The 139,953-nt window shown below is 48.5% G+C and overlaps 6 protein-coding genes and 2 long non-coding RNA genes across 18 annotated transcripts; 4 read left to right on the top strand and 4 right to left on the bottom strand.

Annotated features, from left to right (window-relative positions):
• The first annotated feature begins 36,555 nt into the window (after positions 1-36,555).
• POLB (DNA polymerase beta) lies at positions 36,556-45,727 on the top strand. Of its 3 annotated transcripts, none has more exons than XM_080360118.1 (14): positions 36,556-37,041; positions 37,136-37,193; positions 37,405-37,471; positions 37,903-37,977; positions 38,467-38,525; positions 39,531-39,580; positions 40,004-40,055; positions 41,643-41,697; positions 41,778-41,850; positions 42,332-42,402; positions 43,153-43,239; positions 43,685-43,749; positions 44,289-44,428; positions 45,008-45,727. In XM_080360118.1, the coding sequence occupies exons 1-14, from the start codon at positions 36,699-36,701 to the stop codon at positions 45,100-45,102; spliced, it is 1,290 nt and encodes a 429-aa protein (XP_080216244.1). In that variant the 5' UTR covers positions 36,556-36,698; the 3' UTR covers positions 45,103-45,727. The 3 variants fall into 3 exon arrangements, with proteins under 3 accessions (XP_080216244.1, XP_080216243.1, XP_080216245.1); XM_080360117.1 differs by having other exon boundaries at positions 41,619-41,697; XM_080360119.1 differs by lacking the exon at positions 44,289-44,428 and having other exon boundaries at positions 41,619-41,697.
• Positions 40,825-53,770, bottom strand: LOC308050147. 2 transcript variants are annotated; one of them, XR_013923368.1, is made up of 3 exons: positions 53,305-53,770; positions 45,704-45,830; positions 40,825-41,346 (listed from the first exon to the last, which is right to left on the bottom strand). It is a non-coding gene; the product is annotated as an uncharacterized lncRNA (long non-coding RNA). The 2 variants fall into 2 exon arrangements; XR_013923369.1 differs by lacking the exon at positions 53,305-53,770 and adding an exon at positions 45,974-46,308.
• On the top strand, positions 45,007-54,947 carry VDAC3 (voltage dependent anion channel 3). 2 transcript variants are annotated; one of them, XM_080360121.1, is made up of 9 exons: positions 45,007-45,127; positions 48,307-48,378; positions 48,997-49,046; positions 51,015-51,167; positions 52,234-52,286; positions 52,744-52,971; positions 53,825-53,975; positions 54,538-54,595; positions 54,806-54,947. In XM_080360121.1, the coding sequence occupies exons 2-9, from the start codon at positions 48,312-48,314 to the stop codon at positions 54,895-54,897; spliced, it is 852 nt and encodes a 283-aa protein (XP_080216247.1). In that variant the 5' UTR covers positions 45,007-45,127; positions 48,307-48,311; the 3' UTR covers positions 54,898-54,947. The 2 variants fall into 2 exon arrangements, with proteins under 2 accessions (XP_080216247.1, XP_080216246.1); XM_080360120.1 differs by lacking the exon at positions 45,007-45,127 and adding an exon at positions 46,745-46,755.
• A 1,047-nt stretch (positions 54,948-55,994) lies between these two features.
• Positions 55,995-66,444, bottom strand: IKBKB (inhibitor of nuclear factor kappa B kinase subunit beta). Of its 2 annotated transcripts, XM_080360116.1 has the most exons (21): positions 66,296-66,444; positions 66,127-66,221; positions 65,498-65,615; positions 64,708-64,777; positions 63,989-64,077; positions 63,431-63,520; positions 62,936-63,060; positions 62,511-62,618; positions 62,084-62,213; positions 61,431-61,625; positions 61,069-61,183; positions 60,579-60,702; positions 60,184-60,335; positions 60,011-60,072; positions 58,759-58,868; positions 58,501-58,550; positions 58,101-58,200; positions 57,753-57,900; positions 57,415-57,542; positions 56,640-56,730; positions 55,995-56,123 (listed from the first exon to the last, which is right to left on the bottom strand). In XM_080360116.1, the coding sequence occupies exons 1-21, from the start codon at positions 66,398-66,400 to the stop codon at positions 56,055-56,057; spliced, it is 2,274 nt and encodes a 757-aa protein (XP_080216242.1). In that variant the 5' UTR covers positions 66,401-66,444; the 3' UTR covers positions 55,995-56,054. The 2 variants fall into 2 exon arrangements, 1 of the variants encoding a protein (XP_080216242.1); XR_013923367.1 differs by lacking the exons at positions 55,995-56,123; positions 56,640-56,730 and having other exon boundaries at positions 57,753-57,878.
• A 2,899-nt stretch (positions 66,445-69,343) lies between these two features.
• PLAT (plasminogen activator, tissue type) lies at positions 69,344-76,812 on the top strand (the record flags this gene model as incomplete). Its single annotated transcript, XM_080360175.1, has 13 exons — positions 69,344-69,421; positions 70,419-70,458; positions 70,875-71,006; positions 71,420-71,533; positions 71,898-72,072; positions 72,621-72,712; positions 72,962-73,136; positions 73,461-73,546; positions 73,936-74,131; positions 74,621-74,757; positions 74,847-74,987; positions 75,717-75,865; positions 76,654-76,812. 13 exons carry the CDS (start codon positions 69,344-69,346, stop codon positions 76,810-76,812), a joined length of 1,674 nt encoding a protein of 557 aa, XP_080216301.1.
• AP3M2 (adaptor related protein complex 3 subunit mu 2) lies at positions 70,616-85,545 on the bottom strand. 4 transcript variants are annotated; one of them, XR_013923375.1, is made up of 9 exons: positions 85,223-85,545; positions 83,838-84,009; positions 83,141-83,278; positions 82,546-82,631; positions 81,733-81,866; positions 81,387-81,510; positions 81,154-81,247; positions 80,718-80,862; positions 74,119-74,154 (listed from the first exon to the last, which is right to left on the bottom strand). XR_013923375.1 is itself a non-coding variant. In XM_080360177.1 (8 exons), the coding sequence occupies exons 1-8, from the start codon at positions 85,493-85,495 to the stop codon at positions 70,675-70,677; spliced, it is 1,215 nt and encodes a 404-aa protein (XP_080216303.1). In that variant the 5' UTR covers positions 85,496-85,545; the 3' UTR covers positions 70,616-70,674. The 4 variants fall into 4 exon arrangements, 2 of the variants coding, with proteins under 2 accessions (XP_080216303.1, XP_080216302.1); XR_013923376.1 differs by lacking the exon at positions 74,119-74,154 and adding an exon at positions 80,190-80,318; XM_080360177.1 differs by lacking the exons at positions 74,119-74,154; positions 81,154-81,247 and adding an exon at positions 70,616-70,733 and having other exon boundaries at positions 81,303-81,510.
• Positions 85,546-86,506: 961 nt separating this feature from the next.
• On the bottom strand, positions 86,507-89,462 carry LOC308050206. The gene is made up of 2 exons (XR_013923383.1): positions 87,713-89,462; positions 86,507-87,536 (listed from the first exon to the last, which is right to left on the bottom strand). It is a non-coding gene; the product is annotated as an uncharacterized lncRNA (long non-coding RNA).
• Positions 89,463-89,481: 19 nt separating this feature from the next.
• KAT6A (lysine acetyltransferase 6A) lies at positions 89,482-121,418 on the top strand. 3 transcript variants are annotated; one of them, XM_080360213.1, is made up of 18 exons: positions 89,482-89,562; positions 91,416-91,465; positions 91,572-92,342; positions 100,154-100,262; positions 100,746-100,861; positions 101,087-101,168; positions 102,768-102,903; positions 104,514-104,827; positions 107,041-107,159; positions 107,579-107,694; positions 108,266-108,407; positions 108,846-109,007; positions 109,893-109,986; positions 110,948-111,179; positions 111,850-112,060; positions 113,126-113,815; positions 114,203-114,518; positions 116,372-121,418. In XM_080360213.1, exons 3-18 carry the CDS (start codon positions 91,740-91,742, stop codon positions 118,954-118,956), a joined length of 6,027 nt encoding a protein of 2,008 aa, XP_080216339.1. In that variant the 5' UTR covers positions 89,482-89,562; positions 91,416-91,465; positions 91,572-91,739; the 3' UTR covers positions 118,957-121,418. The 3 variants fall into 3 exon arrangements, with proteins under 3 accessions (XP_080216339.1, XP_080216340.1, XP_080216338.1); XM_080360214.1 differs by having other exon boundaries at positions 89,483-90,351; positions 109,893-109,953; XM_080360212.1 differs by having other exon boundaries at positions 89,483-90,351.
• Positions 121,419-139,953: the final 18,535 nt, after the last annotated feature.

Here is a 139,953-nt window from a genome sequence, read left to right as displayed (position 1 = left end):
GCACCAGCAACACGGGACCTGAAACCAGCTGCCGCTTCAGCCCAGCACTCCGTGTTCACCTTGCCCGAGGAGCTGCACTGCCGATACCCAGCTTTCCTCTCTGCTTCACACCTAGGAAAGAGAGAAACGACCGAGCTCAGCGAGGGCCACACGGCACAGCTTCCCTCTGGCGCCACGCACCGACCCACCTGCTTACGGCGCGCAGCTCACCTCCTCCATCGCTCTTCCGTGCCAAGTTGTCCCTCTGCATCTGAAATCAAGGTATTCAACAAGTCACCCAGGAGCTCATCAACAGCTTGACCATCCCACAGGTCTGCTTTCTATTCAGGAATCCCACCAGAATGTCTAAGTCCCAAAGAACACTGGGGAAGGGACAGTCCCCTCCCCTGCCCACAGCTACTCCATCCCAGATAACTGCACAACCTTTGCCTACGCAGTTTAACATGTCCACAGATTAACTGTGCACCCCTAGAGCTCCGTCCACCCACCCCTGACTCCACGCCTCCGGGCAGAGCAGCTCCAGCCAAATGCGCACGTGCACAGACAGACGCTCCACACAACGTTATAGACGACACCGTGGCAACATTACCAAAAACGCTCTATAACAAGAACGACTCCAAACCAGAGACTGCATCGACCAAAAGAACCTGCAGGGAGGCAGCGGTGAGGCGAGGAGCCTCTACTGCGAGCCCAGAAAAAAATAAGAGCCGAACATCATGGCCCCTTAAGAGACAGCGGCGCTGGCGCACACACACACAGAGACGGCAGCGCTGGCGCAAAACACACACAGAGACGGCAGCGCTGGCGCACACACACAGAGAGACAGTGGTGCTGGCGCACACACACACAGATACGGCGCAAATACGAGAAGCTGCTGCAAGACTTAAAACCTTCAAGATGCTGGAAAGAAGTGCCACTCCCTTAGACTGGATGGGTAGAAAGCAGAGCGGCTGTTGCAGCCCAGAACTACACCGTAAAACACAACTGACCAGAAACGTTCAAGTAAGCAGTTACAATAGAAAAACCAGGACCCTGGAATTTCCAGGAAAACCCACCGCAGCGCCTCAACGTGTCCAGAGACTGTCGGTGCCAGCTCCACCAACAACGCGTCCAACGAACCCCACGGTGCTGCCGAGGCTGCGGCAGCGTGATGGAACTGACCAGAGCGCGGGGAGGAGACTCAGCCCAGCAGGTACCGCACGCAACGTGAAACACCGGGCAGCGCAACTTCATTTCAAAGGAGGAACACACACACGGAGCACAAAGGATGTTCGACGCTCTGTCCTTAACAGTTGCACAGCAACATTGTGACTTGGAGATCTGGTGGCAAATGAGGGAGCTCCGCACGTTGCACCTTTCAAACCTGCACACGGAATCATACTTCACCCCACAGGTGACACCAGAAACTAGGAAGCCTCCAAAAAGCATTGACAACCCCACACCCAAACCAGTTCCACTCACCTCCACAACCAATCCTGCTCTACACACATCTCCTTCTCCTTCACGCACCCTTCCACAGCCAGATCCACAGCCGTCTCCTGACGGTCATTGGCTGCACTAAACGCAGTGAACGAAAGCTAAAGGAAATGTATTAAAAACTCCCTGTGGTTTTTTTTGGTGGCATTTTTGGCGTTATTTTTGTTGCGGGACACATTGGGGTATTTTTAATTAAGGAAACTGCTGTTTGTTGAAATAAATAACTTACGCTTTTTCTATGGATAAACAACTTTTAATCCAATTCCTTAATTGTATTCCTTAAACACGTGTTCATTAGAGCACAAGCAAAACAGCGCTGGGTGCGCGGGGGATTCGCTCCGCCCAACACGCACACCTTTAAACAATAAGAGCTGTGCTTAAATACAGTAAGGTGTTACATATTCATAATGACCCCAGGAACGCCTGTACATATCCATAACCTATCCCAATTCTCATTAAAGTGAGTCTCAGAGAACCATTTCCATAGACGCTCCCCTGTTGGCCTGCGCAGTGCCACTTGGTGAATTTGAGGAGGGGTCTTTGGGGGTCTTTGGATGAAGCTCCTTCAGCTTCATCACAGTGAACTTTGTACCTTTGGCTCATTATGTTGAATTGACTGGGACCCGAGCGGCCAAGTCGATTGAAACCAGACTGGCGCCCCTTTTTGCTGTAAATCTTCGTTATCTTGTCTCCTCAAGTTTACAGCTGGTGCAGTAAAACTTCTTATCTTGGCATTCAATGGGGTTCTGTTCTTCTCAACACAAAGCTCTAAACTAAGCATTTATTGTGTGGCTAAGCCTTAAAGAGTTAGTTCGTTAGCAGGCACCCATTATATGTTTAGTTAACTGTCGCGGTTGAGACGGACAAACGACATGGACAAAATGAAAGAAATAGATGCCATTTATTGCTACAAGTGCATTTTCATACAATTCTACCAGTTCAAGTGTCTTTTCACTGTTGGTTACAAGTTACAGCACTAACTAATAAATCCTGCAAGAATCCATCTCTAAAATACCGTAGATCAACTATGACAGTCGTAAGTCACAGAGACTCCTCGTTTTCTCTCTGACTCTCACAACAGTAATAAGTAAGTCCCGAAGGATGGAAAACACCAGGATCGGCTGGGAACAACAACAAAGGTAGGTCAAAGAAGGTAAATGGGGGCTCTCGGGGCAATGGAATGCCTACCTGTTGATAGGGACAGATTCACATCTTGCAAGAGGGGCAACAAGAAACAGGTGACCAAGAAACTGACCAACTGTGTATAACATCCCATTCACGTGAATACTTCATACAAAAGTGGGAGATCACGAGGATCTTGTCCTCTTGGCCCTTTTTGGTCCCTTCTGCTTATGATGACATTGGGAGAGGACCTTGCTAGTCGTCCCTGCGAACTGAGGCCTAGTGAGAGACTGAATCCAGCTCCAGTTGGCTGCAGAGTCCAGTCCAGGGCTTCGGGTGCCTGCCCTGCAGTTGCTGAGACATTCGAGATTGGGTTTGTATATATTATATGATTTTCTCTATACCTATTAGTAGCATTAGTAAAACATGGAGGAACGCGAGACGAGAGCGCGGCGGGGACGAGAGCAGAGCCAGGACGGGAGCAGGGCGGCGGGGACGAGAGGAGCAGGGCGGCGGGGACGAGAGGAGCAGGGCGGCGGGGACGAGAGGAGCAGGGCGGCGGGGACGAGAGGAGCAGGGCGGCGGGGACGAGAGGAGCAGGGCGGCGGGGACGAGAGGAGCAGGGCGGCGGGGACGAGAGGAGCACGGCGGCGGGGACGAGAGGAGCACGGCGGCGGGGACGAGAGGAGCACGGCGGCGGGGACGAGAGGAGCACGGCGGCGGGGACGAGAGGAGCACGGCGGCGGGGACGAGAGGAGCACGGCGGCGGGGACGAGAGGAGCACGGCGGCGGGGACGAGAGGAGCACGGCGGCGGGGACGAGAGGAGCACGGCGCAGATGATAGTAGGGCAGCGGGGTCGGGAGCGCGGCGGCGGATACAAGAGCGCGGCGGCGGATACAAGAGCGCGGCGGCGGATACAAGAGCGCGGCGGCGGATACAAGAGCGCGGCGGCGGATACAAGAGCGCGGCGGCGGATACAAGAGCGCGGCGGTGGGGACGGGGGGAGCGCGGTGGGGACGGGGACGAGAGGGGCGCGGCGGCGGGGACGAGAGGGGCGCGGCGGCAGAGTCGGGAGCGCGGCAGCAGAGACAAGAGCACGGCAGCGGGGATGGGAGGAGCGCGGCTGCGGGGACAAGAGGAGGACGGCAGGAATGAGAGGAGCACGGCGGGGACGAGAGGAGCGCGGCGCAGATGATAATAGGGCAGCGGGGTCAGGAGCACGGCGGCGGAGACAAGAGCGCGGCGGCGGGGACGGGAACGGGGCGGCGGGGACGGGAACGGGGCGGCGGGGACGGGAACGGGGCGGCGGGGACGGGAACGGGGCGGCGGGGACGGGAACGGGGCGGCGGGGACGGGAACGGGGCGGCGGGGACGGGAACGGGGCGGCGGGGACGGGAACGGGGCGGCGGGGACGGGAACGGGGCGGCGGGGACGGGAACGGGGCGGCGGGGACGGGAACGGGGCGGCGGGGACGGGAACGGGGCGGCGGGGACGGGAACGGGGCGGCGGGGACGGGAGGAGCACGGCCGGGACGAGAGGTGCATGATGGGGACGGCAGGATCACGGTGGGGACGGGAAGAGCGCGGCTAGGACGAGAGGAGCACAGCCGGTAAGAAAGGAGCGCGGCAGGCACGAGAGGAGTGCGGCGGGAACGGGAGGGGCGCGGCAGGGACGGGAGGATCGTGGCGAGACAAGAGTAAGGCGGCGGGGTCTGGAGTGCGGCGGCGGGGACGGGAGGAGCGCGGCGCAGACGGGAGAGAGGCGGCGCGGACGGGAGCAGGGAGGCGGGGTCGGGAGCAGGGAGGCGGGGTCGGGAGGAGCGCGGCTGAGATGAGAGGAGCACGACGGGGACGGGAGAGGCACGGTGGAAACAGGAGCGCGGCGGCGGGGACGGGAGGAGCGCGGCGGCGGGGACGGGAGGAGCGCGGCGGCGGGGACGGGAGGAGCGCGGCGGCGGGGACGGGAGGAGCGCGGCGGCGGGGACGGGAGGAGCGCGGCGGCGGGGACGGGAGGAGCGCGGCGGCGGGGACGGGAGGAGCGCGGCGGCGGGGACGGGAGGAGCGCGGCGGCGGGGACGGGAGGAGCGCGGCGGCGGGGACGGGAGGAGCGCGGCGGCGGGGACGGGAGGAGCGCGGCGGCGGGGACGGGAGGAGCGCGGCGGCGGGGACGGGAGGAGCGCGGCGGCGGGGACGGGAGGAGCGCGGCGGCGGGGACGGGAGGAGCGCGGCGGCGGGGACGGGAGGAGCGCGGCGGCGGGGACGGGAGGAGCGCGGCGGCGGGGACGGGAGGAGCGCGGCGGCGGGGACGGGAGGAGCGCGGCGGCGGGGACGGGAGGAGCGCGGCGGCGGGGACGGGAGGAGCGCGGCGGCGGGGACGGGAGGAGCGCGGCGGCGGGGACGGGAGGAGCGCGGCGGCGGGGACGGGAGGAGCGCGGCGGCGGGGACGGGAGGAGCGCGGCGGCGGGGACGGGAGGAGCGCGGCGGCGGGGACGGGAGGAGCGCGGCGGGGACGGGGGGAGGGGACGGGGACGGGAGGAGCGCGGCGGCGGGGACGAGGGTCGCGCGGGGACGGGAGGAGAGCAGGGACAAGAGCGGGGCGCCGGGGACACGAGCGCGGCGGCGTGGACGGGAGGAGAGGGGGGCAGCGGCGGGGAGGAGAGGGGGGCAGCGGCGGGGAGGAGAGGGGGGCAGCGGCGGGGAGGAGAGGGGGGCAGCGGCGGGGAGGAGAGGGGGGCAGCGGCGGGGAGGAGAGGGGGGCAGCGGCGGGGACGGGGGGGAGGGGCGCGGCGGGGACGGGGGGGAGGGGCGCGGCGGGGACGCGAGGGGAGCAGCGGGGACGGGAGCGCAGCGGGGACGAGAGGGGAGCTGGGACGGGTGGAGCGCGGCGGGGCCGGGAGCAGAGCGGCGGCGGGGAGGAGGGCAGGTTTACCCCCCACCCCGGGGGCCCCCAGGTCTACCTCCCCTGGGGGGCCCCCAGGTCTACCTCCCCTGGGGGGCCCCCCAGGTCTACCTCCCACCCCACGCCCCCAGGTCTCTCAGCAGTCTCATGGAGTCTCTAAAACACTGGGGAAGGGACAGTCCCCTCCCCTGCCCACAGCTACTCCATCCCAGATGACTGCACAACCTCTGCCTACGCAGGTTAACAGGTTTACAGATGAACCGTGCACCCCTAGAGCTCCGTCCACCCACCCCTGACTCCACGCCTCCGGGCAGAGCAGCTCCAGTCAACTGTGCACGTGCACAGACAGACCCTCCACACAACGTTACAGACGACACCATGGCAACATCACCAAAAACGCTCTATAACAAGAACGACTCCAAACCAGAGACTGCATCGACCAAAAGAATCTGCAGGGAGGCAGTGGTGAGGCGAGGAGCCTCTACTGCGAGCCCAGAAAATAATAAGAGACGAACATCACGGCCCCATATGAGACGGCGGCGCTGGCACAAACACCACACAGAGACGGCGGCGCTGGCACAAACACCACACAGAGACGGCGGCGCTGGCACAAACACCACACAGAGACGGCGGCGCTGGCACAAACACCACACAGAGACGGCGGCGCTGGCACAAACACCACACAGAGACGGCGGCGCTGGCACAAACACCACACAGAGACGGCGGCGCTGGCACAAACACCACACAGAGACGGCGGCGCTGGCACAAACACCACACAGAGACGGCGGCGCTGGCACAAACACCACACAGAGACGGCGGCGCTGGCACAAACACCACACAGAGACGGCGGCGCTGGCACAAACACCACACAGAGACGGCGGCGCTGGCACAAACACACACAAGGCTGCTGCATGACTAAGAATTTCTTCCCAGCATCTTGAAGGGCCAGTCCCTTAGACTGGATGGGTAGAGAGCAGAGCTGCTGCTGAAGCAGCCCAGAACGATGCCATAAATCACAACTGACCGGAAACATCCGAAATGCAAACACCATCCACACTCTCGGCTGCTGATACAAGAAAACCAGCACCCAATTGGCGCTACGCCAATCGGCACCGGTGTTCCAGATCCCGGGACGGCACCCGAGATGCCTTTCGTGGCCCTTGAACTCAACGAGACCCCAGCATCGTCTGACAGGCGCAAGGCAGGCTTACCGAACTACACAACAACGCAGACACAGGCTGGAGCTGCCCTGCCCGGCACACGGTGGCGTCGCACTGTAAGGTTCTCGGGGCCCTTTACACACCCAAAGTGGACTGTTCCTGGACGGCCCTTTCCTTTATCAGAACTTTACCCCTGTCCCTGTGATTCCAGCCCCTTGCCAGTCCCCGTGCCTCCACTTAGCTTTCAGAGGGCCAAGAGACCGAATCCATCTTCAACAGAGGAAAACACCACGTGCACGAACAGCCATCTTCCTGCATCGCCGGGTTCCTCTTCAGCGTCTACAGGAACACCTAGGAAGCAGAGAAACGACCAAACTTAGCTAGAGCCACACGGCACAGCTTCCCTCTGGCGCCATGCACCGACCCACCTGCTTACGGCGCACGCCTCGCCTCCTCCGTCGCTCTTCCGTGCCAAGTCATTCCTCTGCATCTGAAATCAAGTTATTCAACAAGTTACCCAGCAGCTCATCAACAGCTTGACCATCCCACAAGTCAGCTTCCTATTTAGGAATCCCACCAGAAGCTCTAATTGAGTCCCAAAAAACACTGGAGAAGGGACTGTCCGCTCCCCTGCCCACGGCTACTCCATCCCAGATGACTGCACAACCTTTGCCTACGCAGGTTAACATGTCCACAGTTAATCGTGGTTTCCTAGAACTCCCGCTCCTGACTCTACACCTCCAGGCAGAGCAGCTCCAGCCAAATGTGCACGTGCACAGACAGATGCTCCACACAACGTTGTAGACGACACAACAGCAACAGCACCAAAAATGCTCCACAACAAAAATTACTCCAAACCAGATACGGCAATGATCAAAATAACCTGCGGGGAGGCAGCGGTGAGGCGAGGAGCCTCTACTGCAACCCCAGAAAAAAAATAAGGGCCCAACATCGCAGCCCCTTATGAGACGGCGGCGCAGGCGCAAACACACAGAGACGGCGGCGCAGGCGCAAACACACAGAGACGGCGGCGCAGGCGCAAACACACAGAGACGGCGGCGCAGGCGCAAACACACAGAGACGGCGGCGCAGGCGCAAACACACAGAGACGGCGGCGCAGGCGCAAACACACAGAGACGGCGGCGCAGGCGCAAACACACAGAGACGGCGGCGCAGGCGCAAACACACAGAGACGGCGGCGCAGGCGCAAACACACAGAGACGGCGGCGCAGGCGCAAACACACAGAGACGGCGGCGCAGGCGCAAACACACAGAGACGGCGGCGCAGGCGCAAACACACAGAGACGGCGGCGCAGGCGCAAACACACAGAGACGGCGGCGCAGGCGCAAACACACAGAGACGGCGGCGCAGGCGCAAACACACAGAGACGGCGGCGCAGGCGCAAACACACAGAGACGGCGGCGCAGGCGCAAACACACAGAGACGGCGGCGCAGGCGCAAACACACAGAGACGGCGGCGCAGGCGCAAACACACAGAGACGGCGGCGCAGGCGCAAACACACAGAGACGGCGGCGCAGGCGCAAACACACAGAGACGGCGGCGCAGGCGCAAACACACAGAGACGGCGGCGCAGGCGCAAACACACAGAGACGGCGGCGCAGGCGCAAACACACAGAGACGGCGGCGCAGGCGCAAACACACAGAGACGGCGGCGCAGGCGCAAACACACAGAGACGGCGGCGCAGGCGCAAACACACAGAGACGGCGGCGCAGGCGCAAACACACAGAGACGGCGGCGCAGGCGCAAACACACAGAGACGGCGGCGCAGGCGCAAACACACAGAGACGGCGGCGCAGGCGCAAACACACAGAGACGGCGGCGCAGGCGCAAACACACAGAGACGGCGGCGCAGGCGCAAACACACAGAGACGGCGGCGCAGGCGCAAACACACAGAGACGGCGGCGCAGGCGCAAACACACAGAGACGGCGGCGCAGGCGCAAACACACAGAGACGGCGGCGCAGGCGCAAACACACAGAGACGGCGGCGCAGGCGCAAACACACAGAGACGGCGGCGCAGGCGCAAACACACAGAGACGGCGGCGCAGGCGCAAACACACAGAGACGGCGGCGCAGGCGCAAACACACAGAGACGGCGGCGCAGGCGCAAACACACAGAGACGGCGGCGCAGGCGCAAACACACAGAGACGGCGGCGCAGGCGCAAACACACAGAGACGGCGGCGCAGGCGCAAACACACAGAGACGGCGGCGCAGGCGCAAACACACAGAGACGGCGGCGCAGGCGCAAACACACAGAGACGGCGGCGCAACAAAAATGACTCCACACCAGAGATGTCAACAATCAAAATAAACTGCAGGGAGACAGCGGTGAGGCAAGGAGCCTCTACTGAAACCCCAGAAAAAAAAAAAAAGGAGCCGAACGTCACGGCCTCTTATGAGACAGCAGCTCTGGCGCAAACGCACAGAGAAGCTGCTGCAAGACTTAAAACCTTCAAGATGCTAGGAAGAAGTGCCAGTCCCTTAGACTGGATGGGTAGAGAGCAGAGCTGCTGTTGCAGCCCAGAACTACACCATAAAACACAACTGACCAAAAACGTTCAAGATGCAAGAACCGTGCACCCTTTCGGCTGCCGATACAAGAAAAGCAGCAGCCGAATGGCACTACCCCGATCGGCACCGGCTTTCCAGACCCCGGGATGGCGCTTGAAATTATTTTCGTGCCCCTGGAGCTCAATGATACCCCAGGATCGTCTGACAGGTGCGAGGCGGGCTTCCTGAACCACACGACAAGAGACGCGGGCTGGAGCTGCCCTGCCCGGCACACGCTGGTGTGGCACTGTAAAGTTCCCTGACCTCATTTATCTGCCGAAAGGGGACTGCTCCTGGACTGCCCTTTTCTGTCTGAGAACTTTAAAACCTCCCTGCAGTTCCCAGCCCTCGTGCCTCCACTTAACTTTTAGAGGGCCAAGGGATCAAATCCATCTTCAACAGAGAAAAACACAATGTGGGCTAACGAGGATCTTCCTGCAGTTGTCACTTTCTCCATCATCACCTACAATAAGGAAAGCAAGGACATGTGTACGATTAGGCACCCGAATAATATTTATCGGTAGTAGCCTACGAGTCATTGCTCACCTTGGCTGAGCTCCGGGAGGTACATTTGAATGATCTACCAGGGGCCACTGCACAATGCAAAGGTCCTGGAAACAAAACACTCTTCTAGGAGAGGAGATTATATTAATAGCTATTAATACAGCAATACAAACCAAAAAACAACACTCCATCTTCATCGGGGTCAGGAATTCCTGGAAAATGCAAAGTACCTGGAACTGAATCAAAAAATGAAACATAATGACAAACAACCTTTCTCCTACAGCTGCTACTGAACCTTTGCTGCACCCGAAGCTCTTACCTCAAACGGACACCTCCGCTTCTCCTAAGACATCTGCCCACGTAGCTTAAACAGCTCAAAAGCTGCCGACTGCTGAAGGAGCAGCAGAGAACCAGCACTGAAGCTGTCCTGGAGCAGAATGAGCTCCCTACCCGGCGACTGGGGCTCAAATACCCTGAGCCCCACCCACCCCTTCCCACAATCCCCTGGAAAGGGGAGGGATCAATCACCCCAGGCCCCGCCCACCACCTTATCAAATCACCTGGACCCTCACTGGAAATGACAGCACCTGCACTCCTGTCGGGCTCTGTCAGACACTGTTGGTTTTTGTGAAGCCCTGTCAAGATCTCTTGGGGTCTGTCAGACTGTATCAGGCTTCGATGGGCTCTGTAGGGCTCTGTCGACATCTCTTGGGGCCTGTCAGGCTCTATCAGGCTTTGATGGGCTCTGTAGGGCTCTGTCGAGACCTCTTGGGGTCTGTCAGGCTCTACCAGGCTTTGATGGGCTCTGTAGGGCTCTGTCAAAACTTCTTGGGGTCTGTCAGGCTCTATCAGGCTTCGATGGGCTCTGTAGGGCTCTGTCGACATCTCTTGGGGCATGTCAGGCTCTATCAAGCTTTGATGGGCTCTGTAGGGCTCTGTCGAGACCTCTTGGGGTCTGTCAGGCTCTACCAGGCTTTGATGGGCTCTGTAGGGCTCTGTCAAAACTTCTTGGGGTCTGTCAGGCTCTATCAGGCTTCGATGGGCTCTGTAGGGCTCTGTCGACATCTCTTGGGGCATGTCAGGCTCTATCAAGCTTTGATGGGCTCTGTAGGGCTCTATCGAGACCTCTTGGAGTCTGTCAGGCCCTATCAGGCTTCGATGGGCTCTGTAGGGCTCTGTCGAGAAATGTTGAGGCCTGTCAGGCTCTATCAGGCTTTGATGGGCTCTGTAGAGCTGTGTCGAGACCTCTTGGGGCCTGTTAGGCTCTATCAGGCTTCGATGGGCTCTGTAGGGCTCTGTCGAGACCTCTCGGGGTCTGTCAGGCTCTATCAGGTTTCGATGGGCTCTGTAGGGCTCTGTCGAGACCTCTTGGGGTCTGTCAGGCTCTATCAGGCTTCGATGGGCTCTGTAGGGCTGTGTCGAGACCTCTTGGGGTCTGTCAGGCTCTATCAGGCTTTGATGGGCTCTGTAGGGCTCTGTCGAGACCTCTTGGGGTCTGTCAGGCTCTATCAAGCTTTGATGGGCTCTGTAGGGCTCTGTCGAGATCCCTTGGGGTCTGTCAGGCTCTATCAGGCTTCAATGGGCTCTGTAGGGCTCTGTCGAGACCTGTTGGGCTCGGCTGAGCCTGTCAAGATTTCTCAGGCTCTGTTGAGGTCCCCAGGACTCTGTCATACACATTGAGGCTCTGTCAGGAACTGACAAGATTTGTCAGGCCCTGACGTGTCCTGTTGGGCTCTGTCAAGCTTTGTCGGGCTCTGTGAGGATCCGTCAAACTCTCTCGGGCCCTGTCGGGCTTTGTTCAGGCAGTGTCGAGACCTGTCGGACTTTCTCAAGCTCTCTCGGGCCCTGCCTGGCTCTGTTGGTCTTTTGTGAGCTTTGTCTGCCCCTGTCATACTGTCGGGTACATGGCTCAGCGGTGGAGGGGAAGGAGTTGTAGGTCTGTAGGCCACACCCCCTGCAGGGAGCCCACCAATGGGGGTGGAACTGTGGGTCAAGGGGGAGGAGCCCAGCTGGGAGGGTTCTTGGAAAGGGGGTGGGGCCTGGTTGGGGCACACCCCTCTGGGAAGGCACATTGGAGAGAGCTTGGGAGGGGGTGGGGTGGGCAGTGGCCCCGCCCACACTTTCAGCCCCACCCTCAACCCTAAACCCCACCCCCAAATCCCTCACTGGAAATGGAACAAACCACATGCTTAAGGTTTTTTTTACATTATTTAATTTTATTGGGTGAAAATTGGCCCCAAAACCAGGTTAAAAATCCCCCAGCATGGCCCTGCGGGAGCAATGTCAGGATGGCAGCGGCACAGCGCTGCCCTTTTCCAAGATGGCCATCAGGGGTAAACAGAGTCACAGGTCCCACCACCCACCTTGGGCCCCATGCCAAAATGGCCGCCCTAGGCAGCCCCCCCCAGCCATCTTGTATTCCAAGCAGGGTGGAGCCCAGCAGCCATGCTGTCCTCATTTTCTGTTGTGCACGGGGCCCCGTGCAGCATCGCAACCCAGGACATCTGATGGGCCGAGGGGACCCAGGACTGTGGATCTATGGGCAGAATGCAGGAGCTGTGGGGTGCTACATATCAATGGGGCCTGCTGGAACTATATGGTGCTGCAGAGCACAGCTGTGGATGTATAGGGCAGCCCGGATGTGTGGGGCGCTGTGGGGCACTGCTGTGGGTCTATGGGGCAGGGTGCAGGAGCTACAGTGTGCGGTGGCGCAGCATTGCTGGCCTATGGGCTAGTGGGAAGACGCTATGGTGTTTTCTGGGACATTGCTGTTGATCCATAGGGCAGAGGAACTGTGGGGTGCTGTGGGGTTACACTGTGGGTCTATAGGGCAGAGTGAACAAGATATGGGGTGCTGTGGGACAGCACTGTGGGTCTATGGGGAAAAATAGAGTCACTATGGGGTGCTGTGGGGTACTGCTGTGGATGTATGGGGCAGAGTATAGGAGCTATATGGGGCTGTGGGGCACTACTGTGGATGTATGGGGCAAAGTACAGGAGCTATACGGTGCTGTAGTGCAGTACTGGGCATTTATGGGACAGAGTGCAGGAGGAATGGGGTGTTGTGGGGCAGTACTGTGGATCTATGGGGCGGTGGAGGATGTCTGGGGTGCTGTGGGGCAGTGTTGTGGGTCTATGAGGCAGAGTGTAGGAGCTATGGGGCGTTGTGGGGCAGTACTGTGGGTGTATAGGTTGTTCAAATGTAGCTACCTGTTGGAACAAGATAAGGACTCAGCAAAACAAGTAGATTCAATGTGTATCACGCTTAAGCCATTTATTACAGAAACAAGTCTCCTTATATATGTAACTGTATTCCAATCATGTGTCCACGCTCCAAGCATGGATTCGCTAAATGAGTATCGTGGGCTGTCCGTGCGCTGGAGTCTCGCTGATGATACGTCCGGTGATTCACAGCATGCCAGGACCCCGGTGATTGAGGAACGCCCCTCTTTCTCACAGCAGATTCTATTCTCAGCTCCCCGAAACGGTCTTGAGGTTCCTTTGAGCCTGCCTAATTCAGCAACAGATCTTTATCTATCAAAACCCCTCCACGCTTCCCCCTTTCTTTTCCTGAGTTAGTCAGGCCCCCTAAACCGCACGGTGCATCATTTTTGAAATATACTGCAACATAGAACCACGTGATTAACAACATAATTACAATTACATATAATGCAGTTAAACCTTACTTAGTAAGATCAAACTACTACCTGCCTGTTCTTAGAACCTTAATTCTACTATGACCACCTTATTAACACACTATTTTAATAGATTCAAAATAACCAGAGAAGTTAATACAATATATTCTCTTAAATTCCTAAAAGATTTATAACTGCGCAGTTTATAGGGTAACATACTGTAGCAGAATGCAACCCCCCCTCGCTCCCCCTCTCTCCCCCTCCCTCCTTCAGCATGGAGGGGTGGGCACATCTCCTCTCTTTCTCTGCTACTCGAGGCTAATGGCTTCTTTTGTTTGGCCCCGGAGCACCCTGGCCAGGGGCCATTAGCAGAGCCGCTGGGCGCCCACGCCCAGGGTGGGGGATGTTTTTGGGAGGCTTCGGGGGCACCCACAGCCAGTGTGGGGGGTGCGGAGGAGCTTTAACAATGCCTACAGTCAGGTCTGATCAAATTACAAAAACGGGATTCTCGTCGAAACTCCGCCCATTATCGCGAGTTTCTCGGAGCACGAGCTTAGCCACTGCCGCCAGGAGCCACGGCCCCCACAGCTCCCTGGGATGGAGACTCTGCTTGCCTCGCTGCCACGGCTGCAAGTATATTTATACTTTTCGTGCACATATGCACGTATAACTTTCCGTGCTCCATATGAGTGTGTGTAAAATTAATTCTCGCAGGATTGCGAGTATATTTATACTTACCGTGCACATATGCACGTGTAACTTCCCGTGCACAGTTGCACGCGTACTTTAAATTACTTCCTCGCACAATCGCGAGTGTATTTTCCTCTCGTGCTTCCACGTAAGCACGTGTAATATTCCGTGCACATTTGTACGTGTAAGTAAATTAACTCTCGCAGGATTGCGAGTGTATTATAAATTTACCCTCACGGAATCGCGACTGTACACTTTCCGTACTCACTACGAGTACGCGTATCTCTTTAAAAATAATCCTGCTATTGGCTTGGGCAAGTGGGTTCTTCTCTGGGACTCAGGGGCGACTCCGGCATTGTTTTGAGTGAAGCCACGTGCATGCACTCTGTGGACCGCCTGTTGTAGTGGTTGCTGCCCCTAAATAAGTTTCCTCAACTGATATCCAAACCTTTATTTAAGTCACTTTTGGAATGCTAAAACCCTGTTTCTCACAGGTTTAATAAAAGTTGTTTTGGACCCTGTTGTCCCTTAAATTAACCTCGGGGTAATATTCCGTGACACATACTTAATACCATCAGTATATACTAATAATTGAATTAATATCTTAAAAGTTATCTCAACCTATTTAAAAGATCAATAGCTTAACTTTAATATCCCTTCTAAAACTTTATCAGTTGCTACCCTTAGATTACTATGGTAGGGATATCTCATAATTTTCCCTTATCTATGCATTGACTATCTAATCATAATATCACCCTTTTGGATCTCCTGCTGATTGTTCAAACTGCCATTCTCCACAGAAGGTACGCCACCTGCTTGCTAATAGGCTTCTAGACCACCAGGTCTGTGAGCATCTGTAACACTGAACTGGGATCCATGGTTTACATCTGAAACAGTCCTCACAACTTATCTCCCTCCTGTCCATCTGCATCCGTTGAATCTTTGTTGAATCCACTTCAATCCTCAGCCTGTAATGACACAAACAAACTTTTCCCCAGGTTATCAATTGATGTGGCCTTTTTTATTGACTAGTGATTTGACCATAACTAATGTAGGTTCTTTCTGATTTAGCATGGTTTTGGGTCATACTTGCAAAGTATTTCATCGCATAAAATGCTTTTGACAATTGGTTTTGTGGTACTTCCCCTACTTCCCCCCCTTTTTAAAAAAACAAAGTTCAGAACCAGATATGTGCGTTGGACCTTGACTACGTACTCAAAAATCACAAATCGAATTTAGAGGCTCCTCCTTAAAAAGCTCTAAGTAATTTAAAGCTGTGCCAAGTTCTGCTAATTGAGTTGAACCTTCAATAATTTTTACAGAATGACGCCAATTGTTATCTTCACACCAAACCACTACAGCTTTATGAGACTTCCCAGAACCATCGACAAAAACTTTGCAAGTATGTAGGATCAGACCAAATACAAGTATGGCCTATGACCTGATGTTAAAGACTTGCAGGTTCTGCAGCAATTTACATTTAGGCATGCCAAAAGCTGTGCTGTTAAGAAAACCAGCTAGTGCAATTTATAAAGACATAGATTACAAATAAAAAAAAAAAATAAAAAATCAGAATTTCACAAATGGTACATATATGACAAAAGGATCATGGCCTATTAAGACTTAAATTCATTCCCTGCATTTTCTTGATCAGAGTGACAATTGGTATATAACAGTCGGTGTATCAGTTTGCTAGCAATCTCATCATACTGTCCCACAATAGCCACAGGTTGTTTCTATGTTGTAGCTACAAATAGACAAATCTGCAAATCCAATCGAATGCAGTCAGCCTGTAAGGTTGTCATAAATTCACTCCTCAAAGTTTCCTACTCCATTTTGGCTGTCATATTTATTGGATATTGTTTTCCCTTACCGGATCGAAGTCCTGTTTCAGTTCTATCAGTGTAGTGTTTGCTTTATCGAGACATTGGCTGTTAATACTAGTGGAAATACAGCATTTGAAATTTCCTTGGAGATTTCTCACTTGCAGCAAGCAGATCTGCGCCATCCTAGCAGCTTCTTGTAGGCCATGCAACTAAACAGAATTCTCAGAAAACATTATTAGAGCTTACAATTTACTTAACAAATCTCAACCCAAGAGAGGTATAGGACTTTCTGGCAACTACAAGAATTCATGTATTAAAACCTTGTTCCAAATTTGGCATGCTATTGGTCTCAAAAAATGGCCTTTCTTTTGTTCCCTCCCATGACCTCAAACACTAGCATGGTGAATTTACTAAGAAGTCTCTTACAACTAATTACCACAGAATAAGTCTATCAACAAATTTTTTGTTTGATTTCTCAGTTTCATTAGAACTACGGGTCTGCTAAGGATACCTTTAAACTTCACCCTCGGAGAGCTCCATTCAGTATTACATCGCTACAGTGGGGGGGAGAGAGAACCCCCCTTTCACCGCTTTAAAAGCAGGCAGCCAGGTTTTTTTTTGTTTGTTTGTTTGGTTTTTGTTTTTTTTTTTTTTTTAGATTGTCTTTCTTTCTCTTCTCGCTGCAGTTCAGATATAACCAAGGTCATGCAGCTGGCATAATGGCTGGTATGAGGTGGGAGGCTCTGGGAAACTCCTCAGTCACAATGAGCTGCACACAGGCCTGGGATGTTTTGGTCTTTTGTTTACCCATTTCCTTCCAACCATAATACATTTTATATGCAATTTGCTCAGCAATAGCTACATTCCTTAGCTCCATTTACCTTTTACAATCTAGAGATGTCAAAAAACAGTATAAACCAGTATAATAAACATCAATCCATTATTCTATTTTCCTAGATCCAAATGAGTTAATATTCTAGCAACTTTTAAATACAACCTCTTCCAAATTCACATCTATCATAGCATTTTAACAATTTAAATGCTTTTCTAACAATATAAGCAATTACTCTAATGTGTAAGGATGCATCCTAAGGGGGAGCAAGGTGGAATTTTAGCAGTGGAACCGGTTCCCATTTTGTAATTATCTCCCCAAACAAGATTCTTTTGGTACCAAATATGAATATGCCAACTAAAATACTGAGCTCAGATGCAAAAACCAAATACCCAGTTCAAATATGCAGACGGAACACACTCACAGTAATTTAAGACAATATCTCAATTTTTGCATTGCACCTTTGGGCCACTCACTGCTCATCCAGGTGGAGGCGCCTCTGGGTCTCCCTGACAAAACAGGTCAGTGCGGCTCGAGCCCCATCAGCCCCCCCCCCGGCCGCTGCAGCAAGCTGGACTGGGCAAGGCCTTCTTTGTTTATATTTTGTTTTGTTTATTTGTTTGCTTTGGTTTTTTTAGTGTCTCATCTGATGCGCTACAGCTGTTATTCCAAAAACAGGATTCTTTACATGGTGTGCATACGGAAAAGCCAAATCCAGCACACCGAGATGAGACACAGCCTGTCACAGAGTTGCGCAAGTCTGAATGCTAAAATAAAGGTAGCATGCTGGAGAGAAAGTCTCTATCGGTCTCTATGGCCGTTCTCCCTGTGTGCCCAGCACTCCCTGCTCACCTTGCCCGAGGAGCTGCAATGCCGATACCCAGCTTTCCTCTTCTCTTCACATCTAGGACACAGAGAAACGACCAAGCTCAGTGAGAGCCACACGGCACAGCTTCCCTCTGGCGCCACGCACCGACCCACCTGCTTACGGCGCACGCCTCGCCTGCTCCATCGCTCTTCCGGGCCAAGATGTCCCTCTGCATCTGAAATCAAGGTATTCAACAAGTCACCCAGATGCTCATCAACAGCTTGCCCATCCCACAGGTCTGCTTTCTATTCAGGAATCCCACAAGAAGCTCTAATTGAGTCTCTAAAATACTGGGGAACGGACTGTCCGCTCCCCTGCCCACAGCTACTCCATCCCAGATGACTGCACAACCTGTGCCTATGCAGGTTAACATGTCCACAGATTAACCATGGACTCCTAGAACTCCTGCTCCTGACTCTACACCTCCAGGCAGAGCAGCTCCAGCCAAATGTGCACGTGCACAGACAGACGCACCTCAGAACATTATAGACACAACATCAACAGCACCAAAACCGCTCTATAACAAGAACGACTCCAAACCAGAGACAATATGGATCAAAAGGACCTGCAGGGAGGCAGCGGTGAGGCGAGGAGCCTCTACTGCAACCCCAGGAAAAAAAATAAGAGCCGAACATCACGGCCCCTTATGAGACGGCGGCGCTGCCGCACACACACACAGAGACGGCAGCGCTGGCGCACACACACGAGGCTGCTGCAAGACTAAGAACTTCTTCCCAGCATCTTGAAGTGCCAGTCCCTCAGACTGGATGGGTAGAGAGCACAGCTGCCGGCACAGCCCAGGACAACGCCACAAACACAACAGACCAGAAACACCCAAAACGCAATAACCCTCCACGCTTTCGGCTGCTGATACAAGAAAACCAGCACCCAATTGGTGCTACGCCAATCGGCACCGGCGTTCCAGATCCAGGGACGGCACCCGAGATGCCTTTCGTGCCCCTCGAACTCAACGAGACCCCAGCATCGTCTGACAGGCGCAAGGCAGGCTTTCCGAACTACACAACAACGCAGACACAGGCTAGAGCTGCCCTGCCCGGCACACGCTGGCATCGCACTGTAAGGTTCTCAGGGCCCTTTACCCACTCAAAGGGGACGGTTCCTGGACAGTCCTTTCCCTTATCAGAACTCTACCCCCGGCCCTGCCATTCCCAGCCCTTTGCCAGCCCTCGTGCCTCCACTTAGCTTTCAGAGGGCCAAGAGACTGAATCCATCTTCAGAGGAAAATGCCACGTGCGCGAACGGCCGTCCTCCTGCATCGCCAGGTTCCTCTTCAGTGTCTACGGGAACACGAGAAAACACACGCTCACTAAGCCGTGCCGGCACACGGTGCCGTGGGGTAAACGCCGACCCCTTCCGCAACACCCACCTCCTGCTAAGTTCCACGGCGTTCTGTTCGGCGCGTCGTGCCACGGGCACGGTCACAAACCCCCATCGCTGGTGACGCCTAAGACAGCGAGAAGCAAAAGACCTGTAGCGCCTGGAACGAGTCCCCGGCCCCACGCTCCTCCTCGCCCCTAGCCCGGCTCACCGCAAATGCTCCTCCAAGTCCAAAGGGCCCACAAAAAGCCTGCAAAGAGAGAAGGAAACGCTGAACCCAGTCACCGGGCAATACCAGGCTCCTCCACGCCCTCCGCCGCCTCACCTTCTCGGCTGCCGGCCGGCGTGTGCCTTCGCCCCTCCGAGCTCATCTGCGGCACCTGCAAAACCAGAGGCACGTGCTCGGACGCCGCCCGAAAACACAGCCTACCCGCAGACGGTCCCATCTCGCCCTCCCTTACTTAGGCCGCTCACCCACCTGGGTGCCCTTGCTTTTGCCTGCCACGCTGTTGACCACGAAGACTTTCGGCTACCGCCTGTAAAACGTAACCAAAGGACGCTCAGACCTGCACCAGCAACACGGGACCTGAAACCAGCTGCTGCCTCAGCCCAGCGCTCCGTGCTCACCTTGCCCGAGGAGCTGCCGTGCCAATACCCAGCTTTCCTCTTCACTTCACACCTAGGAAAGAGAGAAACGACCAAGCTCAGCGAGAGCCACACGGCACAGCTTCCTTCTGGTGCCACGCACCGACCCACCTGCTTACGGCGCACAGCTCGCCTCCTCCCTCGCTCTTCCGTGCCAAGTCATTCCTCTGCACCTGAAATTGAGTTATTCAGCCAGTCACCCAGCAGCTCATCAACAGCTTGGGCATTCCACCCACCTCTGACTGCACACCTCCGGGCAGAGCAGCCTGAAAGACACCCTGCCTTATGGTCCTGCTGCTTCCTTCGGAAATGCTAGAACTCCACTTATAGATATGAGATGCTCATTTTAATCCCTGCTAGATAACCAAAGCACCAGTCCTAGGAGGACAGATTATATCAGCAACTTGTTACACCCCTATACAAACCATAAATTAACACCTCATCTTCATTGCAGTCAGGAATTTCAGGAAAACACAAAGCACCGGAAATTTATTCAATAAATGAAACCTAGTTACAAACATACTTTCAACTACAGCTGGTATTGAAGCTTTGCTGCTCCTGAAGGTCCTGCGTCAAACAGGCATCTCCACTTCTCCAAACACAACTGCCCACATAGCTTAAACAGCCCAAAAGCTGCCGACTGCTGAAAGAACAGCAGAGAACCAGCACCCAAGCAGCCCAGGAGCAGCATCAACTCCTGACCAGGGGCTGGGGCTCAAATACCCTGAGACCCGCCCACCCCTTCCCACAATCCCCTGGGAAAGGGGAGGGATCAATCACCCCAGGCCCCAACCACCACCCTTATCAAATCACCTGGACCCTCACTGGAAATGACAGCACCTGCACTCCTGTCGGGCTCTGTCAGACACTGTTGGTTTTTGTGAAGCCCTGTCAAGACCTCTTGGGGTCTGTCAGGCTCTATCAGGCTTTGATGGGCTCTGTAGGGCTCTGTCGAGACCTCTTGAGGTCTGCTGAGCCTGTCAAGATTTCTCAGGCTCTGTTGAGGTCTCCAGGGCTCTGTCATACACATTGAGGCTCTATCAGGAACTGACAAGATTTGTCAGGCCCTGACGGGTCCTGTTGGGCTCTGTCAAGCTTTGTTGGGCTCTGTGAGGATCCGTCAAACTCTCTCGGGCCCTGTCGGGCTTTGTCAGGCAGTGTGCAGAGTTGTCGGACTTTCTCAAGCTCTCTCAAGCCCTGCCTGGCTCTGTTGGTCTTTTGTGAGCTTTGTCTGCCCCTGTCATACTGTTGGGTACATGGCTCAGCAGGGGAGGGGAAGGAGTTGTAGGTCTGTAGGCCACATCCCCTGCAGAGAGCCCACCAATGGGGGTGCAAGTGTGGGTCAAGGGGGAGGAGCCCAGCTGGGAGGGTGCTTGGAAAGGGGGTGAGACCTAGTAGGGGCACACCCCTCCGGGTAGGCACCTTGGGGAGATCTTGGGAGGGGGGTGGGGTGGGCAGTGGCCATAAGCCTAAACCTCACCGTTGTCGTAACCAAACCCTAACCCTAAGTCTAACGCTAAACCAAGTCTAACCCTAACCCTGACCCTAACCCAAACATATGTTTAACTATGAGCCTAATCCTCACCATAGCCGTAACCTAAGCCTAAGCCTAACCCTAACGCTAACGGTACACCAACCCTAATCCTAACCCTGGGAGGTAGACGGGGCCGCCCCCGGCGCGAGGTAGATGGGGCCGCCCCCGGCGCGAGGTAGACGGGGGCCGCCCCCGGCGCGAGGTAGACGGGGGCCGCCCCCGGCGCGAGGTAGACTCTTCTTATGGATACCAGATACTCATTTTAACCCCTGCTAGATAACCAAAGCATCAGTCCGAGGAGGAGAGATTATATCAGCAACTTGTTACGCCCCTATACAAACCATAAATTAACACCTCATCTTCATTGCAGTCAGGAGCTTCAGGAAAACGCAAAGCAACTGGAATTTATTCAATAAATGAAACCTAGTTACAAACATACCTTCAACTACAGCTGATATTGAAACTTTGCTGCTCCTGAAGGTCCTACGTCAAACAGGCATCTCCACTTCTCCAAACACAACTGCCCACATAGCTTAAACAGCCCAAAAGCTGCCGACTGCTGAAAGAGCAGCAGAGAACCAGCACCCAAGCAGCCCAGGAGCAGCATCAACTCCTGTCCAGGGGCTGAGCCTCAAATACCCTGAGACCTGCCCACCCCTTCCCACAATCCCCTGGAAAGGGGAGGGATCAATCACTCCAGGTCCCAACCACCACCCTTATCAAATCACCTGGACCCTCACTGGAAATGACAGCACCTGCACTCCTGTCGGGCTCTTTCAGACACTGTTGGTTTTTGTGAAGCCCTGTCAAGACCTCTTGGGGTCTGTCAGGCTCTATCAGGCTTCGATGGGATCTGTAGGGCTCTGTCGAGACCTGTTGGGCTCTGCTAAGCCCTGTCCAGATTTCTCAGGCTCTGTTGAGATCCCCAGGGCTCTGTCATACACATTCAGGCTCTATTAGGGACTGACAAGATTTATCAGGCCCGGGTGGGTCGTGTTGAGCTCTGTCAGACACTGTTGGTTTCTGTGAAGCCCTGTCAAGACCTCTTGGGGTCTGTCAGGATATATCAGCATTTGGTGGGCTCTGTAGGGCTCGGTCAAGACCTCTTGGGGTCTGTCAGGCTCTATCAGGCTTTGATGGGCTCTGTAGGGCTCTGTTGAGACCTCTTGGGGTCTGTCAGGCTCTATCAGGCTTTGATGGGCTCTGTAGGGCTCTGTCGAGACCTCTTGAGTTCTGGGGAGCATGTCAAGATTTCTCAGGCTCTGTTGAGGTCCCCAGGACTCTGTCATACACATTGAGGCTCGTAACCTAAGCCTAACCCTAACACTAAGTCTAACGCTAAACCACCTCTAATCCTAACCCTAACTGTAATAATAACCCTAACCAAAACCTGACCCTGACCCTAACCCAAACTTAAGTTTAACCATAACCCTAAACCTCAAACTAAGCCTAACCTAGGCCTAATCCTAAACCTAAGCCTAACACTAAGACAACCCAAAACAATCTGAATCCTACCCCTAACCCTAAACGTAATCCTAACCCGAACCCTAACCCGAACACTCACCCTAACCCTAACCCTGACCCTGACCCTAACGCTGACCATAACCCTAAAATATGTTTAGCCATAAGCCTAAACCTCACCAGAGCCGTAACCTAAGCCTAACCCTCACGCTATGTCTGAGGCTAAAACAGCTCTGCTCCTAACCCTAACTGTAATCCTAACCCTAACCCTAACCCTAACCAAACCCTGACCCTGACCATAACCCTGACCCTAACCCAAACTTAAGTTTAACTATAAGCCTAAACCTCAACCAAACTGTAACCTAGGCCTAATCCTAAACCTAAGCCTAATCCTAAGACAACCCAAATCCTACCCCTACCCTAACCCTAAACCTAACCCTAACCCGAACCCTAACCCTAACCCAAACCCTCACCCTAACCCTAACCCTAACCCTGACCCTGACCCTGACCCTGACCCTGACCCTGACCCTAACGCTGACCATAACCCTAAAATATGTGTAACCATAAGGCTAAAACTCACCATAGCCGTAAACTAAGCCTAACCCTCACGCTATGTCTAACATTAAAACAGCTCTACTCCTAACCCTAACTGTAATCCTAACCCTAACCCTAACCCTAACCAAACCCTGACCCTGACCGTAACCCTGACCCTAACCCAAACTTAAGTTTAACCATAACCCTAAACCTCAACCTAACTGTAACCTAGGCCTAATCCTAATGCTAATCCTAACCCTAAAACAATCTGAATCCTACCCCTAACGCTGACCCTAACGCTAAACCTAACCCTAACGCGAACCCTAACCTGAACCCTAACCCTAACCCTAACCTGACCTGACCCTGACCCTAACGCTGACCATAACCCTAAAATATGTTTAGCCATAAGCCTAAACCTCACCATAGCCGTAACCTAAGCCTAACCCTCACACTATGTCTAACACTAAAACAACTCTACTACTAACCATATCTGTAATCCTAACCCTAACCCTAACCCTAACCCTAACCAAACCCTTACCCTGATCATAACCCTGACTCTAACCCAAACTTAAGTTTAACTATAACCCTGAACCTCAACCTAACTGTAACCTAGGCCTAATCCTAAACCTAAGCCTAACCCTAAGACAACCCAAATCTTAACCCTACCCTAACCCTAAACCTAACTCTGACCCGAACCCTAACCCTAACCCGAACCCTTACCCTAACCCTAACCCTGACCCTGACCCTGACCCTGACCCTAACGCTGACCATAACCCTAAAATATGTGTAACCATAAGCCTAAACGTCACCAGAGCCGTAACCTAAGCCTAACCCTCAGGCTATGTCTAACACTAAAACAGCTATACTCCTAACCCTAACTGTAATCCTAACCCTAACCCTAACCCTAACCAAACACTGACCCTGACCATAACCCTGACCCTAACCCAAACTTAAGTTTAACTATAACCCTAAACCTCAACCTAACTGTAACCTAGGCCTAATCCTAAACCTAAGCCTAACCCTAAGACAACCCAAATCCTACCCCTACCCTAACCCTAAACCTAACCCTAACCCGAACCCTAACCCTGACCCGAACCCTCACCCTAACCCTGACCCTGACCCTGACCCTGACCCTAACCCTGACCCTGACCCTGACCCTAACGCTGACCATAACCCTAAAATATGTGTAACCATAAGCCTAAACCTCACCATAGCCATAAACTAAGCCTAACCCTCACGCTATGTCTAACACTAAAACAGCTCTACTCCTAACCCTAACTGTAATCCTAACCCTAACCCTAACCCTAACCCTAACCAAACCCTGACCCTGACCGTAACCCTGACCCTAACCCAAACTTCAGTTTAACCATAACCCTAAACCTAAACCTAAGCCTAACCTAGGCCTAATCCTAATCCTAATCCTAACCCTAAAACAATCTGAATCCTACCCCTAAAGCTGACCCTAACGCTAAACCTAACCCTAACCTGAACCCTAACCCGAACCCTAACCCTGACCCTAACCCTAACCCTAACCTGACCCTGACCCTGACCCTAACGCTGACCATAACCCTAAAATATGTTTAGCCATAAGCCTAAACCTCACCAGAGCCGTAACCTAAGCCTAACCCTCACGCTATGTCTGAGGCTAAAACAGCTCTAATCCTAACCCTATCTGTAATCCTAACCCTAACCCCAACCCTAACCCTAACCAAACCCTGACCCTGACCATAACCCTGACCCTAACCCAAACTTAAGTTTAACTATAACCCTAAACCTCAACCTAACTGTAACCTAGGCCTAATCCTAAACCTAAGCCTAACCCTAAGACAACCCAAAACAATCTGAATCCTACCCCTAACCCTAAACCTAATCCTAACCCGAACCCTAACCCGAACACTCACCCTAACCCTAACCCTGACCCTGACCCTGACCCTAACGCTGACCATAACCCTAAAATATGTTTAGCCATAAGCCTAAACCTCACCAGAGCCGTAACCTAAGCCTAACCCTCACGCTATGTCTGAGGCTAAAACAGCTCTAATCCTAACCCTATCTGTAATCCTAACCCTAACCCCAACCCTAACCCTAACCAAACCCTGACCCTGACCATAACCCTGACCCTAACCCAAACTTTAGTTTAACTATAACCCTAAACCTCAACCTAACTGTAACCTAGGCCTAATCCTAAACGAAAGCCTAACCCTAAGACAACCCAAATCCTACCCCTACCCTATCCATAAACCTAACCCTAATCCAAACGCTAACCCTAACTCGAACCCTCACCCTAACCCTGACCCTGATCCTGACCCTGACCCTGACCCTGACCGTAACGCTGACCATAACCCTAAAATATGTGTAACCATAAGCCTAAACCTCACCATAGCCATAACCTAAGCCTAACCCTCAGGCTATGTCTAACACTAAAACAGCTCTACTCCTAACCCTAACTGTAATCCTAACCCTAACCCTAACCCTAACCCTAACCAAACCCTGACCCTGACCATAACCCTGACCCTAACCCAAACTTAAGTTTAACCATAACCCTAAACCTCAACCTAAGCCTAAACTAGTCCTAATCCTAATGCTAAGCCTAACCGTTAAACAATCTGAATCCTACCCCTAAACCTGACCCTAACGCAAAACCTAACACTAACCCTAACCCGAACCCTAAACCGAACCCTAACCCTAACCTGACCCTGACCCTATACGCTGACCATAACCCTAAAATATGTTTAGCCATAAGCCTGAACCTCACCATAGCCATAACCTAAGCCTAACCCTCACGCTAAGTTTAAGGCTAAACCAGCTCTAATCCTAACCCTATCTGTAATCTTAACCCTAACCCTAATCCTAACCAAACCCTGACCCTGACCATAACCCTGACCCTAACCCAAACTTAAGTTTAACTATAACCCTAAACCTCAACCTAACTGTAACCTAGGCCTAATCCTAAACCTAAGCCTAACCCTAAGACAACTCAAATCCTACCCCTACCCTAACCCTAAACCTAATCCTAACCCGAACCCTAAACCTAACCCTAACACTCACCCTAACCCAAACCCTCACCCTGTCCCTGACCCTGACCCTGACCCTGACCCTAATGCTGACCATAACCCTAAAATATGTGTAACCATAAGCCTAAACGTCACCAGAGCCGTAACCTAAGCCTAACCCTCAGGCTATGTCTAACACTAAAACAGCTATACTCCTAACCCTAACTGTAATCCTAACCCTAACCCTAACCCTAACCAAACACTGACCCTGACCATAACCCTGACCCTAACCCAAACTTAAGTTTAACTATAACCCTAAACCTCAACCTAACTGTAACCTAGGCCTAATCCTAAACCTAAGCCTAACCCTAAGACAACCCAAATCCTACCCCTACCCTAACCCTAAACCTAACCCTAACCCGAACCCTAACCCTGACCCGAACCCTCACCCTAACCCTGACCCTGACCCTGACCCTGACCCTAACCCTGACCCTGACCCTGACCCTAACGCTGACCATAACCCTAAAATATGTGTAACCATAAGCCTAAACCTCACCATAGCCATAAACTAAGCCTAACCCTCACGCTATGTCTAACACTAAAACAGCTCTACTCCTAACCCTAACTGTAATCCTAACCCTAACCCTAACCCTAACCCTAACCAAACCCTGACCCTGACCGTAACCCTGACCCTAACCCAAACTTCAGTTTAACCATAACCCTAAACCTAAACCTAAGCCTAACCTAGGCCTAATCCTAATCCTAATCCTAACCCTAAAACAATCTGAATCCTACCCCTAAAGCTGACCCTAACGCTAAACCTAACCCTAACCTGAACCCTAACCCGAACCCTAACCCTAACTCGAACCCTCACTCTAACCTGACCCTGACCCTGACCCTAATGCTGACCATAACCCTAAAATATGTTTAGGCATAAACCTAAACCTCACCATAACCGTAACCTAAGCCTAACCCTCACGCTATGTCTAAGGCTAAACCAGCTCTAATCCTAACCCTATCTGTAATCCTAACCCTAACCCTAACCCTAACCCTAACCAAACCCTGACCCTGACCATAACCCTGACCCTAACCCAAACTTAAGTTTAACTATAACCCTAAACCTCAACCTAACTGTAACCTAGGCCTAATCCTAAACCTAAGCCTAACCCTAAGACAACCCAAAACAATCTGAATCCTACCCCTAACCCTAAACCTAATCCTAACCCGAACCCTAACCCGAACACTCACCCTAACCCTAACCCTGACCCTGACCCTGACCCTAACGCTGACCATAACCCTAAAATATGTTTAGCCATAAGCCTAAACCTCACCAGAGCCGTAACCTAAGCCTAACCCTCACGCTATGTCTGAGGCTAAAACAGCTCTAATCCTAACCATATCTGTAATCCTAACCCTAACCCCAACCCTAACCCTAACCAAACCCTGACCCTGACCATAACCCTGACCCTAACCCAAACTTTAGTTTAACTATAACCCTAAACCTCAACCTAACTGTAACCTAGGCCTAATCCTAAACGAAAGCCTAACCCTAAGACAACCCAAATCCTACCCCTACCCTATCCCTAAACCTAACCCTAATCCAAACGCTAACCCTAACCCGAACCCTCACCCTAACCCTGACCCTGATCCTGACCCTGACCCTGACCCTGACCGTAACGCTGACCATAACCCTAAAATATGTGTAACCATAAGCCTAAACCTCACCATAGCCATAACCTAAGCCTAACCCTCAGGCTATGTCTAACACTAAAACAGCTCTACTCCTAACCCTAACTGTAATCCTAACCCTAACCCTAACCCTAACCCTAACCAAACCCTGACCCTGACCATAACCCTGACCCTAACCCAAACTTAAGTTTAACCATAACCCTAAACCTCAACCTAAGCCTAAACTAGTCCTAATCCTAATGCTAAGCCTAACCGTTAAACAATCTGAATCCTACCCCTAAACCTGACCCTAACGCGAAACCTAACACTAACCCTAACCCGAACCCTAAACCGAACCCTAACCCTAACCTGACCCTGACCCTATACGCTGACCATAACCCTAAAATATGTTTAGCCATAAGCCTGAACCTCACCATAGCCATAACCTAAGCCTAACCCTCACGCTAAGTTTAAGGCTAAACCAGCTCTAATCCTAACCCTATCTGTAATCTTAACCCTAACCCGAACCCTAACCCTGGCCCGAACCCTCACTCTAACCCTAACCCTAACCCTAACCCTGACCCTGATCCTGACCCTGACCCTAACCCTGACCCTGACCCTGACCCTGACCCTAACGCTGACCATAACCCTAAAATATGTGTAACCATAAGCCTAAACCTCACCATAGCCGTAAACTAAGCCTAACCCTCAGGCTATGTCTAACACTAAAACAGCTCTACTCCTAACCCTAACTGTAATCCTAACCCTAACCCTAACCCTAACCCTAACCCTAACCAAACCCTGACCCTGACCGTAACCCTGACCCTAACCCAAACTTAAGTTTAACCATAACCCTAAACCTCAACCTAAGCCTAACCTAGGCCTAATCCTAATCCTAATCCTAACCCTAAAACAATCTGAATCCTACCCCTAACACTGACCCTAACGCTAAACCTAACCCTAACCCGAACGCTAACCCTAACTCGAACCCTCACTCTAACCTGACCCTGACCCTGACCCTAATGCTGACCATAACCCTAAAATATGTTTAGCCATAAGACTAAACCTCACCATAGCCGTAACCTAAGCCTAACCCTCACGCTATGTCTAAGGCTAAACTAGCTCTAATCCTAACTCTATCTGTAATCCTAACCCTAACCCTAACCCTAACCCTAACCAAACCCTGACCCTGACCATAACCCTGACCCTAACCCAAACTTTAGTTTAACTATAACCCTAAACCTCAACCTAACTGTAACCTAGGCCTAATCCTAAACCTAAGCCTAACCCTAAGACAACCCAAATCCTACCCCTACCCTAACCCTAAAACTAACCCTAACCCGAACCCTAACCATAACCCTCACCCTCACCCTAACCCTGACCCTGACCCTGACCCTGACCCTAACGCTGACCATAACCCTAAAATATGTGTAACCATAAGCCTAAACCTCACCATAGCCGTAACCTAAGCCTAACCCTCAGGCTATGTCTACCACTAAAACCACTCTACTCCTAACCCTAACTGTAATCCTAACCCTAACCCTAACCCTAACCCTAACGAAACCCTGACCCTGACCATAACCCTGACCCTAACCCAAACTTAAGTTTAACTATAACCCTGAACCTCAACCAAACTGTAACCTAGGCCTAATCCTAAACCTAAGCCTAATCCTAAGACAACCCAAATCCTACCCCTACCCTAACCCTAAACCTAACCCTAACCCGAACCCTAACCCTAACCCTAACCCTCACCCTAACCCTAACCCTAACCCTGACCCTTACCCTGACCCTGACCCTGACCCTAACGCTGACCATAACCCTAAAATATGTGTAACCATAAGCCTAAAACTCACCATAGCCGTAAACTAAGCCTAACCCTCATACTATGTCTAAGGCTAAACCAGCTCTAATCCTAACTCTATCAGTAATCCTAACCCTAACCCTAACCCTAACCCTAACCAAACCCTGACCCTGACCATAACCCTGACCCTAACCCAAACTTAAGTTTAACTATAACCCTAAACCTCAACCTAACTGTAACCTAGGCCTAATCCTAAACCTAAGCCTAACCCTAAGACAACCCAAATCCTACCCCTACCCTAACCCTAAACCTAACCCTAACCCGAACCCTAACCCTGACCCGAACCCTCACCCTAACCCTGACCCTGACCCTGACCCTGACCCTGACCCTCACCCTGACCCTCACCCTGACCCTAACGCTGACCATAACCCTAAAATATGTGTAACCATAAGCCTAAACCTCACCATAGCCATAAACTAAGCCTAACCCTCACGCTATGTCTAACACTAAAACAGCTCTACTCCTAACCCTAACTGTAATCCTAACCCTAACCCTAACCCTAACCAAACCCTGACCCTGACCGTAACCCTGACCCTAACCCAAACTTAAGTTTAACCATAACCCTAAACCTAAACCTAACTGTAACCTAGGACTAATCCTAATCCTAATCCTAACCCTAAAACAATCTGAATCCTACTCCTAAAGCTGACCCTAACGCTAAACCTAACCCTAACCCGAACCCTCACCCAAACCCTAACCCTAACCCTAACCCTAACCTGACCCTGACCCTGACCCTAACGCTGACCATAACCCTAAAATATGTTTAGCCATAAGCCTAAACCTCACCATAACCGTAACCTAAGCCTAACCCTCACGCTAAGTTTAAGGCTAAACTAGCTCTAATCCTAACCCTATCTGTAATCCTAACCCTAACCCTAACCCTAACCCTAACCAAACCCTGACCCTGACCATAACCCTGACCCTAACCCAAACTTAAGTTTAACTATAACCCTAAACCTCAACCTAACTGTAACCTAGGCCTAATCCTAAACCTAAGCCTAACCCTAAGACAACCCAAATCCTACCCCTACCCTAACCCTAAACCTAACCCTAACCCGAACCCTAACTCTAACCCGAACCCGAACCCTAACCCTAACCCTAACCCTGACCCTGACCCTGACCCTGACCCTAACGCTGACCATAACCCTAAAATATGTGTAACCATAAGCCTAAAGCTCACCATAGTCGTAAACTAAGCCTAACCCTCAGGCTATGTCTAACACTAAAACAGCTCTACTCCTAACTCTAACTGTAATCCTAACCCTAAACCCTAACCCTAACCAAACCCTGACCCTGACCGTAACCCTGACCCTAACCCAAACTTAAGTTTAACCATAACCCTAAACCTCAACCTAAGCCTAACCTAGGCCTAATCCTAATGCTAATCCTAACCCTAAAACAATCTGAATCCTACCCCTAACGCTGACCCTAATGCTAAACCTAACCCTAATCCGAACCCTAACCCGAACCCTCACCCTAACCCTAACCCTAACCCTAACCCTAACCTGACCCTGACCCTGACCCTAACGCTGACCATAACCCTAAAATATGTTTAGCCATAAGCCTAAACCTCACCAGAGCCGTAACCTAAGCCTAACCCTCAGGCTATGTCTAACACTAAAACAGCTCTACTCCTAACCCTAACTGTAATCCTAACCCTAACCCTAACCCTAACCAAACCCTGACCCTGACCATAACCCTGACCCTAACCCAAACTTTAGTTTAACTATAACCCTAAACCTCAACCTAACTGTAACCTAGGCCTAATCCTAAACCTAAGTCTAATCCTAAGACAACCCAAATCCTACCTCTACCCTAACCCTAAACCTAACCCTAACCCGAACCCTAACCCTGACCCGAACCCTCACCCTAACCCTAACCCTAACCCTGACCCTGACCCTTACCCTGACCCTAACGCTGACCATAACCCTAAAATATGTTTAGCCATAAGCCTAAAGCTCACCATAGCCGTAAACTAAGCCTAACCCTCACACTATGTCTAACACTAAAACAGCTCTACTCCTAACCCTAACTGTAATCCTAACCCTAACCCTAACCCTAACCAAACCCTGACCCTGACCATAACCCTGACCCTAACCCAAACTTTAGTTTAACTATAACCCTAAACCTCAACCAAACTGTAACCTAGGCCTAATCCTAAACCTAAGCCTAACCCTAAGACAACCCAAATCCTACCCCTACCCTAACCCTAAACCTAACCCTAACCTGAACCCTAACCCTAACCCGAACCCTCACCCTAACCCTAACCCTAACCCTGACCCTGACCCTGACCCTTACCCTGACCCTAACACTGACCATAACCCTAAAATATATGTAACCATAAGCCTAAAACTCACCATAGCCGTAAACTAAGCCTAACCCTCAGGCTATGTCTAACAGTAAAACAGCTCTACTCCTAACCCTAACCCTAACCCTAACCCTAACCCTAACCAAACCCTGACCCTGACCATAACCCTGACCCTAACCCAAACTTCAGTTTAACTATAACCCTAAACCTCAACCTAACTGTAACCTAGGCCTAATCCTAAACCTAAGCCTAACCCTAAGACAACCCGAATCCTACCCCTACCTTAAGTCTACCCCTAACCCTACCTCTACCCCTGACCATAACCCTAACATATGTTTAACCATGAGCCTAATCTTCACCATAGCCGTAACCAAAGCCTAACGCTAATTCTAATGCTACACCAACCCTGTTAACCCCGCGAGGTAGACGGGGCCGCCCCCGGCGCGAGGTAGACGGGGCCGCCCCCGGCGCGAGGTAGACGGGGCCGCCCCCGGCGCGAGGTAGACGGGGCCGCCCCCGGCGCGAGGTAGACGGGGCCGCCCCCGGCGCGAGGTAGACGGGGCCGCCCCCGGCGCGAGGTAGACGGGGCCGCCCCCGGCGCGAGGTAGACGGGGCCGCCCCCGGCGCGAGGTAGACGGGGCCGCCCCCGGCGCGAGGTAGACGGGGCCGCCCCCGGCGCGAGGTAGACGGGGCCGCCCCCGGCGCGAGGTAGACGGGGCCGCCCCCGGCGCGAGGTAGACGGGGCCGCCCCCGGCGCGAGGTAGACGGGGCCGCCCCCGGCGCGAGGTAGACGGGGCCGCCCCCGGCGCGAGGTAGACGGGGCCGCCCCCGGCGCGAGGTAGACGGGGCCGCCCCCGGCGCGAGGTAGACGGGGCCGCCCCCGGCGCGAGGTAGACGGGGCCGCCCCCGGCGCGAGGTAGACGGGGCCGCCCCCGGCGCGAGGTAGACGGGGCCGCCCGTCTGTCCAAACCTGACCTTGAAGGAGCCCGACCGGACCCGGCAGGACCCGACAGAGCCCGACAGGACCCGACAGGACCCGACAGGACCCGGCAGAGCCCGACTGGACCCGACAGGAGCCGACAGAGCCCGACAGGACCCGACAGGACCCGGAAGAGACCGACAGGACCCGACGGAGCCCGACAGGACCCGACAGGACCCGACGGAGCCCGACAGGACCCGACAGGAGCCGACAGGGCCCGACAGGACCCGACAGAGCCCGACAGGAGCCGACAGGACCCGACACGAGCCGGAAGAGCCCGACAGGACCCGACAGGAGCCGACAGGACCCGACAGGAGCCGACAGAGCCCGACAGGAGCCGACAGAGCCCGACAGGACCCGACAGGAGCCGGAAGAGCCCGACAGGACCCGACCGGACCCGACAGGACCCGACGGAGCCCGACAGGACCCGACAGGACCCGGCAGAGCCCGACAGGACCCGACCGGACCCGACAGGAGCCGACAGGACCCGACAGGACCCGGAAGAGCCCGACAGAGCCCGACAGAGCCCGACAGGACCCGACAGGACCCGACGGAGCCCGACAGGACCCGACAGGAGCCGACAGGGCCCGACAGGACCCGACAGAGCCCGACAGGAGCCGACAGAACCCGACCGGACCCGACAGAGCCCGACAGGACCCGACAGGGCCCGACAGGAGCCGACCGGACCCGACAGGACCCGACAGGACCCGACAGAGCCCAACAGAGCCCGACAGGACCCGACAGGACCCGACCGGACCCGACAGAGCCCGACAGGGCCCGAAAGGACCCGACAGAGCCCGACAGGACCCGACAGGAGCCGGAAGAGCCCGACAGGACCCGACCGGACCCGACAGGACCCGACGGAGGCCGACAGGACCCGACAGGACCCGACAGGACCCGACAGAGCCCGACAGGACCCGACAGGAGCCGGAAGAGCCCGACAGGACCCGACAGGACCCGACAGAGCCCGACAGGGCCCGAAAGGACCCGGAAGAGCCCGACAGGACCCGACAGGATACGGCAGAGCCCGACAGGACCCGACAGGGCCCGACAGGACCCGACGGAGCCCGACAGGACCCGACAGGACCCAACAGGACCCGACCGGACCCGACAGAGCCCGACAGGAGCCGACAGGACCCGACAGGACCCGACCGGACCCGACAGAGCCCGACAGGACCCGACAGAGCCCGACAGGACCCGGCAGGACCCGACAGAGCCCGACAGGACCCGACACGAGCCGGAAGAGCCCGACAGGACCCGACAGGAGCCGACAGAGCCCGACAGGACCCGACAGAGCCCGACAGGAGCCGACAGGACCCGGAAGAGCCAGACAGGACCCGACAGGACCCGACCGGACCCGACAGGACCCGACGGAGCCCGACAGGACCCGACAGGACCCGGCAGAGCCCGACAGAGCCCGACAGGAGCCGACAGGACCCGACAGGACCCGACAGGACCCGGAAGAGCCAGACAGGACCCGACAGGACCCGACAGGACCCGACAGGACCCGACGGAGCCCGACAGGACCCGACAGGACCCGGCAGAGCCCGACAGAGCCCGACAGGAGCCGACAGGACCCGGAAGAGCCCGACAGGACCCGACAGAGCCCGACAGGACCCGACAGGAGCCGACAGGGCCCGACAGGACCCGACAGAGCCCGACAGGACCCGACAGGACCCGACCGGACCCGACAGAGCCCGACAGGACCCGACAGGACCCGACAGGACCCGACGGAGGCCGACAGGACCCGACAGGACCCGACAGGACCCGACAGAGCCCGACAGGACCCGACAGGAGCCGGAAGAGCCCGACAGGACCCGACAGGACCCGACAGAGCCCGACAGGGCCCGAAAGGACCCGGAAGAGCCCGACAGGACCCGACAGGATACGGCAGAGCCCGACAGGACCCGACAGGACCCGACAGGACCCGACAGGACCCGACGGAGCCCGACAGGACCCGACAGGACCCAACAGGACCCGACCGGACCCGACAGAGCCCGACAGGAGCCGACAGGACCCGACAGGACCCGACCGGACCCGACAGAGCCCGACAGGACCCGACAGAGCCCGACAGGACCCGGCAGGACCCGACAGAGCCCGACAGGACCCGACATGAGCCGGAAGAGCCCGACAGGAGCCGACAGAGCCCGACAGGACCCGACAGAGCCCGACAGGAGCCGACAGGACCCGGAAGAGCCAGACAGGACCCGACAGGACCCGACCGGACCCGACAGGACCCGACGGAGCCCGACAGGACCCGACAGGACCCGGCAGAGCCCGACAGAGCCCGACAGGAGCCGACAGGACCCGGAAGAGCCCGACAGGACCCGACAGGACCCGACAGGAGCCGACAGAGCCCGACAGGACCCGACAGGAGCCGACAGGGCCCGACAGGACCCGACAGAGCCCGACAGGACCCGACAGGACCCGACCGGACCCGACAGAGCCCGACAGGACCCGACAGGACCCGACCGAACCCGACAGAGCCCGACAGGACCCGGCAGGACCCGACAGGAGCCGGAAGAGCCCGACAGGAGCCGGAAGAGCCCGACAGGACCCGACAGGACCCGGCAGAGCCCGACAGAGCCCGACAGGACCCGACAGGAGCCGGAAGAGCCCGACAGGACCCGACAGAGCCCGACAGGAGCCGACAGGACCCGGCAGAGCCCGACAGAGCCCGACAGGACCCGGCAGGACCCGACAGAGCCCGACAGGAGCCGACAGGACCCGGAAGAGCCCGACAGGACCCGACAGAGCCCGACAGGACCCGACAGGACCCGACAGGACCCGGCAGAGCCCGACAGGACCCGGCAGAGCCCGACAGGACCCGACAGAGCCCGACAGGACCCGGCAGTGTCTGTTTATAAATGGAGGTATTAAAAAGTTCCCAGGCAGTAATGATTCCCAACAGAACAGTAAAAGATATTTAGATGTAAAATAAAGGGTCCTTTTTATTTCTCTTTAAAAAAAAATCTAACGTTTTTGACTCTGTTTGGTTCTGAGCTTTGTTGCCTCCAATCTCTTGGCTCTGTTATAATTTAAATACTAAACACTCCTGATTACTTTCCAATGCTGTTTAAAATCTAAAGCTTCCTTACTTTGTTTCCTGTGCAGTCATTCGTGCCTGCAGTTTATTTCATAAGTTGTTCAAATGTAGCTACCAATGACTCCCAAATAGTTTTCTGCCTTTATCATTTAAAAGGAATCCCAATGTGTTTTTAAACTACGATACAGATTGGGAATAATTGCTGCCTAGTTCACCAAGTAATAGCTGAAATTAAATTTAGTTATTGCTCACACCTATATAATTTCATTTATGTACACTTCAACATTTTTATCATTATATTACTATTAAGTGGATTAACTAGAACACATTATTTTGTATTATATATATATATATAAACTAGACTTTTTCTCTACAGGTAGTACTTCTAATTAGTGCTCCAGTATTTATATTCCACTATTTTATTATATAAATTGGGGTTAATTACTGTCTGCAAAGTTTTAAGTAACAGCTGCAGTAGATTATAGGCATTACTGACTCCCAAGGACTCCTCTAGTTACTGTTATTTGAGTTCTTATTCTGAGTGTTTTGCAGTAAAGAAGTAGTTAGAATAAGAGAACTCAAGGACCTGGAACGTCCAGGACAAATCCCCGAGATTGTCGGTGCCAGGTCCACGACAGCGACGACACGGAACCGACGAGGGTGGGGAGAAGGCTCACCACAGTGGATGCGAACCGGAACGTGGGAGCTCAGGAGCTCCGCAGTGTCATTGTCCGCAATCGTGCATGCGCCTTTGGGCGCTCATGCATCTCATACCGAAAAGACACCATTTGAGGCTTTTTTTTTCCTTAAAATACAGCTCCAGCGCAAAACGGGGGGGGCGGGGGGGGCGGGGGGGGGGCGGGGCTCAGGCGCTGCGCAGCCCCCGCCCCCTCTGCGGAGCCCCGAGTGGGGAACTGCGCGCGCAGGGCACGCTCAATGACGCCAGCCGTGCTCTGTTACGTCACCGCCGGAAGCGGCGCCCTGCGATCTCGGTCCCGGGGCCGCGCTGGAGCTCCGCGCCGGCCATGAGCAAGCGGAAGGCTCCGCAGGAGAGCCCCAACGAGGGCATCACCGACTTCCTCACGGGTGGGCCGTGGGTGCGGGCCGTGGGTGCGGGCCGTGGGTGCGGGCCGGCTGCGCTGGTCGCGGTTCTCCCTGCTGATCGCGGTTCTCCCCGCAGAGCTGGCCAATTACGAACGCAACGTGAACCGTGCCATTCACAAGTACAACGCGTACAGGTACCCCCCCCCGCCTCCCCCCTCCCGCCGCCCCCCTCCGCCTCCCCCCCCCGCTTCCCCCCCCCGTTTGCCCCTCCGCTTCCCCCCCCGCTTGCCCCCCCGCCGCCCCCCCCCCGCTTCCCCCCCCCGCTTCCCCCTCCGCCGCCCCCCCCCGCCGCCCCCCCCGCCGCCGCACGAGCCGCGCTCCGTGCTGACCGGCGCTGTTCCGCAGGAAAGCCGCCTCGGTTATTTCCCGGTACCCGAGCAAGATACGGAGCGGGGCCGAAGCCAAGAAGCTGGTAGGTGCCCGTGGCCGCGCTCCCGGCGCGGGAGCATCGCGAGGCCGGCTCCGCCTGCTCCGGCTCCTCTCGGCGGCGGCCGGTGGGGGTTCGTGGCTGCAACTGGGGACCCCAGCTGAGTCTGTGCCTGTAAAAGGATGCTGTCGTGGCAGGTTTCTCCTTCGCTCTGTTACCGTGTCACTAAATTTGGGGAACTCAAGCGGTAACAGTCAAAGCTTTGTTCAAAATTGCTGCTCTGCGGCAATTTTTAATATAGCCTTTGAATTACAGTGTTTATGCTGCTTGTGTTCCTTTGAATTCTTGTGCTCCCTTATGGTCCAATATTTTATCATGGTTTAAGTGTACTAAATTCTAGGGAGCTTTCCTTTTTTTATAGATATAATGGCTTTAAGTAATCTTGAAGTTAATTTGTATTCCTCCACAATACTTAGGATGGAGTAGGTGCTAAAATAGCTGAGAAGATAGATGAGTTCTTATCCACTGGAAAACTACGCAAATTGGAAAAGGTGGGTTTATTTCCCATGTGCTGCTTTTCTTTGTAACTTGCCAAGTACAAGTACCCTGCTTGCTTGTGCAATTTCTGTTGTAGTCCCTGGAGAGACTGGTGTCACCCTTAGGAATGGTAGACACGGAGTCTACAGTGAGTAGAAAGCTGCGAACAAGAAGTTCAGCCAAAGCCTCAAAACTGTCTATTTATGAAATACTGTAGGTTATACAATCAGCACGCGAATGTCTTCTGCGACAAGTGGAATTCTGACTCTGGAAAGCTGTAGAGTTTTGTGGTTTAACTGTGCTAGGCAGCATAGTGTGGGCAGTTGGGCAGTTTTCGGGCTTGGCGTGGTGTCATTGTGATGCACAGTACTGCGCTGGGTACTGTTTTGCACTTATTTATAGTGAGCCTCCACAGCGGAGTCTGACTAAGCTGTTTTATCTTAAGATTTGTTTATTGCAAATGGAGTAAAGAAGAGTTTGGTTTGTGTTGTCATGTTTTGCAGATTCGACAGGATGATACAAGTGCATCTATCAATTTCCTGACACGAGTTACTGGCATTGGGTAATGGGTTTTTTTTTTCAGTTGTTGGGAATGCAGTCATTCTTGAGTAATTCTGAGGGGCCATTGTGCTCAAAGTTTAAGGATATACTGGAACTTGAGAATGCCTTTGAGAAACTGGAAGGGATGCAGAAGGAGAAGTTTGGCTGCTGTCCTGTCTCAGGACAGAGGAAGTTGCCTCTCGTGGTCTGGAATCCAGCAACAGATGCGGGGAAGGGTAAGAAAGGAAGTAAATGGCAGGTCAAGATCAGACCATTCTATTGTAACAGTTTTATCGAGGAAGTAGATTAAAAGTCTTTAAGGGTGGTTGAGCTGCAACCACGAAATTCAAGAGTGGTTCCCCAGGAGGGGACTGTGCTTCCAGGCTGCTTGTTCTTAGAAATTTGAGAGTAACTTGAGATACTGGATAGGTATCTGGGTATAACATTTGAATGCCCATATCACAGTTGAAACGTCATTCTTTCCCTGCGGAGTTATGCAGATTAATCAGCTGACAAACCCTTTAAGGGGAAAAAGGTTCAGCCGTTCTCTTGAGTGTTGTTCTTAAGGCAAGTGGAGCTGGGATTGCTTTGCTGTACTGTGGGTTGCAAACTGGAGCCTTGTTGGTTTTTTTTTTTTTAAGTGTTAGTCCAAAGACACACTTGTGTTGCCGTTGCTTTAAGCTGGCTTAGAGACTGACTGCAGTTAAAGTAGCTCTTAGCGTGCATTCAGTATCATTATCTAAAGTAATATTGCCTATTTGGTGAGATTTTGTTTGTTTGTTTTCAGTTATACATCACTGTGTAGTTGTATCAATGCTAAAAAATGTGCAGGCCAAGTCTGGCATAGCCACCGCTGCCAACTTAACGGTCAAGCTGAAAATACAGATGCTGAAAAGAGGGTGAGCATCAGAAGCAATTTCAGTCTTGGCCTCGAAAAACTTAGGCGGTTATAGTGAATTCTAATGTCCTTTACAGCCTTGTAAGATTCTTGCTGTTCCTGATGGCAGATCGCCTTTTCTCTTTGCAGTCCTGCTGCTGCTAGGAAGTTTGTCGAGGAAGGAATTAAGACTTTAGAAGGTAAGTGTAACTTTGGGTCCTCACTTCATGTTCCAATTGTTTTTTTTCTGGCAAGCTACCTATTCCACAAAGGCTCTGTGACAGTAGATATGCCGTAGGCTTTCAGGAAGGTGTATAAGATGATAAAGTTAGTGCACAGGCTAAAGGCATCACATACATATCCAAAGTACTTACAAATTACATGGAAAATAATAAGGATTTTGGCTTTGAGGCTAATGGTCTACTGAGATCTTTATCGGGAAGTGCTCTGTGTATTTGTACTCATCAGCTGTTGAGTAATTGGTTTAAAATCTCTTCCTTTTTGTTTGAGGTTGCTTTTTGCCTTTTACATATTCTTTGAATGCATCATCTCTGCATTGGTAGAAACTTACTGTAAGATTTTTAGTCCTCAAGTAACGTGTTTTGTTTTTCTTAATTTTCTAGATCTAAGAAGAAATGAGCACAAGCTGACCCATCACCAGCGCATCGGGCTGAAGTAAGCTTTCCTGGGTGCAGGCACCCGGCTTTTCTGGTGACTCCTTCAGACACCAGAGACAGATCAACAACATAGATCCCCTCTGATGTGGGTGTGAGGGACCTGTTCCTCCTGCTTGCTGGTGGACTGAGTTTTGTCGGGAACCTGTGGTATTTTCAGAGGGCCAAGTAAGGTTCTGTTCTGAGTGCTCTACATGTTTTTCAGCAGTTACTCAGAGCTTTTGTTTCATTGGGGTTGAAATTCAGTAGGCTGAGTCTCCATCCATAAGGAAATAAATTTCAAATGACTTTTTCAGTTAGCTCATGGAGAATCGCTTCAGCGAGGTTGCAATCATGATTCTTGGGAATCTGTAGAAGTGGCCCAGGCTATTTTTTGTTATGTGCTGTGAGCAAGGTAAGACCTTTACGTGTCTGAACTTGGGAATGCCACACAGAATGAGTCCATCCCTCAGTACTTACTGGTTCGAATGCTGCTCACTGAGTGTCTGTCCAAGTGCGTTAGTTCTGGAAGAACTATAGCTGTGTTTGTAGGAAGCTGCAAGTGAACTAAATAAAGCCCTGTATCTGAATTAGATCTGCGTGGAGCCAGCTCTAGCACTTCCACAACAGTGGCAGACATGTGGAATATATGATCTGGACCAAGTGCTTGCCAGTGAATAAGAAGGGTTACACAACGATTGTCACCTTCCCACTGCTCATCTGAGCCCCATAACCAGCATGCATCCCTGCTTTTATACATGTGAGCATTCAAGGGAAAACCTTTCACTGTTGAGTAGAAGAAAAACGACCTCACCTATCCACGTTGCCAATGCACACGTTGCTTTGGGTCTGCCTCCAGCACTGCGCCCAGATGTAGTTTCAGAACCTCCAGTGGGTGCTGAAGGAACGGTTTCAGTGCCCCATGGTGGTCTGTCTGTCCTCAGCTCCGCTGCGGGTCTGGGAGGCAGTGGGGACGTCCCGTGTCCAGAGGCTCCGTCTGCAGAGCTTGGGATGGGGACGGCTGGGGGACGAGCGTGGGGGACGCGTGGCTCTGAGGCCGCGGTGCCCGCTGTCGGGTTCTGGTGTGGTGGGTGAAGATGTGCCTCCCGGTTCCACCTGGCCTCCTTCTCCACAGCCAGCAGCAGTCTGGTTTTTACAGCTGCAGGCAAATATATCGGGAGTGGTATTTGACTTGTGCACTTCCATTTAGCTCTTTCCAACATAGATCCCCGCTGATGTGGGTGTGAGGGACCTGTTCCTCCTGCTTGCTGGTGGACTGAGTTTTGTCGGGAACCTTCGGTGTTTTCAGAGGGCTATGTAAATACAATGCAACTGGTTATATGGTGCTCTCGGCTCATCGCAGCTCTTCATACACAGTGGGAAGATAATACACAATGAAACCATCTTCTAAGCATTGTCAAACTTGCAATTGTGACTTTTTACTGTTGCTTGGCAAGATGTTTTCTGAGATGTTTGGTGAGAATGGGGAACTTTTTGTGATGTGACAGTAATATGTTGTATCATTTCGTCTAATACAGATTCAATTGACTAAAATTTTAAGATTATATCCTTGCTGCTCTTTCAGACACTTACATTTTTATATATGCAGATATTTTGAAGATTTTGAGAAAAGAATCCCAAGGGAAGAAATGCTGCAAATGCAGGTGAGAATGTCTTTATGGAGGTTTGAGGCACTGATGGCCAAAAAATGACACCTCTAAACACACCTTTCCTTTCTACATAGGAAATTGTGCTGAAAGAGGTAGAGAAGCTGGACTCAAACTATATTGCTACAGTCTGTGGCAGTTTTAGACGAGGTTGGTACTCTGTGATCTTGTTATGTGTATTTTGGGCTAATAAGTAAGACTCATTACTATATATGTTGTTCTTCTAGAGAGAAAGCCTATGCTGGAACCTGGTGTGTTCCTGCTAGTATTGTCTTTACTGGTTATTTCAGTGACCAGACACCTGCATAAATCCTTGCATCTCCACCCTGCCCCCATAAAGAGCAATATATTGTAACATGTTAATGGTTTGCTTTGCTTTTACATGAACACCACTTGTGCTTTATTGCTATAGAGTACAGCAAGAAATTATTGGGTATTTTCTGAGATATGCAGGGATATAAACTTTTGGATGGAAGAACAAGGCTCTCTGACTTAAAGATCCTTTTTCGCAAGTATCTCGAATGGTGACTTTTCTACCAGCAAAGCACGTTCACAGGAAGGGGCTGGCTGGCCGCCGCTGGTGTGCTTTGTCATACGCAGAGGGACTTTTCTTTGCTTCTCACTTGTCTAGGCGCGGAGTCAAGCGGTGACATGGATGTTCTCATCACCCATCCGAGTTTCACATCTGACTCATCCAAACAGGTATGTTGCTTTGCTCCTGTGGATCAGTACTGTGCATTGCTTCCACAAGGGTGTGTTTAAATTCAGATGATATGTACTGTCAGACTTGTATTGCAGCTTCTTGCATCTTTTTGCTACTGTAATAGTAAACTCTTCTCTTGAATCACCATGTTTATTTTGAGGAGTTATAATCACTTCTCAGGTCCGTGTATTATGTTTGTTCCTCTTGCAGAACTATTCAGTGTACTTACTCTTATCCTGCTGTCCTTCTTCATACACATTCCTCCCACGCCCTCGAATTTATGAGCTTTTACAATGTAGAACTCTAAGAGCTAGCTGGATAGAGCAGGGGTTGAAGGCAGAGTAAGTATCTGTATGTAGCCATAATCTTTTAGACAAGAAGCAACTGTCCTGCTGCCCTTGTAATCTTTTGGAACTAACTCTGCAGAAGTCTTAAAGACAGTTTGTATTTCTTGTGTTGCTTCTCTCATTGAAGACTTAAACCAAGAAACTAGTTTTGTCACTTGCAAGGAAAGCAATCCGATATGGAGATTTCAGTGGTGGGGTTTTTTTTTTAATGTTGCACAACTATAATTTTTTTAGCTTTTTCTTCGGTATTATTGTTATCTTTTTTCCCCTCTGGGTCTGATTTACTGTACGGTAATACATATAGTCATGTCTTGTACTTATGTGGGCTATTGTCTGGTAAATTGGTGAGATATCCTTGTAATTTGTGAAATAATTTCTTTTTCTGTGTTGTCCCTGTCCCAGTCAAGACTTCTGCACCAAGTTGTAGAACAACTGGAAAAAGTCCACTTTGTCACAGATATGCTGTCTAAAGGTGACACCAAATTCATGGTAAGGCTTTTTTGGTGGCAATGCTGACAGAAGCCAAGATATATACAAGAAAAAACGTCACTATTTTTAAAAATTTCTATTAGGTAGAGCTCTGTCTGCATTTTCCTTAACCTGATGATGGTTGTGCCTCCTGAAGAGCCTGATAATATTTAGGACAGAGGAATGGGAAATGCGAAGCCTTGTGATCCTGCTGCAATAAGAACTTCAGAGGCAGTTATATACTACATTAAACTACGGTCCTCTTAGCAGTGTAAAATAGTGATTCACAGTACTATGACATCCAGCTGTTCTTGTGAAATACTGAACTGGTTCAGCGGGAATTTAACTTTGCTCTCCAGCATGACTGAGGATAGTTTAGAGGTTGTTTAGGGGTGAGGAGGTCAAGACTGATCTCAAATCTGTTTAATTGAATTTTTAATTTCTTGCTTTCCTTACTTTCTCACAGGGTGTCTGTCAGCTGCCAGATAAAGAAGATGGAACAGCCTATCCACACAGGAGAATTGATATCCGGTACACACACCAAATAAACCCCAAATGCCCCCTGCTTCAGCTGTCTGCTGCCCAGTAGGCATTTGCATCAGGTTCTCCTTTCAAATCTCTAGTTCCACGTTCAGGACGTTGCGTTGACCAGGTTTCCAAATCTTTTGCAGTATGGAAGCCACTGTACAACTGCCAGTATCTGCAACCAGTTACTAGCAAGGAGATTGTATTTTACATTATGACTTTGTATCCAGTTTCAGAAATGTGACCTACTTTATCATACTACTTGGACATTAATTCTTGGAAGGAGTGCAAGCACCATAGCCATGTAGTGGCTGAACACCAGTAACTGCTGGGTCAGGGTGAACGTGCCGAACATTTCTTTGATACGCAATTCATTTCATTCTTGCCTCTGGCTTGCGAGAAAATAAAATTTACAGAGTGACAGAATGTGTGCACATAAATACAGAGTAAACCTAGAATGGCGTCTGGCTGAATTCCAAATGACTTGTAACTTTTTTGTTATATATTTGTTCTAAATCCGTAATTTTCTTCCACTTCTATTCTAGGCTTGTCCCCAAAGATCAGTATTACTGTGGTGTACTGTATTTCACAGGAAGTGATATATTCAATAAGAACATGAGAGCTCATGCACTGGAAATGGGCTTCACAATCAATGAGTACACAATCCGTCCCTTGGGTGTCACCGGTCAGTCTGGGCCTTTGCACAGAGTATTCTTTGTAGTTACATATTTGCATGATCTTCTCCTTAAATTGGTTTCTCAATGTACTGGCAATACCTCTGATAAATACCGTAGTTCGCGAAACTTTTCGCAGTGTCCGTTTTGGTGTCGGGCACCGTTACAGCAGGAGAGGCAGCCTGCGTGCGGGCAGGGCTGCGGCACAAAGTGTCCTCATCTGCTTCAAATCTTACTGACCTAAAGATCGCTTTTTCAGTGTCATGCACAGCACATACGTGGTTTCCCACTCTTCTAACAAAATACATCCTTCAGTTATTTTGTTTTGGAGGGGTGCTGACTATATATATATGTATATGAATATAAATATATTTAACTGCATAACCACATGGCCCCAAAGTTAATTCATTACCTTATTAATGAGAATTAGTACCTAAACACTGTATGAAGCGGCTTGTGGAGGCATTTTGTTTTTGTTTTTTAAGTCTGTTTTACTTACAGCAGTTCTATCTTGATTTTGCAATGCATTTGGCATTTCAGCATTGTAGAGACGTTCCACCTTTCAAACAGCATCTGTAATTTGCTTGCAGGAGTCGCTGGGGAGGCCCTACCAGTCGAATCCGAGGAAGACATCTTTGATTATATCCAGTGGAAATACCGAGAGCCAAAGGACCGGAGTGAATAACAATGTGTAGTGAAGATTAAATCCTGTAAGATCGCATTTTGATCTCTCTCCCTCCCTCCCACCTTCTTAAAGCTGATGAAAACACTGTGTTGAACTGATATATTAATTATTAGGTCCTCTGGCTGTCTCTATGGGGGTTTCTGTATTGTGGGACTACTTAGACTGACTTGAATCATAAAACAAAGATGGATGCAATACTGTTTCTTATTTTTAGCCGACTGAAGCCTGCAGACCAACTACATTTTTACTTGTTCTTATATAATTAGTGTTGATCAGTCTTAGTAATGGAGACTATAGACTGATATTCTTGCTTATCCCTTTATTTTAATCTGTTTCTCCTGTTGGGAATTTAATTATTTTCTCAGATTGTCCCCTAGCCCTAATGCATGCAGTGGTTTGTAAGGTGACTAGAAGGTAATCTGGAGCTATGTGAAGTCTTCTGATGCCTCATAGTAAAAATATATATAGCTAATGTAGTCGGTGTTTTCTTCAGTAATCAGCGGGAATAAACAAAGTGAGAATTCCATCATGTATGTATAATCCTGCTTATTTTTTTTAGCTGTAATTTTAAGAGCATCAAGAACCAGTAACACAAGCTCACCATGTTTCCAAACACGCAGCATTACACTGATGCATTCTCCATCATCAACAGGTAGCCCAGAAACTTCTTTACTTTGTCTTGGGACGTGAAGCAGAATTTGCTGGCCTTGCAGTTTCTCTCCATAACACTGAATTCCGGTGGAAGAAAAAGGGCTCGTTCAGTGTGTTTGTTTCTTGAACTATATAAATATACAACCTGTCTGTCCTTTTTCTTCCCACCTCTCGCCCCACCCCGGTTAACTGGTCATTATTCTGAGCTGCTCTGGGTTACCTGCAGTTGTTTCCCTCCTCCTGCAGCCCCGGACCGCAAGGCGGCCGGTACTCGGGCGGCACCAGCTGCAAGCCGCGCGCTCCCCGCAGGGAGCCAGCGCCGGGGCGGCTGCGGCGCCGCTGTTCGCGCACCGGCGGCGGCGCCGCTGTTCGCGCACCGGCGGCGGCGCCGCTGTTCGCGCACCGGCTGCGGCGCCGCTGTTCGCGCACCCGCGGCGGCGCCGCTGTTCGCGCACCGGCTGCGGCGCCGCTGTTCGCGCACCGGCTGCGGCGCCGCTGTTCGCGCATCCGCGACGGCGCTGCTGTTCGCGCTGCTGCGCGGGCGCTGTGGCGCGGGGCGCGGGCGCTGCCGGCGTTCGCTCCCTTGCCCGGGGCTGCGGGCGGGGCGGCAGCACGCGCTGGGGTCTCGCGCACCGGCTGGGCCCGGCCGCGCGCGCGGCCCGGGCCATCGCTGGCGGGAGCGGTGTCCTCCGCGCGCGCTCCCGGAGCGGGCGCTCCAACCTTCCGCCGAGCGCGGAGCCGCCGTTCCTGGCAGCAGCGGGGATGCCCGCAGCGGGTCCGGCGTCCCGGGCCGCTCCCGCGGGGCCCGCGCGGGGCGACGGTCGCGACCGACGGCCGTTTGTGTGGTGGCCCCGCCGCGCTCAGGGCGGGGCCGCGCGGCGCCCGCCAGCCCCGGCAGGAGGGCTCAGAGCAACGGCAGCCGTGCGGTGCGCCTGCGTGCGGGGCCGCGCACGCGGGGTGGGGGGCGGCGAGAGCTCTAGTCGCAGGCAGCGCGGCCGGCAGGTAGCGGCGCGGTCCCGGGCCGGGCGGGCGCGGAGCCGGCCCGCACCGGGGCCCGCGGTGCTGTCCGGGCGGAGCCCGGCGGCGTGCTCCGGGCCTCGTCGGGGCCGACGCGGGCGGCCCTCGAGTCACCTTGCCGCGGTGGGGCTGGGCCGGAGCCCCGAGAGGACGCCGGGGGCTCGCTTCGGCCGGCGCTTCCGCCGCCTTGGCCCCGGCCGGGCGCCCGCGGGCTGCCGAGGCCGTGGCCCCGGGGTGCGGGCCGGCTCTCGCTCTGCGGGCGGGCGGGCGGGGTCTTGCCGGCGCTCGGCTGGGAAGCACGAACTGCTGGGGTCGCTGGGGGCAGGCGGCCCGGCGGCCGCGCCCCGTTATCCGTTGCGCAACGCGGGTCGGTAACCGACAGGGCCGCGCGGCGCCTGAGCGCGCGTGTGCCCGCGGAGCCGCCGCGCGGGCCGGGCGGCAGCGGAGCCGCAGGCGGCGCCGGGGCCGCTCCCGTTTCCTCTCGTGTGCGCGGTTTGGGTTTCGGGTGTTCGCAGAGCGCTGCGCGCACTCCTGCGTTAGCTGCTGCGTTGGAACTGGCCGTTCAGTGTTGTCTTTCTGCAGCTTGTATACAGGCGTTGCCTGGCTGTGCACCAGATCTGAAGATGGCAATGTGAAGCATCAGTTGTCCCCAGCCTTTTATTTCTTGATACATTTTCTCCTGTGGTTCTTGTACTAATTTTACTGTTGTGGGAGGGAAAATCAAGGCACAAGATTGAGGAGGCTTTGCTTAGTTCTAGATCTCTGGCTTAATGTTTCTTTTCCGGCTTTACATTGTGTTTTGTCAGCTGTTGTCATTGCGTCTGGTTGATGGAGACCAGATATGCTCTGCTCCATAGCTGTGTTGTTAAAACTATTATAATGTTTTAAACTATGCTTTTATAAAAGTGCACGTTCTGTTTCTCTTTTGCCAGTTTAATTATTTACTGATTGTAATTTTCCCCTCCATGTTTGACAGGTCAAAAGGCCTTTTTACATAGTAATTTTGAGAAGTACCTGTTTTACATACTAATCTTCAGATAAGGAACCTGCAGTCATGTCCAGCTATTTTAGATCCTCTAAACCCACAGGTATAAATTTATAGAATCATAGAATATCTCAAGGTGGAAGGGACCCATAAGGATCATAGAGTGCATGTTTTGATAGTTACATAGTGCAGATTAATTATTAAGTCACTGAACACAGAGCATTTGTCTACTATGGGATGTAAATTGCCCAAGTGCTTCATTTTAGGAAGGAGCTGGCAATCTGAAAACAGGACTCAATTGCTTAATACAGATGCTGTTGCATTTGTGACAGAGGGACCAAGTACACTGGTAAGCAACTAAAATGGTGGAAGAGAAGTGTCCATAAGCTCTTAATAGTATTTCTGACAAAGCAATGGTGACGCAGGGATTGCTTCCGTGAACGTTCTTCAAAGGTCTTGTAGTTCCATGTCGGTGAAGTACACATTGGGTCCTGGTCAGAGACATTTATGCTGTTGAACCCAAGATTCTTACAGCTTCCAATATGTTTCAGATCCAATGGCTGTCCCACCGTCATACAGTGACTTGGGAAAGTCTGCCCGGGATATGTTCAACAAGGGATATGGTAAGTAACGTGGCTGTGGTTTGAGAACCTTTCGTACTTTTTTCTTAGGTGTCTTGGAGAGCGTTGACGTTTTTCATCTGTTTTTGCAAGTGTGTAGTAAAGACTGCATTTGCATCCCAAATTCACGTGCTACATAAAATTAAAAAGCACTCTGGCCTGGTCTCTGCTAAGATTCAGCTCAAGTTCCCTGCTTTAGTGTCAGTTGTTTCAGGCTTTTCTACACTGTGCAAGGGCCGGGTACTCCCCCTAGCTTTGTAGCAGATGAAAAATAAAAGGAAGAAAGCACTAGTATCTCTGTATATGGCGCTGGTTAAAGTAAGCTGAAACATGTTTTTCTTGGAGAAGGGGAAAAGAAAAATTCCTGCCCTGCAATGAGAAATACAAAGGTAGATTGAATAAATCAGAAGAAACGGTAACTGTATTGATCAGTCCCAGACTGCCACCCACTTTGAATTGTGAAAACTCCTCCGATCATTCCTCAGTAAGATCAACTGTTGAAATATGAAAATAGACTGTTTCATGTCAGTCTACTCTATTTGCTGTACTTTGGGTATGCTGGAAATAAGCCTCGCTTCTGTATTGTGGTGAAGCAGACACTGTGTGCTCTTCTATTTTCAGGATTTGGAATTGTCAAATTAGAGTTGAAGACCAAGTCTTCCAGTGGAGTGGTAAGTGTTGGGCACGTTCAACGTCAGCAGCATTGCAATGGAACGACAAGTTCCTGAATTGGTCGGTGGTAATAATTTGCTAGCAGGTGTTGCTTCTTCCTTTCAGTTCTCATGGTAAAACCTGTAGCTGACAGAGGTATTTCTGTAACGATGTGTGGAACTGGCGTAGCAGTACTTCTGTTCTTGCGGCATGCAAGAATTTTCACATATTTTGTTGTGTACATGTGGCTTTCCTCCCCATGTCCATTGCCACATCCCAAACGTAAGTTTCTTCACCCTAAAGAGCTCTCACTTCTGCTTATGAATGCATCTGAGTTTCTCTGCTGTTTTTGGTGTTTATAGGATTTTGAGTCCTGACTGACCTTTTATCCAAAACGCCAAGGGGCAGTAAGAGCCACAGTTGAACTTCATGTTCACTCATTTCCACCCTGCTTCCAATGCAAGATTTGACTAAAATGAAATAGTTTCAGTATCCCTTATGTAGAGCATTTTATAGACATTAATTAGGCTTTAGCACTTCAGGTAACTGTAAAATACTATGATCCCCACTTTAATGATTGAGAAGTGCAGCTTCCTCATGAGTTCGCAGGAGTGCAGGCAAAACCAGGAAAGGATTTGGTCTTTAACCACAAGCATATATTGTTTACTAGATAAGCTTATTCTGGCACCGAGTCTCAGTTCTGTGTGTGATGCCACTTGATGCTGTTCTGGTTGATAAGTTGTGCTGCTTTTCAGCCTCCTTCATAACCATATCTGCCTTAGTTCCCTCCTTCTCTTGCATTCTTCCCATGCCAATGGTGTAATTCCTTTTGTATTAACCGAGCTCTGTCTCTGTTGAGCTTTCAATGGGTTGCTTGTGTTGTGCACCAGGAACTGCACGGTTTCTGTGCTGTGACTGCTGCCAGTTGCTGACATCTCATGATATGCATAGTTTTCCTGGCTGGAAGTTTTGATTCTCAAATAATATGCTAATGGTTAATTATGCTGTTTTCTGAATGTAACTGAACATGAAGAATCATATAAAGTTCTAAAATGGGCTTTTTCTTTTCCATGCAACTTTCATGTTGGATGCTTATCCAGCTGGTAAGAATAGTGACTTTTGGCATGTTGACTGTTTATTGCGTTGTCCAGTGAGGTTTTCTGTGGTGCATACTGTCGTTCATAAAATGTTGCATTGTTTTTAGTCGTGTTATCATCCACATAATGAAGTATGACTATGCCCATAGCGCTTGATCTGCTGTGTGATCTCTGTAAAGCCATTTGCAATCTTTGTCAAACAATCCACTATAAGAACACTGTAAAACAGCAGGGGGGAGAACAAGTTAGATACGGTATTGATACAGTTGTCTGTTGCTGCAGGCTTTGTGCGTGTTAGGGTTTCTAATGACTATTCTGCAATAAAATGGGGTTTTGGGGCTGGAGATGAGGTTAGGAAGTAAGCGTGAGATCCAGTTCGTACTTGGGTACTAACAGTACCTCTGATTGTTCTGATACAGAAGTATTAGGGTGTTTGAAGGTGTTGAAGGTACAGAGCAAGGTATGGAATGTTGAAATTTGCCAGTTTGGAGCAGAAAATGGTGGCAGGAAAAGGTATTTTTGGTGGGGGTGGGGTTGATGGATAAGTTAGGAAAAAAGTGTGGTAAAAATGAAAGGTGGGGGACCAAGTAATCAAATCACAAGGCAGATGAAAATTAAAGAGTAACAGTGCTTTCTCCAACCTAAGGAAGTTCCAAGGCTCCATCAGCACCCCCCCATAAAAGAAATATTCGGCATAGAGACAGCAAAAGGAGTAGCATTTTGTGATGGAAAAATAATTATTTTTGATGGGGATAGGGAAGAGGAGGAGGATTTTGAGGATTCTGTCAAAAGGCCTAAAGGTAGCAAGTGTTAGTGCTGGCACTTGACTAGTGGAAAAACTGAATGTAATTACATATAAGAGTGCTGAAACTCGTGTCATGCTCTTGGCAGGAATTCACTGCATCTGGTTCTTCCAACACAGACACAGGCAAGGCTTCAGGCAGCCTAGAGACCAAATATAAGGTCAAAGCCTATGGACTTACATTCACCCAGAAGTGGAACACAGACAACATACTGGGAACAGAAATTTCCATGGAGGATCAGGTAAGAGGAAGTAGATACTCAAAACCTTTTTGCAGCTGGTATGAGAAAGCAGAGTTGAGCAGAAAACATTGACAAATATATTTGCAGAATGCATAGATTGAGAGAGAGCATCCTGAATCGTGGGGGTGCGGGTACAAGCCGTCCCATAGCCGTGTGCTGCCACGTAAACAATCCGAAGGTACAGAGTTATTGCAGTCAGAGTGATGAATGAGTGTCACTGTTATTTACTCCAAATAGGAGGTTTTGTTTAAAGATGCACTCTATAGCTATGTACAACTGTCACTGCTGCAGTCATGCAGAGAAAAATGAGAGGTCTCGTAGTTCTAAATGCTCTAATACATAAGGATTTAAGTTTGGCTGCGTTAAGACTGAATATATTTCGTGAAGTTGGAGAGAAAGGTTAGTGTTTGCAGCTTGGCACTGCTTACACAAAGGGTTGCTAGCATACAGCACTCTCACAACACACAGTTCTTTTTGCAAGTAATAGCTTTATGCTTTTCACTGGATGCCTGAAGCGTAAGGAAGGGTGCCAAAAGCAGTAAAAGTTCTGTGGTGCCATCCACCACATATGGCCATCAGCTTTGTAGTTACGGTTTTGCACTTTTACCTGTACTTTAAAATGGAAAATGCTGTCCGGCTCCAGACGAGGGTGGGGAGGCCGAGGCAGGTACACGGCTTGGCCCGTGAAGTCACGCTGGGTCTTAGAATTCGTGGATTCTGAGAGAGATTCTTGAGCTACCGTATGAATTGTTTGAACTACAGGGGATAAGCAAACGTGAACTAAACAGTTTTATTTCTTTCACATAGTTTCTCAATTTTCTTGCCAATACTAGGTTTGCAATCCTCCTTTAATAACGTGCACTGTTATAAGGCCTCATTCTGGGGAGAAAAAGTCCAAATTTTAATCCTTCATCAAAGAGCATCTTCAGACTTCATTGTAAAATGTGGGAGACATCATGGTCGTGTTGCACCTTCCCTTTAGACAGGAGGTAGAGCTGTAGTACTGGAATGTAACAAATTGCGTATCAGCAGATTTCTGAGCAGACCTCTCTGTTTTTCTTTGCAGTTGGCTCAAGGATTTAAGGTGGCTCTTGACACTACATTTGTACCAAACACAGGGTAAATCTTTTCTGTTACCTTTACCTAAGGAGTGCCAGCATTTCCCATAACTTTTCATTGCAAGGGCTTATGCTTGTTGTTGTGTAAATGCTCAGAATTTAGTATGGAATATTCTGCAGGAACTGTAGAGTATTTTGAAGGCAGTGGATAACACCTGTCTCAGAAGGACAAGGACTGCTGAAAATTATTTTTCAGCTTTTTGGCCATTGGCAAATTTGTTTCTTCAGGATTTTAAGGAGTTTGAGATGGTGGAAGAAAATGTGGCACCATGTAAATATGTATATAACACCAGTGTTACTGTCATCCCCTGCCCTCTTCAGCAGCTGTTGACTTTTGAGTAGGTATTACAGTCATTTAATTGACTGGTCTTAAAGGAGGACATGCACATGTGAATAAAACTACATATAATACATACTTGTAAATTGGAAGGGATAGAGTGGCCTGTTTCTCTCTGCAGGAAGAAGAGTGGAAAGTTAAAGACCTCCTACAAAAGAGAATATGTAAATCTAGGCTGCGATGTAGACATTGATCTCTCCGGACCAACCGTCTATGGCTGGGCAGTGCTGGGCTATGAAGGCTGGCTTGCTGGCTACCAGATGGCTTTTGATACAGCCAAGTATAAGCTTTCGCAAAATAACTTTGCCTTAGGATATAAGGCAGGAGACTTTCAGCTGCACACTAACGTGTAAGTATTATCTGAGACTAGAGAAACTTTAACAGAGGAGCCAAACGAGATTAATAGTGAGCATTAACCCAGTTAGGTTGAAACGGTGGGTGGATGGAAGGAGATGCTGATTTCTTTAAAAAATAATTTATATTAGACGTTTTCATCTTCAGTACAAGTAAAGTCGGGGCAACTTTCCAACTCTTTGCTGTCTTTTGAGACCTTGTTTCAGGGTGATTGTGGGTTTTGTGTACGAAAGACAGTGGCGTAAAGGCACTGTATACTGTTATTTTGGAATTTAAATCTGTAAGCTTCTATTTCGCTGCTAAAGAGCCCTCAATTAAGCTACTGTACCTTCCCCTCCTCCCACCAGACAGGGCTGCTGGCTCAGAAATGCCCGGAGCAGGGCAGGGGCGCGTTGCATCGCGCCTGAGCGTTTCCAGCTGTCCTCGCAGAGTGGCTCTAGCATTCAGATGCTCCAAGAGTCTTTCAAGATGGTTCATTTAAACAACTGCAATGCAATGACATTGTTTTCAGTCTCATCATTCCCATTACTGACTCACAGCTCCTTCTGGATTTGTCACTTGATGTGTTATCGCAGGCTTGCTTTCTTAAGCAGGCAAGGGCAAGCCATGGGTCTCAACTGCTGGAAAGTCATTTCCTTCTGCAAGCAAAGCTTATGTTTGGGTAAAAACTCTGAGCAGGAGTCTGCCAGCTCTGGCTGGGAAGTAGGTGAGCATGGGTCCAGGGGAGTATTGGAGCTCGTTTCTTTTTAAGAGATAATGACCAGATCATTGTGGGAAGGGGTTAATCTAAAGAGTCACAATTCACTGAACAAGGCAAGGCTTGACATACTTGCATCTATTACAAACAGGAATGATGGCACCGAGTTCGGTGGGTCTATTTATCAGAAGGTTAATAATAAGGTTGAGACATCCATCAATCTTGCATGGACTGCTGGCAGTAACAACACACGTTTTGGTATTGCTGCAAAGTACCAAATGAATGAGAAGACTTCCATTGTGGTAAGAATTTTGTTACAGGAATGAATATTTCGAGCTCCTGTAAATACTGAAAATTTGTGTTATGAAGTAGTTCAAAACAAGAATTAGTTCAGGACCATTCAGCCAAAATTAAAGATGTGAAATACCATTGTGAACAGCTGAAAACTTAGTAATGCAAAAAATGGGTTTGCATGTTAGTATATTTATTGTTCATTAAAAAAAAACTACTAAGCAATTGGTGAAGAGGGGTCTGTGAACAGGAGAGGCTTCATGGGCTACTAAGGGACTGCAGTAACTAGCCCTTTAAGGGACATAGAGACAATGCTGGGGCAGGAAAGGACAGGGTGGCATTTTACATAGGCTTAACAGGTTACAATTTGGGGGAGAGATTGGAACTGTTACTGAAGCCTGTTACAGCTTAAGCTGGGAATTCTTAAGAAAAGCCTGGAATATGCCTCCACTAGAGGTTGGTCTACAATTGGCTGAAACAGTTAATGCGTAAGCCCCCTTCTCAGGGCACTGGGGTAATTCTGTCTGAGTCTTTATACTGTGTATAAATATTGTGATTTCTTTTTTCCTGTAGACTAAAGTGAATAATGCCAGCCTGATTGGAATTGGTTATGCTCACACCCTCCGACCCGGTACGTAAGTCCAACTGGTAGCAGCAAATACCACTACACTAAAGGTTATTTTACTGCTATCTCTGGAACAGAACAGCTAGCTAGAAATCTTGTGTAGGCTCATAGAAGTAAAGGATGTGCACATAGGACACATTAGTGAGACTCAGTAGTTGAGGGAAGGCAGCGTACAGGATGTCAGTCTTTGAAGGGTCCTGTTACTTGCTTTCCTAGGTGTGAAGCTGACCCTCTCAGGCTTGCTTGATGGCAAGAATTTCAGTGCTGGAGGTCACAAAGTTGGGCTGGCATTTGAGCTGGAAGCTTAATGCAGCTCTAAGTACAACAGGTGGTGCTCTGGAAGATGAAGGAAAAGTGTACCCAGTGTGGTTTTGGCCTTAATATTACTCTGAAATTTCAAGAAGTGTGAACTTTCTGCTCTTCCAAAGAAGCATTTTAACCCAACACTGAAGTCTAGAGAGTGCCAGCACATCAAAGGAAGATACTTGAAGGTATGCATGGAAGTTGTGGTACCTGTGCCACATTTCACTTCAGTTTCCCGTATTTTAAATCTGTTCCTAAAAACAGAAGAAAATCCCACCTCTCCCCATTACTGTATTGCATTCTGCATGTCCTGTACTTTGCAGCCTTTTATAAAAGGTGGTCTCTGTGCTGTAGTGGAATTTCAGTTTACAACAGAATTAAATAAATTGGTCACAGTTGGAACATAGTGTTGGTGTGTCCTTTCTCTCGGTCAGGTTCAGAAAAGCTCTGCTCCATCCAGCTGTGCTTTGCCTTTCTTTTGGGTGCAGCTTCAGGCATCATTAATAATCTGCGGATGCTTTGTTAAACACAACTGTATGTGTACACTGAAGATTCCCTTCTCTATGGCCTTTAGGAAAACATCCTTACATCTCACATTTTAGCAACCGGCACAGTAAAAGCAGCTTTTTCATTAAAATGTTATTGAGGGTATCAAGAAGAGCAAACCACAAGTTTACATGTTTTAGATAATTTCGTTCCCACATAGGAAACAAGTATTAGGTAAGTACAACCATGACACTTAAGGAAAAAAGTGCAAATTGGCAAAGTTAAGAAATTAAGTTCACAGTTCAAGTATATTAGGAAGGTGATATCCTATCACTGACTGTGCAAACTGATTGCACGTGTTCATTAGAAGGCCTAAAAGGCACCCAAATGACCACATGTGATGCCTAAGGGATCCTAAGCATCAGGATAGAGATTAACAACATCTCCTTTCTAAAGGCACGATTAAGAACTTTTTTCAAGCAGTTAGAACAGGCGTTTCCTACTGTATCTCTGTGAAAAAATGTGTCTTAAGTGGATACTAAAAGCTAGTCTGTGTGCATCACACCAGCAGTAGGTGACAGTAGAAGGAGGCACTTGAACTTCCCTTCTCAGAGGCAGCAGCTTTTCACAGTTGGCTTCCCGGAGCAGCTCGTCTTCCGAGGTGACTGAAGCAATTTTACATCTGCGTTTGTTCTGGACTGCTTGTTTCTTCGACCTGAGGCTGCAGCCAGCTCCAGTCTAGAGCCTACAAAACAAACAGTTAGAACTACAAAGTTCAACACTAGCTTACAGTTGATATTTCTCCAGAATAAAAGGGAAGCAATTTATAGTTTTGTGATGAACCATGCAATTGCTGTGAGGGAAACCCTGAATCTACTTATTTTCTGTAACACTTTCCTTTCTTTCCTATATTCTGTTTCATTAAATAAGCATCACTGCCCACCACTGTTTTGCCACCACAAGCACTTCCTAATTTTAAGAGTGCAATTTTGCAGTATTTTTGTACAACAGCCAGTGCCTTCCCCGCCTCTTGTTGCTCAGCGCAGCCACAGTCCCAGCGCGGCTCTCGTTCTCAGCCAGCAGGGACCGCGTCCGGCAGCGGGCGCTTCATCTCCCGCAGCTCCTACTCTCTCCTTGTCCGAAAGAGTAACATGCAGATTTCCGTTAGCCGTATTACTTACTGGTGGCAAAGCTACCCAAGCAGAAGTGTGAAGCCATGAGCTTCCCCAGTCCTTCTACAGAAGAATATCAAGTACGTTACCATGAAGCTCTGCTCCTGATCCTTCATTGTGTCATGTATCACATTTTCTAGTTGGCTACAGAGTTTCTGTGATTCCAGCAGTAGCTCCTCACTGAAAGGGACAATTATTACACAATTATTTTCCATGGCAGTTTCGTTAAAAGAGATGCCGCCTCTATCTGTAGGAAATCTTTCTGGCAGGTGTGCTGCAGAGCACTGAAGATTATTAATCTTTACCAGCCAGCTCGTAAACTAGTAATTCATATTGCAACTGGGGAAGTCGGTGGCATCCCTAGATTTACTGGGATGGGGAACGGAAGCACGTTCCAAGATGGAGTTAGGTTCTTACGTGGAGTCACCATTGCTAAAGTTGCAGAACAGCCTGTGAACTAAAGGACTGAGCAACATATAAATGAACAAACCAAGGTCTGGCATTCCAGCTGGTGACCCAGTTCATTTAAGCAAACCAGAACTACATGTGCTTGGTAACAGCAGTCTCTTCTTTCTGATACAGCTCAGCTACCATCACCTCACCTGACAATGCCCCAACAATGCCAGATAAAACAAAACTCTTATTATTGAGGTAAGGTAAGTGCTATACCTTATCCTGTTTTTCCTAAGGAAGACTAACGAGCCCCAGGAAGTCTAGCTACTACATAGAAAAGGCTGCTGACAACAGAAGCTGAACACAAAGTGCAAGATGCGGCAAAGCCCATGTGTAATTATTTCACAAAGCAGGAGCCCCAGTCCTGTAGTGCCGGCATCTGCAGTTACACAGCTCCAGACTTTGCCTCACCTTCTCCTGACCGACTCTGATAAACCGCACGTTCCAGAAGGGACCGGCAGCAGCAGCTGACCAGGGCTGCCCAGACGCGATGTGTTCGTGCTCTCTGGGCTGCCCGTGACGGGACCCCGGACTTTACTCTGAAAAAAACACAGAATATTCAGATTGCAATCACTTCCACTAATTTCCAGCAGCCAGGAGTATGAGACAGCCTGGAACTTGGCCTTCATACTAATTCAAAATAACAGAGAAAAGAACCATAGGACATACTAAATGTACTATTAATTATTTCACTAACCTGTGCTGCAAACCATATTTTCAAGTTACACTAGAGTTTTTATTTTACTTACACAAGCGATTTTTAGCAAGTTCCACAGTTCTTTCTGTCGTTTCTCCTGAAGCCTAACAACTGTTTCCTCATCTTCGTTCATCAGATTCATCACCTTCTCCACTCTGGGGAATAGTTCCAGTGCCTTCTGCTTGCAAACTACAGTTTTACTATTTGACCAAAAAAAAAAACCAAACATCATCACACATGGGCAACTGGAATAGGGGAACTTTTAAGTTTCTTATTTCCTGTAACACTCTGAGATCTCATTAGCTGTACACACCGGTTTTTAAAACTCTAGAACAAAACCTCTTGCTGAAAGAGAAAATGCTTTCTCTTAACCCTCACTAAAACCAACTACAGAGCTCACCTGAGCTGAGCATAAATGACTCGGACTTTTTTTTCAAAGGTCTGGATTGCCTGTAGGAGCAGTCGTACTATTTCTTGGCTGTCACCACTTGTCCTCTGATCTGGAATGAGAGTCAGAATCTTACACAGAAGGGCAGCCTTACAGGACAGACAGAAGCAGCAGCATCTATTGTAGCAGCAGCAGCTTGCTCTGAGAAGAGCTCAAAAAGCACCAAGAAAGCAAGGCTGTCCTAGTTTAAAACTGACTCCCCTCTCCAAAAAAAAGGTGGGTTCAGTAGAGTCCACGTGCAGCTAGTGCAGGGGCGGGCCCAGAATGCAGAGAGTTCTCAATGCTCATTATTGCATCTCCAAAGTTACTATCCACACAAAGCAAGGTGACCTTGAGCTAAAATGTCTTTTACCTCTTGGCTTCTCTCTCAGTCTCCGGTACAGCTCTCTGGCTTGTTCTTCTCTAGAAGAAAAAAGCACAGAACACAAAGGACTCCTCTAGAACCTAACTTACGAACAAGTAGTTCAAGATCTCAAATGACAGGAAAGGAGTCAAAGTCCTCCCAGTTCCCCATAATTTGGGCTGAATAGATGGCACTTTCCTTGTCCTGCAGTGAATAAGCTTAGCTAGCAATACTCCTGCATCTCAAGTTCAAGGTAGCTCAACTCACAAATCCTCCAGCGTTCCTCCTTGTTTACGACCTAGTGGGCTTCTCTGCAGGTCCACGATGTCTGTCTGCAGGGCCATCATCTTCTTCACTAGCTGATCCACATCATCCTCCTGAAAGCAGGGCAGAACATAAGCAATGAACAGTCTCCTGCTAAGGGACACTACCACGCAAACTGGGTCACCTTTTCTCATTCACATTTCTAAACACATTGGCAGGATGCAAGCAGCAGCCTCGAAAAAAGACAAATGAAAATATTAGTAATTTCAATTCAAGGAAATCAGTGTGGTGCTCTGGGGTAAAACAACAACTGAGAATTTTGCGATAAAAAATTCAGCCTGCAAAGAGCCATTGAAGGGTCAGACTTCGTAGGAAACATGTTGCTGGTTCTGAGGCCATCACGCTTTCTTTTCCTTGGCTATTCCAGGAAATCTCTTTTCTCATCCTATCCATCGCCATTTTTCCCCTTTTTCCTAAAAACACAACCACATCCACTCCTGGCACCCCAAATTCTGCTTTTCACTTGAACTTGCTCACAGGGAGACGCTGCTGCTGCTTAGACGGTCATTCTGCCTTCTGCCTCCGCCCAGCGGAGGAGGAGTAAAGGTTGCAAAACAGTAAGATATCAACTAGTTAGTCACCTTTCACTCCTTGTCTGGGAGCAATGGTCCTCAGCCTTACTTACAGGGTCAGTCTTGTCTGAAAAGGCTGAATGTCCTACTGGGAGCAGGTACCCGTGTACCAAGAACGGAAAATCGTTGACTTTTGAAAATTCAAGACTGATGCTTGAAATGCTTGTGCTCAATTATCCAACCATTTGCTTTCCCATTCACTTCAACCTAGGTCCTATATCCTCTTTCCAGCTGTCCCGGCTCCAGGACTGGGTTAGCAGAACACCCGGGTGCAACCGCTGCAAAAATCTCCTCTCACGTTCACCAAGATCTCCGTTTTCCCCCTAAGCCTCACGAACACCACGAGCTTCGTGAGGTACCGGCAATGGACAGAAACGGCGCCACCGAAACCAACGTGACATCTGGAATCAATCCAGACACTATTTAAAGGAGGTCAATGAATAAAAACAAAACAAACCACAAACAAAACAAAAACGAACACCACCAACAAAAACATATTAAAAATATATAGAGAAAAAAATAAATTTTAAAAAGAAAAAAAAAAAAAACAACAAAAAAACCCACAACACCAAAATTCTTAGCTTCTTTTTCTTTAGGAGAAGCAGTTAGATTTAGAAACATACTCGCCCACAAAGTTCCACAGCTTGCTCCATTTCTTTCCAGGCAAACAGCAACTTCTCAGAAGCTATGAAGGAATGAAAGAATGATTGCTTTTCTCAGGTTCATACATGAAAAGGTAGATACTCTGAGGATAAGAGGCATAAAAAGACCTCTGCTTCCCAGATGCTATACTCACTGATTCCAAACTCGATCTGCTCTTTATACTTCTCCAGATCAATTTGGATGCTTGTTTTAAAGAAGTCTAGCTTTGCTTTCAGCTGCTGGGAAAGGGAGGCCATGGAATTCTTCATCTTTGATAGGGTACTATTGTAACGTAACAGATTCATCCTGTGTGGACAAGAAGGTCCTATTACCCTCCTGAGCTAAAAATGCAGGCTTCCACTTACATCAAAATAGGTATTGCAGAGTGTAGCAGTGAGCACAAAAGCAGTTGTGTAAGGGGATGGAACTCTCAGCGTTTCATTAACTGTTAACAGCTCCACTCATGGGCTTCCCCATTCCCGTTCTTTCCCTTTCGCTGGGGAGCAAAGGCAGACAGAAATAAGCGTCCTAGAGAAACGGCCACCGTACATGGCTGCTCGCTGCCCCTGCTGAAGCCGGTTACAATCCTCTTTCAGCATCCGGATTGTGTGCCAGATCTGACCCCACACTTTCCGCAGCTGGAAAAAGTGGAGATTCTTCTTTGGATCCTGAACTGGAAACAGAGGGGGGCAGGGGAAGAGGAGGGAAACATACATATGAGCACGAAGCGTAAAAGTAGTGTTATCACATTACGAAAGAGATCAAAACATCACTTCTTTGAGGGGCATGTTACCTCTTGCAAAGCCTACAGTTGGCTAACCCCTAAGCAGCTTCCCCAATATCTCAAAATCAAACAATTCCTTTCCTCAGTTATTTTGACAAATCAAATGAGTACTATGCCAGTCCATCTTACTGCTTCTTCTTCAGTTCAAATACGCAAAAGCTCTGTCTACTCTTTGCACAAGATACAGACGGCAGAACACAGGCAGCCCTCTCAACGCGGACAACCTCTCACATTCATGCTAGAGAAAGTCCTTACGGATGCAGTCAACACTTTCGGGATGAGGACGCAAGGCAACCTGAGCCTCATAGGCAACTTTTTGGTTATCGAAGAGGAAGAGGAGGTCTGTGTCTGCAGCTGCCATATCATTCATCTGCAAAAGACAAAAGACCCATCAGGTTCTCTCTGCAGAAGCCTCAGTAATGCCATAAACAGAAAGTTCCTCCTCAGCCAAAGACTGAACCCTAAAGGCACCACATTAGGTGCCTAATCTGCAAGGGCTGTTAGGTCTGCGTGGTTCTATGACAATCGCCTGCCAGAACAGCAGGCAGTGCTGTGCTCCCAACGTGAGAGTGCCTGTTGATTCACTCAACAGCAAGGAAGGGAGTAGTTAGACTCACCTTGCTATCAGCTATATGTTTAGTGGCCAGCTTCTGAGAAAACAACGCGAGTCCAGCTTCCTGCAGTAGCTCCTGGTCCTGTTCGGGGATTCCCGTATCTGCCTGGATCCTGGCCTTCACAGTCTGCAGAGTCTCCTCCTCTGTCACAGGGTAGGTGTGTACAGTTCCCGTGACCATGTTCAAAACACGAAGCAACTACAAGAAGAGTAGTGTGACATGAGAAGGGCTATGGATACACTGGTCATGTCTGAGCAGAGATTCCCAAGACTGAGACATCGGCCACTCATAAACTGACAAAGAATTTGTGGGGCTCTAGAAGTCACTTTGCAGCTACTTAATAACACTATGCCAAAGTCCTTGTCCTCCCTCAAGTGGAAGAGAGGCCACATGGCAATTAAACAGCTTCAACTGCAGAATCCTCTACCAGAACATGAAACCAATCACACACAGCAGTTTTTTGCTACTCTCAACAAGGTCAGGGAGTATTTGTCCTCAAATGAGCAAGAAAGCACCTGTTACTGTGCAGAGACAGCTAAATGAGATTCTCTGCTGCTGCTCTCTTCCTAGGTCTATGACTTGAGACTCTTCTCTCATGGGGTACAGGCAACTGCTCTCTGGAAAACTCTTCAGGGCAATACAGAGCCATTTCTCACCTTCAAGTTCAAAATGTCATCCAAAGCTTTGAAACACCCATTGGGTCCGTATGTAGGATCTGTACCTCTCTGCCGTGGGTGCCACATTAACATGAGTTGCAGCCATTTCTCCAACCTCCCAGCCAAAACACTGAAGTACCAAATTAAGAAGAGGATCAGAAGATTAAAAAGTGCCTCTGCAGCCACCATACAGCCTGGTCTCTGCAGGAGGACTGATGAACAACCTCCCCACTCCAATCACAAAAGCACTGTTTAGAAGGCAGAAGCAGACTCACAACTCCACAAGTCTGAAAAAGGACACAAGTGTTGTTTGTGTCGTGCTCAATTTCTTTGCAGACTAACATAGTAAGGCATTTAATATAAGCCTGGTCTTTTTGCAGAAGAAACAGTTTATCCCAGTGTGCGATAACAGATTTCTAGTCCTCACCTGTTTAGATTGTTTGGGAAGGGTAAACTGCTAGAAAATTTGACTTCTCCAGATAAATCTTCTGAAACAACAATATCCAGCTCACTCTTCTGTCGCACTTTTGTATGCCTAGTGAATTCAAGCAAGTAAAATGGTGAAATAACGACCTGCCCTTCCTAGCATGCATGTTAGTAGGCTCTTAAAGCTACACTTGAGGGATGTAACACAGACACCACTTTGGTTTCTGCTACCTGCTCCGCAGGAGTCAGTCCTGATCCCAAAGAGCAAGTATCAGGAACGCTGAACTTGCTCAGGTATGTCAAACTCCCGTGAAGGGAGTCGGTGTCCGTAAGGGCAAGGACACAGGGATATCACCCTAAGAATCAAGGGACCGCACCTGTCACATTGCATGCACTCTCCTTATCACCCGGCCCCAGCTCACTCACCATTGCACTGGCTGCCAGTTGGGTAGGAACGGTCGGAAGCCTGTGATGCACTCAAAGGCCAGTGTGCCAAAGCTCCAGTAATCCACCGTCACCGTGTACTTCTGCTGCTCCAGCAGCTCTGGAGCCTGAGACAGTTTACACACACACACAAGACAAAGCCACCCACCTCTTAGCTCTGCCTCTTAAGAGCTCATTAATATTTGTACAACAGATTAAAGACAGTGCTGAATGCTCTGCTTCTCACGAATTTTGAGATCCTCTCAGAGTGAACAGCAAAGATTATTGGCACTCTTGCTGCTCATTGATAACAGGCATAGCTAGCAGACACTGTGAAAACTCAGTGTCAGAGAAAACACAGTTACCTCTGCTAGCTGCAGCACCCCAAATGTACCCCATACCAGAACAAGTACTTCCTCCCAGCCCAAAGCCTGGTAACAGTTAACTCTACCCCACTGCAAAGCAGTAGCTGCTCTTCTAGCCGAATTCCTTCCTTACCAAGTACTGCAGAGTTCCAACAAAGGATGTGCATAGGCTACCCTGGTCCAACTCCTTAGCATATCCGAGGTCAATGATCTTGTGTATTAACTGAAACACGCAACAGAGAATAAGAACACTAGAGAGATGTCCTGTTAAAAGCACATATACCATACAGCAGAGAGAGAAAAGGTTCAGCTCTTCAAAGGTATGCAGGAAAGGTGCCAAAGAAGAGATGGAAATAGGAGGCTCCCGTAGATTCCTAAAACCACAAAGCATGTAAAGTTGTCATTGGCTTGATACACACAGAGCTGGAGACATTTTTGCTAATTCAGATCTTGGGTCAGTGAGTACAGCCTTGGTCTTTTGAAAGTCAAATTATCAGGTGTTAGCAGAAGTCTAATACAACCTTTCATCTCAGCTGCACGTGGAATACTGTTCATCTGACACACAGATCTAAGCTGGCTGTTATCCTGGGTTGAGTGCTCTTGCAGAGGGACCACTGTAACCACATGAAGCGCATGCATGTTCCTTTTAGACTTACTTGCCTGTGCAGGCAGGCACCTGGTTCCTGCTTACCCTTTGCTCTCCTTGCTGCAGCACAATGTTCTCTGGTTTCAAGTCTCTGTGGATGATCCTGTTCTCATGAAGGTACCTGAGAGCCGAAGCTGAGATATAGAAAGCACCACTCGTAAGAGTGTAACTAACTGTACATAGCACAAGCCCACTTTCTACGCATACATCTGCCTCAAACACGCTTCCTAAATATCTTCTAAAGCCTCAGTACCTACCCGATTTTGCCTCAGCTGCAACTCAGTAAGATCACAACATAGCTTGGCCAAAAAAACGCCACTCCAAAGTCTCTAAACAGCACTTGGCAATCTTTGCATCAGAGCTGTCAGTAATTCCACGTAGTGGTGGCCCAAATGCTAATGGAAACCCACCGATCGCACACATTCTCAAGTCCTGATGATCAGCTGTTAAGCTGAGGGTGGAGACTGATGTGCAACATAAACCAGAACCACTTGGCAAGTGTTCAGCTATCCAGAACCTTCCAGAAAATCCTGAGCAGCATTTTAGCTGGGCAAGAAAATACATCTCTGTGTTTTCAAGAATAATAATCAAAGGCTGGCTCTCCTACAGGGAGTGCTGGCAGAGCAAGACAGGAAACAAGCATACCTTGCGAAGTTCAGTCTAAGATGGAGTCATTAAGGTCACTGCTGCATAACTTTAAAGTGGATTTCAGCACTGAGAGGGCTTCCATAGTTCAGACAACTAAAGGTACTGCTACCACTTACCAATATCAGATAACAAGATGAGAATAGCTTCTTCCCGTAAGCCACAGCAATTCTCCAGCTGATTCAGGTACTGCAAGAAAACAACACAGAATATAGCCTTCCCCTCTTTTATCCTGAGTGACGCTCACAGTCCCACAAGCTCTCACAGATGCATGAGGTTCCAGTAACAGCAACGAGATTCTCTAGAGGCACAAAACGCTATGGGACTGTAACCTCCGGCAGCAGCAATTACAGCTTCAGGCCTTGGTCTAACCATATGAGAAGAGAAAAGAGTGTGTGAAATAAGTCAGTGTCATACTCATTCTCTTCCTTCTACTTGTTCCATCCTTCACAGGCACTTCCCTGTGCCTGGCAGTACCAGCTCAAATATCAGCTCTAAGGTCTGGGTTTTATCTATAGGCAGATTATGGCAAAGGTTAGAAAAATAGCAAGATCAGAATTAACGTGTGTTATTTTTTCCTATGACAGACAGGAGTTACCTGCTTCCAGGAAGCATATAGCCCATACGATGGTCTTGGCCACACTCACATCCTGCGGCACCCCCCTCACCCTCTACGCACAAACTCCTCACAGTGTCACTTGCAGCCAAACAAATACAAAACGTTTCAGAAAGCACTTAAGTCTTCAAAAGCTGAATGTAATATCAACAACCAATCGACCAAAACCTCTTGGTGCCAAGACAAGAATTAGGAACCACCAGAATGGGAAAGCAGAGGTTTTGCAGGGAAACTCCAACAGAAACCCAAGGATGAGCCGAGAAGGCCTTGGACCGCCACCGCAGGGACGTCACCTTGCGGAGGTCTCCGCCCTGGCAGTACTCCATGGCCAGCAGCGGCAAGTCATTTGGTGCAAGCTTCTGCATCCCTTCCGGGACGTCACGGGCAGCCACCACGTTGGGATGGTTCAGCCTGAGGAGTGGAAACAAGGCAAATAAACACACGTGATGAGCGGAACCACAACGACACCCGAGAGACGACTGCTCTGCAACAGCCACGCAGCTTCGCACGCTCACGGTCAGCACGCAAAGTCCCACATTAACTCTTTTAGAAACGAAGCGGTGAATCCTGCAGGTCTGCAGCTCAGCCACCCTCCAAGGGCCCGGCCTCGCCGCAACCTCGCGCTCCAAAACGAGCGCAACGCCCCGAAGGTCAGCCCGGCGCGGATCCCGCCTGGGCAGCGCCGACAGAGCCCCGGGCCGCGGCGGCGCCCGAGCAGGAGCCTGGGGCCCGGGGCCGCGGAGCTCGACGCGGGGTTTCCCCGCGCACCCGCCCCGCGGCGGGCCGGGCCCCCCGGAGCGGGCAGCGCCCGCAGCGCCCGCAGCGCGGCCGTCACACCCGGCTCGGGCCGCTCCCGCCCGCGGGACCGGGCGGCGCTGACGCAGCCGCGCCCGGCGGCCGCCGCAGCCCCGGCGCGCCTCACCTCTTCATGATGTGTATCTCCAGCGCCCAGCGGTCGCGGTTGCGCGGGCTCAGCTCCTGCCGGCACTGCTTGATGGCCAGCTGCTCGCCGGTCTCCTGCGGACACAGCGCGGGCCAGCCTGAGCGCCGGCCCCGGCCCAGGCCGCGCCGACGGGCCGCCCGCCGCCTACCTTGTTGTGCCAACGAATGACGTTCCCGAAGCCGCCGGTGCCCAGGCGCTCCTTCATCTCCCAGGGGCCGCAGGTCTGCGCCTGCAGGGCCGGCGGGCGGCTCATGGCGGGGCCGCAGCGCTCGGCTCGGCTCGGCTCGGCGGGGCCTTGGCCGCGGCCGACGCTGCTTCCGGCTCCGGCGCCCGCGGCACGTGGCGCGGGCTCCCGCCCGCCCTTAAAGGGGCCGCGCGGCGGGAACGAGCGGCGCCGGGTCCGCGCAGCAGCGCTGTCCCCGTCAGCTCCCGGGGCCGGCGCTGCGGCTAACGGGCGCGGAGAGCTCGCAGGCTGCGTAAATGAAACACCAGAGCTCTTTAAAACCCTCTAAACGCGCTGAAATTAACTATCTGTGTCAGTTCTCCACCTCAGCACCCAAGCCAAAACTGCTCTGACCATTCCATCGGGTTTAGATGTTCCTTCCTCCCGGGTCTGCCGGCATTAAGCACATCAGTGCCGCTGCACAGGTGCATGGCCAGAGCCGCAGCACGGCTGGTCGCGTGTGCTGAACCGGCCGAGGCCACTGTGCACAGAGCTGTCCCCTGCGGACACGGACCTGCGCAGGACGCCACGCTGGTGCGCAGCACCACTGATGCTCAACAGTCTGGCCAAAACTGTCCCTAGACAGGATCAGCTTAGAAATAAGCCAGTGGACAGTGCTCGAGAGAGCAGACACAGTTGTTCACTCCCCTAAAACATGTCAAGCACTGCAAATGGCACCCACACCACACTCCAAACTGCTGGAGTTGTCCTTAAGCTGTGAAAAGCCAGGAAATAATATCTTATGAAACCTTCTCCCATGGCTGTTAGTTTGTTAGGATCTTTAATCTAGAAGGCCAGTTGCAAATAGCTGTTATCTTTAAAAATAATATAAATTAGCCCATGCCTACTCAGTAGTGTCCAGTCACCTTTTTCTCAAAAACCGGGAGTCCCTTCTGGAAACTGTCAAATGTAGCTGCCCTTAAATCATATTTACAGCAGTAATGTTATCACCAGCACTGTGACTCTCAGAGAAATATATGTGACAATCTTGACATAGATTTCCGCACAGAGAAGAGATAAACATTCAGAATAACCAGTGTTTCATCTTTTCCAAGATGCAAAGTAACTGTTGCCATGCTTCCCAACTGAGGACGCTGCGCAGCCACTTCCTGAAGGTGGAGGTCACTCACACACCATTTCTTACGTCCGTGTTTACAGTAAATTTTATCAGAAACCTGATTTCTAGGATGGGACAGTTGATTGCGACCGACACAGACTATTGTTACTGCCGCTGAGACTTAACGTTCAATGGGGAAAAATTGTTTTGAAGCCTGAATCTACTCTCTGATTAGAAGAAAGAACAGAATAAAGCGGCGGTAGAACCCGGCGTGCCCCGCGCTCCTCAGCCAGCAAGCTCTCCTGCAGTCCTGCTCGGAGCCCCCCGGCCGCTGGGACACGAGCCTCCCTGTCCCGGACCCCGGACCCTCGGAGTGGGAGGCTCATCCCACTGCCCGCTGGAGTCTCCACCCCCTGAGTGAATGGTTAAGTAGGACGGGAGCTGCTCAGAGACATCAGAGACGCAGAAAACACAACGCCAGGCTGGTCTGGGAAGGAAATCATCAGCAGAATACAGAAGAGAAAAAGCAAAAAGGTAGGTACTACTCTGCACCTGTTTGCAAAAGTGCCTTTCCCATTTTCAGCATCAATGGCATTGAATACTATTAAATATTATTATTAATTAATAAATCCCACTGAAGCACCATGTTAACTAACTGAGCTACTGCCTTTCAGCTTTTGAGCAGATTCATAATGCTGGCTAAAGCTGCTCACTTTCAATCGTTTGCAGAAAGCTCCAGCTATTCCAGGGAAAGGGCTGACAACCTCAGGCTCCGACCAGTTCGCAGGGAGGAGCCTCCTGCACTAAGAACATTCGCAAAATAGCTTAAAGCAAAGGAAGAGGTATGGACAAATGCCTTGATGGCACGGAGAGATCCAGAGGGCTGGCTGTGAAAGGATAATTGATCACCTTCCAGGGAGGAGATCAGACTAAGCCTTTGATCCCAGGCTCCCAGCCAGGATAACGGCGGGGCAAAGAGGAGGGCAGCTCTGCTTCAGTTCTCCCTAAACATGCTTATTTTCAAATACGGCCAAAGCTGCAGGAAATACTGAGAACGATTCCCAAAACAAAGCCAGAGTTTGAGATATCCATTTTCCCCAGTGCCTCGGAAGACTACAAAATCTTACTTTTTTGTTTTGTTTATTCTTTTCCCCAAAAGCATAGGTCTGTCCATTGTTACATTTTAGAGAGAAACAGTACAAGTCTGATACTCATCTGCTCAGTTTAGAAAAGGGATACAGAAGCACTTTCTCCAGAAGGCAGGAAAAGGCAGCAAGGATCTGCAGTCTTTTGCCTGAATGAGATCATGATAGCTGTTCATCAGCTGATGCATCCTCTACGCAAGGCAGTAGCCCACACTCCCACCCAAAGAAACAGCCTGTGCAGAAAATGCAAATCCTTTTAAACTACTATTGCCACGGACTGACCCTTCAGCAGATTTTTGTGGCACTGCATGAGATCTCTTAGGTCGGCCTCAGTGACCTGAATCTCAGTTAACACTTTCCAGTCAACATTACACTCGTCATTAGACAAGTCCATCTCTCTGATAATGCACACAATACTGTTGGCTTCCAGCGGCTGTGGGAAAAAGAACTTGGAATTTACTCCTGCCAGTGTTATTCCCCAGAAAACACTCTCTGAGTTTCCTCCGGACCTAAAAAGGTGTGCTTTAGCTTGTGGGGTTTCTAAGTTCATCAAGTAAAAGCACATCTGAGTCTAGCCTGGCAGGGACAGCAGGACAGCCAGACCGTAGGGCTGAGAATTGCAGAGTAGAAAGTGTGTTTTAACTTAAAAATAATTTTCATCATTTAAAACCCTTATTTAAACTTACAACCTTGAACTCTGTTCACACTGTAAAATGCCTTTGTTCAACATCTTATTTTTTCTTTTGTCCCTATAGATAACTTGAGGGGGTGATGTGGAAAACACTCGGAATGGAAGGCAAACTCCCCTGTCTCCTGCTGGTGGGAGCAATCGTGACCGCTCAGTGCCAGGTAAGAAGCTAATGCACCAAATAATGCCAGCAGCACCTCCTTACCGTCGACTCCAGCTGTCTGCATCAGACAGGAGAATCTGGTTACGTACCATCGGAAATCAGAGGGAGGAAAGCCTTACAATGTAGTCTACCTCTAAGCTGGGATTTCCAGTGTGTTATCCTGGCTGGTTTTCATTTCAGTAAGCAAGTATTCTCCAAATCCCCTTGGTGTGTCTGTTCACTGTCACCTTTCACTGTTAGTAAGAGTTCCATTGTGATCACCCTTTAAATTCCTTTCTGTTGTCATCACCTTCATCATTACTCTTACTTACAACTGGACACTGATGGTTCCATGTCCCCTCACTTTAAGCCTCACATTGCACAGCTTGAGTAAAACCTATATGATCCTAAAATGTTCAGTCTCTTTCTCAAAAAATTGCTGGTTTACCCACCCCCTTTATGTTATTCTTTCTCTTGTGGCCTCACCAAAGCAGCTTTCTAAATTGGTTTCTTCCTTAAAACTTTATTAAAAGTATTTTATTTAATTGGCTGCAGGAGACATATCTCTCAAATGTGAACAAGCTACAAAGGCTTAGGGGGAAAATCCATGTCAATGAGCAAAAATAACTGCTTGTTAACATTTATTTCTTTGGAAACTATTTGTTTGAACCTCCTTCAAATAGTGGGCAGCCGACAAGCTTTAGTTAGCCCTTGCAACACCTCAAGAGCACATAATCACTTCACGCGTGAGATGAGTACAGCACATCCCAAGTTTATGTCACACAGATGACAAGCAATCACCTGGTAATATGTAGCAACTCAATGATCTATAATTCTTGGTCCCCATGCCGAGGTATGGGTACCTCACTTTACTATCTGACAAGAAGGGCAGACAGTTACTCAGAGCTCCCTGATTTACAAGACCTCAAGAAGAAGACTGGCTCTTTGGAGGCATTTGTTCTCTCAGTTTTCTTAAGAGAGCAGTTACTTACAGAATTAACCTTCTTTGCTTGCAGGACTTACACACGCGTTTCAGACGGGGAGCCAGATCTAGAGGTAAGCCAGGCAAACTACAACCACGTTACCTGGAGCTTTATGGATGCAGGAGGGGAAAGCAGACGGTGCTAAGGGAACCGAGTCTGAAAGCTGTTCGTCATGCTTATCGGCATGAGAGATTCAGAAGGCAAAATATCAGACCGCTAATACCATCCACAACTCAAAGAACAAAGTTTTTCCCTCCCTCTGTTTTTCTTCAAAGAAGAAAAAGGCTGGTCAATAGTGGAACAGTACATCCAGTGACACAGCAGCGAGAGAGATGGGACAATGATGGTCTGAAAAGGAAAAAGGGTCAGCCCATTAGACAGATGCTCCCATCACGGATTCTTTTCTCCTGGAAAGAGAAGGGAATTCTTTTGCTCAGCCAGGTCTTTTCCCTGAATCTCTAAAAGAGGATTTCCTTTCTCCAATTACAGCCATTTGCACAGACAATTCATCTGCAGAAATGTACCACCACAGGGGGACCTGGCTGAGGCTCTCAGGGAGCAGAATAGAATACTGTAGGTGCGACAGTGGTCGGAGTCGCTGCCACACTGTACCTGTCAGAGGTGAGTATGGAGAAGAAAAAGAGAAAGGAAATGGCGGGGGATGAGAGACTGTCCATGTAATCATCCTAAAGAAGAACTCCGCTGTCAGGAAAGGAGTTTTCACACAGAAAACTTGGCTTGAAATAGAATAGCATAGAAATGAAAATACTAATATATACTGACTCAGGCAGGACTAAGCAGGAGTGGGCAAGGGGCTGAGGAAGGCTTCCTAATAGTCTATGTGGAGAGAATGGAGCAAAGGAAGAACATAAGCACTACATGAAAAGACTGTGAGCACACAACAGTAACAGGTAGGCAGGGTAAAATAGAATAGGCTAAAGGAGACTAACAGGAGAGGAAAGGCAGGTATACATTGCCAGCTTCTTACTTCCATGAAATCTAACAGTATTTCCTGGCTTCTGCTTATTCCACAGCTTGCACTAGAAATAAATGCTACAATGGGGGCCAGTGTTCACAGGCGTATTATTCCCCACAGCTCTTCATCTGCCAGTGCCACCAAGGTTTCTCTGGGAAGCAGTGTGAAATAGGTGAGTGTATCGTGTCACTTACTGTGAGCAATGCTGCTGGTTTTGGCTGTGCAGTGCAGAAGGATGAGGTACCCAGAAGCTGCTGCTGCGTATGAGGCTCTCTGTTAAGTTGCCTCTTTTTATTCTAGAGTTATTACTACAAAAAATTTTTAGGAAGGACACCTGGGCTTTTCTCAGTGTCTCTTAATACAACTCTACATTTTGGAGCTGAAGACCTTAGTGTATACTTACAGTCTGCCTGGCAAGGCATTTTCACCAGCTTACTAGACAAGACATCTGGGAGCCAAGTTTAAATAGAATAGACACTGAGAAAGCAGAGTTTGGGATGCTGTCCTTAAAGTAACATTTGGTCCCTTTTGTTCAGATACTGATGCTCAGTGCTACAAAGATGCCGGAGTAACATACAGGGGTACCTGGAGCATGACAGAGAGTGGAATCCAATGTTTAAACTGGAATAGCAATGGCTTGATGGACCGAACATACAGTGGGCGAAGAGAGGATGCTGCTGAGCTGGGACTGGGCAATCACAACTATTGCAGGTGAGGGGCTGATGGTCACAGGTCAGAGCCACAGCAATCGGCACATTCTGAGAGCGCGGAGCACAGGAACTGTCTGCAGCAGCCTCATACCAAGCACAGAACACTCAGCTCAGGTGCAAATACAGCACAGCCCACGAGCAGCAATTGCAACTTCTGCAGACATATCTTAACTTTAGATCTACCTAGACTGGATGCTTATGACATACTACAAAATGCATACATCTCTCACCCTGTAGTCTTTCCCTTGTCCCTTCTCAGTGCCTAAAACCCCCTTTTGTAAGCTAATTCCCTGCAGCTCCAGGTCTTACTCAAAACTCTAAAAATATAATGCTTCCTGCACATGAACTGAATTGCACAAACAAGCTGTCCACTCCTGCTAGCTACTGGCTGTCTCATCCTCACCGCCACATCCTCCACGATTTTATTATTAAAATAGGAATCTAAACACCTTCTGATGGTTCAGTCTGTCTTCACTGCAGAGCATGATTAAGTTGTCAAACTAGATAGCAGACGTAGCTTTATAACGATGCATATCGTAACTCTTTCAGAAACCCAGATGAGGATTCCAGACCTTGGTGCTATATCTACAAAGGGGGAAAGTACACCTGGGAACACTGCAGTGTGCCGTCCTGTTCAAAAGGTACATGCTGGCGGATAGGGAATGGACTTTAGATTCACTGCATATATACGGGTTCTCTGTGGACCTGTGCTATTTCCGTAGCCTGAAAAGCTGAGACTCTCATGTTAAATCATGTTTACGCTTTTAATATTTACGACACTGAGAGACTGAGATAGTATAGCTAATATATAGATGCCTTGACAGAAATCACAGTTAGGAACAGCTGACAGGTTCACGTGCATCAGTTAACGTGCAGCTTTCTTATTGAAGCTGGGAATATCAACTGCAAATCTGGAAGAGGCACAGATTACCGAGGCGGCCACAGTGTTACCAATTCTGGAGCTACCTGTTTGAGGTGGAATTCTCGAATCCTTGTCAACAAGTTATATACTGCTTGGAGAAGAGATGCTTACCAGCTGGGCCTCGGTAGTCACAATTTCTGCCGGTATGTAGTCAGTTATAGAACTAAAAAATACCGACGTTCTTTGTGGTACTCTTGAGGCAGGGCTCTAGTTTTCTCCATCAGGTCAGGAAATACATTACTGCTGGGAATGAAGCTCACTGACAACAATAACTTTATTCCGCCTGACCTGTCTGTGCTTCTCTAACATCAAACTCCATAAATGCAAATTCCCTGTTCCCCGAGGACCCTCTCTATCTCTAGAAAAAAAACAAAAAAGAGTACACTCAGGTCACAGTCTGCCACCTTTAGGTTTCCCCAAACTCCCTGCACATCTGATAATATGAGTAACTCTTTCTTGTGCTGCAGGAATCCTGACAACGACAGCAAGCCCTGGTGCCATGTACTGAAAGGAAATCAGCTCACGTGGGAGTACTGCAATGTGCCTACTTGCTGTAAGGATCCTAGCACTCCTGATTCTTCCCTTTCTTTGGGGCATTACTGTTCTGCATGCCATTTGTACTAAACTCAAGCCTCTCACAGTAACACACGAGCTGGGGGAACAAAGCAAGCTTTTTGGAGTAGAAAGAGATGCTGTGGCTCCACTCTCACAGAAGTGCCTTTTTCTCTAAAGATTGCAGAAAGGGAGGACAGAAAAGCCGGGGTTTCCTCACTGTATTTTTCAAATCGGAATACAAGTTTCCTAGGAAACGGGAATGAGTCAGACACTAAGCAGTTCATGCCAGGCTGCCTCAACATGCACTGGCAACCAACAGGCTCTTGACCCAAACCCAAAGCCAGAGTGCCTGAATAAAAAGCCTGTTTCTGGGTTTGTCATCCACAGCCACCTGTGGCTTACGGCAGCACCGGGTACGGCAGCACAGGATTAAAGGTGGCTCCTACGCAGACATTGCAGCTCACCCCTGGCAAGCTGCCATCTTCGTGAAGTATCGCCGAGCGCCTGGAGAGCACTTCCTCTGTGGAGGAATCCTGATCAGCTCCTGCTGGGTTTTGTCAGCTGCTCACTGTTTTGAGGAAGGGTAAGTTGAGGATTCAGTACTGTCTGGGGAAAAAAACAATCTGGAAGAAGGAAGCATCCAGTACAGCCTTACTGGAAGGGAAAAGACTGCGAAAAAAGCTCTTTATCCTAGTAAGTCATTATACACTGAAGATTATAGAGTTAATGGGGCCGAACATTACAGGCAGGCATTTATTGGGCAAACTAGCAGCGTCGCATTAAGCTACCACAGCAGAATATCAAATAGCTGAAGAACAAAGTTGTCAATACAAATGCAGAGCATTCTGAAACTTGAGAACAGGAAGGGGCTGGCAGAGGAGCTTTGCCACGATGGCTGTAAGCAGTTATCACAAAAACAAAAGCAAATAGGACACTTGAAGGTCAAACCGCCTGGATAATGAAGTAGTAATAATGCTATAAAAAGAAAAGCAGAAGCTCCAACAGCACAGCTGCAAGGGAAGGGTTCACTCCCGTTAACATGGGAAGAAAGTAAGGCTGTCTCGTTCTTCAGCTTTAGTACAAATCAGCTGAAGATTGTGCTGGGCAGGACTTCCCGAACAACGCCTGAGGACAATGAACAAAAGTTTCAAGTGAAGAACTACACTGTGCATCAGAGATTTGACTCAGAAAATTTCAACAATGATATTGGTAAGAACTTTTCTGACTTCGTGACTTCAAAAGTCACAGCTGGCTCAAGTTTGTGATTAACAAAATGGGGATGTCTTTTCCCTCTTCAGCTCTGTTGCAGTTGAACTCAGATGCAGAAGACTGTGCTGTTGAAACAGTCACTGTGCGTGCCGCCTGCCTCCCAACACCAGAGCTGCAGCTGCCCGACTGGACTGAATGCGAGATCTCTGGTTATGGCAGAAATGAAGAATGTAAGTAGGAGACACGTGTCTGCATGTAAGTACAAGATACTATGTCCAAAGTTTGGGTCATAAAGTGTTGTTAAAGTGCTTTCAAAGCTAGTCTTTAGCAGTGCTTACAGGGAGTACAGGATAAACCCTATGAGAGGGAAAGCATGCTGCAGCTGTAATTCAAAACTAGACTGAAAAATAACAATTCTGCCAACTTCTAGCTTTGTGAAATTGCAGCTATGCAGGAGAATAAAACCAACACCCAAAACAAACAAACAAATCCCGTCCATTCCAACATAACACAAGTGTACATTCCTATGCAGTTACTCAGCACTGCACATGAGAAGGCATCTGATTTTTGTTAGTGCAACTCTAGTATCGTAAGTCAGGATCCTGTTTCGTACAGTTAGTGATTTTCACAGGCACTTGTGTGACTTCATTTTGATTGATGTAACTGTGCAAAGACGAATTATCCAAGAAACGTTGCAGCCTTTAATTTGGAGCCTACAAAAACCTCTCTAGCATTTAAGCTCGCTAAAGAAGCAACATTCTCTCTCAACTACATTTAAGCTCTTCTTACTAGTAAACTAGAACCCCCAGGAATTAAAAAACACCCTTTGGCAAGGAAATATTATTTTAGCCACCCCCCACCCCCAGCTACTCCTGTTTACTCTCCCCTAAGCTACAGAAACTGAACGGTGATTTTTACACAGACATATATACCTATTTATATTGTCATTTTTCGTCCAGTTTCTCCATTCTATTCAGAGCACCTGAAGGAAGGCCACGTCAGACTGTTTCCAGCCAGTCGGTGCACAACACAGCATCTAGACAACCGGACAGTTACAGACAATATGTTATGTGCAGGAGACACCAGGCATCTTGACGACGCCTGCAAGGTAAAACCAGTTCTGCTTCTCTTTTCTTTTTAGGTCCGTCCTTGCCAGTCCGCGCTAACCAAGCAAAAAGCTTCAGATAATAGCTTAACTGAACAGAATTTCTGGCTCCCCTTTCGTTTTTATTCCCCTGCTCCTCATAGCTGGGAAAGGAGGCCACACTTAACCAAGAAAACCAGAACAATACAGACTGAAAATCCCAAATATAGGAAATACCACAAAACTGAGCAGGAAGCTCCACCTCGGCAGCACTTCCTAATATTTTCTCTTATGTGAGCATACAAAACACTCAGCAGGAGGTTCTGTACGAGGAAGGGGGTGCCACTCTACTGAAAAATGGAGAAAGGAAGAAAAAAGGCCAAAAGATGGTGGAGAATAAACAGCTGTAACATGAGGAAAAAGGAGGGTATGCATTCGGTCCCTAGTCATTTACTGTTACACACAGCAGGATAAAATGCCCTGGATCTTTACGGCTTGAATAAGAGCATTCCTCTTTTTGATCTTATCAACATCTCACCTACATCTCATAAGTAAGCGCCACGCAAAGTGAGACGCTTTAGTGTCCGTTAGATTTTTTTGGGTCTCTACCCACGAGAGGAGCATCGAGGGAGTCTGGAACGCAAAAGTGCCTTATGTGAAAGTGGTGTTACTAAGAGCTCTTGTTTTGCGTGCAAACTAGATAAGATATTTCCGTAGATACTAGTCTACCACTAAAGCCAGCGGGGGAGAAAACAACACAAAAACAAACAAACAAAAAAGGAGATTGTTACTAACCTGCTGCTTCTCTGTAGGGTGACTCTGGAGGGCCTTTGGTCTGTATGAAGGATGACCGTATGTACCTAATTGGAATCATCAGCTGGGGAATAGGCTGTGGCCGCAAAGACAAACCTGGTGTTTATACAAACGTGAATCGTTATCTTGACTGGATTCAGGACAACATGAAACCCTGAGAAAGAAAAAACGAGCTGTCCCCAGTCTTGTGGCCCTCACGACTTCCTTCTGGATGCTTTAAGGATGCTGACAGGGCTTCCTGCTTGTTCAAACACGACTTTCAGTACAAGAGGAAGACAAACTGCAGCGTATGGGAAGGGCACATTCTCAAATTACTCTCCTTTCCTTATTACAGGTTATCGGGACATAACACCCCTTTCCCCCCACATCCCCAAGCTTTCTCCTTGCACCAAATCGCATGAGTACAATTAAAAATAAATTTTGGCCCGAGAGAATAAACCAAGAGAGACCATCTTACATCCCACGAGCATCTATGTTGTTTTGAGAATGGGTGTGAACTGAAGGCAAAGGGGATGGATTTAATTTCCTGAAAACTTCATCTCTTTCTTCCTCATTTGGCTGTAAATTTGGAAGACATTCCAGTCAGGCTTAAGCTCTGTCCTTATACCATCTTATTTTGGTTATTTAAGCTGGTTTCAGCTTGATTCCAACAAAAAGAGCAAAGCTGTACACATGGGCTGCTTATTTCCATATCAATATGCTGCTTGCTTTTTCAGTTTAGAACTGATTCATTAACTGAGTCTCAGCTTAAACTCTCTGAGCAAATCCAGGATGGCATGCTTGTTAGGACATTCTACTCTTCCACTTGCTCTTCCTCCTGGTAGGAACTAAATATTTAAATATGGAATAGGCAAAAATTTTAACACCAACCTTATCTGACACAGAATCAACACATTACTTTTTCATTATTAAATTTCTATGTATTATCATCCGATATGAAAGCGAAGGCTCTCCCTTGAGCACAGCTGGGCAGAACAAAGGACAAGTGTAATGACAGCAGCTTTAGATGCCTGCTAGATTTGCCATGTTCAAGCTCTTTCAGAACCTGAATCAACATCAGCATTTATTGTAACTGAAGTACACAGCTATGCCTCACATTTCCCCCCAAAACTCCTTATACCATCACCTACCAGCTCACTCATACTGCTCTCTGCTTCCCTCTTCTGCCCTGTTTCATCTTTCACTCCATAGGAACTTGCAGCCATTTCAGACTGACACAGAAAGCTTGTCGTAAGGGCTAGACACCCTTATGCACATAAGAAGCCTTTCAAGATCTCAAGTAATATGAATCACTTCAACAGGAAAGAAAAAATACTTTAAAAAACAAAGCTACAAATCCAGAGGACAATATCAGTACTTGAGGAGCAGGAAGGTGAAGAGGTTATTTCATTGTCTTCCTAATTAAAGCACAGCTCTTAGCCTGCTACCAAAATCTCTACCTCAAACAAAAATGGTTCAGCTGCATTCCTAAAGACAGTTTCATTGAGGTCCTAGGAAAAGAAGGACAACTGGTAATGCTTTTAATCTAAAAGAGGGGAGATGTTAGCTAGACGTGAGGAAGAAATCTTTGCCCCTGAGGGTGGTGAGAGCCTGGCCCAGGTTCCCAGAGAGGTGGTAGATGAACCATCCCTGAGACACCCCAGGCCAGGCTGGACGGGCTCTGAGCACCCTGAGCTGGTGAAGATGTCCCCGTCATGGCAGGGGTGGCACTGGGGAGCTGGGAAGGGCCCTTCAACCCAAACTGTTCTACAATTCTAAGAGCTCAGCACTCTTTTTGGGAAACATAAAGGAAAATTAGCAATAAAGTAATTAATTTTAGCATTTTGGACAGAGATTTAGTCCCAAACTTACAATCCAAATTTCATAAAGACATTTATCTCCCTAAGGCAGCCACTATCCACAGTCCAGTTGGTGTAATTTACCTTCTGCCTCAAATACCAACTATTTCTTGTAAAGCCCACACAGACCACTCTGAAATTACACAGATGATGTAGAAATGAATTTTATTGATGCCCCTGCTGAAGGTTATATTTGCACTGAACATGCTCAGTAGTAAGGCCACCTGCTATGGCATTTATCAGTTGCAATAGAACTTGCAATTCCCCAAGCAAGATGGCACTCATCCGCTGGAAGTATCCATCACATGCAAACTGGAATGTATGTTATCCTTTGTTTAGGGTCACCTTGTTCCGTTCACAAGCATGAACTCTACATGCTGGACTCCACAGCCACCTGACAGATGCTGTAGTCATTCATATAGCAGCTTAGGGGCAAGTTCTGCTACCACAGGGAAAACACATTGATATCTAGAGGCCAAAGATCACATTACAGACAATATGGAATAGTGCAGATTCCTCTCATTTCGTATTTATGCTGTACAGAGAGATGCAGCACAGACTGGAATGGGCAGATGCAGCAACAGCTCCTGCAGAAGAGATGGTCCCAGTGAAAAATCCACAGTAGGCTTGAATCCACCTGCACAGCAGCTGACTGGTACAGGAACTGGAATGAGGTAGGATAGCCAGAAACACTATAAAGGTATGAGGACACGATTATCTCAAAGACATAAGTGAGCAGAACAGCAGTATCACCTTCATTTGTAACAGGCAGGCAGAGACGAAAAGAGGTTCCAACAAGTTAGAAGGATAGTGATTGTCTTCATTTAGCCACAGCTCCAGTTTCCAGAGTGCTATGCATCCACAAAAATTCTCCTGCCATTCTGTCTCTTCCCTGACTCCCTAAAGAAGCTAGGAGAATCCCTACCTTCAAATACTGACTAGATAAGAGAAGCAGAATTACATTCAGATGTCACCACCCCTCGGTTACGAGATTGTGTGTGCTACAGTCAGCCCTTCACAGGATACCATACTAAGATCTGGACAGGTTTCCAGACTGTCTTCAAAGATTCAAGATACTTGATGACCAAGATGGCTTATGAAATATGTAGAAAAAACACCTACTTCTTCCCTTCCTCCCCCTGTGGTATCATCCCAAATATCAGACTTCTTAATTTCCCATCCTCAGTGGGACAATCTACCTTTGCACTTCTTCCAGTCTCTTTGAGGCAGAACGACTAGATGACCTCTCTGCTGCCAAGAACTACAGAGCTCCCCACCCTAGTGCCCAGTGATGGAGAAGAGCAGATGCTGGAACACCATGCTGGAGTTGAAGTTTGTGGAAATTCAATTTTGTATCATCTACAAAGGGATAAAGGCCAACCAAAACATAAGAGCAGTTACGAAAGACAATAAATCCCTAGAATTTCCTTTAAGACAGCAAAATGAAGGTGATACAAGCTTACATAGCTGACTCACTAATCCCAAGGGACCTGAACACCTCTCTCATCTGCTGTTGTTCCAAATACTTCAGATTCAGCTGGGGATGAGATGGTTTCAGATCAACCTCACTTCTCCCTGCTCCCCAGCACCCTAAGCACTGGCTCGCCTGCTCATGCTACTACAGGCAAGGGAGCAACACCAAACAGATGGATGGGCTAAGAGGCTGTATCCAGCAGCCAGGGACAGGAGAAACAGGAAAGCGCTCTTCCTCACTATCAGGATCCTCTAGGTTCGGACTTGAAACTTGCCAGCCTTAGTCATGTATTTTATCCCTTTGAAGGGCTTGTACTTCTCCCCATACATGTCCAAGCGATTCACCTTCAGTCCTAAAGGCAAACAAACACAGCGTAAAACTGAGTGCTGCCACAAGCAAAGCAGACAGGCATTCAGGATAAAAGATGAGGGAAAGTTTTAACAAGCAGTAAACAGAGTAGAGAAAAGCTGACAGCTTCTAATTGTCAGAATCATTCTTTACAAACACATCCATAGCCTAAAATGCTTTATAGGTCTGTAAGCATGGAATGCAAGGACATGCAGATCGACTGTTTCACATAGCATCAGAGAGAACATCTGTATCTGTAGTCAATGCACACAACTTTTTTACCTGAAGAACATGTGCCAGATAGAACGTATTTCAGCAGGCCTGCAGAGCTGCTTCAGCTACGTACAGAGCGAGCACTGACACAGCAGAGAATATTCAGCTTCTTTACCTGACAGTCACTTACCAGATATAGCCAGCTGCTGAATTTTAAACTGCAGGTTAATGGTGGGGTTTTCATCTGGTTTTGATGTCCCAGCTTGCAGGCTCATGCTCCCCTTCAGGCTTGGCAGCTTCTGGGGGTTTATTTTCCCCACATCCCATGACAGCAGCTTCAAGGAACAGAAAATGCAGCAGTCAAAGAGAGATGCTGTAACACCCTCTAAAGAAGAGTCCTCTTCCAATGACAGCTTCTCATGTCTCTCTATGGAAAAGGTCTTTGCTTTAGTATCTTGCCTTTCATATCAGACACAGTACAGGCTTAAGGAACAGCTGCCTCAGACCTTTGTTCTCCCTCTCTCTTTCCACAAGGTTCCCCAAAAGCCTACCATGAACGATATTTCCACTACTTGTGCTACAAGCCCCATTTCCTATGTGTAACAGTGACAAAAATGCAGAATCACCTCCTTTCCAAGTGGCTGAAGCACAGATACTGCCTTCAGAAAAGTGACATTCAAGTAAATGTTTAAGTAAGCATGAACAGCTCAACTCCATTTCCTGGAAGGTAAAACAGATTAAGAAAATAATATCTAATTCCTCTCTTTCCTCTCACCTTTGTAACTGGATCGAAGATATGTGTTCCCTGAGAGGCTGTGAGGGTCATATTTAAGACACCTTTTGGCATCTGGCTAGTTACCATCACTCCCTCTACAGTCTTCCCCATAGTCTGCTTCGGTCCCACTGTGATCTCAAAACGTCCCAGTGAGCTGCTATCGCGGAAACTGATGTTGTGTTTAACGTAGACAGGAATTGCCACAAGACTAAAGACATGAACAGAAAACCCTTGTCAATCAATGACAGAATCACTGCTCCAAACATGAAGTGTTTTAAAAAAAAGGAAAATTGCAAGTTACCTTGCACCTCTAATTCATTGTGCACAACATGCCACCCCATCTTTAAAAGCAACTACTTTTCCTTTTATTTTTTTTACTAGCCAGGAAGATCCAAATTTTGTAATTCACAGCACTACATTCATCACCTACTTCTGAGCACTGACATGGTAGGAGAGCAGGCGAAAGTTCCCATCAGGTGGAATGAAGGAGAGTATTCTCTCTGACTCCCAGCGCTTAAAACGCACACACGGATGAAAGCTGACATCATCCAACAACCGAGGGTTCTGAAATAAGAGAGAGTTGCAAGGTTAGTGAAGGCAGTACTACTTAAAGTCACAGAATCACAGAATGGTTGGGGTTGAAAGGGACCTCTGGAGATGATCTAGTCTAATCTCCCTGCTAAAGCAGGTACACCTAGAGCAGGTAGCACAGGATCATGTCCAGGGAGGTATTATGTATCTCCAGAGAAGGAGACTTTACAAGTAACCTGTTCTTCCTCTCAATCTTCTATCCATGAAGGACCTACCATCCAATGCACTCTGCCCACTTGAAGGTATCTACATTCAGACATGTTAAGCTCTTTGACACTGTTACATCTGTGTGATAGCAGCACTCAATAACCTCTATCCTATTTTAGAAAATTAAGTCATATCAAATAATTACATTGATGCATACTCAAAAAAAAAAGATAGCCCTTTAGGATATCTGCCTAAAGCTCCACTCGATCTCAGAAACTTAGTCACAGCACACACTAACAGTACTTCCAACAAAGAATCTGAAAATAAAACCTTTAGGCTCAAGGCTGCTGAAGTTCTCTATGCGTTTCCATTTTCTATTCTTTCTCTTTTGGTGTGGCATACCCACGTTCTGATCTACTGGAATCCATCAGCAAGAGACTGAAATCCTAGTAGCAGGGCTGGGAAACCCTTTTCAAAATACTTAAGATACATCCTGGAGCTTTACCATAAAGGAGAGGGTAAGGTCTGGCATCCCAGTCAGCTTAACGCAAGCATCAATCACCCCTTGGATTTCAGCAGTAATTGTGGAACCTGCAACAATAAACATGGGAAGTTATGTGAACCTGATCAAAAAATCCCAATGTAGAAAGACTATCAATGGGAAAGAAGGAAATTTATTGTCTTTATGAAGTATCATGGCTCATTATGTTGCCCACTCAACATTTTTCTCATTCTCAACAACTTTTACAGAGATGCATATAAATAAGAACCATTGACACCAGCAACATCCATTTTAATGGCCAATGGCAATAGCTCCCAACTCTAACAGGAATAAGATGCACAAAAACAAAGGAGATAGTGCTAGGCACAATTTTCACTCCTTATTTTCCCAACAGAGAGTTGCTTACAAGACCTCAGGAACAGGGACAAGTGAAAACTTTTGTATGTCTCTAAAATTTTTGAGTGAATAGCACCTCAAAGTTTGCAGCATTCCGGTGTAAGAATAGGAATACAGCTTTCCACACTTAGATGAGGGAGCTCCTCTTTGAAAACCTATCAGGACAAGTTACCCTTGTCTTAGCCAGAAGCAACTTCCATACCTGATTTGTCAATGATTGCATCTATCTCCTCAATTACATCAAAATACGCCTCATTGTTGGTATATTTTACACCAGTACGTCTCCAAGGCACCACTGATAGCTGTCCAGTAGGAAGCTGGTCACCCACATTAGTGCTTCCTGGAAAAAGACAGGCAATCACAGCAACCACATCAGTTAGATAATGCTACAGAACAAGTCCTTGGCCTCATATAATTTGATTGTAATTAATCCCTGAGAATCTCTATTTCGTTGTAGGAGAGCAGTTGCTTTTCCAGACTCACTGTTTGTATTCTACAATTTACATCTCTCTTACATCCAACTCTAAAACATACCACAATAAGGCATGGGAAAGTAAAAAAAAAAAATACAAACAACCCACACCCCCCCCAAACAAAACAAAACGCCACCCCAACAAAAAACCCACACCAAACACCATAACTACAGTCATCTCATGGCTGTAAGTGGAAATCTGGAAATGTAATCTGCCTGGTTTTGTTTAAAAAAAAAGTGCAGCTGGTTCTGGAACTGAAAGTAACCTCAAAGCAAAACATTAACACAGAACTCTCTAAATACACCTAAACTGAGGTTTAGAATGACATGGGATGACATAAGTTTTCTTCACCCACGTCCTAATTTATTTATGCAGGAATATTGCCACACGGGCTCCCCAGTTTATCTAATTTTTATTCCCCTGTACCTGTGATGGTGTTGACAACTGTTCGCAGGATAGTGGGAGGTTTTATCAGTTCCTTAAGAATATTAGACTCTGTTGCCAATGGAAAACCATTGTCCAGCATCTCCTCCAGCACCTCATAAACCACCACAACATTGTCCTTGATCATCACCTCTGAACAGACACCGAAGTAATCCTGTGCAAAAGAAATAATTACTCAACAATCTCTGAAAGAGCCTTAGTGATCATTCAGTTCAGCGTCCTCTCACACATAAATAAATCAAGGCTTTTCTTGGAGGAGGTGAAACAACACTAAAACTCAATGCATTGGTACAAGCACAGACTGACCACTTCAACACACACACACAGCTCTGAGCACAGCGCTGCCACTGGCCCAGCAAGCTGGAAAATCACAGCATCATCACGAGATCTTATTTCCTTTCTATATAACAAGATTCCCTTTGATAACTGAGATTTTTTAATTAGCACCTGAAGTGGCTCAATTGCCATTGATTGAACAAGAACATAAATAAACCGTGATGCCAGAGAATTCCTAGTTCTGCACTACAAATACTATTTCTTTTTCAGACATGTCATATTTTAACACAGGGCCGGGCCAGTGAAGACACACTGACACCTCATCCCCTGATTAAAAACAAGACCTATGTGACTGACATGGTACATTTTTGGCCTAAAGAGCGAGCAAATCCACTCCTTGAACTCAGTGAAATGTAACTCAGCCTACACTCGTGTTCTGATTGGCACCTGGAAGCAAAAGCTCACATGATACTCGTTTGACCAAGCACCCACATTTCCTGCGCTCTGGCAAGTCTGGTCACAAGACATTTCAAATCCAGAGAACACAATCCTGTTGTTGGCAGGCAAAAGACAGAAATCTTCATTATTTCTCTGAACTGACCAGCAGTCGTATTGGCCATAGCACAGAGGGAACATGGCTGCTCTGGGGCAACTCCTGTGACTTACTTCCACAGGAAGCAAATACGCTTCCAATATCACTAGATGTAAGCACATAGGTAGGTTGTCACTAATTGACTAAAATGCATAGCCATGAATCGCAAAAACTCCTTGTAAGAACAAGGTCTTAGTTCACAGGTCCTTGAAGAAATGAGGCTGCAAACCAGAGATGTAAATCTTGGCTGCTGAGAAGTGCCTCCTGTATGCACAGGCTGATCTTGAATCCCTCGCCATCCCAACGTACATCCCTCATCACCTCAAGGCCTCCAGATCCTCACAGGTGCAGGATAACAATTACGAGGCACAAAAACGAGAAAACTGAGGGCTGCTGACTGGAAGGGTCCCTGTTCGCCCCTCGCCCCGCTCCCCCGCTCCCCGCGGCAGCGACCGAGGGCAAACCCCGGCACATGCCGACCGGCCCCGCTCCGCCGCACCTGGAAAGTGTCGACCACGCGGTGCAGGAACTCGATGACGAAGAGCGGCGGCACCTCGCTCTGGATGACGGCCACGAAGAAGATCTTGTGGCGGTAGACGCTGAGGAGGTAGTGGTGCGGGGTGGGGATCACCGGCGGCACGTTCTCCGCCTCCGAGGCCCGCTCCTGCGCCTCGAAGAAGTAGTCGCAGACGGAGCGGCTGACGACGCTCTTCCAGTGCTTCTCCAGGAAGATGTCCCCGGCGGCGTTGATCAGGAACAGGCTGTGGATCATGGCGGCGGCAGCACCGGAGCGGCGGCTCCGCGCGCCCCCGCACCAGCCTCGCGCCCGTGTCCCCCAGGCAACAAGCCCCGCCCCTCGGCGCACGGATTGGCAGAGAGGAAAGCTTGCGGGTGGGGGAGAGTTGGCAGCGAGAGCTCTGATTGGGTAACTCGCTACCAGCTACGCCTGATAGGCCGAGGAGAGGCGTGCGGTTGATGACGCAACAGGCCGGCGCGCTGCTCTCAGCTCCGATTGGGCCAGCGGCCTGCCCGGGCTCCGGACAAGCACGCGCCGGCAACGCCCCACCCTCTGAGGCCGCCGGAAGGGGCGGAGCCGAACGGGCCGGGTGGGCGAAGCCACGATGGGAACCGGGACGGCATCGCGCGGCCTAGAGACGGTGCTTAATCCTCGGGGTTTTTTAAAGACTATCCTTTTTTAGGGCAGGCGTCTTGGTATAGTCTATAACATGTGTTCGGTAACCCCATTTCTGCAGCGCGGAGCAGCCAGGCAAGTGCATTCCGCTGAGCTGTTTTGCCGGTTTGTTCACTACAGAGCAGCGACGCTGCTGCAAACAGCCCAGCTGGCTCGGGAGTGGCGATTGTCATACAAAACGCATCTAAATTCTATGCCAAGTGATTACTTTGTGTAATTGGAACAGGTGTTTGTACAGCAGATCTTGGGACCTTCTGAGTCAGGCAGGTGCTGTTACAAACAGTTTCCCAATTTTACTGCTCTGTTGGGACCAAACATACAAGAACAACAAAACTAAGTCCTTTCTGTCCCGTTACCAAGCCGGCCAGGCAGGCGGCCACGGGGGGACGCGACTGGCGGGGCTGCGCGAGCGCTGAGCGGGCCCGAGCCCCGGAACCCCACCGCGTCGGGCCCGCGGCGCGGCTGCTCGGCAGCAGCGTCTCCGCGCCTGGAAGAGGCGTAAGCTGGAGCGGCTGATTAATGCAAACGCTCTGCAAAACGCCGCACAGTTCAGAGTTCATGTGAGATCTTATTGTCTGGATATGTTGTAGCTACATTTCCCCAAAAATCAGGTGGAGGTCAGTTTATTTACTCTGACATTACCTTCTGATATCACTGTATGCTTACATCCTTATTCAAAGTATTAGATAATTCAACATGCACTAGATGAGCTTTTTGCTGTAGCAGAAAATAATGAAGGAGAAATTATGCTTAATTTATCTTTTACAGTCATTATTTGTATCAAATGCATTTTTAAAACATCAGATAATGCTTTTGAATTAGACATTTGAGAGCAAAGGGGTAACACTTTGTCATTTAATTGCCGCACTTCTAAATTTAAAATAATTATTTATTATTTTAATATAATCACTTTAATTTTAACACAAAGGTAAAGATTTTTGAACCAGTCTATGAGGGTCTCGGAGACTGTATTGATGGGAATCACATAGGTATCACGGACAGAAAGCAGCACATAGTTAAATTGACCAACATAAAGCCTTTAAACATTTGGTTCTCTGAGAAACTCAAACCTGTCTGTTTTTAACCTGGACCTTAAAATCAACAGTCATGGGATATGTCTTTTCAATATAGGCATTTATTTTTTGCCTCATGAAATGCAAATCAGTTTTGACTGTATTACACATTGTTTGAAAAACTGCTATTTCCCTCTGACTGCTTGAACCCATCATCAAAATTGTTAGTATTTTACCCAGTTCATGATGTTGTCACTTCTGTATTTTTCTTAGGATTACTTCAGTTTCTTTAGCCATCAAGAATGTTGGTGCCAAAACAAAAGCAACCATAGGGCTGATAATTACTTGAGCACACCAAAGGAAAAGGTTGTTGAGGAAAAAGGGGAAATATGTTCCAGGTTTAAAATCAGACAAGTTTATCGAAGTATCTTGCTGGCACCTGCAGAGAACAGTCTGCAGTTACACCACCGCTCACTGCTGCACGAATGCTGCCTGGCTGTTTCCAAACTGTTCGCTCAAAGATCATGTTTTGTTCTGAAAGTCCGTCTCCACAGTGGCGTGGGAGCTTATATAAACTGGAACCTAAAAGCAGAACATGGCAGGAGATGCTGCCAGAAGAGAATTTCATTTTGCTGGTTATTTACTGGCAGCCTGAAAACCGCTCATTGAAGAGTATTGCAGATACAGTACCTGAACCCCCAGAGAAACCCAAGCACAGTCAAAGAGCAGTGCTAAAAATGATGTTGCCAAACCGTGCAGTCTTTATGATAAAAGAATTCCTTACCATCTGTAGTTCGCCATATGCAGGAATTCTGATGATTTAACTGGTAGCCTGTGCTGTAAAAATAAAACAGAGAGAAGAAGAAAACAGGCCATTTTAAAATTTATAGTAGTAAACAAAAGCAATTAATTTTGCAAGGGTGCCAATTTTGAAACAGAGAAGAGTCTACAGACTGATACTCTGTGTTGTAGGAACACAATTGGGTTTTGCTGTTAAGTACTGAATCCTCTTAGTCTTGCCTTACTTTCTTATCTGGAAATTACATTTGTATGTCCATTAGCTTTTCTGAATGTAGCACCACGGCCTTGCAGTTTAAGGCATTGGGAGCCATGCAGCATAGAACCACTTGCATTTTGAAGACTCAGGAAGAGGTGGGAGAAGATATTAATTTGTAGGGAGAATCCAACTCTGACAAGGCCAGACCTCTGTAGTCTACATGGCAGAAACAGAACTGTTTGTGCAGCACCTCATACAGTAGCATCTCAGACTCCATTGGCTTAAAGTAATAAGTCACTCACTGAAAACATGTACCTTCCTACTAAAAACCCATTCTGTTAACACATCAAAAGAGTTCCTCTTGCACAAAAGAGAAATTTCTCACCTCAAGATACTAAACAAAGCCATTCAGAAAATATCTCAAGTTTGGTTTATCAACTCTCTCCACAATGTTTCCCGAGAATCTTTTATTTTCTAAAAATGGAAGCCCACATGAAACTTGACAGAATAGTTGTCCTTTAAGGCAAGGGTGAAGAATGCCGACTTTATGATGTGCATACGCAACTGGTAAACTGAGCCAGGGGTCAGAAAAAGTTGGATAATTGCACACAGCACAGAGCCATTCAGGACACGTAACAAAATGAGATTCTGTCAATCAAATATAACCTAGGAGACAGTGCTGTAAAATAAGAATTCACTATTTGCGTGTTCCTTTCGTTGGTGCTGGTGCGGTGCTGTTCCTCTGCGGCGCAGAGCAGAACCACGTCGACCGGCCGTGCCGGGGCCGCGTTGGCAGCGACAGTCGGCTCCACCGGGACCGCAGCACCGGGACCGCAGCACCGGGACCGCAGCACCGGGCGCTCCCGAGTTCTCTCCCTGTGGAACAGGGGATGTTTTGGCAGCGTATTTTTAATCTACAAACTAAAACATATCAAAGATGTTGGAAAGTTACACGAATTGCCTCACGGAGATGCCTGAGGACGGAGCGGCCTTTTAACGCGCAAAACTGAGGTACACCCGGTGCACCTGGTGTACCTGCTCCCCGAGGTAAACGGTATCGCTATTCCGGTATTCTACATCACTTCAGTGGTTTTAAGTCAGAAAAACCCAGAATCGCTGTTCCAAGAGTTACGCTTAATTAGGGCTAAGAGACGGGTTTCCTACCTCACACGTTATAACCCCCGCTACCAGAGCCCTCCCGCCTCCCGGCCGTTCCCGCCGGGCTCTCCGCCGCTGGCCGTGCCCTCGGCCGCAGCCTCGCGGCTCTGGGGCGCGGGGTCTCCCCGCGGCTGCCACCGAGCGCCGCCGCCCCCGGCCCGGCCCCGCGCGCTCCGCGCACATGGCGCCGCGGGCCGCGCTCGCAGCGGCCCCGGGGCGGCGGCGCGAGCGCCCGGGCGGCTGGGCAGCTGCCCCTCCTCCCGCGCTGCCGCAGTCCCGGCGCCGCGGCGCTTCCCGGCGGCGGCCGCTCCCGCCCCAGCGCTGTTCCCCGCGCGCGCCCCCGCCCGCCGCGGGCTGTTCCCCTCGCACGCCCCCTCCCCCCGCCGCAGAGCTCCGGACCCAAGATGGCCGCCGTGTCAGTTTCGGGCTTCGCCGCCGTCCGGCCTTTGCCTCTCGGTTCCCGTCTCTCACGGGCCTCGGTGAGTAGCGCTGGCGGGACCACCCCGGCTCGGGTGCCTGGTGCCGGGGAACTCGGAGACAGGTGGGCTGGCGAGCTCCGCGGCCTGGAGAAGGGGAAGGCCCGCTAGGCGCTCCAGGCTCGCGGCCTGTTCCGGCCCCGCCGCCGCTCTGCGCCAGGCCCGGACACGGCCGCCCGCTCCGCTGGGGCCCGCCGGGCCTACACGCTGGGGAGGTGGCGGCCGCGGTGCGGCGCGGATGAGGCGAGCGGTGCAGGCCGGGGGGCCGCGGGCTGAGTTCCCCTCTGCCTCTGGCGCCAGAGAGCGCGGCTGGGGCGGGCGCGGGCCCGGCCGAACCGGTGCGAGGAGCGGGGCTGCACCGCCCGTCTGCGCGGGGGCGAAGAGCGGTGCGGGGCCTGGCGGGCTGCGGGGGCCGCGGCCTGCGCCCCGTTCCTCCTCATTCTGCTGAGGCGGGTTCCTCGGCTGAGGCAGCGCGCTGCTCGGCGCGCCGTGTGCGGGTCTGCCCGGGATGGGGATGGGGACGAGCGGTAGCAGGTGCAGGAGCCGCTTGTCGCGCAGATCGCGAGCCGGTGAGCGACCTGGTGCCGGGACCGTCCCGGTGTCGTCTCAGCCTGGCCGGGCGGTTACGTAACGTCCTGCGCACGGAGCTCTGCTGGGGACCGAGCACCGCGGCCCCAGGGTCCGAGCGTGCGGGGCACCCGGGGGGCGCAGCTGCTCATCGCCGGGCAGGCGGGTCTTGGGGACCGGGTTTCCATTTATGTCTGGTGTTTGCAGGGCGAAAGAACTCGGCAGGTGCTGCATCCTTTCTGGTTTAAACAGTAGTTCTGAATCTTTCCCGTACTGGCTGTATGGAGCTGTGCAGTTGTGTCTTCTGTCTGTATGCAAATGTGTTCTGTGTGTCGATAAATTTTTCAGTATTAACAAGAAAGCAGAATGGGAGAATTACATTGAGGACTACCTTGTGACTAAAACTTCCCTTGCAGAAGATTGTTATTCCTTATAATAAACAGTTTATAAATCTTTCTCAATTAGTGTGTGCTTGCAGTAGAACTTCAGCAGAACATACTTAGAAAAAGTCTTCGTTAAAGACAACTAAAGGCTGTGAGGTAGAGCCTCATATCCTTACCTCTGCATCTTTAATTAGCAAAGTCATAGGCATTCCTTCTTCATTGTGTATGGTCACCTCTTACTTTGTCCTTAAATGTTTTTGGTGTTCCTCATCTATGCTGAAGATTATAATGTTATATTCTTTTTTTCTGTGGTCTCTGAAAGTGGAACATTTAATTACAATCTCCAGCTGCGTTTCTTCACTTTTTTTCCTTGATGGAACAACTGTCGTAGCTTTTCTTAGCAGGAGGGAATCAGACCTATGATTACACTCCTGGAAGAACTCTGAAAGTTTCTTGCTGTTTGCCAGAGTCTCTTGGCTATTCCTGCTGCTTTCTATTGAAGTTTCAGGCAGTGTCTTCCATGTGCAAAAATGAATTAAGCTGCTGGTTTTTTAAGATTTTTAAAATCTTTGTTATGTTGTCATTGTCCCCTCCCCCATTAATTAAGGTTATGCTCAGCAAATATATAAAACTTCATATAGAATTTATACTGACTTATGGATTGAAATTAAAAGAGCACTCTTTTTTCACTAGGTTGTATAAAGGTATTTCAGTGTTAAAGCATGCTTTTATTAGTAGTGAAGATAAAACCTTAAGTATACAGTGTTTCAGAACTGTAGTAATGGTTTAAAATTCTGCTGTGTGTTTAATGAATTAATGTTGGCTCCTAGTCTTTTCTTTCTCTGTTCTTTCTCTTTTTCTTTCTCTGTTCTGTTCTTTGAAAATGTCTCTCTTGTTTTCTTTCAGGCCTAATGTTGCAGTTCTTCTGATTGTGAGTGTGAATACCAGAAGCTGAGGTGAGATACGCTGAAATTTTTATAACTTTGTGGAAAAACTTTCTCTGAAGCTGTTATGGAGTTTATTGAAAAGAAGTTTCTAACTGTTTTGCTTTCTTCTCTTCAGTGTGAAAACAAATAATGTTTGAGAAAGGAGGAATAATTCAGAACAGAAAACGTGTATGCTATGGTTAGCTGGTTCCTGTCATTCGAGAATCTGTTTTCTCATCGTGTGAAACTTGTTCAGCATCAGGATAAAGGATAACGACTCTATGGATATACAGAATTCTTCACCATGGTAAAACTCGCCAACCCGCTGTATACAGAGTGGATTTTGGAGGCAATCAAAAAGGTAAAGAAGCAAAAACAGCGTCCTTCAGAGGAAAGGATATGCAATGCAGTGTCATCTTCTCATGGTTTGGACCGCAAAACTGTTCTGGAACAGTTAGAATTGAGTGTTAAAGATGGAACTATTTTAAAAGTCTCCAACAAGGGTCTCAACTCCTATAAGGATCCTGATAATCCTGGGAGAATAGCACTTCCAAAGCCTCGGAACCATGGCAAGTTGGATGGTAAACCGAACGTGGACTGGAATAAACTTATCAAACGGGCAATTGAGGGCTTGGCTGAGTCTAGTGGCTCATCCTTGAAGAACATCGAGCGCTTTCTGAAAGGTCAGAAAGATGTGTCTGCATTATTTGGAGGTAGCGCTGCCTCCATTTTTCACCAGCAACTACGACTAGCTGTCAAACGTGCTGTTGGCCATGGCAGGCTCCTTAAAGATGGACCTCTGTACCAACTCAACACTAAAGCAACCACTAATGCCGATGGGAAGGAGAGTTCTGAGTCTCTTTCCTGTCTCCCTCCAGTATGTCTCCTTCCACACGAAAAGGATAAGGTAAGACACAGTTGTCATGGGCATTTTCTTGTGATTGATGAAACGTGTCAATACTGAATCACGATTTGAAGTCAATGATCTCAGTCAGTAACTCTCCTCTGCTTTTCAGCAGCATTGGAATTTTTTTGACATTCCTTGTGACATTTTGGATTAAACACTGTACTTGACTTTGGTGTTGTTTCCATGGTAGGTAACAGACTGATAAGATTCACAATACCTGCCCCTGTTGTGGAAAGAAAGAAGGGGAGGAGGTGGTGGCACATTGTTGCAATACCTAAAAATAAAGGGAGTTCATATGGAAATTGTAATGAAGGAGAAGACTTGAGTTGCTGCCTCTTGAGTATCAGGCAAGCAATATCCCTTCGACACAGCGGGAGTGAGGAAGCGTAGATGTTGGGCCTCCCTCATCGCGTCAGCCAAAGAGGTGATAAGAAAGTCCGGTGCTGAGTCCACCATCTATCCGTGATGTGTAGGGAATGAGCAATACTGTGCACACTAGACTCTGAAATAAGTAATCCCACTGTTGCAGTGTAATTTCTACGGTAAAGCCCTGATTAAATATGCATGAGAGATTTCTTTAAAGTATAACTGTCACTTCTGTTTCATGTGTCATTAGTATACTTCCAGAGCAAAACAGGAATTTAAGTTGTTTTTTTTTTTTAACTAAGAAAAAAATCGCTGTATTGCTAGTATTTGTTCAGAGGAACAGTTTTATTTCTTGAACTTTCCTACTAGTTATTCTTTTTTAAAATGCCTTTTTTGAGGTGGAAGAAAAAATCCGTTCTGGTTTGAAGACCATAACTTATCGTTAAATGAATGCCATGTATCTTTAGATGGCTGAGGGCAGAATTTTTTGGTCATCCTTGTAAAAGCTAAACAACGATACTGTTTTAAAATATACTGGATACTGAGATGTCTTTGGGAATAGAAAGGCTTGACACAAGTATGCTGAAAAAACTTAAGAGAACATCTTGATGAAATTTCCTGGAGTATTTCACCATCAGTTGATTGGATTTTTTTGTGGTTGGTTGTTTTTGTTCATGATTGGGGCAGGTGCTGTAGACATAATTTAGGAATTTACTCGTACTGACACATCTGTCATGGGTTACCACAGCCATTGCAAAGCTAAAGCAAGTGGTGTTTTGCTCCTCAACTGCTGCAGTTTGTAGCCCAGTTTATTACTATTAAATGAAATTGTTGGTTTAAGTTAATGTTCTGTGCTGTGAAATTCAGCTGCTGCAGGAGGGACAGAGAGGGCCGCGCAGGGCAGCAGCCTCTTTAATCATCTCTGTTATGAACTGACACCTCATCAGAGGCCTTGGTTGCACACTCTGGAGTTGGCCGTGCAACCTGCTGTACCTTTGTGTTACCTGTACCACTAATACCTTTATTTCTTTCCTTACTTTTTGGCACAAAATGGGGGGCTGCATTTGCCAGACAAGAAAGACTCATTTCTCTCTCTTGCAGGCGCTTAGTTTGAAATATTCCATTTGTGTGTTTGAAGCTAGAAAAGTAGCAAGTATCTGAGGCTTATGTGTGTCTATCAAATAGGCAGTTTAATTGTGAAAATTGAGAAACTTCTTAAGCAGTTGTGTGCTGCATCTTTAGAATGCTGAGGGAAATTATTTCAGATTACAATACTTAAGGAGTCTTTTTTTATCAGAATCTTTGAAATAGATGACTTCCCCGCCTCTATTTTGTTGAATAAGTTCAGCTCACTGAACTTATGCTGGTGTGGAAAGCCCTGGGTTGTCTTCCGGGACAGTTCTCATTGGTACAGTAGCCTTTATTCATAGGGCTATGGTACCTAGGAGTTCAAGCGCTGTTGCACTGACACTGTACAAAAGTGTAACTGAAAACATCTTGTTTTAGAAGGTTGCTGTTTAGTGTGAAATAAAACAATAGTCATGAGATAGAGAGCACAAGATTATACTATATAACAAATAAGGGTAATAGCATATTAGCTACATGTTGAAAATTTTAATCATGTCTTTTGGTCATTACAAAACAAACGCATTCAGGGTTTTGAGATGACAATCAATTATGACCGTATTATGGCACTATTTACTGCGGGGTATAGCTTCCTTTGGCATCATTAAGCATAATTTAAAAATTGTGTAGTGTGATGGTCAAGCTATAAGGAGGGACCCAGCCGCAGCTTGAATACTGGCTTCAGTCAAAAGCGATGAAGATGTGGGAGGTCAGAATGTAGTACTTGTGTAGAAGTCCAGGCAAACTGGATTACCTTATTAACACAGCAGGCTTTGATAAGTGCTGAAGCTGTTAATCTCCAGAATGTTGAAGTGTATTGTTTCACTACCCTGCATGTTCTGTTTATCCATTCACTTACAACAGAAATAGTAATGTGTTTAACAAATAGGAAATAAATTTACCATTCATGTGTACTATGCATGATTTTTTTGCAGTATGACTACAATAACAAGTACGGTTTAATATTACTACAAGGCAAGTATTACTGCGTTAATACAAGACGACTATAATACAGAAATATTTAGTACCGTTAAAGAGCAAAGAGCTCTTTCCTGGTATATTGTCCTGAGGAACTAAGCTAGAGCAAGCTGCAGGTCTTAAGGCCGGAAGCTCTAGATAAAAGCTTGCTCTTCTTTTGTTTTGTTGATATTTATTACAAATCACAGGTTAAAAGGCTGTAAGAATTTTCGTAAAATTTTTATTGTTAAAAAAAAATATGTTAACAGATCAGCTAACTGAAGGAGAAGCTGAAATAATTGATGTACATCTTCGATTTTTCCAGAGCATTGGAAATTTGATCTCAGGACAATAGTAGGACTGTTTCTTCTGTAATAAAAAGGAATATAGATGGTATTAATTGATCTCCATTTGCACTCTCCTTGGAAGTGTCTTTTATGTCAGTTAAAACTGGATATGGTTGTAGCAACCTTTAAGTAAATATATTTAAGTAAATAAGCTGGCTGAGGTCATTGCTGGGCCGCTCTCCATCATCTTTGCCAAGTCTTGGGAAACGGGAGAGGTGCCTGAGGACTGGAGAAAAGCAAATGTCACTCGAGTCTTCAAAAAGGGCAGGAAGGAGGACCTGGGTAACTATAGACCGGTCAGCCTCACCTCCGTCCCTGGGAAACTGATGGAACGACTTCTCCTTGGTGCCATCTCAAGGCATATCAGGGATAAGAGGGTCATTAGGGGCAGTCAGCATGGCCTCACCAAGGGGAAGTCGTGCTTGACCAACCTCATTGACTTTGATGAGGACATAACAAGATGGATGGATGGATGATGGCAGAGCGGTGGACGTGATCTACCTTGACTTGAGTAAGGCATTGACACAGTCTCCACAGCATCCTCACAGCTGAACTGAGGGAGCGCGGGCTGGATGAGCGGGGAGTGAGGTGACTGCGAACTGGCTGAAGGGAAGAAGCCAGAGAGTTGTGGTCAATGGGGCAGAGTCCAGTTGAGGCCTGTATCCAGTGCAGTGCCTCAGGGGGCAGTGCTGGAGCCATATTATTCAATATATTCATCAATGATTTGGACGAGGGAACAGAGTGACTGTCAGCAAGTTTGCTGGTGACACCAAGCTGGGAGGAGTGGTGACACTGGAAGCTGTGCTGCCATCAGAGACCTGGACAGGCTGGAGAGCTGGGCAGGGAAACATTTAATGAAATAGAACAAGGGCAAGTGTAGAGTCTTGCATCTGGGCAGAACAACCCCAGGTTCCAGTATAAGTTGGGGAATGAGCTGTTAGAGAGCAGCGTAGGGGAAAGGGAGCTGGGGTCCTGGGGACAGCAGGGTGACCATGAGCCAGCACTGGGCCCTTGTGGCCAGGAAGCCAATGGGACCTGGGGTGGGTTAGAAGGGGGTGGTCAGTAGGTCAGAGAGGTTCTCCTGCCCCTCTGCTCTGCCCTGGGGGGTTGTGGCGTCTCCTTCTCTGCAGACATTCCAACCCGCCTGGACACCTTCCTGTGTAACGTCATCTGGGTGTTCCTGCTCCGGTGCAGGGATTGGACTGGAGGAGCTTTGAGGTCCCTTCCAGTCCCTGACATGCTGTGATTCTGTCATCTTAATATTATCCTGCAGTACAGCTGAGAGTATAAAAGCAAAATTCTGAAATGCTTTCCCCCCAAAATTAGGTAAATTTTTGTGGCTGAAAAATAGGAGGAATATTTAAAGCGGATTCCCTGTGCTGCTGTCTCACGTGTTCCTTACTGCATGCTTCTTTCATGGTTTGTGGTGCTATTTTTATCTGTTGGAACTTATCAATCACTTTAACTGTCGGTCTATTATACATACAGCATCCTTCAGGCCTTCTCTCTTGCAAATAATAGTTCTAGATCCCATTGTGCACTAGTGTTTATCACTTGAAGCCATCCTTCTTGTATCTTTTTAGAAAGTTCATATGCTTTTAGGGCATCGAAGTTATTTTGAAGGCCTTTAAGTATATTATAGCTATTGCTATATTGTGCCTGTTTTACGTTAGTAACTGTTAATTCTATGTCTTAAACCAAAGTACTGCCCCATTACTGGCAAAGAAGTTTTTTGTGCATTGGTTTGTTTTGGGTGGAGTACAGAAATGATCTGCAACCAAAGCATTTGTAATTACATTTTGAGAACTCACTCTTTCTCTCAAGGACACTCTTCAAGCTTGGGCTCCCAGCTGGAGGAGGATTAGGATTCACTCTCTTCCAGCTGGTTCTCTAGAAGAAAAGGCTCTAGTTCTGTCTAAAAAAAAGTTATAGTTGATAACAGATGGTCTCCATCTGTACTCTGTGTAACTCTGGAACTCAAGTGCTAAAAAAATCCCTTTGAACTTGGTTGAACATGCTATTAGTGAACAGGTGAAGTAGCTCTTAGTCCTAGAGCAATTGTAAGTATGTCAGAGGGGTTGCTGTCGTGGATGCTATGAGACAGCACATTTAGGGTAAAATGGTGCGGAATGATTCTTAGAAATGTTATTTAATCTAAAATCCAGTTATGTAACAGTTTCTTGCTACTAAGACAGTGTCCTTTATTTTCTTGAAAATTAGGAAGCTGGGACAAAGTATAGGAGAGAGCTTTGGGTAAAGAAAACTTCAGTACCTTGAACTGCCAGGTTCCTGAATCAGTATCAAATGAAGGAAGTTTCTTTATACTGCAAATAAAGAAATTCGAGCCACTCTTGCCCCCTAGTTTGCAGGCAGGAAGTCTTGGCATGTGATTCTGATTGTGACGTACAGATCTTGAATTGTTTTAATCCTCTGATTACTGAACTTCTTAGCTCTGAGAAGGTTATTTATATGGTTGACTGTCTAAATACTTCCAGTTGACATTCTGTAAATTTCTCGTCATGTGCATGTCTAACAGAAGGACAGTTTCTTCACTTTGAATGTCAGCCCAAATAGGATCCACATTGGTTTTTTGTAGGTTTCCAAATGTCATAACCGCTGCATAGAATTCAGCCCGTATATCCTGTGCTGACATCTAACCTGCACACTTCACTTTACTCTTATAGCAGCATTTCAGATGTTCTCTCCATTGTAATAAGTCCTTCCTCAAACAGCAGCACTTATTTTCGATGTCCTTTGATTTTTCTTTTTAAGTTACCCTTTTATGTTTTTCTGAGGAAGAGGTGTGTGCTTCATGCATGTTGTTTCTTCTGTATGCATTTTTATCTTTTCTCCCTTATACTCGTTTAAAGTAACATCATGTTTTAGGCCATCATTCTGTCATATAAGTACGGTTCGTTCTTTCAAGTGCGAGTCAACTAAGTGAATTGGAGACAATAGTCTATGGACACAGGCATACATAGGTCTTATTGCAATAGTTTTTCCTGTGTTCTTTAAAATATACTTAGCATTGCTTTCTGGAGCACGAGGAGTATTTTGTGGAATATAAAATTGATTAGTTCTGATTTTATTGAGGTGTGGAACTGAAGTGATTTTTCTTTTTCACCAGCCGCTGATCCAAAAGGCTTGGAATCCAGGCTTTGTGATGCCCTGCTCACTGAAACATGTTTCCTCATGTTTTAAGTAATTTTCTTCACGTGGTGTAGGTTGTACTTCCCCTCTGGCTTTTCTGGTTCATCTGCTCTTTCCAGTAGCCGTAGCACTGGAGGCAGACCTGTGCAACAGCACGGGTCATTTTGTCACCTTTGAAAAAACAGACACACGCAAAAAAACATTACCTAGCGTGAGTTCCCAGTGCTCCTGGGCGATAACTTCCTAGCTAAGAAACAGGTGTGCTGTAGTGGGTATGGTTGTGGGGTTGTGGTAGATTTTCTCTCTGGAGAACTCACAATCAAGTTGTCCTAAAGAGCAAAGCAAAAAAAAAAAAGGAAAAGGTGATGTGAATGTGTTTTCTTTCACACTGGCTTTAATTTTGCACCTACTTGATTCTAACCACAATGATTACTACAAGCAGATGTGTGGTGATAGGGCAGAGGTAATCCTGCGATCTGGTGAGCCTCTAGTGCTCAAATGTCAGCGGGAAGTAAGGTGCATTCGGGTTACTGACAGTGGGCACTGTGACTGTGTGGGCTGCAGAGTCAGGTGCGAGTTTTAAGGAGTTTCCTACCTCACTTTTCCTAAATTAAGAAGACTAGAAAGCAGGTGGATTGGCCAAAACTGAGGTTTTAATTTTTTTCCCCCACCACTCTTTCCATGGGCACTCGTTCATATTCACCTTCAGGAGGAAGCACAGTCTGAATCTGTAGAGCACGTTTGGTTTCTAGACACCCTTTGTATAGTAACACCATGTGCTGCGAGGCTGGCAGTCTGTGAGACACTGCCAGTCCAATTGGTTCTGGCTCCCTCCCTCGCTGAATCTGGTGACATCACACAGAGAGATGTGCCTGCGAGAAAAACAGCAGAAGGAGTTGAATGCCTGCCAAAAATGTGCAGTATGAAACCGAGCTGGCTGCCTCCAGTCTTGTTTTCACGAATCTTTCGTTGTGTGCTTGCATTTTTCATTTGCCAGGATGTTCTTTGCTGAACAAACAAAGCAGCAGTGAAATCTCTCCATACTTGGCATAACACAGTCTCACACATAAGCCTTGGAGGGCCAGCCTGATCTCCGCATTCAAAGTTATTCCAATTTAATAGATGATTCTAAAACATTTTGACTTCTAATAGAATCTTATTCTTCCCCCACACCGTAGCTGATATGTTTTTTTAATGTGGTTGTTTGTTTAGCAGTTTGTCAGAGGTGGTCAATACAGGAAACGTTGAAGCTTTGATCTGGTTCTTCCAACACTCAACAGTGTTTGCATGGGGACATCCAAACTTGGAGTGCCGTGGGGATGGACAGGGCGTGCACAAATACTGGCGTACTGGAAGAGATAAGAAAGACTATTTTAGACTGTTGACTATACAGAGGTTCTGTAAAATTCTCTTTGCTGTCAAATGTTCAGTCACATTAAAGTTCAGCTATTAGAAAGAATAAATATTCCTTTTTTCCTTCTGTCTGAAAGACTGTTACAATGTAGTTGAGATCCTCTATGAAACTTTTATCATAACCTCAGACTGAAATTAGAGGAAAATGCATGATCCTAGGATGTGAAATTCTATTCGCTGAGACCGCTTCTGACAAAACTGTGCTTGTAATATTGTGGAAGTTATAGTTTGATTTATTTAAAAGAAGCTGAAGAGTTTTGTAATTTTTTATTTATTATTTTTTAATTTATTTATTTTTATTTATTTATTACTTTGACTGACCAAATATGAAGCAAACCTTTTCATATGCAAAAGCATACTGTTTATATGTGATACAAACGTCTGTGTGATTTTATGTATTGTGATGTGTTCCCTTGATATACTCAGTGCACTGATGGTCTGTCTTCCTCACAGCCGGTTGCTGAACCAATTCCAATCTGCAGTTTCTGCCTTGGTACAAAAGAGCAAAATCGGGAGAAGAAACCTGAAGAGCTCATCTCTTGTGCTGACTGTGGCAACAGTGGTAGGTGGTCACTTACAGTGCTGTTGGTAATAACACTTGAGACAGAAGAGCTCGCTATAGAGACTGCTCTTGACCAATACCTGTGAGGAGTATGCATCTATGGCATATAATACAGTTAGTTCAGTTGAATCTCGTGCTGCCAGAAGGAGGCAGTTAAGTTAACCTAACACAAATAGTTCATTTGGCTCCTGGAGGTTTCATTAAAAATGTGGTAATGATGACCGGTTTCATCATGTTTCTCAATTCAGTTATGAAAATTTATCTTGGTGTTCCTTTGTATGTGGGCCTGCCACTTGCTATCTAAGATATTGGTTTTGTGTCATAAGTAGATAAGAATAGAAGCACCTAAAAATAGGAGTATCTAGGTAACCAGAATTCTGCATGGGAATACGTAATTGGTAAAGTAATCTCTCTGCGAACTATCTGTGAGCATTAACAGCAGTGGAGTGGTTTTACTGGCACAATTTTCTCTGTTTTCTGTAGGTCATCCGTCCTGTTTGAAGTTCTCTCCAGAGCTGACAGTTCGAGTGAAAGCCTTGCGATGGCAGTGTATTGAGTGCAAAACCTGCAGTTCCTGCCGAGATCAGGGCAAAAATGCTGTGAGTACAGTGGAATATGGACTGAATGAAGAGGAAATCAGTCTTGTGGATGTTCTGTTAAACCACAAAATTAAATCATTCTAGAGTAATTTGTTTGAGCCTAGTAGTCTTTGAGACCTGTGAAATGCCATGATAGGTCTGTAGTTGAAAACTGTGAAGTGGTGACAGATTAGTGAAAGGCTGATGCGCATCTGAAGAGAGATTCACTTTATCTGTCTTCAACAGGATAACATGCTCTTCTGTGACTCGTGTGACCGTGGCTTTCACATGGAGTGCTGTGACCCCCCTCTTACCCGGATGCCAAAAGGTGAGGACTTTGTGCTGCAAAGGATAATTTAAGATGATGTTGGAAGAGATCAGTGGGTAGAAAGTATGTCCATATATTGGGTCCTCTTTTAGCTATGCTTAACTTGCTCTTTACAGCATCGCTTTTCAGGCATTAGAAACTAGAGAAGGATCAGAGCTTCGCATCTGGATTTTCCACTGTCTCCTGCTTCCTCTACATTACTGTATGTGAAGACTTTTAAAGAAAATATTTGAGGTTTGAGGGAAAAGAAGTGATCCTTGCACCTTGCAGATTAAAATTATCAGCTTCCATTTGAATGAATAGCCTTGTATAAGAGAAAGATATGTGCCTCTAAGTTTTTGAAGTCATCAATTTGGACAGTAGAGAATCCTGGAGTACAAGCAACTTCTCTTTTTCATCACAGAATCACACAGAATCCCAGAATGTCAGGGGTTGGAAGGGACCTCAAAAGCTCCTCCAGTCCAGTCCCTGCGCCGGAGCAGGAACACCCAGATGAGGTTACACAGGAAGGTGTCCAGGCAGGTTGGAATGTCTGCAGAGAAGGAGACTCCACAACCCCCTGGGCAGCCTGGGCCAGTGTTCTATTACCCTCACTGGGAACAAGTTTCTTCTCATCTTTAAGGGGAACCTCCTGTGTTCCAGTTTGCACCCATTGCCCCTTGTCCTATCACTGGTTGTCACCCAGAAGAGCCTGGCTCCATCCTCCTCACACTCCCCCTTTAGATATCTGTAAACATTAATGAGGTCACCCCTCAGTCTCCTCTTGTCCAGCTCCAGAGCCTCAGCTCCCTCAGCCTTTCCTCACACGGGAGATGCTCCACTCCCTTCAGCATCTTGGCGGCTGCGCTGGACTCTCTCCAGCAGTTCCCTGTCCTGCTGGAACTGAGGGGCCACAGCTGGACACAAGATTCCAGGTGTGGTCTCCCCAGGGCAGAGCAGAGGGGCAGGAGAACCTCTCTGACCTACTGACCACCCCCTTCTAACCCACCCCAGGTCCCATTGGCTTCCTGGCCACAAGGGCCCAGTGCTGGCTCATGGTCACCCTGCTGTCCCCAGGACCCCAGCTCCCTTTCCCCTACGCTGCTCTCTAATAGGTCATTCCCCAACTTATACTGGAACCTGGGGTTGTTCTGCCCAGATTCAAGACTCTGCACTTGCCCTTGTTCTATTTCATTAAAGTTTTCCCTGCACAACTCGCCAGCCTGTCCAGGTCTCGCTGGCTATCTATGGAAGATTCTTCTTTGATAGTTAGAAGAAAATTTTCCTGTAGAACATAGTTGGAAGTAATGTAGTCATAAGCAAAATATGAGATAGTTAAATGTGTTACTTTTTTATGGTTTTCTGATAGTGTGCTACAAATCAGAGAGACATCCTACCTGGTTGTGGGAAATATATCTGGGGATAGCTTGTAAGAAGTTAACTGGACTTGAATTCAGAATGTTTGAACATATACATCATTTTTCTTAGGTGTATATGTGGTAACTGGGGCCTTTGATACCGTTTCTGCCCTTTCTGTCAGAAGGCCTGGGGCCTGTAATTCTCCTTTCTGTCCTATATAGATGTCCCTCACATTCAGTGATGGGTACTTGTGTCTTACAGGTATGTGGATATGTCAGATATGTCGGCCACGGAAGAAAGGAAGAAAACTTTTACAAAAGAAGGCAGCACAGATAAAACGACGCTATGCTAACCCAATAGGACGTCCCAAAAACAGGTTAAAGAATCAAAATACAACGTAAGTGTCTATGAGGAGGAGTAGGGTGTGAGATCCTACAGAGCAGTGGGTATTTCTCAAGTGTCTGGTGTACGCTGTGGGAAGATACCTTTTACAATGAAGAGGTTTTCGTTATTCTTTAATATAAAATTTCTGAAGAGTGCTGTGAAAGAGTAGAAGTAATCTTTGTGCTGCTTTTTGCCTAGATTTTTGCCTCTTTGTAATAACTTACTATTTAGTTTTGAACTATTTCTTATAGGTGGATTTTGCTGTTCATGTCAAGTCTATTTTTCTGGATGGCTGCTTCTTCCACCATAATTATTTTGCTTTGCATTTCTCAAGAACCACTTGATGTTTAGAGAAACTAAGTAATCTACAATTAAACATGCGAGGTTATTTTTTGATGTATATTTAATCTGACACTGCTGCCAGAAAATATTTGGCCCCTTTCTGCTTCTATTCCACGTGTTTTTGCATTTATGGAGCGCTCTACTGTGTTGGGACAGATTGTGTGACTTTATCACGGTTGTGGTGGAACAGCCGGTCGTCAAGGAATTGGATTTGAGTGGGCGGGAATTCTTTGGAATGCAACTGGAGCAATTTCCTTGAGCTAAGATTGCTGTGCAGTGCTTGTGACGCAGCCCTATTGACTGTGCGGGGGACAGAACAACGAAGGAGCATGTTCTGGAAAAAACACCTTACAAAGTTTAATGCTTACAAAAGCGTGGAGGGAATGTCTCTCTTAAACAGCCTATTTTTTTCCAGTCTGTGTGATACTTTTGCTTAGAGAAACTCATGGTATAATTCAGAGGGACAAAAGGAAAGCTAGCTATCCGCTATTGCTCTTTTGTCTCTTTTAATTTTGATTTCATGATTTATTCCATGTTTTTGCCTTTGTTCCATCATTTCACTTGCAAAATATATCCACAGAATTATGCACAGATGCTTAGTTTAATCTTTTTAGGGAAAAAAACACTGATTTGTATCCTCTGTAGCTGCAAAGATTGTAGCTAAAAACAATCAGCTTCCTGAAACAGCAGTCAATTTAGGGCAGTTCCTCTGAGAAGTGTTAAACCCTCGGTTATCTCAATAGTGTTTTAAAATTTCCAGCCTGAAAGAAGGAAGCTGGTTGGAGACTGATGCGGTTTTCTGCAAAGATGACCATCGGTGGTATAGGTTTTTAGCTAATGTGCGTGTCCCCCATGCTTTAACTTTCCGTGTAATTCTTATGACCATTTCCCATCAGTATGAAAACTTTGACAAATGACAGGTGTAAATGTTTAATGACTGCATAAATTGAAACCTATGCAGTGTATTCATTCTGGCTACTGATTTTAAAATTTATTGTGGTTTTAAATTTGATGAAAATCTATTGTTTATACTCAAATTAATTGCATGTAATGTTCAGTGTGGAGAAAAATAGTACAGTACTTCTACTGAGATGTTTAGAATCCTGGCTTCTCTAGGGTACTCAGGCTCTTGACTACTAGTTTATTATTAAATTCTTCAGTTCATGTTTAGCTTCTGTGTGACTGATAAATAAGTAGGGAAGATGGTAGTCCACTTTGCAACCCAAAACAAACCACCCTGCCAAATCTTCTGACTGTATCTTTCCCCTTCTCATTCTTTAGATCAAAAGGCCCTTTCAGCAAAGTTAGAACTGGCCCTGGTCGAGGTCGAAAGCGTAAGATGGCTCTCTCCAGCCAGTCAGCAGCATCAGAAGGAGGATACCTGGAGCAGACAGATGTCTTGGACTTCTGCAGAGATGGCAGCACCACCTTGAAGTTTAACAAGAAAACCAAAGGGCTTATAGATGGCCTTACCAAATTCTTCACTCCTTCCCCTGATGGACGAAAAGCTCGAGGGGAAGTGGTAGACTATTCTCAGCAGTATAGGATCAGGAAAAAGGGCACCAGGAAATCTAGCACTTCAGAATGGCCCACAGGTAAAGATTTTTCACCCTGCCAGTGTAAGTATCCTGTACACCAAGAAGATGTTCAAAGGCTAGGATGTTGAAGTGACTAGAATTGTTAGAGGCTGGAAACTTTCATATGAAAGTTAGCGCTCAAATACAGTTAGCTTTGATGCACTGAGGTAGAACACCAGTTCGAAAATGGAAGCAATGCTAAAGACCTTTGCCTCTTTATATGTGAGGGCAACATGTAATGAGATCAGGGTGAGGAAGTTGATGAGGCCTCTGCAGACAGCTGGGAGCAGCCCCACAACCGCAGGCCCTGGCTGTGCTGGGGGTTTTAACTTCCCTGGTGTCTGTTGGCAGGGCTGCTCGGCCACAGCCGCAGTCCAGGAGGTTCCCCCAGTGCCCTGCCGAGAACTTCCTGATGCAAAGGGCAGAGGAGCCGACTGGGAGAGGTGCCCGCTGGACCTCATCCTCACTAACAAGGAGGGGCTGGTTGAGGCGCTAGAGGTGGAGGGCTGCCTTGGTTGCAGTGACCATGAGATGGTGGAGTTCAGGATCTCCTGTGGCAGGAGCAGGGTAGCAAGCAGAATCGCAACCCTGGATTTCAACAAGGCAAACTTTGGCCTTTTCAGGCAATTGCTGGGGGAAATCGCATGGGCAAGGCTGTTTGAAGGTAAAGGGGCCCGAGGTAGCTGGTCAGTGTTCAGGCACTGTTTCTACCGGGCACAAGATCGAAGCATCCCGACACGTAGGAAGTCAAGGAAGGAGCCAGGAGAGCTGCGTGGTTAAACAGGAACTGCTGGGTGTGCTCAAGTGGAAGAGGAGAGTTTATAGATCATGGAAGGAGGCGCTGGCCACTTGGGGAGAACATAAGGCTGTTGTCAGAGGGTGTAGGGAGGCAACTAGGAAAGCCAAGGCATGCTTAGAATTAAACCTGGCGAGAGGGGTCAAGGACAACAGGAAGAGCTTCTTCCAATACGTGGCAGATAAAGCTAACAGCAGAGGCAGTGTAGGCCACTGAGGAACGAGGTGGGTGCCCTGGTGACAGAAGATACAGAGAAGGCAGAGTTACCGAGTGCTGCCTTTGTCTCTGTGTGCTCTGCCGGGGCTGTCCTGAGGAGCCCGCACCGCTGAGGCCCAGAGGAAGGCCGGACAGTGGAGGAGTTTGCCTGGGTTGATGAGGACTGGGTTAGGGAGCAGTCAGGCAATCTGGACATCCGTAAAACCATGGATCCGGATGGGATACACCCGCGGGTGCTGACACTCTGGGATTCTGTGATGAGGAATTAATTTTTTACTGTGAAGTAAAATGCACTTTGGTAATGAGGGGCTTGCAGATAGGTCTAGGAAGAGTGCTAAATAATGCCACATTTGAAGGCAGTAACAGAGGGAGTGGCTAATGAAAATAAGAACAGGAAGGTAGAAGTATGAAATGGGAAACGTAATTAAAACCAGTCTGATGGACCCATGTGTTTCTGATCTGTGATATAGGCTTGCATGCAAATGTTTCTTAATTTTGTCAGCCATAGAGGAGCCTGCTTTGTTCTATTTGGCAAATTCTTACTGGAGAGCATCCCTCTTTTGAGTGCAGTGCTGCTTTCCTTGTTTTCTTTTCTGTCTGAAGACATTAATCTGTGACTGGACCTTGATTTAATCTCTGTATTCAGATTGTTACAGTCTTGTTGAATACTTTCATAGCTTGAATTGTTACTAAGCAAGCAGTGGAAAATATTCTGCAATAACATACAAGGTTTACAGCTTTACAATAGTTACGTGTATTAGCATGGCTGGTGCTGGAAGAACAGTAATGTATCTTTGTGCTTTGGAGATGAGGTGAAGCGTCTTGTGGGTTTTGTTTGCTTTTATTGAGGAAGGGATGTTTCCTGGGTGATGAACATAAGTATCCTTTCTTTGGTTGCACCAGATACAGCATTTAAATCGTTGTGATCCTTGTTTGTGAGAACTGGAAATAGTGGTAAGCCATTTATCCGAAACTATCGTAGTATCACAAAGGCATTTGCAACAATATCAATGTGTTAGAGGTGAGGTTTGGACCTGGTTAAATGTACGACAATACTTCTTACGTGATCACAAATCCAGAACTGGTTCTTCCTCTGTGGTCCCAAATCTGAATAGAAAATCCCATCAAAAAAACTTCACACAGTGTCTTGTCACTGCATCAAAAAACAGGTGCTCGTTTGTGAATGTGGGTGAAGACAATTTTTCTCTCTCATTTACAGACAATCAGGATGGCTGGGATGGAAAACAGGAACATGAGGAGCGTTTTTTTGGGAGTCAGGATGTCTTAACTGAAAAAGACATGGAGCTGTTCAGAGATATTCAGGAACAAGCACTGCAGGTAAAGTTAAATTTTCAGTGTGTGGCTGTAAGTCCCCAATCTGTAAAAGAAAATTAAACAAACCCAAAACCTCCACCCCAATGCGACACTGAAAACCAAGAAATACAGACTCCAGGTGAGTCAGTCTGTCATAGAAGCTAATGTGCTTGGTGTGTTCTGCTTGAAAGTAGTGGGGAACTGACCTCAAGAGAGCTGAAGGATAATACAAAAGTGAGCGGAAGAAGAGGTTAAGGTGGGTGTCTAAAAGGCCTTGAGGGCTGTGGCTTTAGTTGTGTCAGAACGTATGCCTGTTAAATAGCTGGTAAAACTAGTTCTCTGAGTTCAAGTAGGCAGGACTGTAGATAAGAATGTTTCCGTTTATTTCAGCTTAGAAGTCTTTCATTTGGAAATTCATGAAAACTTTTTTTTTCTTTGCATAGAAAGTAGGGGTAACTGGGCCTCCTGACCCCCAGGTCCGATGTCCTTCTGTCATCGAATTCGGCAAGTATGAAATCCAGACGTGGTACTCCTCCCCGTATCCACAGGAATACTCAAGGTATGACTGAACACTCTTCTCTTTTGTTCTGCTTCAGTGTTTGTAGGAAAGCTGTACTCCAGCAGGTCTATAAGTATTAAGAAGATTCTATCTGCATGTAGGGCAGAAGCAAAGTACACATCATCCAGATACTTTTCCTGGTAGTTTAGCTCTGCTAAAGGCATTGAAGGAAACTGAAAATAGCATCCCTGCCCAAGCTAGAGTATGTAAATGGAGTTAAATCACAACAGTGCTGGGACATTTGCTTTCAGATTGTTCATGTCACATAACAGCTGTCTGTTACAAGGAGGGGAGAGAATAGGAACTATTTATCTAATCAATGCATGTATTTATTCTGACATAACCTAATGTAAAAGTAACTATGCAGGACATTAAGTACATTTTTTAATAGGCATTCATTATAGAATAAGTAAGTGCCATGATTTTAAGTATGATAAGGTGGTTTTGGCCTGATTGGCATGTACACAAGGTCAGTTTGGGTTTGTTTTCATTAACTTCTCCGTGTGAGTGAGGAATTTTATACAGAAGTCTATATATTCGGTCTTTGATCTTTCTTTATCTTTGTTCACAGGCTACCCAAGTTGTACCTTTGTGAATTCTGTTTAAAGTATATGAAAAGCAGAACTATTCTTCAACAGCACATGAAAAAATGTGGCTGGTTTCATCCTCCAGCCAATGAAATTTACAGAAAAAACAACATTTCAGTCTTTGAGGTAAGTTAGAAAACTAAGCCACTCACTTTTATCTGTAAAGTAGACTCTTTAGCACCCACTTGTGTGATAAGTTTTCCATAGCCCTGCAGATCTTCATCATTGAAGCATTCAGTTGCTAAGAACGAAGAACTACAAGCGAGCAGTGGGAGCTGACCTCATATAGATTATTCATCCATAAAACATAGGAGAAGGCTCACTTCGTAAAAATGCTTTTTCATTTTAGGAAAATGAATTTAAGTTCTCTCTTAGCTAGTGAATGTAACAGTAACGTGGCCATGGCCCTTATGCTGTGGAAGCTAAAGTCCTTTGAGATGCCGCAAGTGACAGAGAAGTCTTCCTCTCATGTTAGACACTTCCAAACACGCAGGGATACCCGGATGGAGCATGTCCTTGCATGACAGCAAATGGAGTGACAAAACTTTTCTTCATTTCTGTAAGGTTGATGGCAATGTCAGCACTATCTACTGCCAGAATTTGTGCTTGTTAGCCAAACTCTTCCTGGACCATAAGACTCTCTATTACGATGTGGAGCCATTTCTTTTCTACGTGCTGACACAGAATGATGTCAAGGGCTGTCACGTTGTTGGCTACTTTTCTAAGGCAAGTATTTGAATAATTCAGACTTGGAACTGTATTTGCTATGGTGAGAAATGCTGCTTTGGAGTCTTAAAGTAATTGTAATTTAGGCCCTTGCATTTTATGTAATGCATTAGGTAATATGGATATAGACATCTGTTGCAACCAGATTTTATTTATGTTACATTTGGAGGCTGGCAACTAATAATAAGTTTCCTCATTGTGTTGAATAGCATATATTTTCTACGGAACTTGTACTGCTAAGAAAACACAGCTCTTAAGTGACTTCCTGCTCTTGGTGGTGATGGGTAGTACTGTTTGTGAGATAACCGTTCTTACCAAGTAGTTGTATCTCATCTTTCCTTCTGTAAATACATTGTTTTCCAAGCAATTTGTCAATTTTGCACCTCATTTCAAACCTTTTATTTTTTTTTTTGACAGAACTGGGTCAAGATCTCAGATAGGCCTTAAGATTTCTGTCTGTAATTGTTTACTTGAATGTCTTCAGAACAGCAGATTTGAGATTGGATCTTAGTACGTTCTAGTTATAACGTCTGAAGTTTCACTGGCATGCTGCAGTCTCTTGGGTCTATGTTTTGAACTTTATCTGCTCTGCAGCCTGTGTTCTTTATGGGGTGGTATCTAAGCAGAAGGTGGTAGTTCTGCCAAGGTTTCCTTCTTGTTTTTCAGAACTGAAAAACAAGTCTCTTTTAAAGTCTTTCCTTGGCTCATGTGAATCGTTGTTCCTAAGACACTCTGACTGTGGCTTTCTATCTCAGGTTTTGCTATATTGCTATAGAAGTAATTAGGGCCTTGTACAGAACAACTTCTACTATTTCTCTCTAGTCGTCTTTTTTTGTTGTTTTGTTTTTCTGGTTTTTTTTAATTTGCTGCATTTTTTCCCAACAGGAAAAACACTGCCAACAGAAGTACAATGTTTCCTGTATCATGATTCTTCCACAATACCAGCGTAAGGGCTATGGCAGGTTCCTAATTGACTTCAGTAAGGAACTTTTTCATCACTTTTTTTTTAGTCTTTATGTTTTCATATTTTAAAGAAAGGTTTAGCTGTGGAAGTGGATATTTTTCAAATTAAAAATCATCTCAGGACAAAGGATTCTGTAGCTCACAAAATCATCTGAACTTCACAATTTAGTCTCATGGTTGGAATGCTTCAGTTCTAGAGACAAATTGATCATCTTTCCCCTAATTCTCATGTTTCCTGTGTAAGGAATTTACAGTGGAAACTATAGGCATATGTCAATGTAGTGATTTTAGCAGAAGCTTACCTTGTGCATGTAGTTCTTCCTACAGAAAGACAAACCTAAAACTGCATGGCTTGAAATCTTCACCAGCTTGATGCATCTTGAGAATCCAAAAATGTGGCTGTATCAGAGCAGCAGTGGGGGGACACATCTGTCAGCTGGTTCCCCCCTCCCCTCCTTGTCATACTGAGGTGGATGCAGCCTCTTGGTCCTCAGTGAACCTGTGCAGTGTGTCACAGGCGTAGTTAAGTCTCTGCAGACAGAGCTGGGTACTCTCCAATATGGCCCCGAAGTTTGACAATGGAGAATTTTCAAGAAAATCGTTTGCCATATTATTTTTAAATGGCTAAAATGTGTTTCCCCTCTGTCACCTTCAAAATTGCTATTCCCATTGAGAGATGGTCAGTAGACTATTTCAGACTTGGTGTAGTTTCTGGGTAGGCAGCTGCTGCCACCTCGTGGCGTTGCCCGCAGCCGGTGCCTGGTGGCAGCGCGGTTCGGAAACCTCGCGCTCTGTCATTGAGTAGCACAAGTTTAAAAAAAAATGGCCAGACTACTCAGTGTATCCTTCAAACTTATAGTATGTGTCTTGCAGGTAGCATTCAGGTACTTTCTGGGAAAATGCATTTGTAGAAGTTGGGGTGGAAACAGAAGCTATAAATGCTAATTTTTAAAATTTTTCCTCTTGTGTATCTTCAGGCTATTTGCTCTCAAAGCGTGAGGGTCAAGCGGGATCACCAGAGAAGCCCCTGTCAGACCTGGGGCGCCTCTCCTATATGGCTTATTGGAAAAGTGTAATATTGGAGTGCCTTTATCATCAGCGTGACAAGCAATTAAGCATCAAGAAATTGAGTAAGCTGACTGGAATCTGCCCTCAAGACATCACTTCCACTCTGCATCACCTACGAATGCTTGACTTCCGCAGCGATCAGTGAGTACAGGAGTCCTGTTGTCTTTCCAAATAGCTTCACATATATTTGAATTAAATTTAATGATGCTTGGTGACATCTAATAAGCTTGATTTTATTCAAGACTTAAGTGTCTAAATACTGTCTGTAGAGATTTATGGCGCTCGTGTGCAATGCAGGAATCATTCAGTGCCAAAGATCAGATTTCTAACTGTCTGGCTCTGCAACTGTGGAATTTCTGAGTAATTTGCAGCTGTGCGAGAAAGCAAGTTGGACTCTTGGCCATGTTGTTTTGGGGTCCCCCAGCACAATAAGTCTCAACATACTTGCAAAACAGAGCAAAGAAGAGCCTTACGTTGCCTGCTCCACAGACAGCATACCCCTCGTCCATTTAACACATAATAGAAGTGATACTCTGCAACTCAGTATTACCCATGGAAGGATGATGGCTTCACCATTAACAAGAAGCCAAAATAACTTGACAACATTTTCTCAGTTTTAAGGTGTTTTCTCTGGTAGTCTGACGGTGCTTCGAATTATACAGTTTTAATGAGCTTTCTGTCCTCTCTGAAGGTATTAATGGTAGCACTGATCGAGAGTATGCAGATTTTTCTGTAATACCTTGTCTCCATTTCACATGATAACACATACAGTATGTAGCCTGTTGTTGATCAGAGTATTATTACTGTTTAGATTTGTGATCATTCGTCGGGAGAAACTTATCCAGGAACATATGGCAAAGCTTAGAACTAATGTCCGACCTATAGATGTGGATGCGGAATGTCTGCGTTGGACACCTGTTATAGTTTCCAACTCAGTTGTCTCTGAAGATGAAGAAGATGAGACAGAGGATGGAGAAAATGAAGAGCAAGAACAGCAGAAAGAAAAGGATCCAGAGACCAGTGTAAGAGTGAATCTATTACTTCTGCATGGCATGTAATTTACATTCAGTGCTTTTGTAGGCAACGCTAACGAGATTTCAAATGCCAAGCGTAGGCATTTGGCATGATTGTAAAAAAACAGTGCGGCCATGATTAGTTTGTGTAGCTTTATAGTTTCAGATTAGAAACTAAAAATAGGGCAAACATTGAGGCATAGTCGAGAGGTTAAAGACTATCTCTGAAAAGAGTAAAAAGGCTCTTTTTCTACCCGTAACGATTTTTGCCATATGTGTTGGGCAGGGGGTGTTCAAACCAAACCAAAACCACACCTGAAACAAAACAAAAAACAAACCCAAACAAACAGAACACACACACCCCCCGAAAACAAACCAAGCGACCACCCCTTGCTTTCCACTCTCAAGCAACCTGATCACTCATCAACCTTGAAATGGAATTTGGTTTGAAGGACCCAGTATTTCAGTAAGTGACAAACAGCATAAATGGAAACTAATCAACAGAAACTTTTAACATTTTTCACCAAAGGTTTTTGCTGTTTACTTTTGCAAAACCACTAATAGCTTAGGAATTACTGCCCACAGGGCCGTGAAGCTCTCTGCAATCTAGGCTGCTGTCCTTGAAGGGTTGCACTCACATCAGGCGATAAGCACTAGCTGGAATGCTGAGAGGCAAGTGATGATCTCGTCCTGCATTTACATTAAACTAATTGTGCATTTTAATGGAAAAAATAGCTTCACGTTTTTCTGACACTTTTTTCCTTGAGAATTACCCAAATGCTGTGTTTGAATGTAGCAAGATGTTTGCATTCAGCAGGCCACTGGATGGCCACTGCTGACTGAAGTCATTATTCAGGAAGCTAATTGGGATACGTGGTCTCCTGGCTAGAAAGGAGTAGCAGTTAGCGCCATTAGAGAGTCATAACACCCATTCTTTTGTTATTCTCAGATTCTTAAATGTCATTCTTGCGAAACTTTTCTGACTTCCTTGCTCAAAAGCTTTTGTGGAATCGAATTCAGGATAGATACGCATGCTTAAATATGAAGTGTGAAATCTGTTTTTATTTAAATCAGATGGTAAAATCTGTGTCATGGGAGAAGAAAGAGCAAGAGCCTTACTCACCTACAGAGAGTGAAAAAAAGCCAGACATTGCTGCTCCAGCCAATTCTGCACGGCCGAACAAGCACGCTTTTCCCCTGGATAGTCTTCCTGCAAACAGTCAGCCGTCGCGAAGAGGTCGATGGAATCGTAAGGGCAAAAAACTCCGTGAACCCTTTTGTGAGGAGGAGCCGATGTTGCCCATTGAGGACAAAACAGCAGCTCCCAGTGGGCGATGCAGCGAATGTGAGGAGAAATCAGCAGCCTCGCGAGGCCGGTGCAGCGACTGTGAGGAGAAGTCGGTGGCCTTGCAAGGAAGATGTGGTGAATGTGCGGAGAAGTCTCCGGCCCCAAGAGGCCGGTATGCTGAAGATGAGGAAAAATCTGCAGTTTCCCAGGGACAGTATGGCAAAGGTGAAAAACCGGCAGCTCCCTGTCGGCGGTACAGTGAAAGTATGGAAAGGTGGAGAGGGCAGCTGAAGAACACGGAGCCACTGAAGTGCAGGTTCCCGGAGGACGGTGACAGATTATCCCGCCGCTATAGTGACAGTGACAGGGCGCTGCTGAGGTGTTTCAGTGAGAGTAGTGAAGAGGAAGATGATGAGCCTGTGAGTCCTCGGTCAAACTCCCCACCTGTTCTCACCAAGCCAACATTAAAACGAAAGGTGTGTCCGTAACTTCTTCTTGCCTCTGCCTGTATCTTGCAGACTGTTTTGGCAGTATGTATTGCTTATTCTGAACTATTCACATCTATGCTGTAGTGTCTCTGAGCTTTCAGCTGTTACAGATGGGCTGTTAGCTTCAGTTATTTAAATGGTTTGTGCTATTACACAAATGTCAAGTCAGCAATCTTCATGGGAAGTCAGTCATCTTGTATTTGACATCTAACTGAAGGCAGGTGCCAGTCAGTGTTTCTAGTGAAGTCTGGATTCCCGAAGGGAGCTCTCTGGTCCTGCCTGGACTGTTGAACTATGCTGTTCACGTTTTCTATTTATCAGTGTTTTATTTCTGCTACACATGATAAAATGTCTCCTCTCACCTTCTGCTTCCAGAAATCAATTCTTCATCGGAAGAGGCGAGTCCGCAAGCGTAAGCACCACAACAGCAGTGTTGTCACTGAAACAATCTCAGAGACCACAGAAGTGCTGGATGAGCCATTTGAGGACTCAGACTCTGAACGACCAATGCCCCGATTAGAGCCTACATTCGAGATTGAGGAGGAGGAAGAGGAGGAGGAGGATGAAGAGGAAGAGAATGAACTTTTGCCCAGTGGATACTTTCGGCACTTAGCCCCACCGGACACGCTCAGGCATACGCCCTCTTCTAAGAGGAAGTCCAAAGATGAGGAGGAGTCTGATGACACTAATGGTATGTTTGGTTGAAAGTTTGATATAGACAGTGTGTCAGCGAGTGGCAGGTGACACTAGCTCATGCTGGAACAAGCTGCTTACCTTGCCTTGTAACTTCTAGCCAAAATGTAGGGTTAGGCATACACTACCAGTCAAACCAGCCTCAAACATTCCCAAGTCTTAAGAAAATGTGGTGCATGCTTTTAACTATCTGATGAGCAGTGACCCAGTCATAGGGTATCCTTGTGCAGCAGGGTTGCTTACAGAAATAAAACAGAATTGATTGAAGAGCCCTCAGTTTTCCGTAACAAAGTGTGTTATGATTCCCCTGAAATGTAACTTTGCAGTCTCTTAAATTTTGTGTCTGATGAGAATTCGAGCCGATCTTGATTGCTGTCAGGGCTATAGCGAGAATGGATAGTGTGGTGTGGTGATTCAAGGCCAGTATTTAATAAGCATTAGGCATTCTGGAAGAAAATAGTGTGTTCTGTGGTGTAGAAAACAAATAAAGCTTGTTTCTCTATATTCTACCAGTTCTGTGCAACTTGATTAGTGTTGCGTGGGGGAAGATGGAGCTTTCTTATTTTGCTTTTTCTAGTTCTACCTGTAAGTTCTACTGCAAATGTGAATACTGTTAAGAATCTTCTGTTCAAGTTTGCCGGCACACTCTCGTTTAATTACGTGCAACTGAATAAGCACGTACTACATGTGTTTCTCAGTGTCCTAAAAAAAGGATGCACGTGAAATCTGGAGTGGTCATCAAATCCATGTTCTTTTGTGAAGATTATGACAAGTGCGTAGGGTAAAAATAATAGTGTTTTTTTTTAATTCCTAAAAATATTAAATCCGTGACAGTACAGATAATAAAAGCAAAGAGTCTTTACCTAAGAAGTGATAAATCTAACCTGCTGTAGCAGATAGGAAATGTGAAAGAAGGGGAGGAGAAATAGCAATTTTTTAAAAAATTCCTATTTAAATTTACTGATCACTTGGGTGAGAACTGTTACTTGGTAAGAGAGATTTTCTGCCTAGCAGATAAAAGAAAAATTAATACAAAAGCAAATTAAGTAAATCCGTTGTCTGAAGACAGATATTCAGGTGGTAAAGTACAATTAACTGTTGCAGTGGTTTACCAACAGTTGTGTAAGACGTCACTGACTATCCTAATTGCAGGTTCAAAACCAAATTAATTCAGGGAATGCCTTACAGTATTCAGTAAGTTCAGTGAACGATCACATTCCTTTCTGGCTGTATAAACTCTCAGCCTATTCTGGTGTTTGGGAAGTCACTAAAATGCAAAACATGCTTCATCAAATAGAAGTCAGATGAGAGAGAAGTTCAGCTGTCTTTTAATGATTTCTCAGATTTAAAAAAAAATCTAGCCAATTTCAGTCATCTGTATATTTCTATTGGCATTTAAAAGCATAAGCCATGACAAAAAGTGGAAATACTTCCTTTCTTCAGCAGATGCACAAAATAGAGGTCTAAATGGAAACATGCTTTTATTGCAGCTTCATGTGTTCCCCTGCACTGGAACATTTTCCTTTGTGAACATATTGTATAAATAAAATTTGGAAAGGGTGGTGAGTTTCTCTAGGACTTTATCATATAGCCTGGTGTTTAATTGTGTATTAAAGGCTCAGAGCTTTGACCATCCAAAATCTTGAAAGCATTGCTGTTTGAAAATGTAATGTGCAACATGATTCCTAATGACCAGGCCTTGATCCTTCTTGTTACCCTTCACAATAAATCCCTGAGGTAATATTGATAACGTGAAGTTTATAAACATGATGGGAATGCTTGGGAAAGCTTCCCTGAGTGCTTAGGTCAAACAAAAACGTTTGAACAGTATCTTTCAATTTGTGTTTTCAGGTAACCCAACTTTGAAACCATTGTCTATGCTGAGAAAATGTGAAGCAAAGGATTCTTCACTTGAGCCAGATACTTCTACACCCATGAAAAAGAAGAAGGGATGGCCAAAAGGGAAAAGCCGAAAACCAGTCCACTGGAAGAAGAGACCTGGTCGAAAACCAGGTTTTAAACTGAACCGGGAGAAGGTGCCACCATCAGTTCAGGATGAAGGAGTTGATGCAGTGGTAGCGAATTCAAAAACGGTGCGTAAGCCCAAGATTTCAGATGAAGAAGTTGTTGAGCAGAAAGAAGAGCTGCCTCTTATTGAGGAAAGGAAAGAGGAAGATGTGAATATGGAAGCAGAAGAGGTAGGAGAGGGAGAAGAAGATGATGTAGCCAGCAGTGAAGTAAGAGCAGTTTCTCCTGCGGATAGCAACAGCAGTCTGGTGCCAGAAATAAAAGAGCCTGAGATAGAAGAGGAGGTAGAGGAGAAGCCGCAGGCTTTAGAAGAGCAAAGGCAATTAGAAGAAGAACAGCAAGAACTAGACGAACCTGAGCATGACCGTGAGGAAGAAGAGGAAGTTGCAGTAGTGACAAATCAAAATGAAGATCATGATGCTGATGATGAAGATGATGGTCATCTGGACTCTGTGAAGAAAAAAGAACTGGAGGAACAGCCTGTTAGAGAAGGGGTGAAGGAGGAGCCTCAGGTGCAAGAATGTTTTTTAGAAACAAGCATACCAAGCAGTAGAGAAGATGCAAAAGAAAAAGATGAAGCAGAGGCAGATTCCGAGGAAGAGCAGGCTTCCAATGAGACGTCATTGGGCTCCGAGCACGTCCCTGGGTCTGAAGATGATCACGAAGAAGAGCAAAGTAATAAAGAAGGGTTAATTGAATTAAAGGAAGAGGAAGAGATTCCTCATAGTGAACTAGATCTTGAAACTGTTCAAGCAGTCCAGTCCTTGACACAAGAGGAAAGCAATGAGCATGATGTAGCTTACCAGGACTGCGAAGAAACTCTCGCAGCTTGTCAGACTTTGCAGAGTTACACCCAGACTGAGGAGGATCCTCAGATATCAATGGTTGAAGATTGCCAGGCCTCAGAACACAACAGTCCAATATCCTCTGTTCAGTCCCACCCCAGCCAGTCTGTACGTTCTGTCAGCAGCCCAAATGTGCCTGCTCTGGAGAGCAGTTACACCCAGATCAGTCCTGAGCAAGGATCCCTGTCCGCACCCTCTATGCAGAACATGGAGACCAGCCCCATGATGGATGTGCCTTCAGTTTCGGACCACTCTCAGCAGGTGGTGGATAGTGGCTTCAGTGACCTTGGCAGCATTGAGAGCACTACAGAGAATTATGAAAACCCCAGCAGCTATGACTCCACTATGGGAGGCAGCATTTGTGGAAATAACTCTTCCCAGAGCAGCTGTTCATATGGCGGACTGTCATCTTCTAGCAGTCTCACTCAGAACAGTTGTGTTGTCACTCAGCAAATGGCAAACATTGGCAGCAGTTGCAGCATGATGCAGCAAAACACTGTCCAGCCTGCAGCAAACTGCAATATCAAGTCACCTCAGAGCTGTGTAGTAGAAAGGCCTCCAAGTAACCAGCAACCAACAACACAGCCACAACAGCAACAGCCGCAGTCACAGCAGCCGCAGCCCCCACCGCCGCCCCAGCAGCAGCCTCCGCTGTCCCAGTGTAGCATGAACAACAGCTTCACGCCAGCACCCATGATCATGGAAATACCCGAGTCAGGAAGCACTGGTAACATAAGTATCTACGAGAGGATTCCAGGGGATTTTGGTGCTGGGAGCTATTCACAACCATCAGCCACGTTCAGTTTAGCCAAGTTGCAGCAGCTGACGAACACCATTATGGACCCCCATGCCATGCCTTATAGCCATTCTCCTGCTGTGACTTCCTATGCAACCAGCGTTTCTCTGTCCAACACGGGACTGGCTCAGCTCGCTCCCTCTCATCCCTTAGCAGGCACCCCACAAGCACAAGCCACGATGACACCTCCACCAAACCTGGCGTCCACCACCATGAACCTCACGTCGCCTCTGCTGCAGTGTAACATGTCCGCTACCAACATCGGCATCCCCCACACGCAGAGGCTGCAGGGGCAGATGCCGGTCAAGGGACACATTTCCATCCGCTCCAAGTCGGCTCCGCTGCCCTCTGCCACCGCGCACCAGCAGCAGCTCTACGGCCGCAGCCCGCCTGCCGTCGCCATGCAGGCTGGTCCTCGCACACTGGCCGTTCAGCGGGGCATGAACATGGGAGTCAACCTGATGCCGACCACCCCATACAACGTTAATTCCATGAATATGAACACCCTGAACGCCATGAACAGCTACAGGATGACCCAGCCGATGATGAACAGCAGTTACCATAGCAACCCTGCCTACATGAATCAGACAGCACAGTATCCTATGCAGATGCAGATGGGAATGATGGGCAGCCAGGCCTACACCCAGCAGCCTATGCAGCCAAATCCTCATGGAAACATGATGTACACTGGCCCCTCCCATCACAGCTACATGAACGCTGCTGGGGTGCCCAAGCAGTCTCTCAATGGACCGTACATGAGAAGATGAGCAAGATGAACTTGCATCCTAAAAACTGAAATATATATAAATAAAGGAACCTTTTATACTGACAAACCAGAGAAAATGGACCTTTTTCCAGTTAAAATATTGCTGTAGATTTAGAGGGATTTTCTTTGGTTTATTTTATTTTTTAGGAAGCCTGGTCTTTATTTTTTGGGATTTTTTTTGTGTGTGTGTTTTTGTTTTCTTCACAATCTTGAAACATTTTACAGCTAAAATCATTTACAGATGTTTTTTAGAGGGGAAAACATGCACAAAATCTTTTCATAATTTAAAAAGAGCCTTACTTTGCTGACAATGTGGACAGAATGTGTGTAACAGTGAAATCATCTTTATAAATTTTTCTTTTCAAATGTATGTCCTTCTGCCTCCCCTGTGCCGCTCCGTACGCAGCTCCTCGTGCTGCACTCGTGAAACGTTTGACATCTCAAAGAATAACAACCCTGCCTTGTAGACCCTGCCAAGCATTTCCTACTTCTAGCAGGAGGCACTTTTTGGGAGACTTGGAAGGAGACACAGAGGATAAATGAAGCTCTTTATTTCTGCAGGTCAGGAAAAATGCTTAATCTTTAACTTTTCCTGACTTCCTCGCCCTCAGTAAAATTTGGAGTTACGTGTAAACAATAAACTATTCACATTGGTGTTTTTGTAGATGAGTTAATTGAAATTGTATGTTTCATGCTTAAAATATAATGTAACTTTAAAACGATCCCATTCACCACCCAGGCATGCGTGTGCACTCGCGCGTGGGCGCCTGCGTGCACACGCGTTCTGCCACTGAACCGCGGGAAGCACCTCGAGAGAGCTGCTTGTGTCCTGGTGCGGCCGTGAGGAGGACGGGCTGCTCCGCAGCCTGGTAGGAAAGGGCAGTGGTTGCGGCTCTTGTGGTGAACCGCGCCGGGGAGATCTCAAACTCCGCTTCAGCACGTGCTGCGAAATGCTGAGAGCTGGTTCTGAGCCTTCGGGTCAGGCGAGCTCAACAGCAGCTCTTTCCAGTGGTCTGCCTCTTAATCTCTTGACTCAGATCACCTTGGAAGATCAAGTGTAAGTTCAAGCAAGTTGATGAGAACCCTGTGGTGGTGGTGTCACCCGTCCGTTCCTGGTATGGGGTAGGAAGCTGCTGAATGTGCCGCTCTCGGCGTGGGGGGGGGGTCAGTGATGTTTTCCCTGATTCTTCTCCACTGTGTCTGAGACCCGTTTTATAGGAATAGCCACACTTTTAATCTGGTGTGGGAAAAGAAGGGAATCGGCCTGTTTTCCTGGATGAAACAGACCAAACACCATAGTAGGATGGAGGCGGCAGGATTTTGCTGTTTATTACCGCATAATCCAATTTACATTCTTTTTGGCTACACTGTTGGCATGTCACCCAATACAAAAAGGGACACCCTTTAATGTAAAGTTCTTTTTTATTGTATATGAAGTAGAAATACAGACACATTAATAAGACTAATGTCTTTTGTTGTTAAACCAAAAGAGTCTAAAAGAAAGTTGGGGTTTCTTCAGATGCACTAAAATGGACTTTCCTCCAATAACTGCTAACCATGCAAGGCAGAAATCAAAGGACTTCCACTTTTTATTTCTGTTCAGTTTTGAGCATGCACAAGGCTGCGTAGGACCCCATTTCTCTGTATATACTGTTCCGGCTCCAGCGCCGCGTGGGACGCGCCCTGTGCTGCCCTCTCCTTCCCCCGCGGCCGAAGGGCCGGGCTGAGGCGGGAGGAGAAGCTGTTGGAACGAGGGCCGTGAGTTTAGTTCGTTTGCCATTACGTTGGTTTGGTTTTGTATGTTTTTTTATCAATTGGGCAGCTCCCTTTTCCACAAGCCTTTGTGACTGTAGAACTATTGTAGAAAAAAAAATGTTCTTTTCTATATATAAAAAGAAATTATCCAGCGCAGTAATATTGGTACCTACCATTTTTTCACTTCTGTTTAAAAAAAAAATATGTATTTTTAGCAAGATAACTTGGGTAATCTTCTAAAAGAAATTAAAAAAAAATCTCACTGTTAGTGACTTTGATGCCTTTTAAAAATAAGAGCTTTTTCATTTCATTCCATCTTTAAAATTTTTTATCTTTGTTGTAGAATATTAAAAACTATTTTAAGAAAGATAAAAATTCTCTTTAAAGAGATCTCTAGAGTGTGTGAATAGGAGCTCCAGATGCCTCTAAAAGCCGCATGTACAAATGAAGCTGAGTCTATTCCTGTCTGTTTATATTTGCTTTTCCTGTTTTGTAACCTCTTTGTACTTTGTTCATGGTGACTTGTAAGCTAAGGGGAGGGGGTGCCTAGATGCCTTTGTAATTCTCCATGTCATACGCTCCCGGCTGGATGGTCTCCCTTCCTCTCCTGTATGTAATATCACTTTTTTTTCCCCTTTCTAGCAAGTACTTTCAAAAGAACTCTGTACATTTTAACATAAAAAATAAATTATGTTGAGCCATTTTGGATGTCAGTTGTGCATGTGGAGTTTTTTTCTTCCATGTGAGCAGGGACTTCTGTCCCTGGTCCCGTGAACGGTTCCCTGGTGGCCTTTTGATCTGGAGGAGCGGTGGTGCTTGGAATTTACTCCTAAGATCTCTGTCCATGTTAATTTTTATCTACAGCTGCGAATCAGACATCGAAAAGAAGAAGAAAAACAAAAATCACAAAAGCTTCTCCAGAAATCATCACTTTTAAATTTCTCTCTGCAAGGGCTGCCCAAAGCTTAAGCAAAGCATGTGAGCTATTTTTGTGAGGTTCTGCTTGTACAGTTGCTTGAGAGTTTTCACTTGTGCACTTAAAATTGCAATGTGTGTTTGAAGCTTCCCCCCACCGCCGCTTTCTGTTGCCCTCTCATCTTTATAATTGGCATCCAGTAGAACTAGAGGTGTTAGCCGGCGAAGTTCACCTGCGGCCCCGGCGGGCCGGCGTCGGTGCGAGCCGCGGTGCCCTCGCTGCCGGCCGCAGTGCCCTCGCTGCTGCGGTACTCTTGCTGCTGGCCGCGGTGCCCTTGCTGCCAGCTGCAGTGCCCTCGCTGCCGCGGTGCCCTCACTGCCGCGGTGCCCTCACTGCCGCGGTACTCTCGCTGCCGCGGTGCCCTCGCTGCCGACCGCGGTGCCCTCACTGCCGCGGTACTCTCGCTGCCGCCCGCGGTGCCCTCGCTGCTGTGGTGCCCTCGCTGCCGCGGTGCCCTCGCTGCCAGCTGCGGTGCCCTCGCTGCCGTGTCGCTGCAGGTTCCTCAGGTCGCTAGATGGAAGCAGAGCTCAGCGAGTGTTCCCCACGACAGGAACCTTCCGCGGGCTTTTCTGCACATGTGCTGTCACGAGTATGTCTTCAGGTGAGCAAACTGTGTTTGTGTTTTGTGGTAAACAAACAAGGAGGACCTTGAGAACTAACAGAATTGTTTGATGTGCTTTTGGTGTCTCCAGTCCTCACCAAGATGGAGTTTATGTGAGGTGAGGTTGGTGCTGCATCTTCCTTTGAGCTGATGTGTTTTTCCTTGGACTTGTTTTATTGAGGCACCTGAATTTTCAGATCAAACACATCAAGATACAGATAGAAGTTAATTGCACAGGGGTGCTCCTGGGTGATTCATTTATTCTCATAACAGTTTTTAGGTTATTCAAGCATGAGGGAGAGACGGGGTGACCTGTGATTACGGTTTTCAGTACTTCAATGGCCTGCACATCGCAGCGGGTGCCCCAGCAGTGTCACAGGTTCACGTCACCGGGACCTCGGCAGATCCGCGTCCTGTACGTGTGTCACGCGCCCGTAGTCAGTGCTGGGGTTCAGACTGAATTAACCGTTCCGTGCCGGAAACTCGTGCTTATGGCTTTCTTTTAGTCTTTAAGGTGTTGGTTGAAGGCAGCTTTGGCACCATCCGGTGGCAGAGGTATGAGGTGGCGGGTGCTGCTCCGGTGTGCTCTGTTCTTTACACACTTAAACAATTGTCGTGGAGCTGGATGATCTTTAATGTCCTTTTCAACCCAAACCATTCTATGATTTGATGATGAAAGACATGTTAGATCACCCAGTCCATGTCTCCAAATGCAACAAAAGTCAATGCAAAATGCTTTGGGGTTTGTTGCTTGCAGCATGCAACAGCTTTTCCATTCAATCACTTCCATGAAATAACAGCATACAGTTATATTATAAAAATAGTTAGTAAAATACTGGTATCATAACCTGACAAGTAGGGCAATTGAAAGTCTTTGTCTGATGCTGTGGCACCAAAGTATGGTTACACATGCTGATATGAAATGCTTTTCAGATAATTATTTCAGATCTGTTTAATGCTTAATAAGATGTCAAGCTAGGGTTGAGCAGGGCCAATGCTAATAATAATAGAAATTACACTTCTTGTGCATTTCTCAGTTCTTAAGGTAGTTGAAACTATTTTAAGAAGGAAAAGCAAATATCTAGATAAGTACATAATGACTTATAACAACTTTATAGCTTTGTGGGCTGAGGACCAAAGGTAAGTGTTTATGGAAATCCATAAACAAGACCATGGAAATGTGATTCCAGAGTTAATCAGCTGATAAATGTACTTGCTACTTAAGAAATGTTAATAAAAAGCATTATTTGATTAAATAATCTGCACTGTTAATAGCAACCTGTTTGTGCGGGCTAACTTGATGACAACCACATTCAGGAGCTGTGAACAAGGTGAGCTCTTTTTTAGAATCTTGTCGTATGAGCTGTCAACCTCTGGCGTTTGGGAATGACTAAACAGGGGAAGGTTTTTGGCATTTTGTTGGGTTTTGTTGGTTTCTTCTTGTCCTGAGGGGGCTGCCCAGGCAGAACAGGCCGTCCTGCAGCACGAGCGCCGCTCGCAGCTCCCGGCGCGGGCGGTGCCGCGGCCGTGCGCTGCACAGGCTCCCTGCGCTGCACAGGCTCCCTGCGGCCGGGCGCTGCACAGGCTCCCTGCGCTGCACAGGCTCCCTGCGGCCGGGCGCTGCACAGGCTCCCTGCGCTGCACAGGCTCCCTGCGCTGCACAGGCTCCCTGTGGCCAGGCACTGCACAGGCGCCCTGCGCTGCACAGGCTCCCTGCGGCCAGGCGCTGCACAGGCTCCCTGTGGCCAGGCACTGCACAGGCGCCCTGCGCTGCACAGGCTCCCTGCGGCCATGCGCTGCACAGGCGCCCTGCGGCCGTGCGCTGGGCGCTCGGTACCGGCAGGCGTGCTCTGCATTCTCAGTACCTCAGTGTCAGGAGTCTGAACGCAACCCACAGCAACACACAAACTACTGCCAGCAACCTTGTGGTTCTGAAAGAGGCTCGAGCGAAGGAGAATTATCTTAAGGGGTCTGACAGTTCTGAAAGCCCATTAATGCGATAATTAAGAAAATGTTAAAAAAAACCTGGCACCATCTTAATTAGGTTTCCAACTTGAGGCGAGAGCTCCTCGCCGAGATCCATCTCTGCAGCGGTGGAGCAATGCAGACAGACTGAGGCAGGCTAAGTTTACAGCTGAGGTGGGGCCTGCCGCATCTTTCTATCTTCATAGCTTGTCAGCCAGAATAATTTACCTAAAAATAGCTGCCTGAGGTTGAGCTTTGAATGTAAAATCCTTTTGCACCTAATACAGAGAATCTCAGCAGCTTCACCAAACACTGATCTTCACCTAGAGCAGGGTAGCGCTCCAGCCCCACGCTTAATCTCTTGAAACAGCTGCAGAACCTCGCAGCCAGAGTCGAGTGTGTTTCTGTGCTTCCTTCCTCACAGGAGGTTCTGTCTGGAGCAGAGCTCTGCATGTGGAATTGCATGTAATGACCTTGTTCATGTTGTGTGATTATTGTCCTAAGGGTTCCCCTGTCAGTATCTATTTGTTCTCCCTTGCCAACTACTTTACCCTATGAACTCTTTGGAACAGGGACTCTCTTGTTGGTGTGTTTCTCATTTGTGTCACATAGTAGATTCCCAGTCTGTGAGTGAGGTACCAGATAGTACAAATAATCTGTTTTCAAGGAAAAACTTATAAATATGATGCTCTGTGCTAAATAATTGAATGAGGTTCCTGAAAAGCTTATTTTCACCTAACATGTTGGCAGTATTTGCACATAGTACCTTTCAGCTAAAGGAGGAAGTCTGTTTACTGAAATTCTGTCATCCTCTGTTTCCCCATTTTATTCAATAGGAACAAGCAGCAACAAGATACGACACACCTACTGTTCCAGATACTTCCCAAACCACTTCTCCACTTCTCTTCACTGTTGGACTAAGAGATGATGCGGTGAGTTAAGTGAAGTTACTACTAAGTCCATTTCTCACTTGTCCTGTCCTGAGTCCTTGCTGAAACAGCAAGAAAGGTGAAGATGAGCCTCTCTTCATGTACAGCAGGTCTCTAGGGTTCCTGTCCACTAACCATACACCTACAGCACACAAAAGCTTTGTATTAATCGTAGGCCAAATGCTTCATAACTCAGAACACCATGAGTGTAAGGCCCTGCCCAGGACCATCTCACGTCTAGGGCAGAGAGAACCTAATTCCGGTTAACTCAGACTTTTACATCATGCCATCAAAATTCAAGACGGAAGTTTCAAAAACAACCTCCACAGACTCCAAAGACCATTTAGAAGGCATGCTGCCCCCTCCAGCTAGAATGCTAAACACAACCTGAACGGCCAGCAGCTGGGGTTGTGCCAGGACAACAGCTCTCAACCTATAGTTCGACAGGGGTGAAATCCTCCCTGGTATCTTGAGGGGAAAGGGAAAAGGTGTCACATATGACGAACTGAGCCGTTACTGGACAGTGGATTTCCCGAAGCAGGGCTTCAGTCCATGGTGCCGGGAGGAGCTATTCTCCAGTGCAGCCCATTAAAGGTGCTTTGTGTTCCTTTCTGACTGAAAATCTTCTGCAGCCTGAAGTAGGCAAGACTGCAGTTGCTTGAGTAGTGTCCTTGTCCTCCTTCCGTTAGTGTTAGTGAGCATGCTCTGGAGACCAAACCACATTGCAGAATTCGGTCCCCAGAAAGTGATCAGAACTGCCTGGGCATATACAGCAAGGGGTCAGCAGGTGACGATTGGAAGACTGGGGACAAAGGAAAACATGAAATAACAGTGTCTTAGAGGCCATTGCAAACACCTTTGATCATCTGTACGTGTACCCAGCTGTGAGACAGACGCTCTGATCTGCCAGGAAACGTGACCGCTGTCCTCAGACCCTCCATCACAAATACTGCACAGGAAACCGCGCAGGGCTGGCCAAGTCCGAGCAGCACGTGTAGGAGCAGGAGGAAGGTGGGAAGAGAGCCGCGGTGTTACGGGGCAGCGCTGTCCGGGGGCTCTGACGGTGTGTGCACATGCTCTGCGCTCGCAGAACAGCCTGTCCACAGTGTGAGTTCTTCTTTGGCTTGGCAGATAATTACACCTCTCTTAATTGGACTTGCACCTCCTCTGAAAAATATCTTGCTTATGGCTACTCCAAGCATTTGCATGTGTATCTCTGAACCCTCCTAAGTTCTGAGCTGCGATGTTAGCTTGTAGCAGTATGTCCTAGGCCTGTTTTGTTAATAATAATGTCTGTCTTAGATGGTTCTTAGAATTGTACCCTCTGAGTTCATTAAAGGTCCTTACTCTTCAATGCTGCTGCTTTTTTGGAGCAAAACAGCCCTTTATTTGGAGCATCTGGCAAAAGTGCCTAAAGCTGCCCGGAAAAGAGACAGCTGAGGTGGAAAAAGAAAGATCAGGGTGCCTGCTGCACAAGCCAGCAAATGGGTTAGCAGGTTAACAGTATCAGCGCCAAGGCAGGCAGTTTTGGGAAGGTGCTTTTCTGCTTTGTCCCCCTGTGACTCCGCTCACCCCTCCGCCTTTCCCCGCGCCCCGGCCGCCCCCGGCGCCGAGCGGCTCCCGCGCCCCGTTCGTCCCCCGGCGCCGAGCGGCTCCCGCGCCCCGTTCGTCCCCCGGTGCCGAGCGGCTCCCGGCCGGCTCGCCGCGCCCCGGCTCCCCGGGAGTTAAGGGGCGGGCCGTGCGCAGGAGGCCGCTCGCTGCAGACAGGCGGCAGCTGCCCGCCCGGCGCCGCCCGCGGCTGCTTTGTTGCCGGCAGGAAAACGGGAGCCTGTGCCAGCCCTGGGGGGCGGCGCAGCCCCCCCGCGCGCGCACAGGGGCTGCGGCTGCGGGGCCTGAGCCCCCCTAGGCCGGAACTGGGCAGGCGGGACTCGGGGCTGCGCAGTCCCGGCAGAGCCCGGGGCAGCCGGGGCGCTCCCGGCCGTGCTCGGGCCCCGCGGGCGGGTGCGCCCGGTGGGAGCCGGTGCTGCTGTGCAGAGCAGAACGGGGTTTCAGTCCTGAGCTTTGAAAAGCTGGGAAATTCCTCAGAAATCATTCTAAACCAGCAGAGAGCTGGTTTAAGATGCAAAGCCAAACATCCAGAAGTGAGGAGCTCTCAGCATTTTATGGTTAATTGTGACAACTCTTCAGCCTCCTATGTGCTTCTTGTTGGCCACAGGTAATTTCTTTGTGTTCAGCCTCTGCCTCGTTTGGCCTGCAAAGTGCTCATGTGGAAGAGGTGCAATTAGGGTAATTAGTACAGCTATGCAAGGCTGCTAAGAAGCACCTGAACAGTAAAGCAGACTTCGCGGCAGGTTGTGTTATGGTCATCACCAGAGGGTCCACCCCAGTTTTATCCTGGCCCCCTCACACACACACCTCCAGGCCTGACCCCCGGCTTCCAAAATGGATTTGTTTGTGCTTTTGGAAGGCAGCTGCAGGTGAAGTGTAGGGATGTGTGTGCTGAAGGGGTGGCTGACTCTCCAGAAGCCCTGACTATGGATCCTTGGGTAGGACGTGAGCTCTGGTGATGCCTGGATGCGCAGGAGCTGGTGGCTCTGGTTACTTTTCTGAGGCTGTGTAAGCAAAGAGCTGACTGAGCCCTTGGTTTCTGTCTCACGTTCACAGTCGAGATCCCTCCCCTCCCTGGATGCTCACTCAGTGGAGAGATGCGAGGAGGTAAGGATGCTGTTAAGCTGCACTCTGCTCGGTACTTGGCACATCCGTTGCAGTATCGGCTGTTTTCGAGCGGAGATGCTGCTTGCCTCCTGACCAATGCAGCGATTCCCTGTTGCTCCCTGTGAAAGGAGCTGGAATCGTAACCAAGAGGGTGAGCGAGTGATGCGGCTGCTGCACAGAGAGTGACTGAGGGGAAGAAAATTGGAGAGGCTGGAATATGTGCCTGCCTCAGCAGCACTGCAGTGGTGAGGCCACCGGCTGGCTACATGCGGGATACTGTTCTTTATGCATTGCTACAGAGAACCCAGAAGTCGGGAGGAAATGCATCAGCCTCCTTTTTCCCTGCTTCTCTCTTGTCATCATGCATTAATTGCTGAGAGTTATTTTCCTTCCTGTGGCTGACTGCCTGCATCTCTTCTCATACTGCAGGAGAGACGGGGAGGGAGACAGCACAGCATCACCCCGGTGTCCTGTCCCACAAGGAGGATTCTGCAGGATGTGCCAGTGCAGTCAGAGGCTGCTGAAATGGTGCACAGAACCTCTGGAACAGCTGGATTTAGGATTATTAATGCTTTATAAAGGTGTCCCAGACTCCATCTAGCAATTAGCTGGAAACATCGCCTGCCCTTTGGGGCTTGCTGACTGCTTTCTGTTTTCCTCTCATTATTCGTTTCACGCTCATCTGGGTCAGCAGCATTTGAGCCAGGGGAAGGGACTTTCTTGGCCAGGAACCGGAGGGTGCTGCGTGGAAAGCGCAGGTGTGAGCTCTGAAGGGAGCTGCAGTCTGGCCGGCCATGGCTCAAGCAGCTAAACAGCTGAAGAAAATAAAAGACATTGAGGCTCAGGCTCTGCAGGAGCAGAAGGAGAAGGAGGAATCCAACCGCAAACGCAGGAACCGCTCTCGGGACCGGAAGAAAAAGGTCAGTGGCTCTGGGGCAAGCAGCCCTGTGTCAGGTGCCTGTGCTGGTTTGTCGGGGGGTGCAGGGGGAGATAACAGAGGGGCAGGCTGGTCCCTGTACAAATCTGTGTGCAATCAGCACCTGAAGCAGCCTGCCAAAGAGATGACAACTTTTGGGGCCAGGAATCTGCTGTTTGCCCTAACAGCTTGTGGGGCTGGGGGAGGGTATAAAAAAGCCCGGTAAAGGGAGGAAGGACGGAAGGGAGAGCTTTGTTAAGGCAGCTAAAGAGACTCACTCAGCCCAGTAACAGATTTGATCTCTAGGATGAAATTGCTGGCCTCTGACTTCGTGCAGTTTCCCACAGTTGCTCTGTGCCTGCAGAGCAGAGGGGCAGGAGACCCCCACCCCTTTCTCTAGTGAAGGAGCAGTCGCGATGTCCACTGCATGTCCTGCTTGATCTCTGCCAGGACTCTGAAGCCAGGGCATAGTGGGAGACAACCACAAACAGAGAAAGCGGTTTTGTGCAGGGGACCGTGCGCTCTGCTGCTGCTCAGGGCAGGTGTCTGTGGGTGGGACACGGCCCTCCCGGCCATGGGGTGTTACTTGTGGCAGCAGGTGAGCTGGGGGGTCAGGAGCCAGAGGCGTCTTTCCCCTCTGCTGACACCGGTCCAAGGAGCTGTGGCTCTGTGAGCTGTTCCAAGGTGCAGCTCCTCTCTGGAAAGTCACTGCCGCTTTTTTCTTGCTGCCGGCTCCCTGCAGGAGCAGGCATGTTGCTGAGATAGCTTTGCTGCCCCTTGAACACCTCTTGAACTGAATGTGCTTCTCACAGCAGGGCCTGAGGGTGTATGTGCTATGCACCAATGCAGAGAGGCAGGGAGGAGAGACCAAACCAAGGGTAATCAAGGGTACATGTGAGAGGAGGCTGCAATACAAGGATGTCTAAAGTGGGTTTCTCCTCTGCCTTTGGCAGAAGACTTGGATACTTCTGTGTGCCCCTCTGAGCAGGAGCCTCTCAGCAGAGCTCTGCTGCTTGCAGCATCGCAATAGCTGCGCCCGGAGTGTGCTGAGGAGAGCTGCTGAGGTGCTGGGCACCGCTAACCAGCCCTCGGGCTTTTATTCTTCCTGCCACGCTGCTGGACAGCTGCTGGTTCAGGCTGTCTGGTCTCATCCTGGACACGGGAATCCCTAGGTGTCGTTCCTCCCTGTTTCTGATGAAGACTCTGTGAGTCTTTGAGGAAACCATCCTCTTCCCTTCTGTCCCTGCTCTCCCAAAGCACAGTGTGTGTGTGTCTTGTTGATGGGTTGGGAATTCCTAAGATACCTGCAAAGTGTCTGGACTTCCTCATGTGGAAGGTACTGGAGAGGGCACCTTCTTGCCAGCTCCTTGCGAGAGCCCCAAGTTGCACTTGCTGCCAAGACGCGCTGTGACACCAGCCAGGGAGCTGGAGCAGCGCCCCTGACACCCAGAGGGCTCCGCTTCCCCAGATGGGGCAAATAACCCTTTTGGAGTGTATTATTTGGGGTTGTCGCACCATGGGAAGCACTGAACAAGCTTCCAATAGTCACATCTATTCCTACATTTAGTGGAAATGCTGAATTTTGAGGAATTATGAGGTCTAGCCTAATGTGTTCGTGGGTTTTCAGGTGCCCTGCAAACACGCAGGTGTGACAGAGAGCAGCCTGTGAGAAAAGGAGGCTGTGAACTGAACGGAAGTTCACTGCCATTAGAGAATTTACCAAGCATCACCTGGGCTGGCTCCTTGCTATTCCTACTGCGGCATCCTGGCCTCAAGTTTCTGCGCGTTTTGCTTAGACGGCCAGTTCGCGGGGGACCAGTTACAGCTGCTGGGCTGCATGTGCAACCGCTGGCGTGGTCGGGCGCACCAACAGGCAGGTGGTGACGGGCAGGAGCAGCATCTGTGCTTTGGATGCGGGTATCTGCCTTTTGTGTGTGTGTGTGTGGTTCTGGGAAGTGGAGACGTTCAGGAGCACCTCCTTTGGTTGCAGCCGTGCTGTGGTCAGGCTGTTTTGGGGGGCAGAAAGCCCTCCCTTGGAAGTCAGGCAGAGCACTTAACTACACAGACAGTCCTGCCTTCCGCAGGGGTAGGGGCGACCAGCACGGCACATTGTGAGAGTGTGATGTTTTGCTGCAGTTTGTGAGGCAGGTCTGTAACTTATGTGAACACACTTATAGAGACCTCAAGCATGGATGGAGAATAAATGTGAACACAACCAGCTGGCATCCACTGTCAGAAGAAACCCCAGGCTGAGGTGTGCGAGCTGGGAGAGGGGCCAGATCCTGGATGAGCCGCTCTGAGAAGACTGAGCCAGCGTGGAGGATGCTAATGAGAATGCTTTTGTGTGGAAGGAATTTTGTGTGCTTAGGGAGACAGGGAAATGTAGGAAGTAGAACAGTCAAGTAGGGTTTGGAACAACAGCCACAAACTGTCAGACAGAGGAGCAATTACAGATGCGTAGGACAACTGAACGGTCAGGTAGGGTGACCACACTTGTGCTTGTTTTGTGACAAGCGAAGGGGCTCACTCACCTGCCCTTCACTGATGAGCTGTGTCAGGGTGGTACTTAAGTCCAGGGTTCAAAGCACCAGGACAGTGTTGAGTCTTGTCTGCTGTGAACGTCCGGCGTGTAAAGCTCGGGATGCGTTTTGTGTACGCGGCTGCTGGCCGCCCGGGGCAAAGCGGGCGCCCCGTCACCCGTGACCTGGGGCGCTGGGGGGTGGAGCAGTGTGGGGGGTTTGCTCCCCACCTCTGCCCAGTGTGCCGTGGAACTGACCCTCCAAGCTCTGTCACGGCTCCTGGGGAGGCAAGTCCCGTCAGGGTTTGGGAGGATTACATCAGCTGGCTGCATTGTCAGGGGATTCAGACCTCTGATTCATAGGAGCTTAATAAATATTTAGTTCTTGCTTTAGGCTGGGTTGGGAAGTACAGGGGCTGTGTGTGACGATGACTTCCTCTGATGCTGTTTACGTGACCTGCCACTGGCGTCCCTACAAATGCTATCAGAATTAAAAAGCATCCGTGCTGTGCTGTGTTGTACTGCTCTGCTGTCGAAGGCCTGTAAGGGGGCATTTTTCCTCACAACCCACTCAGGTTTCCACTTCATCTCTCTCTGTGTTTCTCTGATACAGAATCAGTAGGAGGAAGAGGCTGTTTCAAACTTACCTTTGCCTAAACTCTCCAGTTTCACTCGCCGCTGCTCACAATCACTCTCTAGCATTTTTGTTAGGGTGCAATGCCGCGTACACTGGTTATCACAGCAGTGTCTGTGCTCCCAGCATTTGTGTTCTCCTCGCAGAGTTTGCATTAAGCGCGGGGGAGGGATGGCAGAGGGCCGTGCGTGGCGTTTGTGTGCAGGGAGGAAGATGGCAATGCAGGAATTGTACTATCTCAATGTTCTTCCACAGTGGGGAGGTCACGGGAGTTTCTGGCTGAGTGTGGTTTGTTGCAATGGGCACAGGCCAAGAGCTCCCTCAAATGACCCAATTAGAAAAATCAGCACATTTATACAGTAGCAGTTCCTGTGGTGTTTACCTTTTCCTTCTTTCACTGTCTGCCTTGCCCTTTGCAGGATGTGGTACCAAGAGAGCCCAGTCTCTCAGATGATGTGAGCTGATGGATAATGAACCGTGTTTAACTTGGGAAGTCCATCCCTTTCCCAGAAAACAGTTGGCCACAAATACTGAAGTCAGTTGTAAGTGACGAACAGCGTGTGCAGTCCGCAGCAAGCGCGGCGTTTTGGAGCCCGTGTCCTTTCCTGACACGTCCGGGCAGGAGGGAGACGTGGTGCCGTGAGGGGAGGGCGAGCGGCCGTTCAGCTGCGCTCGAGCAGGACACGGGCGCCTGCGCCGGGACGCGGCGCCGGAGCGGAGCAGCTGCTGCAGGACCCGCTGCTGGCGGGAGGCGCCGGGGAGGCTGGTGCTGTTCTGCACCGCCGCTCTGCAGCCTCTTAAATTATTCAGGTGATAACGGCATCTACAGTGCTTGGTTAGCCCACCAGATGTCAAGTACTAGAATGAGGTGAGCAGCGTTTGAAGCCCCGTAGCATTCAGAACTCGATTTTGGGAGCAGGTTCTCTCAGACTGCGCCCTCTCCACCGCGACTGCCGAGCAGGGCGCTCGCAGTGCACGGGGACCGAGCCCTGTCTGGAGAAACGCCATCAGGAGGACGAGCAGCAAAGGCGGCTCCTGGTGGAAGTGTGTGCTTCATAGCCCGTGGGCCAGGTTATTCACAGCAGGAAACTCCCCTAGTGTGCTGAAGCTGAGGTACAGCAGGCTAGATCTGAGCCCAAAGGAAAGCAGCTTTACAGACTGCTAAAATTAGAAGTTTAGTCTGAATTATGCTAATTTATTTTAATTGTCTAACTGTGTCAAGGTTCTGCAGAAATGTACCCTCTCTGTGCCGGTCTGGAAAGGTGCAGTGTCGCTGGGGGAGTGATGGAAGGATGGGTCAAGGATTGCAGAGATCTCTGGGTTCCCTGCCCTACTTCGGTTTCCCTCGCAGTCCTCATCCCCAGCTCTCAAAATGCCGTGAGGGCGGGTTCTGAAAACATTGGCCCTGGGTTGGATGGACCAGCTTTGTTAAAATCTTAGATGAGTAGAGGGCAGACTTCTGGGTGCAGGGAGTTCCCGTCACCCTCTCTCTGTAAGGGGACTGCTCAGTATGGCAGAACCATCTGAAAATTCACATTTCCCTTCAGAGCTGAGCTATGTCGGGTTTTGAGACACAGTGCTGCAAACAGCAGCAAAATTCAAGCTCCCTTCCTATTTGCAAATCAAATTTTGCTGACTGGGTGAAACATTAAGCCAGAGCCATATATTTCTGTGTAGGGGCTGCAGATGTGGGGGACTGTGTTAAATCGGTGGCTTCAACATCTTGCAGCCTTGGTGAAAAATCTACAGCAGCAACAAAGCAGCAGGTATTCACCAAAGTGTCTTGGGAGGCGGAGGGAGAGAATGCAGCAGCGGGAGAGCATTCAGAAAACAGACAAGGCTTCTATATTTATACAGAGGTGAGGAAGGGAGCGTGTGCGCACGCGCGCGTGTCCAGGTCACTGAGAAGACTCCTGCTTAAGCAGAAAGGTACTGCAGAAAGGCAACAAGCAGAAATAAAGGCAACGGTCCTTCGCTGCACTGTGGTGATGGGACTTGTCGGGACTTGTAGGGTCCATTCATGTGCACATGTTGGACCTTTTAAATGGGAAATATAGAGACGGAGTGCTGAAATCCTTTGCAAAGTAGAAAGTACACTGGATTTTTAAGTAATCTAATGTTTTCTGCAAAGGAATAATAAATATTTTCACCTTTTTACAGTGTCAGTTGTCCAGAAAACTAAGGCTTTCGTATACTCCACAAGAAACGTGTAGTGTATTCCGGAGTCCGTTTAGTTCTGCCATGGTGCCATGCCTGGAGTGGGGAGCATCGTGTCTGTTTCCCAGGACTTGCTGATTACAGCGCAAAGCAAAGGATAAGATAAATGCTGTGGGAATGGGCTGTTTTGGTGGGTGTGACACAGGTGTGGGGTGAGCTAAGGACAGTTCCCGCTTTAACAGTGTATTTCCTGGCTGCACGGAGCGGCCCTGGACACAGGGCAGACGCCGCCACAGGCCCTGGGCAGGTACCCGGCGGCTGGTCGGGGCCGCGGACACCGGCCTCCCTGCGCGCCCAGCGCTCGTTCCAGTTCTGCCCCGCCATCTGGCGCTTCCACGGCCGCCGAGGCCGCACCGGTGCCTGGCATCCTGATGCACTGGGTAGGATGTACTCGAGAGTGTCTTCTATTTTAAGGGACATACGAGAAAAAGAAGAGGGCAGTGCCTGTGCTGTCACCTCACAGGGTCTAAGCTCCCCAGCTCTCTCATAGAACCAGTCTGTGCTCACAGAGGTTTCCTTCCTTCCTTCCTTCCTTCCTTCCTTCCTTCCTTCCTTCCTTCCTTCCTTCCTCCCTCCCTCCCTCCCTCCCTCCCTCCCTCCCTCCCTCCCTTCCTTCCTCCCCTCCTGCCTCCCCTCCTGCCTCCCCTCCTGCCTCCCCTCCTGCCTCCCCTCCTGCCTCCCCTCCTGCCTCCCCTCCTGCCTCCCCTCCTGCCTCCCCTCCTTCCTCTCCCTGCCTCCCCTCCTCTCTTCCTCTTCCCCGCTCTGTTTGCTGCTGGCAGTGGCCTGGGCAGTGGCGTGGGGGGGGGTGTTGGTGTGCTACAGAGCTCTCAGAAAAGGAAAACTTGCTTTTACTCCAGTGGGAAATGTTATGGTTCTGCTTCCCACCTTTAAAGCTGAAACAGAAGTTCTATCTGTGGGCCACTGTCTTTGGTACAGGGGTATTTCAGCTCCAGGAGGTGCCTGCGTGGGGTCTGGATGTGGCCTGCAGGCTATAATTTTCTAAGCTTTTTCATTCTTCAGCTCTTTCCTTGGCAAAATCCTCTCCGCTCAGTGACGGGTTTGGTGCAGGCAGGAGCAGCTCGGCGGAGCGCGGCCGGGCAGCACGGCTGGGCAGCGCGGCGCACACGCGGCTGGGACGCGCCGCCGCGACGCGAAGCAACGTGCTCCCGCTGAAGAGCCCAGCGGCGATCACCGGGCTGACCCCCTTTCTGGCAGTGCTGGGAAAAGTGCTTTCTGTCAAGCCCGCTGTCAGATGGCTGGGAGCTGAGATTGCAGTAAGAGGAGCCGCGCTGTCACAGGACAAAAGGATAAAATATCTGCTGTGCATCAGTACTGTATCAGCAAAACTCCTTCTCAAAACTTGGGCACTCATCCCTGCCAACGGTGAGATACACCCCCCGGACCCGGCCGGGGAGTCCTCCGAGGTCAGCGACAGCTCAGTAACGCACAGACCGGATCCCCCTCTGCATCCAAAATGCGAAGCAGCAGCATTCGCTGTACCCTGACGTGTCAGCAGGGATCGGCAGCGCGTCCCTGTGACGCAGCAGAGGGTGATTATTCTGTCGTTCTTGCACTGCCACAGACACTGTGGGTAAATTGCAGGTATTTGGGTAGAGGAGCTGGCATCTTTCCCTAATTCACTTTGCTTTAAAGCTGTGCTAAAGAGCTAAGAGTCCCATGAGGACACTGGAGCAAGCGGGTCCAGGAGCCCTGCTCGCAGCTGCAATAGTGAGGCACCTTCCTCCTAAAGCGGGCAGATAAGGTCTGTTCACCGGGAAGGGGCATCGCAGATTTGGAGTTGTGGTTTGAATGCTGCAGAGGTGGCGTGTTTGTCCGTTTTGCTGGAAATAAATGCAGCGTTGCACACAGAGGAGAACAGAGGGTGCCCAGTAATAACATAGGAACCTGTAGTTGGTTCTTGATGAAAATAATCTATTGTGTCGTATTGGGAGAAGGAAGAAAAAAAAGCTCAACAGAGCAGGAAGCTTCGGAGTTTCCTTTATTGTTCTTGTGAGATTTCTGGAAAAAAAACCAAAACAAACCAAAAAACAAACAAACAAACAAAAATACCCCACCACAAACACAAAAATACACACACACAAAAGCAACAGACAAAGCAAGTAACACACTTCTTGTCCTCCCGGAGCTGCAGCCCCTGCGGTTGGCTCCCCCCGAGCTGCCTGCTGTTCACGGCCGAGCTTTGCCCGCAGGTTACGGGGACGCTGGGCTTGTTTAATGATGAAAAGTGCCTGGAAAATATACATATATCATGTTTATGGTTTAAAGTAAAAGAGGTACCTGACATGCCAGTGATGTGATTGGGAGCTGCCAGTAAACAACAGAGGCTCGAGGAATTTATTTGGATTCCCAAGCACGGAAACATGGGAACACTGGTTTAGCAAGAGGGTGAACTATTACAGGGGAAACTTTGCAATTGTGGAGTAGGCTGAGTCTTGAAATGAAAGTGGTGGAAATGGCAGAGTGCAGGACAGAGATGTTCTGTCTGTAGGAGACTGCTTCAGGTTAGTGTGTTTCATATTGCAAAGCAAATTCCGTCAGAAGTGTAGCATAAAACCCCTCAAATGGTTCAAATCTTTCTCTCTGCCCTCACGTTTCAGAGCTTCTTGGCTTGTACTGACCTGCCGTAACCTGGCAGCTCAGTGGGGACACGCGCTGTGCGGGGACCGGGGTCTGGCGTTTCCCGGCACCCACAGTGGTGTTTTTTGCAAAGCCCCAGGGAATGCTGGTGCAAAGTGCCGCGAGAGCGTTCAGTCTGGAGGCAGGCAGACGCGCGGTCCCGAGCGCGGGGCGTCCTTGCCGTGCAGGGGGCTCTGCGAGGGGGTCAAGCAGCGATTTTGCAGAGCAAGCGCACAGGGAAGGTTGGTGCTCCGTCCTGTCACCCGCTACCAGGAACGTTCTCTGCTCTGGCTTGCACGGCCTGTTTGCCATTTGGAATTACCTCTTCCTCTGGCGCAAGGGGAGACGGGGACAGTGTTGTGCTGCATGATACTTGGCTCTGCTGGCTTTTCTGTGGACTGTAACAGCCCTTCCTGATTTCCCCATTAACCGCTCTGTGGTGCTCAGCTCCCAGCACTTGCTGACGGCACCGATAACCTGGAGTAACAGCATCTTAGTTTCGAACCATTGAGGGTGGTGAAAGGGGATTTTTTATTAATAACCCAAATTATCCTGAGAAACAGCAGCTTGCCTGACGTTAAATATTAAACTCCGCTAAGTGGGTGAGCCGGAGCGCAGGAGCAGCAGCACGCCGGTAATGACTTGCTGTGGCAGGAGGCGGCAGCGGTGCTGGCCAGTGTGCGCTAATCCTTGCTCCTTGGAGCCCTCCATCCCCAGGCAGTCAGGTGTTCCTCCACACAGCTCCCGGCTTCTGAATGGCATTTTGCATGCTTTAAACAGATCAGCACATCAAAGGCTGGCAGAGCCTTTCTCTGGCGTTGCCATGGCAGCGGCAGCTGGGAGGATTTGGATGTTTCTAGGATGGGATTTTGTTGCTGGGTGTGTTGGGGCAGAGCGGGGCTGCTCCGCACACCGACATTCGGTGTCATCATGGGAACGAGCGCGGCTGGTGCTGCTGGCGGCACGTGGGCGTCCCGCTGTGTAACGGGACAGTCTGCCCCAGTTTGGGGGCGCTGGGATGCAGAGCGCTGCACCCGAGCTGCTCAGCCCAGCTCTCTCCAGCCCGGGAGAGGAGGGAGCCCTTCCCATGCTGCACTGCATGTAGAAGTAGGTCAGCTGAATTATACCCTTAGAAATGCTGGTTTCTCTCCCCTGGCTCTCGAGGGAGCCGAGGCAGCAAGCTCTGCTTCAGGCGTTGACTCTGTAGGTGCCTGACGCTGTTTCGGTGACCCTGCCCTCGGGAGGTCTGAATCAGGTGCCTCTTCTGTCCCCTGCAGCTCTGCACATGCCGGGTGCAGTCAATTTCCAGGACTGCATATAAAGCTGAGCTTTAAACACCGTGAAAGTATGACATCGGTCCAGCTTATCCTAAGTAGGTAAATGAGCCGTTGTGAAGCTCCTGCAGATGTCTCAGAGCTGGTTCGTGGCTGGTGTGTTGCGAGTGCAGTTGTGTGTCCAGCGATGGGGGGTGGCTGCTGGAACCCTGGCCTGGGGGGCAGATTTCTGTTTGCGGGTGTGTGCTGGGCACCTCTGTGAGCAGAGCTGGAGAGGATTGTTTGTTCAGACCCATTTCTGCAGAGAAGGATCAGTCCGGGCTGTTGAGAGGAGCAGTTGCACTGATGTTTTGTAGGAGGTAAGGACCGTTCACTTCAGCAATAAGCGCTCCCACGTCTCCTGTACGGTAGCTGACGGAGCTTTGAGGGGCAGGTTCTAGGGAGGCTTTGTTCCCAAATTTTTACTGCTGAGACTGGGAAAAAGTGCTGATAGTGCAGACATTCAGTGAAAAAGGTCCACTGGGGAAATGAAATAGTTGATCTCCTTCAATTGTAGAACAATAGTGAGACTCCCATTAGCTCTGCTCGGTCAGTGGAGCTCTGTCCTCACTCCTGTTCTGCAGAATTGTTCACTTTCCAAAGCAGCGTGTGAGTGAGTGTTTCTGGGACGCTGGGACTCTGCTTCTCTCATCCAGAGGCATCTTATGTAATTGAATTAGACCTTAGGAAAAGCTGCTGTGTGATGAAATCATCCTAAATGCTGATCAGTGAGAGCAGGGCTGTGGGCATACAACAGCAATGTGCACATCTCTTCTGAATCATTCGTTAATTACCCTCAAATGGAACTCATGGGTTTCAAGATTTCAAGTGGATTTTCTGCAGATCTGCCAGACTGTTCTTCAGAGCACTGCAGTAGCTGGAGAAAGGTGCAGGCTGTTGTACTGGGAGCAGGATGTGGTGGTGCGGGCTGTTGTTCTTGCTGTTCTTGTTGTTCGTATCGGGTTGTCCAGGTGTGCTGAGGGTGCTCAAGAAATAATTGAGTCCATTGTATCTGAAAGAACTAGTCGTGATGAAAAGCCACATGTGGTCACCACCAGAACATGGGCAAATACACATTCAATAAAGCCTTTGGCTCCTTTGCCTGTTCAGCAAGGTGATGAACACAGGCTCAGTCTTAGACGTCTGTACAAGATTGAACTTGGGGAAGGAGTAAGAACGTGCAGTTGCACTCCAGACCTCAGGGCATTGGCTTTTTGGTTGAGAAGGCTTGGATTAAGCTTGGATTAAGGAAGAGTGAGGGCAGCGGGACTGAGAGACAGGAAACGGGTTGCAGAGCTGTTCTCTGCAAACAGTCGCGTCCTTCGGGCCTGTGAATATTGCAGCGTTTGTTGTGCTGGTCAGTGCGCCTCGCAGTCGTGTCGTGCACAGTCACTCAGGAGCTGGGTTACCGCTCTGCGCGGATTTCTCGGTGGAGAGAAGGAGCTGCTCAGACTCAGCTGCCCCAGCCCTGCGTTGGTTCCTGCCCAGCAGGAGCAGCGCGCAGCCTGCCGGGATCCGCCTGCTCCCGCGGGAGGCTGCACTGCGCTGCCGCCACGCGTGCACTGCGCTGCTGCCACGCGTGCACTGCGCTGCCGCCACGCGTGCACTGCGCTGCTGCCACGCGTGCGCTGCGGCCAGGCGCTGCCTGTCCCCGTCCTCAGGTCCCCACGCAGGCGTAACATTTGGGCATCTCGGTGGATTTGTAATCCTGCAGTTACCGGTGGGTCCAATAGGATCCGTAACCGGGGTGGATTAACTGCAGCCTGGTAGGGGTCTTGTTAGGTCTTTCAGGCTGGTGCCTGACTGAAAGCAGGACTCTGCA

Source organism: Nesoenas mayeri, assembly GCF_963082525.1.
Source record: "Nesoenas mayeri genome assembly, chromosome: 27".
NCBI lineage: Eukaryota > Metazoa > Chordata > Aves > Columbiformes > Columbidae > Nesoenas > Nesoenas mayeri.
The sequence above is the reverse complement of the archived record's forward strand: the minus strand, read 5'-3'. Positions and strand labels throughout refer to the sequence as shown.

Coding starts and splice junctions, on each gene's coding strand:
- POLB (XM_080360117.1), top strand. CDS start 36,699: ATGCGCCTTTGGGCGCTCATGCATCTCATACCGAAAAGACACCATTTG. Junction 37,978..38,466: donor AACTACGCAAATTGGAAAAG/GTGGGTTTATTT, acceptor CATGTTTTGCAG/ATTCGACAGGATGATACAAG. Junction 39,581..40,003: donor AGGAATTAAGACTTTAGAAG/GTAAGTGTAACT, acceptor TTAATTTTCTAG/ATCTAAGAAGAAATGAGCAC.
- VDAC3 (XM_080360121.1), top strand. CDS start 48,312: ATGGCTGTCCCACCGTCATACAGTGACTTGGGAAAGTCTGCCCGGGAT. Junction 51,168..52,233: donor AAATTTCCATGGAGGATCAG/GTAAGAGGAAGT, acceptor TTTTCTTTGCAG/TTGGCTCAAGGATTTAAGGT. Junction 52,287..52,743: donor ACATTTGTACCAAACACAGG/GTAAATCTTTTC, acceptor TTCTCTCTGCAG/GAAGAAGAGTGGAAAGTTAA.
- IKBKB (XM_080360116.1), bottom strand. CDS start 66,400: ATGAGCCGCCCGCCGGCCCTGCAGGCGCAGACCTGCGGCCCCTGGGAG. Junction 64,078..64,707: donor CATCTTGTTATCTGATATTG/GTAAGTGGTAGC, acceptor TCTATATCTCAG/CTTCGGCTCTCAGGTACCTT. Junction 62,214..62,510: donor TTCCCAAACAATCTAAACAG/GTGAGGACTAGA, acceptor TTGGTACTTCAG/TGTTTTGGCTGGGAGGTTGG.
- AP3M2 (XM_080360176.1), bottom strand. CDS start 85,495: ATGATCCACAGCCTGTTCCTGATCAACGCCGCCGGGGACATCTTCCTG. Junction 84,010..85,222: donor GCGTGGTCGACACTTTCCAG/GTGCGGCGGAGC, acceptor TCTTTTGCACAG/GATTACTTCGGTGTCTGTTC. Junction 80,863..81,302: donor TCTTCGATCCAGTTACAAAG/GTGAGAGGAAAG, acceptor TGTTCCTTGAAG/CTGCTGTCATGGGATGTGGG.
- KAT6A (XM_080360213.1), top strand. CDS start 91,740: ATGGTAAAACTCGCCAACCCGCTGTATACAGAGTGGATTTTGGAGGCA. Junction 108,408..108,845: donor ACAACATTTCAGTCTTTGAG/GTAAGTTAGAAA, acceptor CATTTCTGTAAG/GTTGATGGCAATGTCAGCAC. Junction 114,519..116,371: donor GGAGTCTGATGACACTAATG/GTATGTTTGGTT, acceptor TTGTGTTTTCAG/GTAACCCAACTTTGAAACCA.